At 49.9% G+C, this 142,157-nt stretch overlaps 2 protein-coding genes and 1 pseudogene across 4 annotated transcripts; all 3 read left to right on the forward strand.

The window, feature by feature from the left end:
* Positions 1–8,123: 8,123 nt before the first annotated feature.
* LOC113615506 (spermatogenesis-associated protein 17-like) lies at positions 8,124–9,183 on the forward strand (annotated as a pseudogene).
* A 10,244-nt stretch (positions 9,184–19,427) lies between these two features.
* On the forward strand, positions 19,428–101,228 carry LOC113615480 (mastermind-like domain-containing protein 1). Of its 2 annotated transcripts, XM_027097937.1 has the most exons (4): positions 19,428–19,655; positions 76,016–76,174; positions 94,870–96,594; positions 98,684–101,228. In XM_027097937.1, the coding sequence occupies exons 2-4, from the start codon at positions 76,079–76,081 to the stop codon at positions 98,855–98,857; spliced, it is 1,995 nt and encodes a 664-aa protein (XP_026953738.1). In that variant the 5' UTR covers positions 19,428–19,655; positions 76,016–76,078; the 3' UTR covers positions 98,858–101,228. The 2 variants fall into 2 exon arrangements, with proteins under 2 accessions (XP_026953738.1, XP_026953739.1); XM_027097938.1 differs by lacking the exon at positions 76,016–76,174.
* Positions 101,229–125,246: 24,018 nt separating this feature from the next.
* LOC113615481 (leucine-rich repeat extensin-like protein 5) lies at positions 125,247–135,253 on the forward strand. 2 transcript variants are annotated; one of them, XM_027097940.1, is made up of 3 exons: positions 125,247–125,875; positions 131,958–132,042; positions 133,035–135,253. In XM_027097940.1, exons 2-3 carry the CDS (start codon positions 131,982–131,984, stop codon positions 134,168–134,170), a joined length of 1,197 nt encoding a protein of 398 aa, XP_026953741.1. In that variant the 5' UTR covers positions 125,247–125,875; positions 131,958–131,981; the 3' UTR covers positions 134,171–135,253. The 2 variants fall into 2 exon arrangements, with proteins under 2 accessions (XP_026953741.1, XP_026953742.1); XM_027097941.1 differs by lacking the exon at positions 125,247–125,875 and having other exon boundaries at positions 128,645–132,042.
* The last annotated feature ends 6,904 nt before the right edge of the window (positions 135,254–142,157 follow it).

Genomic DNA, 142,157 nt, shown 5'->3' on the forward strand with positions numbered 1-142,157 from the left:
CACATCAAGTTGATGACCAACTCTGTCACTTGCAACTCCACCCATTAGGAGTATTTCCCTTTACCACTCCTCTTTATGTCATCACTGAGTAGGGTTGGAATGAAGCAACAGTCTACTTCTTTTTCAGCTTTCACGAATACGTTGTGCCAAGCCATCTGACAACCAGGCCCAAATTATTTTATCCTCCATCAGCAGGTCATTGGGAAACTCCATAAAGCTGTAGGTCCGAGCTGATGGAAAGGTGTGGTCAACACAACAGATGTAGATGGCACAGGAATCTGGGCCACCTGTCTGTGCCATTTACTTGAGTCTGTGGACCTTCTTGGATCCAAAGTCCAATTATAATAGTTTTCATCATACAAAGGATGTACTTGCCTGACCTTATAACTTATTGGATCTAAAAATACCTAGCTCATGAAGGGCAACTGCAGACTTATAGTTACTTGGGGTTCCATGGTCAAACACTAAGTCTCTACCAAGACCCAATAGCACTTGAAGAGCCCTTTTATAAAAGGAGAAAAATCCTCTGCCACAGAAATCATGACCTTTCTCCAAAACCTTAGGAGTCTGTACTTAGGTGTCTCTGCTATTAGAGCTTGCCAAGGACTCCACCCAGCATTCTCATCCACCCCAGATACCTCTAGCACCATCAGACCTGAGTCATTAGGCCCAAGAGGTAGAGAAGTTCAAACTTCAGCCTCAGCCCACTGCAGAGCCCTCCCTTGTTCTAAATTCCACTCAAAACTGGCAACCTCTGAACAACCCAATAAATATCTTAGAGAAAAATTCCCAACTGCATTCTCTGCAGCTTCCAAAATCCAAAAAGACCCATTAAGTGTTGTGTCTCTTTTTTAGTGTGGGTGATTCAAGGTAAAAATAATTTGTCCTTTGTCTTTTTCATGACATGTTTTAGATGATTAGAACCCTAAAAATTTCTCTGACATGGCAGGCCCATGCATCTTCTTGGGTTCTACCTCCCACCCTCTTATTTGCATGTGTCTTACAAGGACATCTGAGGTACTTGTCACTTGATGCTCACCAGGTCCAATTAGCCTGATGTCAGCAATTTCATCAACATGGTGGACCAGTATGATGCTCTGTGAAATGTCAAGATCAAGGCCCCTACAGACTACGCTGGGACAGAGCTGAGAGCAGAGATTTGCCCAACCGTGGGGTAAATAGTGAATATGTACTGCTGGCCTCCTTGTATAAGGGCAATCTGCTTTTAATCCCACTTACTGATAGGGATTAAAATACAGTAAGTCCCCTACATAGGAACCTTCAAGTTGTGAACTTTCAAAGATGTGCGCGTGCGTTCCGTCAACATCTGGTGTGAGTGACATTGCAGCTTGCCCTCTGACTCCTATTGCTGATGACCCTTCAGCTCTACCATCTCCCACCTCCTCTCCCTCCTCCCGTCAGTAACTCTTCTTGCCTGTTCACTCAAGGCCAGCCCCTGGATGCCAGCTGTTGTACTGAACTACTATACTTTTCAAGGTACTATACTGTAAGATTAAAATTGTTTTCATTATTTTTTGTGTTCATTTGTTTTATATGTATTACTTGTGTGAAAAGTATTATAAACCTATTACAGTACAGTACTATATAGCCAATCGTGTCAGTGGGGTACCCAGGCTAACTTTGTTGGACTGACGAACAAATTGGACTTACGAACGCACTCTTGGAACGGAACTCGTTCGTATGTAGGGGACTTACTGTAATGCATTTTCCAGACCAATAGCCACACACCAAGTACCAAAGGATGTTCTGGTCTGCTTTAGTAAAGATAGCACATCCAGCAGTTCAGCCACATCTAGAACGACCACCTAGTTAAGTTTACAGTAAGCAGTCCCCAGTCATCTTCCACAATTCATCCTGGAGCCACATAGGTGAATTGAACAAGGATGTGATGGGGACCACCACCCTTGCATCCTTTAAGTCTTTGATAGTGGAACGAATTTTGGCAATTCCTCCTCTGTTGCTTCTGATTTACTATCTTGGTTGAGGGAGCAGACAGTTTCAGCATTTTCTACTTGATTTTTTTCTATCAAAATAATTCTTACTCCACAAGTCAGGTACCCATGTGAGGGTTCTTCTAGCTGCTAAAGGTATCTATCCCGATTATATACTTGGGAGCCAGGGAAATGACACGGGATGGGTCCACAGACCCATTAGACGATTGGGCCAGAATTCCACCTATCATCTGACTTCAGGAAGTCCCCACTCTAACAAGAAAACCATGATGGCATTTTGGGTTTCCTGATGTTGATGTAAGTTCATACCCTGTATTCAACAGTTCTCAAAAAGTGTAAGTAGTTCCCTTTTCCTAGCACAGTTACCGTCACAAATGTCCGTAGGTCCCTTTGGGGAAAGATTGGGAAAATATTTGTCCTACGGAACTGTGGTGGCACCGTAGTGTTCGTCCACAAGGAAACCAGTCTCCCCTTCAATCTGGGCTTGGGTTTGGAAAGTGACGTAGATCTGGAAACTATATAGGAAACTGAGGTTTTCACTGTGGTGGCTGACACCCACCTTCTGCTCATAAGCTTTAGATTTTGTTTAAAATTATGCTAATCAAGTGACACCCTGGTTATCAATCCACCTATCTGTCCTAGGAACACATGGTCTGTTGGTCATTGTACAGATCCCAGCAGGTATGGCACCTCAGTTGCTAGTCTGACCTTGCTTCCCATTACAATAATGGCTAAGTGTTGCCACCTGGCCTCTGCCATTCTCTCAATAGAATCTCATCATCTCCACTGATACAAAGGAACCCAGTTCCATGGTGGTATCTCCTACTGTAACACTGAACCTAGAGAAGACAGCTACCTACAAAGATTCTCAAATATGCCAGTGCCCCTCTCACATACTGCCCTGATGACAGAAGCGTTCTTTGCCCTACGCAAGGAACACAGTCAAATGGTAGGTTTTCTGATATCACATAACGTATCTGTTCTAAATTATGCTACCATACCAAGAAAGTTAGGGCAACTCCATCTCATTTATTATAGGCTATTGTCTTGTCCAAGTTTCAAGGAACATCCCAGGAGAGTATTAGGACCCTTTCCCAATGTTTTTGTCTGAACATGGAATCCCTGGGCACAAGTGAGTGCCACTATTGTCAATAAATTCTGCCTTGTCAATTCCCTGGGTCCACCATCTTCAATAGCCAACTCCCATCAGCACTGTCACAATTCTTGCTCGCATGTATTAGCCAGTTTCTGCAATTCTCATGCAAGCTACTTTCTTTCAGAACAAGAACTGTACTTCCAAGCTTAGGCTACACTGAGAGCTAACCCTGGTTAACACCCTGAAGGCAATGAGAGATAGTGGAGGTTTCCAGAGAGTATGGGGGTTCAACAGTCTCAGGCTTATCCACCCAAATGTCCCCACTCAAGGTCTCCAAGTCCCACTGTTTTCCCATTGAGACCGTGATACAGAAAACTACTGAGGCTCTATTTAATCTCCTTTGCTACATTGTATTTTTACAGTTTGATATTGGGTCGGATTTTCATCATGGTCTGCTCTACTGCTGAAGGACACGAGGATCCCTTTAAATGCTTCCCTCTGGTTTTCACAGGCTGTTTTGAATTGATGGTTGGCTGACCCACGTCTGCCATTTTCTTTACGGCAAGTTTCTCAAAGTAACAGAAGCCAGACAGCCCCCAGATCCTTCTGGTTCCTGTTGTGCCCGTGCTTTCGAGGGCAGAACCACGTGCTTCACAGGTGAGAATCTGAATTACTGTGATGCCACTGCACGTCAGAAGTTACCACACCCCTTTTTCCACCATAAAGGGGGTCCTTATTACCACTGACTAGTTAGAGGTCCAGCTCCCAAATCCCATCCTCAGGATTTCTAAGGCCCTTCACAGTACCAACTACCCAGTTCCCCGGAAAGCAGAACCTAAGACAAAGGGTCACATGCATGTATCTTTATTGGGAAATGGGAGGCCGGAGAGCAGGGGTGGGGGTGAGCAGGGGGGCAAAATAGGGAAGGAGGAAGAGCCAGAGCAAGTATATGATATCTAATTATGCACCATGGTGGGTGACTGGTTGTCTGATGCCATATAAGCCTCTGAGAAGCCAAATGAAATATGTCTCGAAACTAGGGGGAGAAGGGGAGTAGTTACCTCTCATCTCCTCTCCCCATTGGCCAGATTCCCTCCGTGGGAGCCTAACTGGCCATCATGTGGCATGTGCGCATGGCCAACAAGCCGCCCTGGACCTCCATGTCATAGCGGCAAAGGAGGCCAGGATAGAGGCGTGCAGCTAAGCACCTGGGGTGAGGTGCTCTCGAGCTCGAGTACCTGCATGAAGTCTGTTGAACCTCCACACAGAAAGAACTAGAGTAAGAGCCAGGTGAGGCTAAGCACATCTGAAATAGCCCTCCCTTTTCCTTCTTTTTCATTGTTTAAAAAAAGACAGAAAACAAAAAAACCAGACCTTTGCTCCACGCCTTGTATGGTGCTGGGGCAAGGTGCTTTTTCTCAGGCTGGAAGCTGGAGCCGGGAATCAGGGACAGGGTCGGGGAAGGAGTTGAACCACCTCGCTTAGGATTCTTTCCAGACCCAGGAAGCTGCTGGTAGGAAGGACCAAGGCCACGAGCAATACAGACTACTGGCCCAGGGGCTTCTGCTCACTTCCTGCCACAGGACGGAGGCCGCCACTCTCCAAGCCCGGGAACAATGGGACAGTCAGAAGAAGTAAGAATCCTTTAAGGGAGAATAAAGGAGGGAGACCTCTGGGGAAAAAGGGGGCAGAGCGGGTCCTGAGAGGTGGGAACTGGATCCAGTCAGGGCCATGGAAACAAATCATCAGAGCCGCCACTTAAAGCCCTGTCCGCTCCCATCTGTAGCTAGGGCTGTGGAGGAAGAGGGACGGAGGGCTCTTCGGGAGACAGTGAGTGGAAGGAAACTGCGCAGCAGCAAGCGGCCCTTTGGGCCATGGATGAGCTGCTCGCATCCGAGCCCATGGCCTCAAGCAAATGGATGGAGATCCACAGGCAGGATGCCTTGGATTTGCTGCATCCCACAGTCCCAAGAAACCACAATTGAAAATCAATAATCAGGGACTTCCCTGGTGGCGCATTGGTTAAGAATCCACCTGCCAATGCAGGAGACACGGGTTCGAGCCCTGGTCCGGGAAGATCCCACATGCCACGGAGCAACTAAGCCCGTGTGCCACAACTACTGAGCCTGTGTTCTAGAGCCCATGAGCCATAACTACCGAGCCCGTGTGCCACAACTACTGAAGCCCACGCTCCTAGAGCCCGTGCTCCGCAACAAGAGAAGCCACCGCAATGAGAAGCCCGTGCACCGCACTGAAGAGTAGCCCCCGCTCTCTGCAACTAGAGAAAGCCCGCGCGCAGCAACGAAGACCCAACACAGCCAAAAATAAATAAATAAATAAACAAATTTTTTAAAAAAAGAAAATCAATAATCACTAATAAATCACTAATGTTACACAGGCAAAATGGCCATTTCATTATCAGGAACAAGCCCTGAGCAGAGAGCCAGAGAGGTTGACATGGAGTTTGGCTGGGACAGCGGGTCCTATGCCTCTATCAGGGGCAGGAAATGTTCTGCTTGCTGTTGATCCTACTATAGAGAAACGCGGTCCCTCGTGGCCACACTACAGAATTTACAGTCCAGAACTTTCTTGAGGGTTCTGCTCTGATTCCACCAGCCTGACTGAGCCCACAAAGTGGCATGGTGGGGTGGTGCCCGTGATGTGGCACACTGCCACGTTTGCTCTTCAGGAACGAGGAGCCGCTGTGTGGCTATGGCTTCACAGACAGGGCCAGGACCCTGGAATGAACAATGACACATACTGGGAAGGAGGGCTCCTGTGGGACAGGCCTGGGGACAGGGGCAGGACGGAGAAGAGGCTGAGCCGTCCTCAAGGCTCAGTGTGGCATCACGTCTGGCTTGCTTAGAACCCCACATCTCTAGAGTGATCGCTGTGGCCCTCCCAGCCAGCCAGGCATCTGCCACCGCAGCCAGGGGACTTGATTACTAAAGCTGTTTGTTTCGCCGCTGATGCAACGTGACACCAGCCTGTGTGATCTGGCTCCGGGCATCACGTTGCCGGCACACAGCAACGAGATGGAAATTTGGCTGCTGCAAGAGGCACTGATTTTGCCTTCTTCTCTGAATCTCCTTTCTCTGAACAGCAGGGACATTTCAGTCCCATGTAAAGCACACACTCTCTTCCTCCTGGCAAATGCCCAGTACCGTAATTCCCCATATAGTGCCACCTTGGAAGAGCCTCGGGCAGCAGCATGTCAGGGGCAAGAAGACTGCACTGCATCTTAGGTCCCGAGGTGCTGGGGCAGTGATGAGGTGCCCGGAGAGAATGCACTTGGGTACTGAAGCATCTTCTTGGCCTTGCTTGCCTCTGTGCTCAGGAGGAAGGGCTGGGGAGACGAATGGCCCAGCTCACAGGAAGAGTGGCAAGCCACCGCCTTGCCCTTTGGTTTCATTACTCGAATTGCACCAGGTGGCATCTATACTCATTCCGCAAGGTCTGTTGCTTCCCTGCTGGCAGACACACTGTGCAGCCAGGGGGCAGGATGGGAAGGCATAGCTACAGCTCCAGCACAATCGGAGGCCGCCTGCAACCCAGGATTGGTCTCTCAACCACCAAGGCAAGTGGGGGGACTTTCTGGAAAATGCTGCGGATGGGAGGTCCGAGCCTGTGGAGAGCCAGAAGTGAAGCCCAGAGACGGAAGGGAGCTTGCCCGACGTCCCACACTGGGTCAGGTGCAAGACTGAGCTGGGAACCCGGGGTCTTGCCTCCCGGGCCAGGCCTCTTATCATTTGAAGGAGCTGCCACCAACAGACATCCAGTGTCACTGTCCCCCTCCCCACATACACACATTTATCTGTCCATGTTGCCTGTTGGTGCACTATAGTCATTTTATGTACAGGACTCGCGTTTCCCAGCCCTGTCCCTGGGTGTATGAGCGTGCTTTGCACTGGCAAGCATGTTGCAGCAGCAGCTAGAAACTGGCTGTAGCTGAGTGACAGCTGACACCTGACAGATGTGAAGTCACGGAATCCTCACTCCAACCCCGTGAGGTAGGTACCCCAATTAGCCCCATTTTACAGAAGAGGAAACGGAGGCACAGAGAGGGAGGCACAAACTGCCCAAAGTCACACAGCTTCTAAGTGGCAAAGCCTGGATTGAAAGCAGGCTGGCCCCTGGTTGCTTGCCTTTACACTGTGCTACATAATCTCTCACAGGGTCGCAGGGTCGCAGGGCTGGTTTGAGGATCTGATGCGTTAATATATGTCAGGTGCCAGCGCCTGCTGCCAAGGGCCCCTCCAGCTCTGCAGGGCGATACATCTGTTGTCTCTAATGATGAGTGTGAGATGGTCCCTCCTCGTCCTCTCAAGAGTGTCCAGCCCAAGTCCAACGCTCTGCACACAGTAGGTGTTCAGAAAAGGCTCCTCTGTGCAGTTCGTCACTCAGACACACAGGCATTCACATATCGCACAGCAGCTCTGCGCCCGGCCCTGGGCTAAAACCTGATACACAACAGCTGGTGCCTGAAATCCAGCGGCACCCAGTCTAGTGGGGAGGTGGGCGGATCCGCAGTTACAGGCCAGGGCTGTAAGGACCCACCGGAGCAGCAGCTCACCCGCCAGAGCCAGAGGTGCTTTCTGTAAAAAGGCAGCCCCTTCTCCTGACCTTGGGGAGGAGGGGCCGTGGTCCGTGAAGGTGACACAGGCGAGAACGAAGGCTTCAGCCGAGGCCTGATGGCTGAGAGGAGTGGCCCAGGTGAGGAGGGAAAGGACGGCCCTCTGGTCCGCGGGAATACGGAGTGCGCGGCATGCAGGTGTGAAAGAACAAACCCGGAGGGCAGTCCGTTGAGACAGAGGATTATTCGCAAGCCTTAAAATCAAAAGGAATTTGCCCTGCTAGGTTTCAGACTTTCCTGGAACCCGTGGTCCCTATTTTCCTTCCAATCTCTCCCTTTTGGAATGGGAATGGCTATCCTCTGCCTGTCCCGCTGTATTAGTCAGGGTTCTCCAGAGAAACAGAACCAAGAAGAGATGATAGATAGATACACAGATAAGAGAAAGAAGAGGAGATTTATGATAGAAATTGGCTCACACAGGATGGAGGCCAAGAAGTCCCATCCCCCAGATCTGCCATCTGCAAACTGGAGACCCAGGAAAACCAGCAGCACAATTCAGTTCAAGTCCGGAGGCCTGAGAGCCCGGGAAGCCAATGGGGTAAGTCCCAGAGTCTGAAGGTGGGAGAACCAAGAGCTCTGAAGCTCCAGGACAGGAAAAGATGGACATCTGAGCCCAAGAGGAGAGAGGGAATCCACCCTTCCTTCACCTGTTTCATTTGGGCTCTCTATGGATTGCATGATGCCCAGGCACACTGGTGAGGGCAGATCTCTTTGCTTAGTCTACTAATTCAAATGCAAATATCTTCCACAAACACCCTCGCAGACACACCCAGAAATAAGGCTTTACCAGCTCTCTGGACCTCCCTTAACCCAGTCAAGTTAGCACATAAAAATAACGTTGGCCAGTGTCCTTGTCCCCACGGTGAGCCACAGCCGCCCCCCACCTCTGCGGGAGACCCTCCAACACTAGCAGATTCCAGGTAGATACAACTCACCGTTCAGAAAAGGTCCTGATCCATGGGAGCTGCGGTTACAGAAGGCAAAGCCTTTAATGCACTGAAGACCTAAAGTGAAGCCGGAGCACTCCGTCAGCCTCGGCAGCTGACTGGCTTGCCGAGTGCCTGGTCCTTTCCTCCGTCCGGAATTCTGCCACCCATTGATAGGAAACAATGTCAGGGACCCTTCTGCGATGTCTCTGAAGTATGGGAACAGGGCTACAAGCCTCTGGAACCGACGCTGCGAGTGGCAGAACCGATCGATGGGCTAAATGGGGCCAGAGCACAGCTCCAGAGACAGGAATGGACTCGAAATGTGAATGACATAGGTTTTTGCCATTTTCTTTCTACCATAAAAATAAAAAGTATGTCCCGACAATGCATTTATCAAACAAGTATGGTCCTGACGCTTATGCAAGTCAACATTTCCGAGATGAAAATCCTAAGAAATGGATCTGTGACAAGGATTTCCAAACTGTATTGCCATCATTTGATCTCTTCTGAAAGTATGGAAAATTGTATTCAAAAGCTGGACAAATTGTATAACGGTATGCATTTTTGCCAAAAGGTACTTCAAAAAATGCTATAGTAAATAACAAAAACTCAAATGAGATTGACTTAACTATCAAGCATTTTTTAAAATCCATGCTATAATAATAGTTATATGTAATACAGCTCCATATATTTCTTTCCTTCTAGTCTAATGGTTTGCAACATTCAAAAATCATGGATTTGGGGGCTTCCCTGGTGGTGAAGTGGTTGAGAACCCACCTGCCAATGCAGGGGATACGGGTTCGAGCCCTGGTGCGGGAAGATCCCACATGCCGCAGAGCAACTGAGCCCGTGCGCCACAACTACTAAGCCTGCACTCTAGAGCCCACGAGCCACAGCTACTGAGCCCGCGCGCCTAGAGCCCGTGCTCCGCAACAAGAGAAGCCAACGCAATGAGAAGCTCATGCACCGCAACGAAGAGTAGCCCCTGCTCGCCACAACTAGAGAAAGGCCCGCGCACAGCAACGAAAACCCAACGCAGCCAAAAGTAAATAAAAAACAAAAAATCCAAATCATGGATTTTGTATGTCAAATTCCTTCTCCAAAATGAACTCAAAGTAGAACTGAAAATTACCTGAAGTACCCTCTCTCTTTAAATTAATTAATACAGTAAATAAATAGTTTTACATAATATAATGAGAAAGTATTGATGGTGTCCAAAAGCTAAAATATTTCTCATTGCTGTATAGATACAGTATAGTTTAAAATACTATTATACTCCAAAAAAAGAAAAGAAAAGAAAAGAAAAAAAAATACTATATTCAATATGTGTGTTATTTAAAGTGCGAGGTGCCTTTAGGGGATTCCAAATAAATAGCGTCTTGGGTCTCTGATGACCAGTTTACAGACTAGAGAAGAACAGAGGTACCCACATACAATTCAAGATCACAAAATAAACTCTCAATGAATGCTGTATTTAATTGCGAAGGCGCTTTAGAGTAGAGAAGTGATTATAATCAACGAGAGACTAATAGGAGGTATTCTGACATCAGCCAAACTTAAAGGAGATATTGGATGAAGACAGAAAAGATTACTACAGTTGAAGGAAAAGAGGCAGGAATGAGAAATTAGGCTAGTTAATTCCCCAGGGGTCCTCCCACACCAAGAACCAGGGGAAAGCTCTGGTCCGTTGGAAAGAACACAAAGCAGATGCAAGCAACTACGTTCCTTAGGTTTAGTTAGTATTGTCTCTCCCACGTTTATAACTTTGGATGCTCCAACTGGAAGTCAGTATGTCAAATGTAGATAGAAGTGACCACCTTTGAACTCCTCCAAAGGAATACATGAGGGGAAATATGAAATATTCTGAGCTAATGGAGAAACATACATATAATGCCAAGTGGAATTCCAGTTTCAAAGGTTTATAAAATAAGTACCATTACCCATTGGAGCATTTATGTAGTATTTGTGACTCACAGCATGAAGCAGTCTAAATAAAAATTTTCATATTTGTGTGTGATTGAAGATTTTAATTCAAAGATACATCCTGTTCATAATGGCCAAAGGTTGAAAACAACTTGAACACTTCTTAGTATATGTTAAGTTAAATAAATGGTAAGACACATGAAATGCAATACTATGAAGACATTAAAAATGTTAACATGGATCTTTACCTATTAATTTGAAAAAATATCTCCAATATATTTCTAAGAAAAAAAAGCTGGATTCAAAGGAAAAACAAAATAACCTTTACACCCATCTTGGAAGCAGATAACTTGTTGCTTGGTTTCACAAGTGAAGAGGAATTTTGGCCCAGGATGAACGATACCCTGAGTCTCACCGATACCTGATTTAGATGACCCGTGGATGAGATTTTGGACTGAGAGTTGATGCTGAATTGGGTTAAGACTTTTGCGGGAAAATTTATCCATGAATTCCCCCAGATTAGGAACCCCTTGACTAGATGCTCTAAGGTCTTCTAAGCTCTATGATTGGTTTCACTAATTTTTAACAGTAAACAAAGAAAGAAAAGGAGTAAACCATTTTGAGTTATGTTTATGTCGCTTGCATTATGGTTTTCATTCTAGAACAAACTAGATTCTAAAAGAATCCTAGTTGGAGCAAAACCCACAAGTTTCTTCTCTAAAATGTGACAGATACTCAACTATACTCCAATAAAAATTAATTAAAAAAAATAAAATGTGACAATCTGGAAAAAAAAAAAAGACTTTTGCGGGTGTTGGGATGGGATGTTGGATGTATTTTTCATGTGAGAAAGACACAAACTTTGTGGGGGGCCAGAGGGCAGACTGCGATGGGTTGAATTGTGTCCCATAAAAATTCATATGTTGGAGTTCTAACTGCCAGTACTTCAGAATGTGACTTTATTTGGAACTAGAATCACTGCAGATGTAATTAATTAAGTTAAGGCGAGGTGATACTGCTGTAGGGTGGGGCCCTAATCCAATACTGCCTGTGTCCTTATAAAAATGGGGAAATTGAGACAGAGGGCGTGCAGTGAAAGAAGAAAATGTAAAGCGACACAGGGAGATGATAGCCATCTACAAGCCAAGGAGAGAAGCCTGGAACATAGCCTTCCCTCACAACCTTCAGAAAGAACCAAGCCTGCCCACACCTTGATCTCAGACATCTGGCCTCCAGAACTGGTAGCTAATGCATTTCTGTTGCTTAAGCCCCCAGACCGTGGTACTTTGTTATGGCAGCCCGAGCAGACTACGAGATTTTGGTATTTGGGGGCAGCGACTTTTCCCTGAGGGTAATAGGGAGCCATAGAAATATTTTGAGCAAAAGGGGGGAATGAGGTAAAGTGTGTGTTCTAGAAATTTACCCTAGCTACTGTGAGGAGGATGCACTGGAGTGTGCGAGACCAGAGGCAGGAAGAACATTTATGACATGTTGCTGGACTCTAGACGAAAGTGGTTGGCTGCCTAATATAATAGTGATAATTAGTAGTTGCAGTACACTTATTTTTACAACTAACACTAGCCCATCACTTCTGTTGCGCCAGGTGCTTTCACATGGATTATTATGTTTAACTCTTACAACAAGCCGATGAGACAGGCGCTGTGGTATCTCCATGTTGCAGACTAGGAAACTTGCCCCAGGCCGCACAGTAAGCAGTGGGCCTGGGATTTGAACCGGGCGGTCTGGCTCTGATGCCCGCATGCAATGGAATGTTGGTAAGTGTCCCTGATTTGCGGCATTTGCCCATTTCTGTGGTGTAGCTACTCCCACCACGGCCAATTTCAAGCTACCAAGAGTCATCAACAAGTTCATAAAATCGCTAAAGATGTAGCAGTCCTTTCTCACGAGCTGGCGCAAGCCAGCCAACTAGCAAAGCGCCAAAGCGCCGGGCTCAGAGCTGGTAACATGCGAAGAAGTGCGTGTTCCTTCCCAATCCCCTGGTGAGCTTTGCCTTAATGGGATTTTGTGGAGGCTGCTGGGTCCCAGGCCACCTAGGACATTCGGATCTCGGTTTCACCGGTGAGTAGCTGTGTGATCTCAGACAAGTTGCTGAACGTCTCTGAGCCTCAGTTTGCTCAACTCTGAAATTAGTTCTTATGAGGCTTCATTGAGCCCACGATGTGAAGCACAGGGACTGGTGTACCCAGAGTTTGGGCTGCTTTTATTGTTAAGATGATCGTGTTTCCAAACGTAGAACAGCGGGAACACGTTGTCCGTTTTTTGTCCCCCACCCCCACCCCACCCCCGCTGACGTCTGCCTGGATAGCATGCCTGCTCGATGCTGGGCTCCGGCTGGTTCCCTGGTGTTACGTCATATTAACCTTCTGAAAGGTTGTAGTGATGGTGCAGCAGTAGCCTAGCTGGTTGCTAGGACAGCCACAGGCCTGGGTTTTGTTGTGTGTGTGTGTTTTTTTCCTAATCACAAAATTGCAAATGGTCTGAAGGGTCCTAGAATAGTGGATGGGGCCTCTTCCCATGTGGGGCCCGAGTCGTGCCTGTGCTATTGGAAAAAAATGTCATTGCATAAAGAGTAATAATTAGCAAGCCATCTGCATACTTTTTTCTATATAAAAGCTCTGACAATGTCTTTCAGTTGTGTGTATGGTGCAAAAGGAAAACTGGCAGCCATCTGGATTTACGTTAATTCCCTAAATTATTTCTCCATCTCTGTTTCAATAACCATTTCCCGTCCTTATCTATGCTTTGATGATATTACCTGTGGCATTCTGGAAGTGGCATTTATGGTAAGCAAGGAGCTGCAGGGGAAAAATTGACTTGTAGCCACGGCTTTCTGGTTTCATGGTGAAATCAATGCAAGCCATTCTACAGCCCTTTAATTAACTGCTCGCTTGCTAATGAGGGCTTTTTTCTTAAAGGTTCCTATTTTTTAAACAGTGAAGTCACCAGGAAATTACAATCAATATTTTAACAATTTCCCATTTGTTTCCATTGTGAGTCTTAAAAATTCCTACCGCCACCATCGTCCCTGAGAAAATTAAAATTGTTTCAGAACATGGTGAAGAGAAATGATTCAACTCGAAATAATACTTCAACTCAAAATGATTTCCCAGTGGCTCTCGTCCACCCCCCCAGGGCAAAATGCTACGTGTGCTCCGCAAGTGCCCCAATCTGGCTCGTCACCTGGCACAGAATCACCCTTTGCCAGACATATCAAAACACTCACCGTTTGCCCAGTGTCATACAGGGTTCCGACCCATGTGCAGGCCTGGGCTTTCATCCTAACACGTTTCACCTGAAAGTCAACATCTTTCATTCAATACCTGCCTCCTGTCTTTGGGGGTGTTTGGGGTATATAACAGTAGCCTCTTCTCTGAGGACAAACATCCTATGGGCCAGGCGCCCTGCCAAGGGTGGTCCCGTACAGAGAGGGTTGCAACTCTGACTGCACCCCAGTAAGGCAGGTCCCACTATGACCCCATTTGACAAAGCAGACACCCAAGTCTCAGAAGCTTATACAGCTGGGAGATAGCAGATCCTTACAGCACAGCCTCCCAGGTCAAGTTGTACTTCCTCCGCGTGGGCCAGTCACCACCCTGGGACTCCCCACGGGCATTTGTCTGTCCAGGTGCCTGTTGCTTGTGGCCTCCAGTCTGCTGGGGTCAGAAAACACTGGTCATCAGGCTTAGGACTCTATGCAGCGGAGGAGTTAAGAAGCCCTGAGCGGATGCTCCAGGAGCCTAGGGCTCAGAGCCTGGGCTGTGGGGTGTGGCCTCTGCATGGTGGGAAGAGGGGGGGGGGCGCATAGCTGCAGGGGGCCAGGAGCCAGGGGAGAGGCCGGAGGAGCAGGTGGAGGGGTGACCTCCAGGTGGGCACAGCCAACAGCCTCTGCACGTGCGCAGCAGCTGGGAGACGGGTGGGAAACGTCAGGTGTTGTGGCGAGCCCTGCAACGTGCATCACCCCACTTCTTCCCTCTGGGTCCAGATTCCGTCATTTGGAGGGCACCCTGAACCCCCCTTTGCCCCAGCCATGGGTCAGCAGTGAGTTCTTCAGGGAAGCTTTGGGGGAACCCCAAACGTCTCTGGTAAAATAGTGAAACGGGAAGAGCTTAGGGCAAAGGCCTGCAGAGTCAGAGAGGTACAGACAGGCTCGTGGCTGGCGGAGCGAGGGAGGGCACCAGTGCCTGCTGCAACTTGGGCCAGGCTTCACGGAGGAGGAGCCTTTTGAGATGAGCCCTGAAAGTCAGGTGGGATTTTGACAGGACAGCTGGCATTCTAGGCGTGGGAAATACATAAGCAAAGGTAGAGAGGCCAGAAGAACCAGAGTTGTTCGATGTCCAATCAACAGTCCAGCCGGGCAGGAGGCCCAGAAGCACGTGTGGAAACACCAGGAGATGAATCTGGACACGGAGGCTGGGGCCACCTGTGGAACACCAGGCTGAGGAGTTGGGATTTAGAGCTGTGGGCAGTAGGGAGCCACAGGAGGCTTTGGAACAAGGGTGTAACGATGAACGGTGCAACTGGATGTGTGTTTCTTACTGGCACTCAGCGTGCCTGTTCTCCATGGGCCCCTACCTGTGCCGCACACAGAATTCCAGAAGCTGCCCAGTTAAGGTCCCAACATCGGTCACATAAACTTGGGAAAACTTCGTGTATGTTCACAGGACTATGCCCATGAATGACAGGTGGCTGCTGACTGTTTTCATATCTCTTGAGCTCCAGGTTTGGGTCAGACCAAAGGCAGGGCCCACACTGGCCTTGGCATGGTGCTCCTGGACCCCCATAGCCCAAGCCCAAGCCTTTGATTGGCAGCTGGGCACCAAAAGGGCCAGGAGATTCCCCCAGGAGAAGGGCAGCCCCTGGAGAACCTGTGGGATTCCTTTCCTTGCCTGGAGCCGCTGTGGAAGCAGCCCAAGCTTTGAGGCCCAGTTGCTTACTGCTCGGCCACTCTCCAGCTGCTTGACCCAGGACATGCCCCTTAGCCTCTCCAAGCCTCCCATTTCCTCATCGAGAACTCGGAGATGACAATGGCTAACACCACAATGGGTACATGGACTCATGCGGGTAAAGTACATGGTACACCTTGATCCATGGAGGGAGCTGTTAGCGCCAGACCCGGTCCACATTTGGAGTGACAAAAGGGTCTCACAGCCAGTCTACTCACTGAGAACAAAGCCCTCACCCTCACTGTCTCTGGCCTCCTCTCCCATTTCTCCATCAAACTTGGAATACCCAAGGTGACAACTAGAAGGGAACCTCTGTTTCCAACAGTAACTGAAAGAATCCCAACGCATCTGGGCCACAGTGCCCCTTGGTGACATGACCTGAGACTGGTTTCATCACGTGAATGCAAAGCTCTTTGCCTGACCTCCATCCTTCTTAAGGACACCACGAACCTCCTGAAAATGTAATGACAGCTATGGGCCCCTTCCCCAGCGTATGTGTACAATCCTGTGGCCCCCAGAGTTTCCTGAAAACTTCCAGGAAAATAGAATTCTACTAACATTCAGTGAGCAGATATTCCCTGCCAGGTACCGTGCCAGGAGCTAGGAATACAGCAGTGAGCAAAACAGACACTGATCGAGGCCCTCTTGGGATCTAACCTATAGAGGAGGTCAGCTAGCATTAAGTACTAAAGAGAAAACAAAGCAGGGAAGGGGAGAGGAAGCGCCAGAGATGGGTGTGGGGCTTTGAATTGTTACATAGGTTGGCCAGGTGATGGTTGTGTCAAGATGAAAGGAAATGAGGGAGCTGGCCCAGTGGATATCTGGGAAAGTGCATTCCAACAGAGGGAACAGCCAGTGCAAAGGCCCTAAGGAGGGATGTGCCTGGTGTGTTGAGGAAGAGTCAGGAGGCCTGGAGCAGGGTGAGAGCGAGGGCAAGAAGGATGATGATGTCATCCAGGTGTGGGGATGGGGGCATGTCTGCTAGGCCACCAGAAGCACTTTAGTTTACAGAGGAGCTGCTGCAGGTGCTCAGAGAACAGAGACCTTACTGGGGTGGGGAGGGAGGATGAGGGAGGTAGGAAATGGCAACCTGTTAGGTGGCTACTGGAATAATCCAGGTAGGAGATGCTGATGGCTGAGCCCAGAGGGTAGCAGTGGACGTGTGTGGGGGGGGGGCGGGGGAGAAGGCTGGGAGTGTGGATGCATCTTGAGGATGGAGACAACAGAACTGTCTGCTTCTCTGGATGTGGGGTGTGAGCAAAAGAGAAAAAAAAATGAGAGAATTCAGCCTGGGCAATTTGCAGGACGGAGCGTCATGGACTCGGGTGGCAGGCCATGGGAGAAGCCGGTTTCAGAAATGTTCAGGAGCTCAGCTCAGGCTGCGTGTGGCTCAAGATGTCCGGCAGCCATCCAGGTGGTGGTGCGAAACGGGCCGTTCATCCTCTGGCACAGGTGCGGCTGTGATCTCACAGGCTCCCAGGACCCACGGGGGGAGTGGGCATCACCCGCTCCGCTGGGGAAGCAGACGGGAAGGGACATGAGGGTGGAGTGAAGGTTTCTGGGAACAGATCCCCATTTTCCACCGCAGTTTGAGGCGGGCGGGAATCAAATTTTAAAAGCACTGGGCCATGCTCGGTAATAGACACAGTTATTCCTGGTTCCGTTTTGTTTAATCCGATTCTCTTCAAGACATGAACTCGCCCTCGGCCCGCGGGAAGCCGGCCGACACGAACTCGCTCTAGGATGACCACCCCCCTCCCCGCAGTAGCCCAACAGGCCGGGGACGGGGACTCCATCGCGGCCTTGTCGGGAGTGAAGGTGAGGGCTGCGATCAGTTCAGTCACCGGAGAGCAATACCCTCTCCTGGCCGCTGGCCTTCTCCAGGGCAGCCCCGGCTGGGCCCGGCCAAGGTGGATTCCTACCCAGCAGCCCCGCTGAGCCGCGGACCCCCGCCGCGCCCGCTGGGCCGCGCTCGCCCCGCTACCGGGGCCGCGGAGCAGGAGTCCGACACCTGTGCCCCACGGTGGGGCCCGGACGCCGCTCCTCAGTCAGGAAACTTGGGCAAACGCTCAGAGGCAAGCGCCCGGCTCCGTCGCGCCTACGCAGCCCACGAAAGGACTTCGCTCGGTTCTGGGAGGGGGCCCCCGCGCTTCCCGCGGGCCGAGGGCGTGGGCGTGGAGGGAAGGAGGGGCCGCGTGGGCGGTTGGCCCACCCCTTTATTCCCGGCCCGCAGCTCGGCCGAGTGTGACCAGATGTGCTGGTGACAGGTCGCTCCTCAGAGGTGCAGGCGGGAGCCCAGAGCCCGCTCTGGGGCTGCTGCGCTCGGCGCTGCTGCTGTCGGACCGGACGCGGCGTCCGCGAACTGAGCTCGCTCCCTGCCGCCGCCCGGGAAGTGCAGGTTAGGAAACGCAGCCCGGTTGGGGACCCCGGAGGAGGGGCGCGAGCCAGCCCCCGGGGAGACGGGGAGAGGAGCCACCGGCCTCCGCGCCCGGGCAGAGGGAGGACGGCGCGCTCCGGCTCGCCGCCGGGCAGCTCACGAGGAACCCGTGTTCCTGCAGAAGCCGCAGGTGTCTGCCCCGGGATAACCCCGCGCTGCGAGAGGCCAGGCCGGCCCAGCTCCCGCGGGGGCTCCGCCGGCCCGAGGCCAGAGAGGCGGGAGACTGGCTGGCGCGCCCGGGCTCCTCGGCGGGCGGCACAGACAGGGTCCGCACCTGGGCGGGGGCGGGGGGCGGAGGAATGCAAGGAGGAGGAGGGGGCGGGGGCCCGCCGGGCGGAGGGGGGCCGCTAGGCCAGGAGCGGGGCGGGTGCAGTTCGGCAGTCGCCACCTGAGAGCCCTGGTCCCCACTGCCGTCACAGCGGGTCGCCTTGGCCGTCTGGGCGGGAGCCAGCGGGCAGACGCGGCGGCCGTGAGACCGGCGCTCCTCTGCCCGCAGCCGTCCGCGGAAGGTGAGCACCCTTCCGGGGCGAGGGGGAGGAGGCCGGGCCGCTGCTCGAGGTCGGTCTCTGCCGAGGACGGGAAAAGGGGGAGGGGGGGATGGAACTGGCTACTTGACGCTGACACCCCGGTCCGGATGACGATCGGGGGTCCTTCGGGGAGCTGCCATCTCTCTCATTCTTTCTCTCGCCAGGGCCTCTCGGGGATTCGGTCCCTCCCTGTCTCTCGTCTCCCTCGGTCTCGGTCCGTCTGGAGCGCTCTCCGGCCCTGTCGCCGGTGAGTGCTGGCTCTCCCGCTCTCCCTGCTCGTTCCGCGTCCGTCAGGGGCGCGCGCCGCTCACCAGCTCGCTCGGCCCAGAAGCGGGAAGTCTACCTGCCGTGAGCCGGCTTCCCGAGCGCGCGGGGCTCCGCCTGCCGCCCTCGGGCGAGCTCCATCCGCTCGTGCCCGGGGGCGCACGGCCACCCCGCTGTCGCCTCTCGCCAGCAGCGCACCGTCTAGGCGGGCCACCTGCCACCTAAGGCACCGACCGCCTCCCGCTGCGTGCGGAGCCCCCGAGGTGAGTGTGCGCGTGCCCCTTCCTTCCCTCCCGCTGCTGCCCGGCTGCCCTGGCTCGAGTTGAGTGGAGAAACGAGGCAACCGCGGCGAAGCCAGCCTGCGGCCGCTTTCCCTTCCAAAGAGTGGCCGGAGGGCCCGGTAGGCCCCTCGGGCGGCCGCCGCGCTTCTGCTAACCCCGGCCCCCTCCGGGCCTGGAAACTCGGCGTTTCGGGGCTCGGGGCCGGCGGGGTCGCGGGCGGGGCGGCGTGGCTTCCCCTTTAAGGCCAGAGCCGCTCGTCGCCGCGAGTGTGAGGGTGTGTGAGTGTGCGGCGTGCGTGTCTCCTCCTCCCCGAGTGACACAGCAGTGAGAAATGCCTATCAGTAACTTAAACCCCCGAAACTCCACCTTCCGGGCGCGCGGCGCGGAGCCGGGCGGTGGGAATGGAGCGAGCAGATTGAGGCCGCCGCTGCAGCGCCGCCGGCATGAACTTGGCTGCGAGCTGAAGCGGCCGGAGGCGGGCGGGCGCGGGGGCACCGGCCGCTAGCCAGAGGTGATCTGCAATCGGGCCGGGCCGCTCGGCGGGCGCCGGAGGCCAGACTGCCCGCGCCGGTGGCCGCCCGCCCCTCGGGCACTGCCCCCGCCGCCGCCGCGGGAGCTCCGCAGCACGGTAAGGCTGAGGGCGGGCGCGGGAGGTCCGACTGCTCTGGGGGCGCCGGGCTGCACTTGTGGCCCGCACTTGTGGTCCCCGTCGCGGAGAAGCGGGGGCCCGGGGATACTGAGAGCCGGGGGACCCCGAAGTTTGCTCCGAGCACACGGCCCACCTGGCGCTGCGCGTGGTCGCCCCCTTCTCGGACTGGCTGGGCCGAGCTCAGCGCAGCTCGCATCGCCCGGGACTGTGGCCTGTGCCTGCACCCCGGCGCCCGCCGGGCGTCTGGAATCGGGTAGGGGCAGTCGAGTACCGAGAAGGGAAGGCAGAGGGGCGCGGGCCACGAGGGCTCCCCCGGCCGCGCCGGGCTACCGGGAGGCTCCCGCTCCGACCCGGCGCACCCCGGGCCGCTCGCAGTCCGGATGCCACCGGCGACGCTGCCTTCGCATACCGGCTCCCAGAGCTCGGGCCAGTCGGCAGTGGGCGCTGGGCGCAGGATTTCCCCCAACCCCACCCGTACCCAGTTTGCCGCCACCGAGCGGGAGTGTGGAGTGTGCGCGCGCCGAGCCCGCCGCCTTTCGCTCCCTCCCCTGCCAAATTCTCTGGAGAGCAGCCCTGAGCAGAGCTGGCGGCTCGAGGCAGCCCCGACTGGGCTCCTGCCCGGAGCTCCCAGCGCCCCCGCGCCCCGAGCTCCCAGGCCTCGGAGCGGCAGCACAGCCCGGCGCCCGGCGCCCGGCGCCAGCGAGGGCGGGCGGGAAGCCCCCCGGAGCGCCGCCAAATACTTTTCACGGCCAGTTGGCTCGGCCAGGCTCCGTCCCGATGCAGCGTGTCCGAAGCCGCTTGGAAAGCTGGCCATACGGTCTGATTTTGATCCGTGATTAAATTCGGACTGAGCAGACACTAATAGGATTAGCTTGCAGAAAACTGCCCTGAAGTCGTCGGAACCTGAGCAAACAGACGCACTTCGGGCCGGGGGCTTCGCCCCGCCGCGCTTCTGCAGCTGGGTGCGGCCGAGCGGGACACCCCGAGTGTGGGTGGGAGTGTGTGCGCGGGCGGGAGCACAGGATGGCTGAGGGAGGTGGAGAGAAGCGACTCCACTTGCTGGGGTGGCTTGTCGTTTTTTGGCAGCAGGAGGAATTCTCCCCCCCCCCCCACCGGCCCCAGGGCGCCGTCCCCACGGCGAACGTGCCCTTTGCGGGTAGCCAACCAAGGCCAGCTCCGGGACATTGTGAGGGCGAGCGAGCTGGGCGTACGAGAGGCGGCCGCGCTGAAACAAAGACGCAAAGTCTCCCCGAGCCTGAGCAATTTCGAAAGAGTTGGTTGGGAAGAGGGCCCGAGTCTCCCGGGGGAGACCCCCGCGGGGATCGCGCCGCCCCCGCCGGCCCGGGCCCCGCGGCCGGGCGATCCCGTTCCCAGGCTGCGGCAAGCCGGAGGGCAGCATCGCAGCGGGGCAGCCCAGCCCTCCGCAGGCGTGGGCCGCCTCCCGGGTGCCCACGGGCCGGGTGGTGTCGGCCTCGCTCCCGCTGGGGCTTCCCGGCCGCCGCCGCCGCCGCTCGGGGCTCCCGGAGGCCGCGCAGCTTCTTCCCCCACTCCACCTCTTCTTGTCTTTATAGATTCCCCCCTCCCTCCCACCCCCGCCGCCGTTGCTGCCGCCGACAATCCGCTTTATAAAAAGCCCCTTTGTTTCCCTGGAGGCTGGAGAGAGGGAAGGGAAAAGGGACGCAGAGGCAGGGGGCGGGGGCGAGCCGCCCGGGACAGGAGGGCAAGTGTAGGCGGTGGGGAGGAGGCTGGGTCTCGAATCCCCTCCGCAGGAACCCCAGAAGGCGTGGGGAGCCCCCGGCTCCTGGCGCCTGCAGCGGGCCCGGCAGCCGGGCGGTGGACACCCGGGGCCCCCGCGGCCCGGACGGCTGGGCTGGCGGCTCGGCTAGCGGGCGGGCGCGGAGGCCAGAGGCGGCGCACGCTCGGCGGGTTGGGCAGACGCCGCTCGCCGCTGCGCTCGCCGGGCGCGGGCATAGGGGGCGCTCTTTCCTCGGTTTCGCTTTGCAGCCCGCGCCCCTCGCCGCCTAGACTCAGGGCGGCTGTCGCACCTGCCGGTGGCCAAGACGACGGCTGAGACGACGGCGGCGACTCTGAGGCTAACGCCACCCCGCGGCTGCGCTCCTCCCTCCTCCCGCGCCCTCCTGCCACCCCCAGCCCCCTACACAGGGGCTCAAACGCTCCGCGGGGCCTCTTTGTTTGCACGGAGGGAGGGCGTTGGAACTGCCACCTCCGAGGTTCGTGTAGCTCGGGCAGGCGGTAGGGACGAGGATGCACCTCCGGAACGTGCGTCAGCCTACCGCCTCTGACGGAGCCAAGGCCCTGCACTTGGGGGTGTCCGGGACCCACGGGTTCCCGGCACTAGCTGGAGTGAGGATTCAGCCGGCCCCTATCCCTTACACCTGCCCTGCCCCCCAAACTTGCGGGAACTCGGACTTGCGCGGAGGAATGTTAAACATAATGTTTGGAGTAACCTTTAGCCAGCCTGTCGGCCTGGCCGGCCCCGCCCCCGACCCCCGGACCGGTCCGCCTCTCTACTTGTAAAGTTTGTTCGGAAGGGGAATACTGACAATAAGAAAAATTGACAAATAAGGAGAAGTGGGCGGGGCCCAAACTCGACTGGTAGGTCTCCTGAGCGAAGTCAAATTCCTCCCGGTCTCTCGCCAGCTCCACCCCCTCTTCCCATTTAATCTCCCGGCGACACAGTGTGTGTGCCTTTTCACATATCTTTCCCCTGCTCCGCTCTCCTCCGATCTCTGGAGGGTATTCGTAAGTGCTGGTCGAACATTTGTTCTCTGGTCTTTGGAACAGAAGGAAGCGTTAACTCCCCCCCACCCTCGAAACACACACATCCCAACTGCATCTAAAACCACAAGAAAGTACTCAAAGGGTAAACTGTGGGCTCTACCTTCTCCTCCCCCTTTGTGCTTCCCTTCTGGAACACGATCATTGGAAAATAAAGCTGCTGATGTGCGAGATGGAACATATGGTTCCTCCATAAGAGAGAAGCTGAAATGGCCTTGAACCTGCCGGACAGACCAGCTGTTTGCTGCCAGCCAGAGCAGCTAATCAGCTTCTTCCCCTTAAAGTAACAGCCCTCTTTGCTCTTGATGACCAGTTTGCATATTAAATAGGATATTCTCCAGAGGAGAAACGTGATGGGCTCCTATATTGCCTTGTGCTTTGGTAGTTCTGCAAAGCTGGTCCCCTGCCCTGAGGGCTGCCTTGGCCTCACCCCACTCGTGCCTCCAGCGTTTGAGTGTGTTTCCTTCCACACTGATGTACTAACGTTGCCCAAAGTGGAACCTGGGAAGGAGGCGGGAAAGGGGAAAGAGAGCCCGGCTGAGAGATTCCCAGATGCCCAGGAGGAAGTCTCTGTTTTGTTGGTACTGGCTTTAGAAAAACTAGCAGTTCTCTCCCCAACCCTTAAAAATATCACAAAGAGCTGCAGCTCTTCCTTATAAGATCTGCTTAAAAATCATCCTCTTCCGGCTGTGACCATTTTCAGTTTTCCTTCAGTACAGTGTGTTTGAGAAGGGGGGGGGAAACAGTTTGGCATTGGAAGAAGAAAGGCTTGAGGAGATACGAGGAAATTCCATGTTAGGAAATCATTAGCAAAGGGTGACTTCGTCTGTTTTCCTGCCACTGACGCTGACAGTGACACAGATGTGTGGGTTGAAACAGGAACGTCATTGAATTTTTAAACTCAACCAGAAAATAGCCTGTTGCTTGGGTGGGAGCGGGGCCATACATTCACTGCATCTTAAGGTAGGAGATTTACTGTTGTTGATTCTTTTCACTAAGGAAAGGGATTTTGTCAAGCTTAGCCAGCACATTTAATATCATTTTTTCCCTTTTAAGTGGATCACCCAAAGGCTTAAAATGCACCTGTTAATAGATCAGCCCTAGGAAATCAACTGCTGTCTGTTTAGGCTTCTGAAATGGGCAGAAACTGACCTTAGGCAAGTGGTCCTTCTGACGGTAGAACCACTCTCCTCCTTTAAGGGGGCTTCCTATCTGCAGTAAACTTTTTTACGATTCTGATTTTTTCTTTCTGCAGCGCTGCATCGGAGAGATAATTAGCCTGGGAGCTGGGAAACTTGTGTTCTAGAACAGTCTCCCAACTAATTAGCACAGTGGTCTTGGGCAAGTCAGTCCTCCCTCCTTGTCCCTCTACCACCACGACCTCGGAGTCCGAGTCCCTTCCAGCTCTGACATACTGTGATTTGTGAATGAAATAGTCATTTTCTGGGAAACTGAAATGCTGTCGGGGATAGAAGCTAGATAGATAAAGAAATGGGACTGAGATTTTGAGGGGCAGCGAGAAGAGGGAGGAGGAAAAAAGGACAGAAGGTCAATCCAAACAACATGGAAGTCGAAACTGTTCCCTCTCTGTATCTTTCACCCATGTGAACATCTAACCCAGAAGCCTGGATGGTGGAGGCTGGGAAGCGACCCTGAGGGCTTCCTGTCCGGTACCCTTAATCCGGTGGTCTCAGGACCTACTGACGGCAGGCCTTCTCATCATTGGGTTGGTTTCCAGATAACGAGATCCAAACTCTCTGAAATTAGACTGGCATGTTTCCAAAGGACTCATCTAATATAGAACAGATTTGCTGCTTTGCAGTTATTCAGCAAAGGTTTCAAGGACAAAAAGGCCTTCCCTCTCCACACATGTGCCCCACTGGAGTATATGGGCTCTGAACTCACTGCTGAACCTTTTCTTCCTAGACCACCTGGGTATTTTTTAAAAATCACATTACCAACCTGGAGGACGCAGCAGCCATGCAAGGATCTGCCACTGTCCTGCTTCATGTTAATATTGATTTTTTTTTTAACGGATGGGGGGGGTAGACATTATGAAGGAGGACCTTTTATCCTCTGAGCTCTTTAGCAATTATCTTGCTGCCATAAATGTTGATACACATATAATGGATGTAACTAAAAAATCTCCTTATCCAAGCAGAAGAGGCTGAGTGTTTGTTGGAGCAGATAGAATGCTGAGAGTGTGAATAGACCGACCCAGATGTGCTGGGGAGGGAGATAAACGATGGGGGAACAGGAGTCAGTTACTATGGATCAGCACAATAAACCAATTCCCATCATACACCTCTCACAACGCCAGCCACCGACGTAACCTAGGCAGCAGCAGTCAACTGTACGGCAGGAAAGGAGCGTCACGAAGCTCAGTTGGAACAATCTGATTTTTCAGACATTGAGTCCTGAAACATCTTCCAGACTTTGAGAGAGAAACTTCATAAATCTGTGTGAACCTGACGGGGTTTTATGGCAGTGTTTATTACTTGTTTCTGTCATCACTGTGTCATCATTTCATCTGCAAATGTAGCAAAGGAGGAACAGCGGGGAGCCCTCGGGCAGCGAGTCAGGGGCGGGTCACTGTGGGGATGAGGGGCGTGGCTTGTGTTAACACTGTTTACCTGGGAGGAGTTCGATGCACAGTCCCAGTGGGGTCCTGCTCACAAATGACCAGCCTGGGCGACTGAAGCCCCAGGAGCATTTTCTGCAGGGGGAGAGGATGGAAGCAAAAAGAGTTGGGTTCCCTCCCTCCCCCACCCCATTGCTTGCTTTCTTCTCCCCATTCACAGAACCTCTCCAGTTTCCTTAGGGCCTCAAGTCCCCCCACCTAAAATCTGACCTCTTCATGATTTCCAAAGCAATCAGATTTGTCACAGCCCAGAAAGCTCCCCCGGAGTGAGGCATAGCGAGGGGCTTTGCTGACTGTGGGCTCTGCAGAGTGAAGGCTTCCAGAGACAGGGCTTAAGTCCCGCCCCGGCTGCCCTCTGACCCTGGCGCACACAGTGCCCCTTTACATACAGCCCAGTCCCAGCCTCGAAGTGGGGTCCCAGCCACTTCCCCTCCCCGTGTGCCCTGCTGCTGGCTCTGCCCAGTAAATAACCATCAAGTGCGGTTTGGGAAATGCCACTTTCTTAAGGCTGGGGGTTGTTCCATGAGGCCCAGAGGAGGATGGGGCCGATCGTGGGATTTCATCACGTGCTTCCCCCTTTCCTCCACCTGTGGAAATACCTGGACTCGAGGCCACAGGGACACAGTTCTGCTGATTCTAGAAGAAGCCACTGGACGCCGCGGGGCCTGAGATAGTGAATGGCATCTGCGTCAGAAGGGCCTGGTGGCCCCGGCTGGTGCCTCCCCTCTTTGGAGGGCAAGTGTGGGCCTTTGGGAACTGGAGACAGGACAAAAACCAAGTCAGGTCACCCTGAATGATTGGGACAATCTCAGGTCCTCTGTCCAGTTGTCCCGAGTCCCCCTCCCCCATCCTTAACAGTGCTTTTCTGTTTTGCCCAGCGTTTGAACCTGAAACCCCCATGTGACATGGAGGGCGAGGGGAGAGGATCCAGCTTTGACTTCTTTTTCGCGGGCCCAGTAGCCAGCTGACCCGAGTTCCTGCACAGAGTGGGCATAGACGAACCAAGGCACTACATATTCAGATGCTGAAAGAATTTTCAAGCTGCAGGAGTAAAGCCCTGTGACTTTACAAGAGAAAAAGTAGGGCCCAGAGAGGGGGCCCGACTTTCCTGAGGAGACACAGTGAGGGGAGCCCTAAGGAGATAGAACTCCGGTCTCCTGCTCTCAGTCAAGTACTTGGGTCCGGAATGCCCACTTGGCGCCCATGCTGTGGGCACGCGGGCTTTCCTTTTTGAGGAAGAGCAGGTATGACAGGAGATGCAGCGCGAGGAGAAGGACCAGGTTTAATTGTGGGGTAATGGGATTTGCCCTGGATCAGTGTGTGCTTTGCTTAGCATCGTTAGGATGGCGGAGGGGCATGCTGGCATCAGAAGCCAACGCTTAGAACCAGTTGAAATCGGAGGTTGTAAATGAAGGATCAGACTGGGGCTCAGGCTTTGGTGCCTCCGAAAGGCGTGTGTCACGTCTTGTTGCTGACAGAGAGCTGGGCCGCCAGCCCCTTGGAGGGCTCGGCTGGGTGGGCTTTGTTGGCAGTGGCGACGGTTGTTTAGGCTTTGCTCTTAATGAGATCTCAGTGTCAAGATCTGTCTCTGGAAGTTGCAGCGCCGACCTCGGAATTCTAAGTGGGAGAGTAGTTTCGGTGCAGTTGCCGGCGTCACACGCTTTGCGTGTCTAATTCTCAAAGACTGGCGTGCGTTATGCTGGGTTTGGGGCGGAGGGAGTTCCTAAGCCGCTTGTCTGTCAAGGATTAATTTAACCTCTAATTACTACATTTTCTTCGCAGTTTGCTGCACAAACATGTTGTAACAAAAGCTCAAAGAAGTATGCCATTTCCTTTCGCCGCAGCTCTCCAATTCGTCTGGGGGGGATATGGAGTCAAATCGGACACACTTGGTGTTAAAATAATGGTGCTGACATTCGAATGAAAGTGAACGATCTGGTTGTTTCTAGTGACCCCCCAGCGATGGGGTACAGAGTATTATGGTTATATGCTATGATTGTATATTATTATCGTGGTCCTCGCAGGCCTCAAAACGAGCCCTGAAAATATGGGAGAGTGTCGCCACATCAATCCCACTGGGGCAGCCAGTACTCCCGACACGTGGCCCGTGTGTTGTCTTTGGAGCGTGACTAATGCCCTGCACTGGAGGCCAGCCTGGAAGCGCTTCCTGCCCGCTAATAGGGCAAGGTGGCGAGGTCTGGACCCTCAGTAGAGGTGAGGCCATTATCAAATTGGAGCCTCCCGAGGGCCTGCTCCCTAGGCAGAACCCGTTCAGAGCGCAGCGACAGTGAAATTGCAAGATTAAGCTACAGGGATTCTCCAAGCAGGCTGTTCTCCCTCCTCCTCCCTGTGCCCCACCCCCGCCAGAGCAGCAGCCTTCCCCAAACAGCGGCAGCGACTGTGGCAGTCAGAGGCCCGTTTCCCACCCCGGGGTGGCTGGAAAGTCTGGCTTCTCAGAGCCGGGGCAGGAGGCCTTCGCGGCATCCTTTGCTTTCTCTTTCCAAGTGCACGGAAATAGACTTGTGGGATGAGAGTGCCGAGCTGGTGAGCCAGTTGTGGGGCTTTGCCTCCCGGCCTGGCAGTCGTGGAGAGCCAGACTCGTACACTCTCGCACACGCACCCCTATCTCAGGAGCCCAGAAGCATGATTGCTCTTCGTTTCCTCCCACAAAGGAGAGGCACTTTGCCTTTTCGAGCACGTTTTGTCCCAGGAGTCGAGAACAAGATGCTGACATTGTTTCTCTTAGTATCCTCAGCCCATCCTTTCTGCAAGGCGGGACCCAGATAGAAAGGGCTAGGTCTGCAGCCCTTGTTCCCCCCATGGCTGAGGACAGGCTGCCTGGCCTTTTCAGTCATGCCTTGGGGTTGGCCCTCTGCAAAATTCTGAGCAAACTCGTTTGGGTTCAGTCCCCCCATTTTTCCCTTCCTGGGTCCTAGACCTGTCCCCTCGCCCTTAGCTGCAAAGGCACCATCCTCAGCCCTGTGTGTCTTAATGTGACTCCCTTACTTGGGAGAATCTGGAACCTCTGACTTGAATTATGGTAAGTAAGGGTTTGCCATGCCGTGGAGAGCATGTGCTCTTCAGTGCTCGGGTAGGAGGGGTTCAAGGGTTAGGGAGGGCCTCTGGGCCCCCCCCCTCCCCAAGTGGCATCATGCCCACGTAAAGCTGGTTCTGTCCATGAGATTGGAACACGGCCAGGCTCACCTGGCTGCCAAGCCTCTTCTGAGCTTGGTTTCAGGGAAGCCGACCTTAGCTGGTCTCCTGATTCCTGTCTCTCTGGAGCAGGGGCAGCTCTGTGCCTTTTGTGGGTCACGGACTTCTTTGCGAATTATATGCAAAGTTGTGTCTAATTGCAGGGGCTCATAGATCCTTCTAGAAGCCCATTCATGGTTCCCTCAGGGATCCTTCGAGACAGGTTAAGAACACCTCAGCATGGTGCCTTGGGCTGTGCCAGATTGCGGGGTCACCGCTGGTTACCACACGGGCAGAAACGCTGTGCTGTGGTGGGAAGAACAGTGCGCTTTGCCTTTGGTGCCTGTTGACCAGCTGCGGGATTTTAATCAAGTCCGTGAAATATGAGAAGGCTGGCCCCGCCCAGTGCAATGGCATCGTGGGAGATTCCAACTAGACGGTGTTGGAGAGACCGTCTTGCAGACGGCAAGCTCGGCCACGCTCTTGGGTTGCTGACTTACCATTTGGCCTGTGAAATTAAACAAAAGAAAGGCAGGTCTCTTTTGAGGTGAACAGTCCTTTTGTCCCTTCTTTGACATTACGACCAGCCTTTGACCAACAGCTGAAGCCTGTGCGCCTGGAGCCCGTGCTCTGCGGCGGGAGAGGCCACGACAACGAGAAGCCCGTGCACTGCTCGCTGCAACTAGAGAAGGCCCGTGCACAGCAGCGAAGACCCAACGCAGCCAAAAATAAAAACAAATGAATAAATAAATTGAAAAAACATACCCAAGGTGAAAGAACTTATGCCAATTAATGATGTGTCATGGATACAAGAGTGAACAAAACAGAAAAAACCCTCGTGGATGATAGTCTAGTGGGGGAGACAAACAATAGGCAAGATTAATAAGTAAAAACTATAGTATGTTTGAGGCAATGTGTCTTGAAGCAAAATAAATCAGGGAAGGGAGTTGGGGGACGTCACGTAAGGGTGCACTTTTTTTTTTCCTCCTTAGGAGGTACTTTATTTTTTTTCTATTAAAGTATAGTTGATTTACAATGTTGTGTTAGTTTCTGGTGTACAGCAACTATTCTTTTTCAGAGGCTTTTCCACTGTAGTTTATTACAAGCTATTGAAGATAGTTGTCTGTGCTATACAGTAGAAACTTGTTGCTTGTCTATTTTATATATGTTAGTTTATCTGCTAATCCCATACTCCTAACTTATCCTTCCCCCACCCTTTTCCCATTTAGTAACCATTAAGTTTGTTTTCTATGTCTGTGAGCCTGTTTCTGCTTTGCAAATAAGTTCATCTGTATCATTTTTCTAGATTCCACATATAAGTGATATCACACAATATTTGTCTTTCTGTCTGACTTATTTAGTATGATAAGCTCTAGGTCCACACATGTTGCTGCAAATGGCAATATTTCATTCTTTTCTTAACGGCTGAGTAATATTCCATTGTGTATATATACCACATCTTTATTTATTCATCTGTCAGTGGGCACTTAGGTTCTTTCCATGTCTTGGCTATTGTAAACAGTGCTGCTGTGAACATTGGGGTGCATGTATCTTTTCAAATTAGAGTTCTTGTCTTTTCTGGACATATTCCCAGGAGTGGGATTGCTGGGTCATATGGTAGCTCTATTTGTAGTTTTTTAAGGAACCTCCATACTGTTCTCCATAGTGGCTACACCAATTTACATTCCCACCAACAGTGTAGGAGGGTTCCCTTTTCTCCACACCTTCTCCAGCATTTATTATTTGTAGATTTTTTGATCATGGCCATTCTAGCCGGTGTGAGGTGATACCCCATTGTACTCTTGACTTGCATTTCTCCAGTAATTAGCAATAGTGAGCATGTTTTCATGTGCCTGTTTGCCATCTGTGTGTCTTCTTTGGAGAGATGTCTATTTAGGTCTTCTGTCCATTTTTTGATTGGGTTTTTTTTTTGATACTGAGCTGTATAAGCTGTTTGTATATTTTGGAGATTAATCCCTTGTTGGTCACATTGCTTGCAAATATTTTCTCCCATTCCAATTCATTTTGTTTGCAGTTTGCTGTGCAAAAACTTTTAGTTTAATTAGGTCCCATTTATTTATTTTTGCTTTTATTTCCATTACTCTAGGAGACAGATTCAAAAAAATATTGTTGCGATTTACGTCAGAGAGTGTTCTGCCTATGTTCTCTTCTAGGAGTTTTATGGTGTCATGTCTTATATTTAAGTTTTTAAGCTATTTTGAGAGTTTCTTTTTGTGTATGGTGTGAGGGTGTGTTCTAACTTCATTGATTTACATGCGGCTGTCCAGCTTTCCCAACACCTCTTGCTGAAGAGACTGTCTTTTCTCCATTGCATAGTCTTGCCTCCTTTGTCTAAAATTAATTGACCATAGGTGTGTGGGTTTATTTCTGGGCTCTATTCTGTTCCATTGATCTATGTGTTTGTTTTTGTGCCAATACCACACTGTTTTGATTACTGTAGCTTTGTAGTATTGTCTGAAGTCTGGGAGGGTTATGCTTCCAGCTTTGTTCTTTTCCCTCATGATTGCTTTGTCAATTCTGGGTCTTTTGCAGTTCGTATAAATTTTAGGATTATGTGTTCCAGTTCTGTGAGAAATGTCATGGGTAATTTGATAGGGATGGCATTAAGTCTGTAAATTGCTTTGGGTAGTCTGGCCATTTTGACAGTGTTAATTCTTCTAATCCAGGAGCACAGGATATCTTTCAATTTCTTTGAATCATCTTCAATTTCATTTATCAATGTTCTATAGTTCTCAGAGTATAAGTCTTTTACCTCAAGGGTACACTTTTAAATAGGATGGCCAGCAAGGACCTTGAAGCGAAGGTAAGATCTGAGCAAAAACTTGTAAAACCATTTATCAGCTAGGCCAGTTCTGCCCACTAGAAATATAATGCAAGCCATAAGTACGAGCCACACATATACAATTTTAAATTTTCTAGTGGCCACATTAAAAAAGTAAAAAAGAAACATGAAATTAACTTGAACAATATGTTTTATTTAACCCAATCTATCTAAAATTATGATTTCAGCATGTAATCAGTCCAAAAAATGTTGAGATATTGTACACAGTTTTTGTTTTATGATGCTAAGTCCTCACATTCCAGTGTATGGTTTGCACTTACGGCACATCTCAGTTCAGACTAACCACATTGCAAGCGCTCAGTAGCCACATGTGGCCAGTGGCTACCATAGTGGAAAGCACACAACTAGACTATTCAAGTTAAACGTTCTCATTTTAGCAGGTCACTGATGAACTGTACTTTATAGAGTGCTTTCTTTGCTGACTGGGCTGAAATTATTTAAAACAGATAATATTGCTAGTCATCATTAACTTACATAAGTTTTTTCACCATGGGTATTTAGTAGCCTTTTATATCTTAAGTCTCATATGTCTACTGTCCATCCATCCATCCACCCATCCATCCATCCATCCATTCTCCAAATTGGCTCTACTGGAAAGGAGCCTTCTGATTCTCAGTTTTTCTGCCTCGTGGTCTGGGTTCTGAATGCGGACCTAGAGGGAGTTCAGTGGACCAGCTGGTGTCCGCCACACTAAGCCGGGTTTGAGGGTCATTGGAGACAGGTCGTTTGTTGGGAAGAGGCTCCAGTTTTGACTTGAAATTTATCAAAACATCAGTTAGCATTCCCGGAATGCCTGTGTGTACCTGATACTCCTGTCCCGTTGCCTCTTGTAAACCCATGCATCAACTGTGAATATTTTCTAACGGTTGGCCCTCTGGCCTCTAGTCTACACTATCTCTCTGGTGGGTTAATTGATCACTTCTAAGCTTCTTAAATTTAAGTTTTAGCTTGACATAAATTCAGACTTCAAGAAAAGTTGGGACTTCCCTGGTGGCACAGTGGTTAAGAATCCACCTGCCAATGCAGGGGACACGGGTTGGAGCCCTGGTCTGGGAAGATCCCACATGCCGCAGAGCAACTAAGCCCCCGCGCCACAACTACTGAAACCCACGTGCCACAACTACTGAAGCCCATGCACCTAGAGCCCGTGCTCCGCAACAAGAGAAGCCACCACAATGAGAAGCCCATGCACTGCAACGAAGAGTAGCCCCCGCTCACTGCAACTAGAGAAAGCCTGTGTGCAGCAGCGAAGACCCAATGCAGCCAAAAATTAATTAATTAATTAATTTTAAAAACCAACAACGAAAAAGAAAAGCTGTAAGAATAATACAAATAATTTCTTTTTTCTTATTTTTTGAATTTTATTTTTTTATACAGCAGGTTCTTATTAGTTATCTACTTTATACATATTAGTGTATATATGTCAACCCCAATCTCCCAATTCATCCCACCACCACCACCCACACCCCTGCTTCCCCCACCTTGGTGTCCATAAATTTGTTCTCTACATCTGTGTCTCTATTTCTGCCTTGCATACCAGTTGATCTGTACCATTTTTCTAGATGAGTTCAAATAATTTCTGAATATCTTTCTACTCAATTCCACAAATATTAACATTTTACCACATTTTCTCTGTTTATCTACTCCCCCCTACACACACACACGTGCACGCGCACACACACACACACACACACACACGCACATACATTTCTTTTTCTAAATTGTGTGATAATACATTGCAGACACAATGCACTTTTATCTCAAAACACTTGAATGTATATTTCCTAAGAATAAGACATTATCTTGCATAAGCACAGAACGTTGATCAAAATCAGGAAGCTAACATTGGTACCAGTCTAATCTAAAGACCTTCTTCGGATATTAGTGATTGTTCCAATAATGTCCTTTATCACAAAAGAAAATTCAGGATTATACGGTGCATTCGGTCATTATGTCTCTTACATCTCCTTTAAACTGGGACAGTTCTTCAGTTTATCTTTGTGTCATTGATATTTGTGAAGAGTACAGGCCAGTCATTTTGCAGAATGTCCCTTATTTGGGGTTTGTCTGATGTTTCCTCATGATTACATTCACGTTCTGCACTTGCTTAATGCGGTCGTTGGCCATGTTTTTCCACAATCAAATTACTATTTTTTCCTTGGTAATTAATAAGGATCTTATGGGAATATATTTTGAAAATATGTCGATAAATTGTTACTCTGCAAAGTTTCACTCCCTAGCTTAACATCCATCAATGATCCTTGCCTGAGGCAAGTTTATCATTCTGGTTGCCAAATAATGAATTTCTAATTCCATTATCCCTTCTATATTTGGCTTTCTACTGGAAGAGAGTGTTCTTTCCGCCATCATTTATTTACTTCTGTCTTTATTTATATCAGGTGAACTCATGGATTATGATTTTTTATTCAGTGAGTTATAATCCTTGACTATTGTTATTTATTTTGATGTTCAAATTGTCCCAGGTTTGGCCAGTGGGAACCCCTTTATGTTGGCTCTTAGGTCTTTTTGACATGTCCCTAATCATTCTCTGAGCATGGCCTTAATTTCTGGCACAACAAGATGCTCCAGGCTCATCCGTACATTTTCTGCTCCAGCCCTAAAAATCAGCCATTTTTCCAAGGAGCCTTAGTTTCTTTTGGTGGAGAATAGTATTTAGAAATCAAAGTGTGGGAACTAAATGTGTGCTCACTTCTACAGGAGTGCTATTGCTAGTAGACCGTCTCAGTCCACAAAGCTAGGAAATTAAGTAATTAATTATCTCCATCAATATTTCATTTTATTTTATTATTTTATTCATTTTTATTATTGTGGTAATCTATCACTTACCTACCGATCTATAAACCATGAGTTCACACTGTTACCTCAAAATTCCAGTCCAACACCAGAGTTTGTTCTGTCTTTCCCCTTTCCATATTTGTAAACCCTTCCATGACAGAAATCTCTCAGCTATTATCCCTAATAGATTTACTTACTTACTGAATTCTAGAATACACAGAAAGGAGTTTCAGAGTTGCTAATCCATAAGTCTATGGAAAGAAGCCTACTAACTAAACTGTGTTTAGCTTAAGGGTGTGTTGCCCGAAGACTGTTACCAAATCACCTGGGCTACTTCTTCATCCCCCGCCACTTGCCCCCATGTGCTCATTTGAATATGGTTCAGTTCACCTGTTTCTGTTTCGATTCCTCTGAGGATTTTTATTTCCCCATCTTTGTTCATTTTAATTATTTTAGCATGTGAAATAACATAATTCCAAAGGTTAAAACTGTGCCTTCCATTCGTGCCCTCTAAGTAACCAACCTGATTCTTTTTCCTGGGTTTCTTTTTGCACAAATGAGCAGGTATCTGTGTATTTTCCTCTACCTCTTTCATTCTTACATGAAGGTAGTAGTGTACTATAGATACTCTTTTGGGCTTTGCTTAAAGTGACAGTATGTCCTAGCAATCACTCTGTATCAATTCATAGAGATCTTCCTCATGCATTTATTACAGCTGCATAGTTTGGCATTGTGTTGATGGACTATAGCTAATTCGACCATCCTCCTATGTTTGAGCATGTATGTTGTTTCCAGTATTTAGCGATTATAAGCAATGCCGTAAGGCACCCGCATGCAGATGTATTTTTCATTTTGTTGGAGGTGCATCTTCAGGGTGGATTCCTAGAAGTGACATTTGTGTGTCAAAAAGTAAACACGTAGGTAGTTTTCTTAGGTATTGCCTAATTCCCCTTCTGAAAGGTTGTATCAATTTGTATTCCTACCAGCAATGCGTGAGAGTGCCTTTTCCCCTAAAGCTTCGCCAACAAAATGTTTGCTATACTTTTTAATTTTTTGTAAATCTGATAGGTGAGAAATGGTATCTCAGTAATTTTAATTAGCATTTTTCTAATTATGAGTGACTTGGAACATCTTTTTATTTTTTTTACATACTTGTCCATTGTCTGATATGTTATTTGAAAATATTTTCTTCCAGTCTGTAGCTTGTCCTTTCATTCTTTTAACAGGTTCTTTCGCAGGGAACTTGTTTTATGGACCATACTTTTGTTGTGGAGTCTAAGAATTCTTCATAAAGCCCTACATCACCAAGATTTTCTCATTTTTGAAAAAGTTTTATAGTCGTACATTTTACATTTAAGATTGTGATCTATTTCAAGTTAATTTTTGTATAAGGTGTGAGATTTCGATTGAGGTTCATTTTTTTTTTGCCCATGGATGGCCAGTTGCTCCAACACCATTTGTTGAAAAGGCTGTGCCTCTATTGAATTACTTTTGCATCTTTGTCAAAAATTAATGGGGCACATCTGCGTGGGTCTATTTCTGCTCCATTAATCTATGTGCCTATTCTTCTGCCAATATCACACACTCTTGATTAATGTTTTTTATGTAATAAACATTGATATCAGGTACAGTGACTCCTATTTTATTCTTGTTTTTCAAAATTGTTTTATTCTGGGACCTGAACCCTTCCGTATAAGTTTTAGAATAAGCTTGTCTTGGCTACAAAAAAAAAAAAAATCTTGCTGAGATTTTTATGGGAATTGCATTAACATCGTAGATCAATTTGAGGGCAATTGAAATATTTACTATGTTGAGTCTTCTAATCAATAAACTCAGTGTGTCTCTTCATTATTTAGATCTTCATTTCTTTCATAAGCAGTTTGTAGTATTCTGGATACAGATTCTGTGCACATTTTCTGAGATTTACTTTGCATTTTCTTTGGAGCAATTGTAAATGGTATTGTGTTTTTTGAACACAGCTTTATTGATATAGTTCACATACCACAAAATTCATTTAAAGTGTTCAATTCAGTGCTTTGTAGTATATTCAGAGTTGTGCAACCATCACCACTACCTAATTTCAGAACATTTTAGTTACCCCCCAAAGAAACCACATCCCATTAGCAGCCATTCCCATTTCTCCTCACCCTCAGCCCTTAGCAACCAGTGATCTGTTTAGGTGTCTATGGGTCTGACTTTTCTATACATTCCTATAAATGGAGCCATACAATAGGCAGCCTTTTGTGACTGATTTCTTTCCCCTTTACCATAATATTTTCAAGTTTCACCCATGTCTTAGCATGGATTACTACTTCATCCTTTTTCATTGCCAAATAATCCATTGTATCATTCGTCAGTTGATTGAAATGTGGATTGTTACCACTTTTTGACCATGATGAATAAAGGTGCTATGAACATCCGTGTACAATTTTTTGTGTAGGGATAGCTTTCATTTCTCTTGTGTAGATACCTAGGAGTGGAATTTCTGGATCATATGGCGGTACTATGTTTAACATTTTGAGGAACTGCCAGACTGTTTTGCAAAGTAGTTGTACCATTTTACAATCTCACCAACAATATATAAGGGTTTCAATTTTTCCACATCCTCACCAACACTTGTAATTTCCTGTCTTTTGCATTATAGCCACTGATGTCAGTCCACTGTTCATGTGTTTATTGACCATTTGTATACCTTCTTTGGAGAAATATTTGTTCAGATCCTTTGCTTATTTTAAAATTGGGGTGTTTGTCTTTCTATTGTTGATTTTTAAGTGTTCTTTATATATCCCGAATACTAGACGTATAACTATTATACGTTATACGAATTGCAAATCTTCTCTTCCACTCTCTGAGTCATTTTTCCACTTTCTTGATGGTTTTATTTGTAGCACAAAACTTTTAATTTTGATGTCGTCTAATTTATCTATTTTTTCTTTTATCACTTGTGCTTTTGATGCCAATATCCAAAAAAAAACCATTGCCTAATTCAAGATCACAAAGATTTACTCCTACGTTTCTTCTATGACTTTGATAGTTTTAGTTATTACATTTAGGTCTGTCTTCCATTTTGAGTTAATATTTGTGTAGAGTGAAAAAAGGGTCGAACATCATTCTTTTGCATGTGGATATCGAGTTGTCACAGCACCATTTATTGCAAAGACTATTATTTTGTCTCGGCACTCCTGTCAGAAATCAATTGAACATAAATGTAAGATTTATTTCTTGACGCTCATTTCTTTTATCTATTTTTAAATTTAACTATAGTTGATTTACAATATTGTGTTATTTCAGGTTATAGGTTATTACAAGATAATGAATATAGTTCCCTGTGCTATACAGTAAATCTTTGTTGTCTATTTTATATATAGTGGTATGTGTCTGTTAATCCCATACTCCTAATTTATCCCCCCCCTCCCCTTTCCCCTTTGGTAACCATAAGTTTGTTTTCTATGTTTGTGAGTCTGTTTCTGTTTTGTAAATAAGTTGATTTGTGTCATTTTTTTTTAGATTCTACATATAACTGGTATCATAGAATATTTGTCTTTCTCTGTCTGACTTAGTATGATAATCTCTAGGTCCGTCCATGTTGCTGCAAATGGCAATATTTCATTCTTTTTTATGGCTGAGTAATATTCCATTTTATATATATATATATATATATATATATATATGAACACACACGCATACCACATCTATCCATCTGTAGGTGGACATTTAGGTTGCTTCCATGTCTTGGCTATTGTGAATAGTGCTGATGTGAACATTGGGTTGCATGTATCTTTTTGAACTAAGAGTTTTCTCTGAATACATGCCCACGAGTGGGATTGCTAGATCATATGGTAACTCTGTTTTTAGTTTTTCAAGGAACCTTCATTCTGTTTTCCATAGTGGCTGCACCAATTTACATTCCCACCAACAGTGTAGGAGGGTTCTCTTTTCTCCACACTCTCTCCAGCATTTATTACTTGTAGACTTCTTGATGATGGCCATTCTGACTGATGTGAGGTGATACCTCACTGTAGTTTTGATTTGCATTTCTCTAATGATTAGTGATGTTGAGCATCTTTTCATGTGCCTATTGGCCATCTGTATGTCTTCTTTGGAGAAATGTCTATTAAGGTCTTCTGCCCATTGTTTGATTAGGTTTTTTTTTGATACTGAGTCGTATGAGCTTTCTGTATATTTTGGAAATTAACCCCTTGTTGGTTGCATCATTTGCAAAATATTTTTTCCCAGTCTGTAGATCGTCTTTTCATTTTGTTCATGGTTTCCTTTGCTGTGCAAAAGCTTATACATTTGATTAGGTCTTGGCCCTCATTTCTTTGTCATTGATCTATATACATCTGTCCTTATGCCAGTAGAGTATTGTGTTTTTAATTAAAAAATTTTTAATTTGGAATCAAACATTTCCAAATGTTTGTTGTTAGAATATAAAAATGTGATTGGTTTTTGTTTGTGGATCTTATATCCTGCAACCTTGCTGAGCTCGCGTATTAGTTCTAGGAGTTATTTTGTCAAGTCTTTGGAATCTTCCGTATGGGCAATCATGTCATCTGCAGATAGAGACAGATGTAGCTCCTCCTTTCTGATTTGTATGGCTTTTACTTCATTCTCGTAGCTTATTACACTAGCTAGAACTACAGGTACTTCGTTGAATAGCAGTGGTGAGAGCAGACATCCTTGCCTTGTTTCTGATCGTGGGGATAAAGCATCCGGTCTGTCTCCGTTAAGTATAATGTTAGCTGTAGAGTTTGTAGATGCTTTACATCAAGTTGACGAAGGTTCTTCTTTATTTAGTCTTACTTTTATGAGAGTTCTTTTTTTATTGTGACTGGGCGTTGAATTTGTCAAATACTTTTTCCGCATCATTGATATAATCATGTGGTTTTTCTTTTTTAGCCTGTTGATATTGTGGATAACATGGATTAATTTTTTTCTTATTTCACTGTTTTTTTAAACTAAAGTATAGTTGATTTACAATATTGTGTTAGTTTCACATGTACAGCAAAGTGATTTGGTGTATATTTATATATTCTTTTTTTCAGTTCTTTTCCATTATAGGTTCTTATAAGATATTGAATATAGTTTCCTGTGCTATACAGTAAATCCTTGTTGTTTATCTAACTTATATATAGTAGTGTGTATCTGTTAATCTCATACTCCTAATTTATCCCTTCCCCTTTCCCTGTTGGTAACCATAAGTCTTTTCTATGTCTGTGAGTCTGTTTCTGTATTGTAAATAAGTTCATTTGTACTATTTTTTTAGATTCCACATACAAGTGATATCATATATTTGTCTTTCTCTGGATTAATTTTTTTAAGGTGAAACAGCCTTGGAATCCTGGGATAGACCTCACTTAGTCATTATGTATTATTCCTTTTATATATTCCTGGATTTGATTTGCTAATTTTTTTTTAATTCAAGTTTTTAAAATTGGCTTGTAATTTTCTTTTTCTGTGCTGTGGTTGACTGGTTTTGGTATCAGAGTCATAAAATGAAATGGGGAGTTTTCCTGCCTTTTCTATTTTCTGAAAGAGATTGTGTGAAAGCAGTACTGATTCTTCTTTAAACATCTGGTAAAATTCTCCCATGAAACCACCTAGGTTTGGAGATTTCCTTTCTGAGGATTTTTAAACTACAAATTAATCTCCTTAGTAGTTATAGGGTGACTTGGGTTCTATAATTCATATTGTGTGAGTCGTGGTAGTTTGCTAATAATTTCTTGAGGATTTTTGCATCTATGTTCATAATGGGCCTTGGCCTCTAGTTTTCTTTTTTTGTACTATCTTTATCTGGTTTTTATATCAGGGTAATACTAACCTCATGAAATGAATTGGAAAGTCTTCCCTTTAGTTTCTGGAAGAGAATGTATAGAATTGGTTTTAATTTATCTTTAATGTTTGGTAGAATTCTATAATGAAACCATCTGGATCTGGTGTCTTGGGGGAAAGTTTTTAAACTATGAATTCATTTTCCTTAAGAGTGATAGTGATGGGGCTATTCAAATAATCTATTTTGGTAGTTTGTGGTTTGCAAGGAATTGGTCCATTTCATCTAAGTTGTCAAATTTATGTGTATAGAGTTTTTCGTAATATTCCCTTATTATCCTTTTGATGTCTGCCAGGTCGTGTAAGTGTTATCCCCTTCATTTCTGATACTGGTCATTTTTCTCTTCTTTATTTTCAGTCTTGCCAGAGGTCAATTTTACTGATCTTTTCAAAGAATTGGCTTTTTGTACATGGACTTTTCTCTATTGTTTTTCTGTTTCCAGTTTTTTTTTTTATCCTATCTTTATTTCTTACCTTCTGCTGCTTTGGGTTTACTTTGCACTTCTTTTCCAAGGTTCTTGAGGTATAAGCTTAGATTATTGATTTAGGTTAGTTACTAAATTGAGACCATTCCTCTTTTCCAATATACGCATTTGGCGCTATACATTTCCCTCTTCACACTGCTTTAGCCGTGTCCCACATATTTTTATAAGTTGTGTTTTCATTTTCATTCAGTTCAATGCCATTTTTTATTTCCTTTGAGACGTCCTCTTTGACCCATGGATTACTTAGAAGTGTGGTGTTTAATTTTCAAGTTTTTGGAGATTTTCCAGTTTTCTTTCTGTTGCTGATGTCTAGTACGATTCCATTGTGATTAAAGAACATACTCTGAAGAAAAAAAAAGAACATACTCTGTGTGATTTCCATTCTTTTACATTTGTTGAGGTGTGTTTTAGGGCCCAAGATGTGGTCTATCTTGCCATATGTTCTGTGGGCTCTTGAAACAAGTGTGTAATCACCTGTTGTGGGTGGAGTGTTTTATAAATGAAATATTCTTGAGTTCATCTTTGTTGTTGCCAACTAGTGATCGTATCTGTTGCGGAGTGTGGGGTGTTGGAGTCCCCAACTATAATGTGAATTTGTCTATGTGTCCTGTTAGCTCTCAGTTTTTGCTTCATGTGTTTTGAGACTCTTTTGTTTGGTACATCATGTCTTACTAGTGGATTGATTTTTTTATCATTATGTAATGTCTGTCTATTTCCAATAATTTGCTTTGCTCTGAAGTCTTTTTCTGATATTAATATAGCCACTACTGCTTTTTAAAACATTAATGTTTGCACGGTATATCTTTGTTTCCATCCTTTTACTTTCAACCTACCTGTGCTATTGTTGTATTTGGAGTATCTTCTAGATAGAATATAGTAAGGTTCTTTTTAAAAAAAAATCTACTTTGCTACTGTCAGTCTTTTAATTGGTATATTTATACCACATAAATGTAAGGTGGTTGTTGATATGCTCCAGCTTAAGTGTGCTATTTTATTATTTGTTTCCTGTTCGCTTCTTCTTGTTCTCTTTTCTTGCATTCCTGTGGGTTACTTAGACATATTTTAGGATTCCATCTTGATTTTTTTTTTTCATCTTGATTTTTATTTACTGTTTTTGAGTATATCACATTGCATAGTTTTCTTAGTGGTTACTCTAGTAACAGTGTGCATAAGTAATTTATCACAGTCCACAGTCTACATTTTATCACTTTAAGTATAGAAATATTAATTCCATCTAAATCCCTTTAACCTCCCCACTTTTAAAATAAAATTGTGTTAACCATTTCTTTTGTATACATTGAGTATCAGATGAGATGGTGTTATAATTTTTGCTTCACCCATCAAATGTGATTTAAGAAACTCGTGAGAATCGTTTATTATGCTTATCACTATTTTTACCTGTTCTGAATTTCTTCATTCCTTTATGAAGTTTGAGATCTTTTTCTGTTATCATTTCCTTTCTGCTTAGAGAACTTCCTTTAGCCATCCTTTAATAGTGGGATTATTAGCAACAACATCTCTTAGTTTTCCTTCATCTGAAAACGTCTTGATTTCCCTTTCATTCCTGAAGGATATTTTTGGCCAAATATATAATTTGGAGTGGACAGTTCTTTGATTTCAGCACTTGAAAAATGTTATGCTTCTTCCTTCTGCACCCCATGGTTCCTGAAAAGAAATCCCCTGTCATTTGACTTGATAGCTCTCTATACATAATGTGTCATTACTGGCTGGTCGTTCTCAAGATTTTTTCTTTGTCTTTTAGTTTTCAGAAGTTTCATTCTGAAGTGTCTTGGCATGGATTTCTTTGGAAATCCTGTTTGGGATTATCTTGGATTCTGGAGTCTGTGGGTTTATGGTTTTGCCAAATTTTGAAAATTTTCAGCCATTATTTCTTTGACTAATTTTTCAATCTTTCTCCTCTTCTTCTGGGCCTCCAATGATGCAAATGTTTGAACTTCTGTCGCCCCATTTCCCTGAGGGCTACCTCCTCCTCCTTTTTTAGTTTATTTTCTCTCTGTCCTTCAGATTGGCCAAATTCTATTGCTATGTCCTCAAGTTCACCAGTTCTGTCTTCTCTCATCTCCACTCTACTCTAAGTCCATTCAGTGGGTTACTCTATTTTTTAATTTTATTTTTCAGTTCTATAATTTCCACTTGGTTGTTTTTTATAACTTTTATTTATTTGCTGAGATTTTCTATTTTGTTAATTTGACTCAAGACTATTTGTAATTTCTTGTTGAGCATTTTTATGATAATTGCTTTAAAGTTCTTGCTGAATAATTCCAAAATTTGAATAATGATGTTGGTGTTGGCATTTGTTGATCATCATTTGTCATTCACACTGTGATTTTTCTGGTTCTTGTTATGATGAGTGATGTTTTTTTAAAAAAATCATATCCTAGACATTTTGCATACTATATATGAGACCTTGGATGGTATTCCATCTCACTTTTAGGCAGGCAGTCCCCCTGTTGAGGTGTAATGTGAGAGCTTACTGGGTATGTATGTTTAATTTCTTGCTGGGCCCCGCTAACACCACCCTGGCAAAAGTAGAGAGCTGAACTGACAAAGCTTTATTGCTGATGGCTAGAGTAGATTTAGCTACTCCTGGGCTGTGCCGATACCTTCCTTGGCAAAGTGGAGCGTGGACTTGCCTCGCCTTGCCTCACCTAGCCTCTGAGTGGGGTGTAAGCTCAGCTCCCCACTAGGTCCTGCTGGGGAGGGGGGACGTGGAGGCCTGACCCACATTGTCATTTTGCTGCAAGGTGAGAGCAGAATCTCAGATCCCTGCTGGGTCCAGCTGACATCAGGCCAGGACGGGGAACAAGAGGGCAGTGTCAGCCTCTGCCTCACTCTGCTTCATTCAGTCTTGTTGCAGGTGAGGGTGTGGAGGTTCAGTTCCTCACTGGTCCTTTTTTTTTTTTTTTTTTTTTTTTGCGGTACGCGGGCCTCTCGTTGTTGTGGCCTCTCCCGTTGCGGAGCACAGGCTCCGGACACGCAGGCTCAGCGGCCATGGCTCACGGGCCCAGCCGCTCCGCAGCATGTGGGATCTTCCCGGACCGGGGCACGAACCCGTGTCCCCTGCATCGGCAGGCGGACTCTCAACCACTGCGCCACCAGGGAAGCCCTTCACTGGTCCTTTTTAACTCACACCAGTGGTCAGGTGGAAAGCGGAGTCCTGTCCAGCCCCGACTTGCAAGACCTTGTTCAGTTTCATCAGTGCTGGCTGGGGGTGGATGTTAAGCTTCCCATATGATCTCACTGATACCTGGGGAGGGGAGGACTTGGTCAAGTCTAGTGCTGATGAGCTGCAACTCACAACACCTTCTTCAGCCTGCCAGGTGGATGTGGGGGCTCAGCTCCCCTCAGGACCTTGGGGACACTACCCGGGTGAGGGATTGGGAACATGCTTAGACCCCTGACACCTCTGGGTGGAGGAATCAGAGTGGCGCAACCTGCTTACGTGAGGGTGGGGCTGGGGTGTGGTGGAACCCACTTTGCCTGGCGGAAAACACAGGATGGGGATGGCTTTTCTGTTGGTGTTGGCTAGAGCAGGGTGAGTATGTTCAGGAAAGTTTTCTGTCATGTAGGCTACCTTCTTCACAGTCCTTTGATTGAGGGGAAGGGCTTTTACTAGAGAGAGAGAGAGAGAGAGAGAGAGAGAGAGTGAGTGTGTGTGTGTGTGTGCGTGCGTGCACACGCGTGCGTGCACGTGTGCCTGTACCCGTTGGTGGTTCTGTGTTGGAGGCTTCTGCAGCAATTTGTCCAGGATGTGACAGTCAGCGAGGCAACCCAGGAAACTCCCTGCTGTCCTGTGCCTCAAGTCTCTAGGTCCTTCGACTGACTGACTTTTCTTTTTACCTCGTAGAATCTGCTTATGCTTGTTTGTTGTATTATGTCCAGGTTTTGCTTGTTTGTCTCTGCAATTTGCTTCTGAAAACATTTCTAATTGTGGTAAAATACACATAACGTGAAATTTATCATCTTAACCATTTGCAAGTGTACAGTTCAATATTATTAAGTATATTCATGTTGTTAGACAATGTGCAAGGTTTTTTTTTAATTACAGAGGGAGGACCTGGGAGGAACGGGGCTACTCCATCTTGGTCAGAACCAGAAGAGTCCTATAGTATGTTTCCCTGGCTATTCTTGTATGTTTGCTTTTTTCGTATGAAATTTAGTATCAGCTTGTCTAGCCGCGTTAAGAAGCTTGTTGGTATTTTTATTGGGATTGCATTTGATATTTATAAACTAAGTAAGTGAGAACTGACATCTTTATGACGTTGAGTCACCCTATTCAAAAGCAAAAAGTGTCTTTCCGTTTGTTCAGGTCTCCTTTCAAGTCTTTCCGGAGTGTTTTAGCATTTCCTTCAGAGAGGTTTTGTACATGCTTGTTATGTTTCTTCCTAAGGGTGCCGCTTTCTTTGTTGTTTTTGTAAATGGAGTTTCCTTTCCTATCATGTGTGTCTCCTCCCTAAGGTTAGTTGGGTATAGGAAGTAAACCTGTAACTCTCACGTCTGGATCTTCAGCGTGTCGTGTGAGCTTAAGACCCAGATTTGTCACAGTCCGTCCCACCTGCTTACCTGGTAGCTCTGTTACACCCTCAGCTCCCTGAGTGCAACTTCTCTTCCTCCCTGCTCACCCTCACCCTCACTCCAGTAATAGTAAACACTCACCAGAAACTGGGGCGTTACTTCCAACTTGTCGTTTTACACCCCCTCACTAGCTAATTGGTCACGAAGTCCTGATTCTCTGGCATTTTAGAAGCTGTGATCATGTAATCTCCGAGTCAGACAGGATCATAAAGTTTTCTAGCCTAACCACACTTCTGATGCCTAAATTCTCTATTCAGTGTCTCCATTCAGTGGTCTCCTGGCACACGCTTGAACATACATTTCCAGGGGCCGGAAAGTCATCCTTTATGTGGCAGTCCATTTTATTTCTGGCCGTGTCTGACTCCACATACATATATATTTCAAATTCATCACCTTCTTTCTAAAATCATTCCCCGTGTGCTTGGTTCTCCTACCAGATGGTTCTGGCCAGGGCTCTGCCAGGCTCCGGGACACGCAGACTGAAGGGTGAATTTCCTTGGCTAATGTCCAGACCACTTTCTGACCCCAGCCTTCCTCTCCCACATCATCTCCAACTACTCTGAGGTTGGGGGAAGGGAGAGGGAGAGGGAGAGAAGAAAGCGGAGAAGGAGGAAGGATCGAGAAAACATTAGCTTTCCAAAGGCCCTTATCGACAGTGGTTGCGAATATCCCTTCTTTCTTCCTCTATCCGTGGAGCTGAAGAGAACGGGCAGCACCGGCCTCTTTAGTACCAAGACAGTCAGTGATAGTTACACTGCGGCATTCATTTTATTGACGTATAGTTGATTTACAGTGTTGTGTTAATTTCTGCTGTACAGCAAAGCGATTCAGTTATACACATATATACATTCTTTCTCATATTCTTTTCCATTATGGTTTATCCCAGGATACTGAATAGAGTTCCCTGCTCTGTACAGTAGGACCTTGTTGTTTATCTATCCTATATATACTAGTTTGCATCTGCTCATCCCAAACTTCCACTCCATCCCTCCCCACCCCCCTCCCCCTTGGCGACCACAAGTCTGTTCTCTGTGTCTGTGAGTCTGTTTCTGCTTCATAGATAAGTTCATTTGTGTCATATTTTAGGTTCCACTTATAAGTGGCATCCTATGGTATTTGTCTTTCTCTGCCTGGCTTACTTCACTTCTTAGTATGACGATCTCTAGTTGCGTCCATGTTGCTGCAAATACACTGGGGCATTTTTGATGTGGACTCAATAATGGATGTTCAGCAGTCATTTCCTACTCCCTTGACACAGTTGGAGTGTGCGACACACATATGCTGCCATCAGGGAGCTTCCAGGCCAATAAATAAATGTATCAGTGGCCACAGTGCAAACCAAACAGAAGGCGGCCTCCTCTGTGGACCCCGATAGCGCATTCTTTCTTCGGAAGGCGTTGGTTATTTGCAGCCGTGCAGTGGAATTCTTTCTAGAAGGTTAGTTCCTTTAGGGCAGGGACTGTCTTGGTTCCACCTCTGGATCTTCCACTGTCTCTTTCCCCATCAGAATCCCATTCACTCGTTAGGGTCTCACTCATATGTCACTTCTTCTGGAAAGCTCTCTGTCATCTCCTTTGTCAGAATTCAGTCCACAGCATCTCCTGAGCATGTGCTCTGGACCAGGCGAAGCACTGAATATGAGATGCTGGGGAGGGATGCACCATCTGATGTGTGTCTTAGGTCGACCTCTCCCACTGAGCCCAGTGCCCAGCCCAGAGTAAGCTCTCAGGGGGTCAGATGGATGGATGCTAGAAAGGTCCAAACCAGGTATTCACATTCAGGGAAAGGAGGGGGACGTACGGCTCAGAGGCCATGCGCAATGAGTAGCGGGTCATGCCGGGCAGAAGGCGTCCCCCAAGCAGGTTGGCCTTTGCTTAGGCTCTCAGGTGGCAAATTCGGGACCAGCAGGGGGTCCAGAGGCCCAAAGGCAGGCCAGGGAGGGGCCGTGCTTTGGAACTTTCCCCAGAGGGAGTGTGGAACCACCCAGATTTTTGAGCCGGGAAGGTGGTCAGATCAGTGTTCGGGAAAGATTGCTCTGACTGCAGCGTAGACGACAAAGCGGGAAGCAGAGACTGGAGGCAGGAGAGGTTCCCTGGGAGGAGTGTGGCAGGGTTCCAGGGGAAAGATGATGAGGCTAACCCAGGGCAGTGGAAGCAGACAGACCAGACAGACGCTCAAGGGGCACAATCGACAGATGACTACGCTCCAAAGACGGGTTCACGGATGTTTCACCCGTACAGAGATGTGGGCGAGAATCTGCGATAGAACTACCGTTGTCAACAACTCAGAGACTTGAATGGTGTCGTGGGTTGAACTGTGTTCCCCCCAAAAGATATGTTGTGAAGTCCTAACGTCCACAGCCTAAGCCTGGGAAATAAGGTCTTTGCAGATGTAACCAAGTCAAGGTAAGGTCATTAGAATGGGCCCTAAGCCCGTATGACTGGTGTCCTTCTAAGAAGAGGGAAAGTTGGACACAGACACACAGAGAGAAGAAGGCCCCGTGAAGACGGAGACAGACATGCAGTGATGTATCTAGAAGCCAAGGAACACCAAAGGCTGCTGGCAGCACCAGAAGCTGGAAGAGAGGCCTGGACCGGACTCTCCCTCATCGCCTCCAGCCTCCAACCCTGTTGACGCGCTCATTTCTGACCCCTGGCTTCCCAAACTGTGAAGGAATCAATTTCTGTTGCTTTCAAGCCACCTGGTTTGTGGTGATTTTTTATGGCGGCCACAGAAAACTAATATGAATGGTACGAAAGAACAATTGAATGGGCTCTCAGGGACTCTCGAGGGGGTTTAGGAGGAGATATTCATGGTGTAGAAATCTGTCAGCGATTGTACTGGTGGCTTGGGAAGAGATCGTCTTATATTTGTAACCCAGCTTGTCCCATTGCTCTCTAAAGAGATGCTCATTAGAACAAAAAAATACTGGGTGTTGCTCAGAACTTGTCACGTGCTATTGTCAGAGACACAAGGTGGTAACCTAAGAGATCTACAAATTCCTTCTGCCCTGTGGCTTAAGTGGTAACCTCCTGGGCACAGACTGGAAGTTCCCTGGGAAGGTTAGTCACCACAGCCCATACACTGGGATAGAACTCAGAAAAGGAGTGACATACAGAGCCATGCGACGTGGATGGACCTCCACAACGTGGTGCCAAGGACCAGAAGCCAGGCACTGATGATCACATATTGTATGACCCATTATAGGAAATGTCCAAAAGAGCCACAGGGCAAACTAATGGTTGCCAGGGGTGAGGACTGGGGGGTGGGGAGCGACAGCTCACGGGTACGAGGTTTCCTTTTTGGCTCAGGAAGACATCGGGGGACCAGGTAGATGTGACGGCTGTGCAGCATTGTGAATGCCACTGAATTGTACACTTTAAAATGGCTAACTTGACAGGGAGATCAGCTCTGTGCTTTGTGACCACCTAGAGGGGTGGGATAGGGAGGGTGGGAGGGAGACGCAAGAGGGAGGGGATATGGGGATATATGTATATGTATAGCTGATTCACTTCGTTATAAAGCAGAAACTGGATGTCCGTGGTGGCGCAGTGGTTAAGAATCCGCCTGCCAATGCAGGAGACACGGGTTCTATCCCTGGTCTAGGAAGATCCCACATGCTGCAGAGCAACTAAGCCCGTGCACCACAACTTCTGAGCCTGCTGTCTAGAGCCGTGAGCCACAACTACTGAGCCCACAAGCCACAACTACTGAAGCCCACATGCCTAGAGCCCGTGCTCCACAACAAGAGAAGCCACCACAGTGAGAAGCCCGTGCACTGCAACAAAGAGTAGCCCCCGCTCGCTGCAAATAGAGAAAGCCAACAAACACATGAAAGGATGCTCAACATCATTAATCATTAGAGAAATGCAAATCAAAACTACAATGAGATATCATCTCACACCAGTCAGAATGGCCATCATCAAAAAATCTAGAAACAATAAATGCCGGAGAGGGTGTGGAGAAAAGGGAACACTCTTGCACTGCTGGTGGGAATGTGAATTGGTACAGCCACTATGGAGAACAGTATGGAGGTTCCTTAAAAAACTAAAAATAGAACTACCATACGACCCAGCAATCCCACTACTGGGCATATGCCCTGAGAAAACCATAATTCAAAAAGAGTCATGTACCACAATGTTCATTGCAGCTCTATTTACAATAGCCAGGACATGGAAGCAACCTAAGTGTCCATCGACAGATGAATGGATAAAGAAGATGTGGCACATATATACAATGGAATATTACTCAGCCATAAAACGAAATGAAATTGAGCTTTTTGTAATGAGGTGGATGGGCCTAGAGTCTGTCATACAGAGTGAAGTAAGTCAGAAAGAGAAAGACAAATATCGTATGCTAACACATATATATGGAATTTAAGAAAAAAAATGTCATGAAGAACCTAGGGGTAAGACAGGAATAAAGACACAGACCTCCTAGAGAATGGACTTGAGGATATGGGGAGGGGGAAGGGTAAGCTGGGACAAAGTGTGAGAGAGGCATGGACATATATACACTACCAAACGTAAGGTAGATAGCTAGTGGGAAGCAGCCACATAGCACAGGGAGATCAGCTCGGTGCTTTGTGACCACCTAGAGGGGTGGGATAGGGAGGGTGGGAGGGAGGGAGATGCAAGAGGGAAGAGATATGGGGATATATGTATATGTATAACTGATTCACTTTGTCATACAGCAGAAACTAACACACCATTGTAAAGCAACTATACTCCAATAAAGATGTTAAAAAATAAATAAAATAAAATGGCCAACTTGGTTATGTGATTTTTACCCCAATAAACAAAATTATTGGGGGCTTGAAACCAACCATATTTTATTATTTGGTTTCTGAAAATTTGGAGATCAGTAATCCTGTCTGTGGCCCTGAGGAGGGCCGGGCAGCCCAGAGGGCCCGAGTGAGCGGACACTGACTCTCCTTTGGAATGAAGGGCAAGGTCACCAGACCCTCCTGGGCATCACTTCTGGGTGGATTGAGTGCCCCCTGTGGTGGACAGGGTGTAGAATGGCAGTGGAAAGAGGCCAGGCCCAATGCATTCGTGCGATCGCTTGCTGGGAGCCCTCCACAAAGTCCAAGTGAAATTATACGGGAGACTCACCCAGAAAGCTGGGAAAGTATAGACTGAGCACAGTGCATTGACACATCCTATGAAAGGCCGAACATTGCGCACACTCCCATGCTCTGACGTTCTGGAAACTGAGCTGCTGGTGGGATGGTGTCAGCGCTTTGCTGAGGTGTAATTGACAGACAATTACTATACACGTTTGAAGCACCATTGGATTAGTTCTGTCACGTGTATACATCACCACAGTCCATAATGAAGTTACTCATCACCTCCCAGGGTTTCCTTATGCCCGTTGGTAATCCCTCCCTCTTGCGCCTCTCCACCGCCTCCAGGCGACCAGTGATCTGTTTTCTGTCAATCCTGAGTAGCTTGCATTTTCTGGAGTTTTGTATAAATGGAATCAGAGAATAGGGATTCTTTTATTTATCCATTCACCTGTTGATGGGTATTTGGGTTTTATCCAGTTTGGGGCGACCATCAATACAGTGGCTGTCAACATAAACATACACGTGTTTGCGTGGACATACTCTTTCGTTTCTCTTAGGTTAAATACCCAGCAGTAGGATGCTTGGGTCATAAGGTGTATTTCTTAACTTTTGAGGACGTTCCCAGGTTTTTCGAAGTAGTTGTACCATATCACATTCCATGCTGGTGTGATTTTTTTAAATCCATGGCTTTCTATGGGGTTGGCAGAAGTCCGTGGCTTTTCACAGGTTCTGCATCAAATTAGACATTGGGCTTGATCCAGAAATAACCTTTGGTCTATATTATGAAACAAGATGGGAAGGAGGGGCAAATGGTGAAGGGAAAACCGAATGAGGGGGTCAGAGGTTTCGGGAAGGGAGGGGCCGGCGAAGTGCTCAGAGCCTGCTCTAGCTGCCTGCTGAAGAAACCGAAAGTTCCTGGAGAATGAGTGGACCGTTTTTCTGGGCGCCCACTTCTAGGCCCTGGAGCCCATCTGTGTGGCCATGTTATTGCCTGCTTTTGGGAACCCGTTGCAACCGGGCGGCATCCTCTTGGCCTCTAACTTGGAATGAGTTTCTTAGAAAGAGAGGGCAGTTGTGCCGTTACCTGTTTTCCACCCTTGGAGCGCTGTTTTGTGAACCCTTCTTTTTCCTGTTATTTTTTTAAAGCCTGACCGGAGAGAGGCAAGGTGGAGAGGGGGCTTGGATGACCCCACGCCTTCTAGAAGTCCCCTACCGGAGGGACAGAGACCTTTGTGCCCGGCATTGCTCTGTGGCTTTCAGGGGTTGTGTTTGGTACTTGACTTCAATGAGTAGAACTTGAGTCCAGTTCCAGAGCCCCATCCTAGCCCTTGACTTGCAGAAAGGAGTGTGTTGCAGACATTTCATATCAAAGCTCTCATCTCTGCATCTCTGAAATTTACACGACCAGCACCTACGGGAGTCTTTCCCACCCTGGCGCAGTACCGTCTGGTAGGCCTGCCCTTTAGCCAAGCACGTGTGCTGGGTGCCTTTCCCATCATGCTAAGAAGAGCAATGACAGCAGTTGATCCTCTGGAGCAGACCTGCTCCTCGGGTGGCTTTAAAAGAGCACCTGATGGGTAAATTCTATTATTATTGCCGTTTACAAAGGAGGGCGCTGGGCTTCCCTGGTGGCGCAGTGGTTGGGAGTCTGCCTGCCGATGCAGGGGACACGGGTTCGTGCCCCGGTCCGGGAAGATCCCACATGCCGCGGAGCGGCTGGGCCCGTGAGCCATGGCCGCTGAGCCTGCGCATCCGGAGCCTGTGCTCCGCCACGGGAGAGGCCACAACAGTGAGAGGCCCGCGTACCGCAAAAAAACAAAACAAAACAAAGGAGGGCGCTGAGGCACGGAAAGGGTCAAGTCTTTGATCCCTGTCACATGGCCAGGGAGTGGCAGAGCTGTTCAGAAGAAAAAGAATTCGTGCAAGGACCTCCTTTTCCAGCAAGATGAAATCCAAACATGCAAGTCAGGAAGGAAAGGCACGCTGCCCTCGGACCTCCATCACCTCGCAGAGCCTGGGGAAAAATGAGCGAAAACAAGCGCCGCCCAAACTGAACTGCTCCCAAAATCCCAAACTGCAGCTTTGCTTCGTTAGTCTGTTAAAATACGGGTGCCCCGGGCTCCTCTGGGTGCCGATGGGGTCCCTTGATGCTCAGCCATTATTGCCTGGATGACCCACCCTGTTCATATTTTTCCACTAAAATAGGAACACACTCGTTCTAGAATTTCTCTGTGGCAGACATTGGCCAGGTTTGGGCCCCCACCAAGGGGATGCAGGCAGAGGAGCAGGGCTTGCCGGATAGCCTGCGAGAGCCGTCAGGGGGCTGCCTCAGCCTCTCCCTTGCCTGTCCCTCAGCGCCCTCTCCACCCCAGTTTCCATCTCAGAAAGCTGCTTCTCAGCTATTTCCCAGGAAGGACTGACTCATGATCCCAAGCTGTCTCACTCGGGAAGAATGTTGGAGTGCCCGTCGATGATCCCAGGCCATGGGCACAGCCTCTCTCCGAATGGGCCCAGCCATTCTAAATAAACAAGTAGGCCCGTTTCTGGAAACCAGACATGGAGCTCTCAGGAGAACCTCTAACTAGCCATCAAAAGGCTCATTATACCTGGGCATGGGGCACGGAGGGCTGTAGGTCATAGGGTCCTTACAGCAATTGTGATGGGTGGTTTCTGAGCTCGCTGGGGCCAAGCTGGTTCTCAGCCTGGAAGGGAAGATGCTTAGTACTGGGTGCTGGTGAAATGCCTCTCAAAGGCTGGGATTCTTAACTCTTTTTGTGCTATGGTTGCCCTTGGCTTTCCGGTGCAACTTAGGGACCTCTGTCAAAAAGAAAGAAAGAAATGTTTTTAAATGCACGAAAGAAAACAATGCTATCGCAAAGGATAGCAGTCAGGTCAAAATAGTATCAAAATAGTTATTAACAAAACAAATTGTGACATTTATAGACGTCTTTCTTAACGCAGTAAATAAGATCTAGCAGTAGGTCTCATAATTACTGTAACTTCAAATTGTGATATTTGGAGATCCCTGCTACGACTGTAATGTGAAATAAAAATATCTGTGATTTCTCTTGGCGACACAGTCACAGGTTCTGTAAATATTACTGTGGTTTGTTGCCAACATTCATAATTGAAGGAAATGCTAAATTTCTGTTAGAGGTTAATGAAAATAGAAATGTAATTTTTTTCCTCATTCGAGTTTACAGACTCGCTGGGTTCTGTTCATGAGCCCTAGGTTAAGAGTCCCCTGCTAAGGCAACACTGAAACCTATTTAATTAGGTGGGATCTTTTTCCCCTGATTCCTCAGCTGAGTGAAACTGTCGACCTTACACCTTTCTCTTGTACTGCACTTTCCTCTTACTGCCAAAGCACAAGCAGGGAACTTAGATTCCAGTCCAGCTCCCCCACTTATGAGCTGTGTGACTTTGGGTGGATTGCTGAACCTCTCTGAACATCAGTCTTCTCCTCTGCGAAACAGGGATGATAACAGGACCTATCTCCTAGTGTTGACACAAGAATTAAATGAGATAATACTTGTCAAACATCCTGGCACTGCGTTGGTCCTTCATAAAGGTCAGCTAAAATAATTATTATTATGGAAAGAATTTATCAACCAAAAGGCAGCACGTGTGGACCACCTTATTCTTTGGTGATTTATCTCTTTGCTGTCTCCATGATCCCAGAATAGAACGCATAGGATACACAGACAGCGGAGGGGGCAGTGGTGCAGTGGAGTTGGTTCATACTGGCTCCCCAAAGCCAACTGTTTTCAGGAAATTTACCAGCTGGTTGATATCATGTTGGTAGCTCAAAATCAGCCACAGTAAGAATATGAGAATAGTTTCAACAGAAATCATCAAGTGCTGTGACAGAGCTCTTGTTTTTCTTTGTTTTTTTTTTTTTTTAATTGGGGTATCGTTGTTTTACAGTGTTGTGTTAGTTTCTGCGTACAGCGAAGTGGAGTTCCCTGTGCTATACAGCAGTTTCTTATTAGTTATCTATTTTATACATATTAGTGTATATATGTGTGACAGAGCTTTTAATCAGAGCTATTTTTTCCCTGGAAAGCTGCTTGTTCAACATTTACCTGCACACTACTTGGTGGGGGGTGGGGGCGATGGGAGGCCACTCTTATCACAGTGATGTGGGGCAACCTATACTGTGTCTGGGAAAAGCCTAAAACATCAGATGGGTTTGGGGGGAGAAAACTAAGTGTTTCTTGTGGTCCAAGTTAATTTCATTTCCAGTCTATTGGTTCTTCCATCTACACAGTTTTAGATCAAGGAAAGAACAGGTTTTTCTTAACGAATGTTCTCAGTTCTTGATAATTACTTCCATTTCAGCAATTCTGTAAAAGGATCTATTCTCAGATGAGGAAAAAAGAAATCTCTGTTCTCTTTATCTGCAGAGTACAATTTTTTTCTTTTTAACTTACAATCCAGTATTTCCATGTACTGGTCAGCTCTTATCTGTGAGATTCCAGTGTGTCCTTCCCATAGAGTTTTGTAAAGGCGCACAGCAGAAAAGTGACTTAGCTGACTGTGCAGCCCTGTTAGCGTTCCTTGAGTCCAAATGTTGGCTTAGACGGTGTTTTCGGAACTTGTAAGTGGATGTTTATGTCTGCGAGTGGCAGCGCAGCATGAACTGTTTTCAGATGGGGATGGCAAGCAAGAGAACTTAAAGCTACGGAGACGTAGAATCCGGCAGAGGAGGAGGGTGATGGAGTCGCCAGCTCCCTCCCGACCTGGCAAAGACCAGGCAGCCTCTCTTGTGGGGATGCTATGGGGTGCTCCAAAAGGGAAAGTGTACCCGTTTTCCAAAATGTCTTTTTTAAGTGTAAGTTTCACATTTAGGAATTGGGGGGAAGGGAAATGAGCATTTTATAAAGTAAGCCAGAGAAATTGGCTCCTAGAGTTGACATAGAAATGGTGTGTGGATGTGGCTGTCAGAAATTGAGCCTGACCTTGAACTTGACAGGAGTAAGCCTGAGCCTCGGAACTGGGTGTGTCCCTTCCCCTCTTGTTTGGCTAGTGTCCTGTGTGTTTTGGGCCCTGATGGGAAAGGAACTTCCTGGAGGGCGCAGAGCAGGGGCCCACCTTACATTGTTTGTCATCCAGAGACGACACTGAGGCCCAGAAAGGGCCAGGGACTGCCGAAGCCCCACAGCGAGGGAGCAGCAAAACCTTTCAAAGCCCGGCCTCCTGACTCCTAGGCCGGCTCGTAGTTCTGTCCCAGTAGAATGTCTGCAGCCTGCGTTGGTCTCTTTTGCTCTCTGTCACCCAAAAGTGTTTGCAGCCGAGTAATTTTTGAATGTTGAGACCCTTTTCAGGGTCATCCGCTGCAAGGGGGGATTCCCGGCCCCTGCTCATCACTGGTCGCTGTGTACCTGCCCCATGCCCGGCTCTCTTCTAGGGACTGGCAGATAGCATGGGCTCGTATTCTAGTCAGGAGAGACTGGACAGAAAAAGAGTCAGCGTGGCTGTCTGTGCCATGACAACATTTCACCCCACCCAACGGCTTGGCCACTGTGGCCAGGTTCCCCTCTGCCAGGACCTGGAGGGGGGTCTAGAGGAAGACAGCGACTGTTTAAAGCACATTACAGATACCGTGCCTTTGATCTTCACCACAACCCTACGGGGCATATGCTATTACTACTATCATCTCTTTTACTGATACGGAAACAGATGCACAGAGAGGTTGAGTAACTTCCCCAAAGCCACACAGCTAATGAGCAGCAGAGCTGAGATTCAAACCCAGGCCGTTGGGCACCAGAGTCCATGCTTTAACTGCTCGGCTACTGCACTCTCAGGATGGGACAGTATCTGAAGTCACCACGTTCAAGGAAGGCCCAGGCCAGGGTCCAGCCCTAGGTCCTCCCTACTAAGGGTGAGTACCTTCACCCTGGAAGGAGCTCCGAGACAGCCAGGTGCTAGCTGGGTGTCACCAGGCCTGGCCAGTGCCCCGTTCCCCTTTCTCAGCCCAAACACCTCTGCCGGGGAAGGAAGCCCAGCCCCGTTTGCTTCACAGAATCACGATGAGGCTCTGAGGCGCCAGCCAAAAGTGTATTAGCACTGACTACCCTCCACCGTCACTCTGGGTTCCAAGCTGGGGCACCAGGTTTTGCAGAGAATGGGAGACCGTTGTCATGCCGGGCGAGCTGGTTACCAGCACTGCCTGTACCAAGGAGCAGTCTTGCCAGCTGCAAGGCCATTTCAGCCTTTGGTGCACACGGTGCCTCTTGGGTTTGGCCTCCAAGCCAGGTGGGGAGGCTCTAGCTGAGGCCGCTGTGGTGAGCAGGGGCATCGTGAGCAACAAGCTGGACCAGAGGCTGCCCAGAGGCTGTTTGTCACTGTGTCTGGGAGGCTGTCACCACTTCCCACACTGCCCTGATCTCAAGCTTGCCCTACAGACCTGCCCAGTGGGACCCTTTGCTGCCAAGGTGGCTTTCTCTGGCCCATTTCCTTCTTCCCTGGGTCCCAGGAAGCCAGCTGTCGCAAGCTGTCAGAGCCCTGGGAGCAGAAACTGCACTTCCTGACGGGAGAAGCAGGCGGGCCACAAGTGAACTGAGTCCACTTTGTATGACTGGCCTGTGTGCTTCACACGTCACATTATTTCGAGTCAGATTTAGGGAATCAAATTTGAGTCATTAAAACCATATGATCGGGCTTCACTGGTGGCACAGTGGTTAAGAATCCACCTCTGGGCTTCCCTGGTGGTGCAGTGGTTGAGAGTCCGCCTGCCGATGCAGGGGACGCGGGTTCGTGCCCCGGTCCGGGAGGATCCCACATGCCGCGGAGCGGCTGGGCCCATGAGCCATGGCCGCTGAGCCTGCGTGTCCGGAGCCTGTGCTCTGCAACGGGAGAGGCCACAACGGTGAGAGGCCCGCGTACCGCAAAAAAAAAAAAAAAGAATCCACCTGCCAATGCAGGGGACATGGGTTCGAGCCCTGGTCCAGGAAGATCGCACATGCCGCAGAGCAACTAAGCCCATGCAACACAACTACTGAGCCTGCGCTCTAGAGCCCACGAGCCACAACTGCTGAGCCCATGTGCCACAACTACTGAAGCCTGTGTGCCTGCAGCCCGTGCTGCGCAACAAGAGAAGCTACCGCAAGGAGAAGCCCACGCACCGCAAGGAAGAGTAGCCCCCGCTCACCACAACTAGAGAAAGTCTGTGCGCAGCAACAAAGACCCAACGTGGCCAAAAATAAATAAATAAAATTAATCAATTAAAAAAACAAAAACATAAGATCTAGAACCATATTAAAAGTCAAGGATTGAAAATGACCTCACAGAATGTTCGAAAGCTAATATGGTGTTAATGTGGTCATACTGATTTTCATGGAAGGAAACATAGTCACTCGTAAGGAGGAGGAATTAGCAAATCAGCAGATCAGCGGCCCTGGGATGCTATTTTGTGCGACCCTGAGGCCCATGACCCGACGTCGGAACACCTCAAACAATCCTGACTGTGAAGAAAATCCTGTTAGTTATTCACTGGGGAACAGCGTGTGAAGCTCTCCCCTGTCCTAACACTGTGTCCTCAGCCGGCGCCCTGCCCCTTCCAGGCTCTGGCTGACTCAACCATCCCCCAGGACAGAGACCCGCTCCCCGCCTCGCAGGGCCACCTCCAGACTCAGCCTCTCCCCTTCCTGCATCCCTCAAGGTGGCCTGTCCTTCTCGGCCAGCTCCCTGCCATTCTGCAGCCCTTTGTGTCCTGTGGCCAGTCCCTCCCCTGGTCCAGCTGTGCACCTTGTTGGCAACTAGAGCTCAGCCCAGTGGATGCGGCCTGGGTGGATGGGCTTTGCCTCAGGTCCATATGGAGCTGTGACAACCTCCGCCACTAATTTGATCTCTCCGTCTCTCATAAATAGCCTGACAAGTTTGTTTTTAATCGAACTGAATACTATTCATTGTATTCCAATTGCTATACTCCTTTAGCTACCTCAGGCATCACAAACCCAACTTTGGAATTTTTGAGGTATGCACTTGCTGGTCCCTATCTTTCTTTCTTTTTAAATTCTTTTATTGAAGTATAGTTAATTCACAATGTTGTTTTAGTTTCTGGTGTACGGCAGAGTGACTGTTATACATATATATATATATATATATATATATATATATATTCTTTTTCATATTCTTTTCCATTACACGTTATTACAATATACTGAGTAGAGTTTCCTGTGCTATACAGTAGGTCCTTGTTGTTCATCTATTTTATATATAGTAGTGTGTATCTGTTAATCCCAGACTCCTAATTTATCCCTCCCGCCACCTTTCCCCTTTGGTAACCAGAAGTTTGTTTTCTATGTCTGTGAGTCTGTTTCTGTTTTGTAAATAAGTTCGTTTGTACATGTTTTATTAGATTCCACATATAAGTGATATCATATGATATTTGTCTTTCTCTGTCTGACTTGCTTCACTTAGTACGGTAATCTCGAGGTCCATCCATGTTGCTGTGAATGGCATTGTTTCATTCTTTTTTATGGCTGAGTAGTATTCCAGTGTATGTATAGAGCACATCTTCTTTCTAGTTACTGCAGATGATCAGATCAGCTCTCCTACTTATTCAGGGACCTTGAGAAATCATCTGAGATGTCTTTTTGTTCCCTTGCTCCCGCTTGGCTTCTCTTGAACAGTATTTCTCAGATTCCCTCCCTTCTGTGTAAGTATCACGTGCTTCCTGTTTTGGAAACGCAGCGATTGACACTCACTGGGCGGCTTTGAGCCCAGGGCAAGTCATCATAAGCCTGCTCTGACCGCTTCGGAGTTTGTTATGGAGGTGTGGCTCTCCCCTCCCCCGGTTACCCAAGAACACTGTTCTGAAGACAGAAGGTAAAGTCAGGAAAGTGGAGAGAGGCATGAGACAGGGAAGGAGAGAAGAAACCCTGTTCCATGAGCAAGAAACAGCCAGTTGTAAGCTCAGAGCTCCAGACCATCTGGAGAGGCAGCAGCATCGGACAGAAGCAGCCGAGATGCATCTGAGTCAGAGGCGGAGCACAGGGGGAATGTGACCTGAGACAGAGTAGAAGGTAAAGAGACCCCATACCCAGGGAGTCCCGCGCTCGTGAAGAGACTCATTCCCACAGAAGGAGAACCCGGGCTCTTCGGAGAAAAACTTCAGGCTTCTTTGCAGAAGAGAATGCCCTTCAACCTGGGAGTGATAGACCAGCTGGTGAGATGGTTCAGCTAGACTAGAAGATGGTGATGGATGAAGGGGTTTGGGAGGCTGCCTGCTCACTGAGGACCGAGGTGGATGACAGGCCTGGGCACAGAGGGAGGGAGAGCATTCTGGAATCACGCAGAACTGCCAAAAAGAGCCATAAACCACCAGATGGGCAGCTACTTCCAAATTTCCAGAAAAGAAATTCCTTAAACTGGGTAGCTTACGTGGTTCCAGCCAGCTTGCTGCGGCTCCCCGGGAAAATTGTAGAACATGTTCCTAGAGCAATCGCGAGGGAGTGGGTAGTTAGACAAGAAGCCAGCAAAAAGCGGGTCCGAAACGAAAGCAGAAGGAGCAGGTCTCCCTCAGAGCCGCCGCTGGCTCACGGGAGCAGCGCGTCCGGTTAGAATCTTCTTTTCTGCTGGAGGAGCAGGTAGGGCAGAGAAAAGCAGGCAAGTGTTTGGACCTCAGCAAAGCCTTTGGCAGCGGCAGTTGTGGAATCCTCGTTTACAGCCCAGTTACGTGATGTGTGACCAATGAAAGGAGTGAATCCAAAGGCCGTGGATCATGGATTCGTGTGCCCCCTTAGAGAGGGGAGTCTCGAGGCAGGTTTGGCCCTGACGTAGCGCCAGAGGGTGATGAGTTCTCTGTAGCGGGAAGTTAGAATCCAAAGACATCTTGACGAGCTCAAGATTGACATGCGAGATTGAACACGGACAAATGGTAAGGTCCTATATTTGGGTCCTGAATCCATGTGTCCAAGAATAGGATGGGGGAACCTGGGTTTGAGAACAGCTTCTAGTTGACCGTGATCGTGATTCAGCAGTGAGCTGGGCCTGCCGTCAGGGTGACCATGGCCTCAGGCTGCAGCGTCTGCCATGGCCCACTGGGTGTGAAGGCGCAGTGGCTGCCGTGGCCGCCCCTGGAGCCTGGAGCTCCCCACTTCCCATCCAGCGATATACACAAGCAGAGGTCGTCAAGCTGGGGAAAGACAGGCTGATGAGCAGCTTCCAAATTACAGGCAGTGTAACCAGTGACCTCCCCGAGCTGGGACTAGAACCCAGGGCTCCTGATTCCAGCTTCAGAGCTTTGCAGTGAGCGGCTGAGTACAACCCCGCAGGTGGCATCGTAATCTGCCACGTTCCGAATACCAAGCCTTGGGCTCATTTCATTCTGACTCTTCTGAGTGTATTGACAGATGCTTTGAGAGTTGGAAAACACTTTCATGGAAAGCAGAGACCCTATTGGCCTCTAACTTCCAGTGCCCAAGGGAAACTCAGCAGAGATCCTCTCTCATAAAAAGCAATTTCTTATATGACTATGAAATGAATTTCATGAACCGCCATAGGCTTCTTAACCATTAAAAAAAAAACCTTATTAAAACAATACGTTTTGGATATGCACCAAGGTTACAGAGGGAACAGGACTTTACTGAGCCTTAACTTCGCTGCAGTACAAAATGAAAAGTTTGTCTCTTTTCTTATACCTTCTCTACGAGTCTCTCATACTTGCTTAGTATAAGGAAAAAGAGGAAGGATGAATCAGTATGACACAGGCAGCTTGATTGGATGAATAAACGGATGGCTGACGGGATGAAAGAACTGCAAAGTCTTGGCACAGAAGTGTTTATTTGGAGCGTTTCTGAATTCCAAATCAACTCTGTGCACATTTGAGCATCAGGAACGGGTGATACTCCATCTGAGTCTTGAGCTCTGTGGGTCTGTAATGGTCTTAGGAATATGCCTTTTAATCTTTAGCTGTTGGAACCCTTAAACCACAGAAATATACATTTGTATTTGACCCACAATGGAGTTAGGTGGTCCTGATTTGGGTTTTGAAGAAATCAGTTTCCTCCTCAGGTGCACAGAGCTTGAAGCAGGACTTGGTTCGTGTTCCCGAACCTTCTTCCTCCTGGTAAACTAGCACACTGCACAGGGCCCCTCCCCCCAGCCCACCCCACCCCCCGTTTTAAGCTCCAGCCAAGGGCATCGTTTTTTTTCTGACTCAGGGAAGACACTTTTGATCAAGCAAAAATGTCCTATTTGCCCTGGTATTAGCACTTGGGCTTCTGGGTTGGAACAGTCTTTGCTTGATAACTAGGCTAACTTTGCATAGGGCTGGCCATAGACATCAACTTGTGTAGTTTGAACTGTGGAGATCCGCACTTACTCTCAACCCAAGTAGCCTACCAAAAGCATTCACGTCAGTGTTCCCCTCCAGCTCTTCTAGAAGCCGGAATCGGGCCATGTGTTCAACATTGCTCTTGCCTGTTAGATTGCATTTGTCTTTAATGGCTGCTTCTATGCATTTTGTTAACTGTGTTCTCGAAGGGAAGTGTCTGGGGACCAGTACTGAAACGCACAGCCATTTTCCCACTTTCTTCAGTAACTGGAGCCATTGTTGCCAACTTGTGACAGGTAAATATCTTTGAAATTAGATTGTTTCCTCCAAAGCTGATGCCTTGACTGTTTTCTTTCATTTATGAAATAATATCTAAAATATTTGCAGAGAAGGATTTCCAAGAATGGAGAGAATTTATTGCGTCAGAGTAAGTACTGAAGGCACATTTGCTCCCATCAAATGGGATTTCACATGAAATCTCTAAGTGCAACGGTAAGGTTTTTCTTATTCGAAATCCATCAGGAGAGTGGAATGTATTCAGGAAGGCAATTTTTTTTTTTTTTTTTTGGCTGCGTTGGGTCTTCATTGCTGCGCGCGGGCTTCTCTCTAGTTGCGGCGAGCAGGGGCTACTCTTCGTTGCGCTGCGCTGGCTTCTCATTGCAGTGGCTTCTCTTGTTGCGGAGCACGGGCTCTAGGCGCGTGGGCTTCAGTAGTTGTGGCACGTGGGCTTCAGTAGTTGTGGCTCACGGGCTCTAGGGTGCAGGCTCAGTAGTTGTGGCGCACGGGCTTCGTTGCTCTGTGGCATGTGGGATCCTCCCGGACCAGGGCTCGAACCCGTGTCCCCTGCATTGGCAGGCAGATTCTTAACCACTGCGCCACCAGGGAAGTCCCCAGGAAGGCAGTTTAAACACGAACTCTTCACAAATCTTTTCTAGCCTAATGGTCTTTATTTAAAAAAAAAAAAAAATAAAGGCTGCTCTTTTATCTCACTGCTCCTTAGGCCACTTGTTACGTACCCTCCACTCCCCCGATATGCCTTCTTAGGTAATTTTCTCAGTTGGACCCGTCACAGTGTAGATGGAGACAGAAGGCTGGACCGTGCGTGCAGACCTCGGGGACACCTCTGTGCAATGCCCGGTGACAAGTGCCACATTTCGTAGCCGTGGCCTTCCTTGTTTCCTCCCACTTTCTTTTTAGAGCGCTCTGGACTCTGAGGTTGCTGAATTCTTGAGCCTTGTCCTAATTCATGATGCAGGGCTCTGATCCCCAGATGGCCTTGTTTAGAATCTGGGGGCGGGGGTCACACGAGTGTTTGGTTGAATGTGGAAAGAGGGGACCCCAAACTCTGCCCGGCCCCACTAGGATTCCGAAGGCGGCTGAGGGTCTTTCCAACAGCCGCTGAAGGGAAGTCTGTACGCTCCGGCTGGAGACTCATAGTGGGTGGAGACCCATTGAGGCAGCGCCAGCCGGCAGGGCTCGTAGGGTCACCCAGGCCGGACTCTTTCGTCTGTTGAAAGAAAGTGAACCCCGGAGAGGTGAAGCGGCGCGCTCATCGGCCTTGGCAGGGGGAGGCAGCAACCTCAGTGCTGCCGACACTTTGAAGAGAGGCGGGGTCGCTGGACGGCCTGGGAGGCGGCCTCAGATATTAACTAGGCTCCTTGGATCAGTACCTTTTAGAATGTGGACCAGAGGGCGAGCGTTAGCTGGGGCGCCTGTGTCCAGCCCAGCCCACCGCAATCTCGGGAGTCAGCGAACCTGACGTGTGGCGTCAACTCTCCCTGCCCATCGTTCCTCATCCGAGGATCTGCCTCATTCCAGTCTCTGCCTTGATTTCCCTCTCTGCTCACGAAGAGGGTTACCTTACAATCTCTAGTTTGCCTCCCAAAACTAAGATTCTAGGACTCTAACCAAGCGTCACTATAACGGGGCGGGGGACAAAAGGGACTGCTTCCTTTTGTTCAGTTCATTTGCTCAGAGGTGCTGAAAGGGGCTGTCTTCCCCCAGAGCCGCTGTCACAGGGACTTTCAGGTTCAAGTTATCATCTGACCCTCATACGGTACACGTGAAAGGCGAAGAGCAAAGGGCATCAGCCCTGCTTTGCAGACGAGGAATCTGAGGGTCAGAGAGTCAATGATTGGTTTAAGATGTAAGTGCAAGCCAGGTCGCCTGGCTCCGGTGTTCAGCCCACAGTTTCTCCCAGGTCACCAGCTACAGACGCTTTGCAAACCTTCACGCGCCTGCTTCGGCCTGCTGTGACAGCTGGCATCAGGGCCCAAGTGGCACACGTTGATAAGTTGTTTGTACACGCTGAAGCTATTGCGTGCCGAAATTGCCACAAAACCAAGCCACTTCCTCCCTAGCCCAGCATCTCCAGTTATTGTACGATAAGTCTAAGGACAGCGTTGTTTAAAAAATCATTTCGAGGGGAAAAGAATCTTGCTTTCATATCTGCCTCAGGGCCACAGCTGAGGGGAGAGCAGGGGCAGGAAGGGAGGCGAGCACCTTAGGTTCTCTCCTCTCTGCTGGCGGTGCCGGAGCCGCCCGAGGGCTGCTGAGCAGAAGCCCAGCTGGATGGCAAGGCAGAGGGGCCAGGCACCCACTGATGGAGACATGATGGACTGATGGACTGATGGAGACATCCCCCACTTAGAAAGGGAGCCTTTCCCCCTGGGCCTCTAGTGCTTGAGTACTTTCTAGGACAGAGAGAGAGAGAGAGAGAGAGAGAGAGAGAGAGAGAGAGTCTCTGTCTGTCTGTGCCTGTCTTTGTGTCTCTATATGTGTGTGCCCGTGTGTATCTGTCTGCATGCTTGTGTGTGTCTGTGTGTGCCTCTGTATTTGTATGTCTTTGTGTCTGTGTGCATGTCTCTGTGTGCACGTGTGTGTCTATCTGTATGTGCGTTTGTGTGTACCTGTGTGACTGTGTGCATCTGTGTCTGTGTGCGTACCACCATGTGAGTGGCGTGGTTTGGCCCTGCAGAGGACACCGGGACAGTTTCCTGACGCCCACCCACCCCCAGGCCAACCGCAACCACCTCTTGTGGGCATTCAGCACACAGGAAAGCCAGCACCTAGAAGGGCCGTCTGGACTACCACTTTAAATCCCAGGGCTCTTTCAATTTTCAAAGCACATGATGTCCGGAACAGAAAAAGATGATGCTGAACAAGTTCAGGGAGAAATGAGGTCTTGACGAAACTTGGCCTCACATCACCTTGAGGCTGTTTCTGCTGCAGTCGATCACGTGACAAGATCAGCATTGTTAACCCTGCTGTAAGGCTGTCTCAGTCTGCCCTCATTTCTGTGTGTCCCCAAGTTCCAGAAAACTCTGTTCTCTGCTTGTTGTCATGGATGGACACTGTGTGCTGCTCGGTCTTAGAGTCGAATCCGTTTCTGGGCAGGGCCAGCTGGAGACACAGTGATCCCAGCTGACTTGTTGGTTTGGGCAAGTCTCGTCTCCTTAAAGCAGGATTCTGCAGTCCGAGCCCACTGTGTGGGATCGCAGAACATTTGTACTTGCCAGGAAGCCCCAGCCCCAAGCTGATTCATCACTGAGTGGCATGGGACGGTCAGGGGAGTGTGTGGTGGACAGGCATTTGTAACCTCAGTGGCATGACATCCCAAATCCAAAAGGAGGGGGACTCGGGAGGTCCCTGGCAGTGGCAGCAGCGATGTCAAAATTCAAGTCAACCAGATCTTGAGGTATTATTTCCAAACCAACTTTGTAAGTTGTTTATCGATGACGTGGGTCACTAGGGAAAGGTCGCAGCACCACTGTGTCATTAAGGGAAGAAAAGTCCTGTTGACACCCCATTTCAAAAGGAGCTAGTCCTGCTAAGAGTGCAGGATACAAACATTTTTTTTCTCCCCAAACTTAAAAGATGTGGCTTCATCGTTTCTCTAAAAGGAACAGCTTTCTAAAACCCCAAGTTAGATTAAGGAGTGATAATAATTTGGGCTTTATTTAAAAAGCTTAATTAGTATATAATTTACATACCATATAATTCACTCTTTGAAAGTATACAATTCAATGTGTTTCACTGTTTTGACTTGTCTGTTCTGGACATTTCATATAAATGGAAGCATACATCATGTGGTCTTTTGCGCCTGGCATCTTTCACTTGGCATGATGCTGTCAGGGCTCATCCATGTTGTAGCATGTACCAGTACTTCATGACTTTTTATGGCTGCGTAATACTCCATTGTATGGAGAGACCACATTTTGCTTATCCAGTCACCAGCTGATGGACATTTGGGTTGTTTCCACCTCTTGGCTATCATGAATAGCACTTCTGTGAACAGTCATGTACAAGCTTTGGTATAGACATGTTTTCACTTCTCTTGGATATATACCCGAGAGCGGAATTGCTGGCCCATATGGCTATTCTATGTTTAACTTATTCTGGAACTGCCAAGCTGCTTTCCAGAATGGCTGCACCATTTACATTCCCACCAGCAATATGTGACGGTTCCAATTTCTCCACATCACTTTGGGCTTTTTCAAGTCAACTTTTACAAATGGAAAGTGGTGTGTTTTAGAATATTGTATTTATTAACACAAGGCTATAATTATATGCCTTGTGGCTCTTGAATACCGTCAAAGCGGTCCTTTCAAACGCACAGAAATATTGAACAATGTGTTACGCCTTCCTGAGGACACATGGGCTCCAACCCAACGAGTCACCAAGGCTCTAGGCTGAGGGTCACGAGTCACCAAGGCTCTAGGCTGAGGGACTCCTTCAAATGGTTCCAGGGCAGCCGCCACCCAAGCTTGAATCCGTTCACACGCAGTGGTAGCTGTTAGACTTCTGTACAGAACTTTGTGTTTTACACGTGAAGAAACTCACTCTTCAAGGTTAAGCAGCTTTCCCAGAGCCCCATAACTCATGACCTAGAAGCCAGCCTTCCTGCTTCACGGCCTCTCCTTGGGCTCCGAGGCCCTGACTCTCCTAACATCTAGAAGGCCGGCCTTCTTCACTCTCGACCCGCCTGTCTCCAGCCTGGGCTCTGCCTGCCTCTCCCAGGACTGGCTCCCGCTGGACCGGGGCATCTCACTTGACTCGTTACACCTTCACACCAAGATTGCTCGTGGCGGATCGAGATTGGCAGCATCCAGTTCCTTTCGAGTGGGGTCACGTGCCGCGATTACAGCCCAAAGTGCCCACGACTGACGGCAGTGAGTTTCTGGATCTGTTCCCCACGAGGCGTCCTCTGCTGGAGGTTTGGACGGTAGTAGTGGCCTTAGCCTCCTGGCCTGTATTCAGCCCGCCATCAGGCCGTGTGACTCTGCACTAGAGGTCCCTCCTTCCCACTGCTTCCTCTCGCTTTCCACGTGGCCCTGCAGCCCAGTTTTGTCTACAAAAGTTTGTGATGCGTGCTCCACTTCAGAGCTGCTTGGGATCAGAGGATTCCCGGCTGCAGCTTCATGGGGCGGACAGGGTAATAACGGTCCAGAACAGGGCGTTCTCTAAGTGCCGAGGGCCAAAGCCAGCCCTGGGCTCAGAACGCTCTAGCTCCTAGTAATCCAAACAAGAGAGGATCCTTCACGACCAGAGAGTAAACAAGCCCCAGAGCCCCCGGAGGGAGCCCTCCCTGGCACAGGCCAGCCCTCCGTGGCATCCACGCCTTTGCTATAGAAAGATTTTTATCCCCAGTGTATGAGTTCTCTAGGGCTGCCGTGGGAAAGTTCCACAGACTGGGTGGCTTAAACCGTAGACAAGAATTTTCTCACGGTCTTGGAAGGTAAAGTCTGAGATCAAGGTGTCAGGAGGACTGTTCCTTGCCGTATGACAGCATAACTCCAGTCTTCACGTGGCCTTTGCCTGTGTGCGTGCCCCTGTGTCCAAATTTCCCCTTTTTATAAGGACACCCATCGTACCGAATTAGGGGCCCACCCTACTCCAGTATGACCTCATCTTAACCAGTCACATCTGCAATGACCCTATTTCCAGATAAGGTCTCATTCAGAAATACTGAAGTTTAGGACTTCAACACATGAATGGGGAGGGGGAGACATTACCTTCACCCGACTAGATGTGTTCGATTCCTCTGTAAGCCCATTTGAAGTCCAGAGATCTTTTGGCTTTTTCTTTGGTTTGGAAGCTAAATTTCACCCTTGAAAAAATGAGGACCTAATATCCAATGTCTTCTATCCTGACCAAAACTATGCCCAATAAGCCAGAGACCCAGGATGGGACATCGTGGTCTCAGAGACTCCTTTGGCAGTGGCAGAGCAGGACCTGTCTCGTCACCTCATCTGGGGAGCGCAGAGGAAGAAGCAACTAAGATGGGGGATGCACTCGGGGATGTGGGGTGCACCCAGCTTGGCTTCACAACGCAGCTCACCTTTATACCTTCCAGTCCGAAGCCCGAGGCTCTTTCTGCTGCTTAGTTCCTGGGGGGCAGGGGACTGGGACTCTTTTGCACTTGGAAAGGTTTCAGTCCTTCAGGGTTGCTCCATCCTCACGCTCGGCTCGCCTCCTTGCCAAGTGCCTCTGATTCGGTTCTTCGTTTCCTTCCTCTGCATGACCAGACTCGGGGGGCAACAACGTAGATCTGACCCCGACTGGCACTTTGACGTGGACATCAGGCATCTGGCAGAGTCACAGGTCTGGGCAGCAAGAGGTCCAGTAGTAGAGGCTTTGGCTAAGATGGAGAGGGGTGAGCCAGTGATAACCCTGGGGGCCCTCGGGTGCCTCCAGAGCCCAGGCTGACGGGGCAAGAGAGACTGCCCTCAGGCCTCTGCTCCGAACCTGAAGTGTGAGTACAGCCCTCACCCACCACGCTCCCCACATGAACAGGCTCCAGAGCCCCAGAGCAAAGCCTCTCCCTGGAGCATCGACTTACCTGATGATGGGTGGCGGGGGGGGGGGCATTTTCTTTCTGTATTAAACCTGACATGGATATAGAAAACTGAATTTACGTGGACGTCTGAGGGTGAAATCCAAAGTGTGTACGGCAGATGATTTGGGGGTTCATCCACAGTCCTGGATTGTGCTTGGGGGAGAAACATTGCTGAGGATTGGTTTCTTTTTATGGGGGACATAGGCTTCCTGTTCAGGTGTTCGTGGATGCTTCTGGGGTGGGGTGGGAAGGTAGCACACCCCTGCTGTGGCAGGAAGGTCTGCCCAAGGGCTGTTTCCCAGGCCCAGATTCATCTCCAGGGAAAGAGGAAACGATATCATGGCCACAGAGGCTGGCGTGCCGACGGCAGGAGACGCCTTCTGACTTGGACCAAAGTCAATTTCCAGGCAAGGAACTCTCACCTGCGTTTCCGCTGTTGGCCACACTCTCCAGCCCTGGGCCCAGCCAGCATCCAAACTCGGCGATGCGGTGCTGAGTCAGTAGGCCGCTCCTGCAGACCAGAGCATCAGGCCTTTATCCTCGGAGCTCTGGCTGCTACCTCTACCTGTCGTCTCTACATTGGCTGCTGGGAACCGCAAAGGGGCGGGTCAAGAAATCAGTAGAGTGGAGTCTTTAAGAGCCAAAGCGGCGTTTTCTTTTTTTAATTTTGCCTTTTTTTCCTTGGAGCTAAACGGGTAGCTTGTTTGGTATTGGTAGGTTTTGTGTTGCCAGTGCTAAAATGAGATCTGGGCCTCCATCCCTCACACAGGCTCGAGATGCTGGGCCAGGGAGTTAGTGACGCTTCGGCAGCAAATGAGGTCTCCTTTTTCCATCTTTATTTGGGTGCACTGTATATTATATGACATTTTGTCCTCGTTAGGGTGTCTAGTTTTTGAGTGTGGTCACAGCTGAGGCCTTGGGCTTGGCCCCTGAAACACTCAACAAAGATTTGGATGGGACTTGTATTTTCAAGAATAAAAAGGTCTGCACAAACTTCTGTACATTGCTTGAGAAAAGAATGCCACTTGGGGGCTCCCCTGGTGGCGCAGTGCTTAAGAATCTGCCTGCCAGTGCAGGGGACACGGGTTCGAGCCCTGGTCCGGGAAGATCCCACATGCCGTGGAGCAACTAAGCCCATGCGTCACAACTACTGAGCCTATGCTTTAGAGCCCGAGAGCCACAACTACTGAAGCCCATGCGCCTAGAACCCGTGCTCTGCAACAAAAGAAGACACTGAAGCAAGAAGCCCATGCACCACAACGAAGAGTACCCCCCACCCCGCTCCCCGCAACTAGAGAAAACCCACGCATGAACGAAGACCCAAGGCAGCCAAAAATAAATACATAAGTAACTTTTTAAAAAATGCTACCTTGTACGTGCCCCAGAAGCAATAAGAAGAATGTGTCCCCGTGGGTCTGGACACTGAAATCTTTTTTGAATAGAAGTTAGCTATTCTTTTATGAAATAATTATAGATTCACTGGAAGTTGCAAACAGGGTACAGAGAGGCCCTGGATTGTATCAAAACCAGAAAATTGATATTGCTGCAGGTTTTTCTGAGGACATAAATTTTCATTTCTCTGGAATAAAGGCCCTAGAGTGCAAGTGCTGTGTCATCCTACAGCTGCGTGGCTAGTTTTACATTTCCCACCAGCAGTGAGTGGTCCAGTTTCTCCACTTTCTGACCAGCTTTTGGTGTTCCCACTGCTGTTTATTTTAGCCATTCTGATAGGTAAGTAGTGGTATCTCATTGTGGCTTTAATTTGCAATTCTCTAATGGTTAATGATACTGAACATCTTTGTATGTGCTTTTTTGCCTTCCGTAGAAACTCTTCAGTGGAATGTCTTTTCATGTCTTTCTCCCATTTTCTAATTGGGTAGTTTGTTTTCCTACTGTTGAGTTTTTGAGATTCTTTATATATTCTAGATACTACTCCTTTATCAGATAGGAGGTTTGCAGATATTTTCTCCTAGTCGTGTTTTTCATCCTATTCACAGGGTCTTTCACAGAGCAAAAGATCTTACTTTTGATAAGGTCTAATTTATCAATATTTCCTTTTATGAGTCACACTTTTGCTGTCAAGTCTAAGAAAGAACTTTTTGCCTAGCTCTACATCCCGAAGATTTTCTCCTACCTTTTTCTAAAACTTATGTAATTTTACACATTTAACTATATGGTCCATTTTGAGTTAACTTTTGTATAAGGTATGAGGTTGAGTTTGAAGTTCATTTTTTGCCTATAGATGTTCAGTTCTTCCAGAACCATGTGTTGAAAATGCTACCATTCCTGCACTGAATTGCTTTTGCATTTTTGTCAAAAATCAGTTGGGCATATTTGTGTGGGTCTATTTCTGGAATCTCTGTTCTGTTCCAGTAATCTATGTGTCTGTCCCTCTGCCAACACCACACCATCTTCTCTAATGCAGTCATATGATAAGTCTTGAAACCGGGTAGGTTGATTCCTTCCACTTGATTCTTCTTTGTCAAAATTGTTTCAGCTCTTCTACTTCCTTTGCAATTTCCATAAAAATTTTAGAATAATTTTGTCTATATCTGCAAAAAATCGTGCTGGGATTTTGATAGGAATTGGTTACAGCTGTATATCAATTTGAGAAAAATTGACATCTTTAGAATGTTGAGCCTTTCATTCTGTGAACACAGAGTATCCCTCCATTCGTTTAGATCATCTTTGATCTTTCATGAGCGTTGCATAGCTTTTAGCATGCAAATTCTATGCGTGTTTTGCTTGGCTTTCACCTAAGAAGTTTTTGAGCAATAGTAAGCGGCATCGTATTTTTAATTCCAGCGCCCATGTGTTAATTGCTGGTATTTATAAGTGCAATTGATTTTTTAAATTTATTTATTTATTTTGGCTGCGCGCGGGTTTTCTCTAGTTGCAGCAAGCGGGGGCTACTCTTCGTTGCAGTGCACGGCTTCCCACTGCAGTGGCTTCTCTTGTTGTGGAGCACGGGCTCTAGGTGTGTGGGTTTCAGTAGTTGCAGCACGTGGGCTCAGTAGTTGTGGCTCACGGGCTCTAGGGCGGAGGCTCAGTAGTTGTGGCGCACGGGCTTAGTTGCTCTGCAGCATGTGGGATCTTCCCAGACCAGGGATCGAATCTGTGTCCCCCGCATTGGCAGGCGGATTCTTAACCACTGCGCCACCAGGGAAGTCCCAGAGCAATTGATTTTTTTTTTTTTTTTTTTTTTTTTGTGGTACGCGGGCTTCTCACTGTTGTGGCCTCTCCCATTGCGGAGCACAGGCTCCGGACGTGCAGGCCCAGCAGCCATGGCTCACGGGCCCAGCCGCTCCGCGGCATGTGGGATCTTCCCGGACCGGGACGCAAACCCGTGTCCCCTGCATCGGCAGGCGGACTCTCAACCACTGAGCTACCAGGGAAGCCCGCAATTGATTTTTATATGTTGATCTTGTATCCTGAGAACTTCCTGAACTTACATTTAAGTTCCAGGAGTTACTTTGTAAATTTGTTAAGATTTCCACGTAGACAATCATATCACCTATAAGTATAGTTTTGCTTCTAATATGTATGCCTTTTATTAGTTCTCTTGCCTTAATGAACTAGCTAGAACTTCCAGTACTGTGTTTTTGTTTTATTGAGATATATTTGACACACAACATGGTGTAAGTTTAAGATGTACAACATACCGATTTGATACAAGCAGTGAAGAGAGCAGATATCCTTGCCTTGTTACCAATCGTGGAGGGAAAGCATTCAGTCTTTAATCATTAAGTGTGAAGTTAGCTGTAGATATATTGTAGATGTTCTTTATCAAGTTGAGGAAGTTCCCCTCTAATTCTGGTTTTCTGAGAGTTTTCATCGTGAATGGGTGTTGAATTTTGTGAAGTCCGTTTTCTGCATCACATAATACGGTCATATGATTTTAATTGAACTTGTGGTTTTGAGATAATTGTAGATTCACATGCAGGTGTAAGAAATAATGCAAATAGGGCTTCCCTGGTGGCACAGTGGTTGAGAATCTGCTTGCTAATGCAGGGGACATGGGTTCGAGCCCCAGTCTGGGAGGATCCCACATGCCGCGGAGCAACTAGGCCCGTGAGCCACAACTACTGAGCCTGTGCGTCTGGAGCCTGTGCTCCACAACAAGAGAGGCCACGATAATGAGAGGCCCGTGCACCGCGATGAAGAGTGGCCCCCACTTGCCACAACTAGAGAAAGCCCTTGCCCAGAAATGAAGAACCAACACAGCAAAAATAAATAAATTAATTAATAAACTCCTACCCCCAACATCTTATTTTTAAAAAAAAAAGAAAGAATGCAAATAGATCCCATGTACCCTTTAGCCAGCTTCGCCTAATGATAACATCTTGCAAAACTGTAGTATAATATCACAAGCAGGATGCTGAATGGGTACAGTCAAGGTACAGAACATTTCCATCTCCACATGAATCCCTCATTTTGCCCGTTTATGGACACATCCACTTCCTTCCCACACCAACCTCCTCCTTACCCTTTGGCAATGTCTAATCAGTCCATTTCTATAGTTTTGTCATTTTAAGAATTATATAAATGGAATCACACAGTATATAAGTTTGGGGGGTTGCCTTTTTTTTTTCACTCAGCGTAATTCTCTGCAGATTCATCCAGGTCATTATATATATATCAACAGTCGTGTCTTTTTTTTGCTGAGGAGTGTACCATGGTATACAGGTGCCAGTTTGTTTAATCCTTCGTTCATTGAAAGATTTCTGGGTTGTTTCCAGTTTGGGGCTATCATGAATAAATCTACTATAAACACTTGTTTACAAATTTTTGTATGACTACAAGTTTTCATTCCTGTGGGATAAATACCCAGTAGTGCAATTGCTGGGTCATGTAGGAGTTGCATGTTCGGTTTTTAAGAAAGTACCAGTTTTCATTCCCTCCAACAATGTATGAGTAATCCAGTTTCTCCCATTGTTGCCAGTATTTGGTGGTATTGATTTTTTTTAAATGAAGGTGAAATTCACGTAACAATTCAGCGGCATCAGTACATTCACAATGTACTAAGCCATCATGTATTACTTCAACTTCTGAAAAATTTGGTAGATTGTTTTATAGTCCAAAATATGTCTATCTTGGTATGTATTTCTTGGATGCTTGAAAAGAATGTAAATTTTCCTGTTTCTTGGTGGAGTGTTCTATAAATGTCAATTAGATCCTATTAGATGGTGGTGGTGTTGTGTTCTATATCTTGCTGATTTTCTGTCTAATTGTTCTATCAACTATTGAGAGAGGACATTGAAGTCTCCACTATAAATGTCAATTTCTCCTTTCAGTTATGTTAATTTTTGCTCCATATATCTTGTAGCTCTGTGGTTTGGTGTGTACACATTTAGGATTACTTTTTCTTCTTGGTAGATTGACCCTTTTTCCGTAATGTAATGCCCCTCTCTGTGCCTGGTAATTTTCTTTGTTCTGAAGTTACTTTATCTGGTATTACTAGAGCCACCCCTGCTCCTTTTTGTTTTAATTAACAATTGCGTGTTTTTTCATCCTTTTACTTTCTACATGCCCGTGTCATTATATTTGAGGTGATCATCTTGCAGACATCATATAGTTGGCTTATGTTTTTTTATTGACTGTCAATTTCTGTCTTTTAATAGGTGTATTTAGATCCTTTTCACTTAATGTACTTATTGATGTTAGTGCTTAATTCTGCCAATTTATTTTTAATTTCTGTTTGCTCTCTATTTTTGTTTCTCTATTTTCTTTTTCCTGTCTTCCTGTGGGTGACCTGAATATTTTTTAGAGTTCCATTTGATGATTCATGTACAGTGTTTTGCATGTTTCTTTTCGTATACCATTTTTCTTGCTGGCTCTAGGTATTACATCGTATATAAATAACTTATAAGCATCTACTGATGTCAACATTTTACCAGTTCAAGTGAAGTATAGAAACCTTACCTCTCTTTCCACTGCTTTACCACCCTCCTCTGTTTATAATGTAATCGTTAACTATTTCTCCCACATACATTTAGAACCACAGCACTGTTATAATTGGTGCTTCAACACCAAACATAATTTAGAAAACTTGAAAGGAAAAGGAAAGTCTATTCTATTTACCCATATTTTTTCTCTTTCCATTGTTCTTTCTTCCTTGGTGATGTCCAGAATTTCTTCTTTTATCATTTCCTTTCTGTTCAGAGAACTTCCTTTAGTCATTCTCTTAGGAGAGGTCTGTTGTTAACAAAGTCTTTTAGTTTTCCTTTTTAGTTTCCCTTCATCGAAGAATGTCTTGATTCCCCTTCCATACCTGAAGCATATCTCTCAGCACTTATTTAGATCTTCTGTTTTAGCTGACTTCCTCTGACAATGCTCTGGCAGGGAAAGGGGGAGCACACTCTCTCATTTCTGCCAGGTAGCTATAGAAATCCAGGTTCCCCACTTAGCCTTCCTTGACACCGGGGAGGTCGGGGCTTCTCATTACTGCTGGGCAGTGGTGACAGTTCCAGCTCCCCACTGGGCTTCCACTAATGCCACCCTGGCTGGGATAGGTAGGAGTGCCTCATTACTGTTCCCCATGTGATCTCCACTGACGCTGGAAGGGATGGGATGTGGACCTATTACCGCTGTGCCGGGGCAAAGGTCCTGGCTCTCTGTGAGGTCTCTTCTAACACCACCCTAGCAGGGACAGGGAGAGATGACTCATCACCGCTCTGTGGGAGTGGATTCTAGGTCCCCAGCTGGCCTTTGCTGATGGGGCTGGGTGGGAACACCCTTTTTTCTATGGTGTTTAGCTGAATTAGAGTGGTTCTTGTATAAAAGTTTTCGGCCTTGGGAGGCTGCCCCTCTCCCAGTCCTTTGGCTTTTGCTGGAGCCTTTTTGTCTCTGTTCATTGGCACTTTGGATTGTTGGCTTCCGGTCCTGATCTGGGATCTACGAGGCAGAATGAAAACCCAGGGAGCTCGCCACCGCGGTGTTCCTTAGGGCCCAAGGTCCCTACCAGCCTGCTTTCTTCTCTCCACCTTTCAGGGTCTTCTTATGTTTGTTTTATATGTAATGTCCAGAGGTTTCAGTTGTACTCAGTGGGAGAATGGGGAAAGTACTTCTCCATTTTTCCAGAGCCAGGCATCTGGACATGGAAATTTTAGACCTGGTTTTGTACTGCCAAGTAGATCTATGGGAAGGAGAGCTTCCCTCGCATATGAATGTCTTAGCAGAGCTCCTATTCCACGTCTACATTGTGAGAACAAAAAGAAATGAAACAAAACAAAACGAAAAAAGTCCGCTGTACCTGGGTTTGCACGTGTCCGCTCATCTGTCATGGAGGGCATAAATTGGGGCAGCCGTGATGGCAGCCAGCTCGGTTAGTTTTTTGTAAACCAGTGCACCAGGTTTTCATGAGCCCCTTCCGACGTCCATTGCTTCTTTCCATTGACTGTCAGGTTATGACCTGTCAGCTCACTTGGCTGGGTGCTAACGGGCAGAGTGGGGAGTTGCTCCTTCTATGGGCCAAAGGCTTCAGTAGAGCTGAAGGGGCAATAAGCCATCACGTGATCCAACCGCCATGGTTTTCATATTAAAAAAAAAAAAAAAAAAACCTGTGTCAGAAAACAGAAAAGCCTTTCCCCAGATCTCACTGCGTACCACACAAGCAAAGGCAGACCCAGGAGCCCCATTCCCTGCCTTTAAGCCCGCTGTTATTTAAGGTACGTTGGGCTGCTTCTCCACCCATCCCTCAGCTCTCCAGTGAACTTCACTCTGCCCCATGGCCAGAGACTGCGGTCTCATCCCAGCCAAGTGCCTCCCAGAGGTGCCCTTCATCCCTGGAGGTGGGAGGTGCTCCATGAGGGTGGTGGGGTGGGAAGAGAGACAGGAAAATGAACGTGGCTGACTCCACCTAAACCTGTCCTCAGAATGCAAGTCTGTGATTCACGGGGTCAATGGTCTCATCTTCATGTCTGAAAGACAGTGTACTTTTTGTCTCCCTAAGCCCTGTGTCTAGGTCGTTTGGGAAGCGCCTTGGAGAGTCAAGAATAAAATTGCAGGTCAAACAATGGATGACTGGAAAAGTCGGCTTGTAATCAAGAGCATGCTTCCCCATTTCGCCATGGTGGGAAATCGTCAGGAGCCCAGAAAGCTCCAGGAATCGGTCAGACAATGGGCTATCGGGGGGAGGGGGGTTTTGAATGCTTCTAATCTTATACTTGAACGTAATATGTGTTATTGAAATTCTCTGTGCGAACTTGGTGGCAAGCAACCAACCCAAAATGTAAGGCACTGAAATCTGACCTAGAAGGGATCTAGGAGATGAGCTGACCTTGCCCCTTGTGAGTTTTTGGAAGAGCAGGAAATAGAGTCCAAGGTTCCATGTGGATTCCCAGTCCAGCTCTCTCTGCACTGCACCCGTTCAACTGGAAAGAGATGAAGGGTGAAAAGGGAAAAAGACCTACTTTTTACCTTAATAGAAACCAGGAATGTGGGGATGACAGGCACTAGATATATTATATTAGCTTCCTAGTACCACTGAGAACAGGAAGCCGGTGAGTAGGGCACAGAAAGCTATTCCCATTCGATTCTCTGGCCCTGATGTCCTTTCAAAAACTCATTTGACAAATTTCTGCTTTCTTCCCTTGGAACTCAGATGTCATCCATGGGTCCGAAACTCAGGGTTAGGGATTCCAGAGAGCCATTGGTTGGTTGAATCTGACAATAAAAGCCTGCAACCTCGCCAGTCTACCAGGGTTAGCTCAGTTAATAGGAGGTGCCGCAAACACAATGGCTGTTATCTCAGTGTATTAGGTCCACAAAGGAGTGGCTCACTTAATCTCTGCAATTAATAGAGCAGAGAGGAAATGGCTCTTCTAGACCCGTGGGTCTGCTTCCTTCCCGTTCAGAGAACTGGGAGCTGGGGGCTCTGAGGTAATGTCATTTCACATAACTAGAGGGCCTGGCTTCTCCAATTCCAAGGGCAATCCACTTTCAGTAAGTCAGTTTTCTATTTAGTTGAGGATTCTGATCTGTGCACAAGTGTGCGGGGACATTGTTGAAATCCTGTTGCTGTCTTTTGCCCTGGTTGTCTACCACCAACAATGTACTGAAAATGTGGTATCCAGTTGAGGCATTTACAAAACTTTGTTTACTGGAGTTCCAGCTCTCACAGAGATGGCAGAAAGATGGGATGGCAGAGAGGGAGCAATTTCTTTGGCCTGTCCTGCCAGCCCTTCCGTCAGGCATCTTTCCATGGCAATCTCTACCCTCCATCCTAATTACCCTTTTGAGTTCTTGCTTCTCTTTTATGGTCAAGAACTAAGTCAGTGAAGGAAAGCCTCTCGGTAATGCGTCCAGAGTTCATGGTCAGTTTCAACAGGACTTGCAGTTTCTCCTTTGTTTCACGCTTGTTTCCAACCCTAGGGGAAAAGCCTGGGTGGGTTGTAGATGCAGGATCCTCTTCCCCTTCCCCCCATGTGCCCCACCGACACCCTTTTAAAAAGTGTGACTAGTAAGTAATCGTTTTGGTTTTGATAAGTGTAGATCTCAGCGCAGGATGGGTTTTTCCTAGAACAGGTTCTTAGAGCTGCCACCCGTGCCCTCACTCTGGAGAAGCGGCCCTTGCTCACGCCATTTCCGGGCTAGGCTTCTCTTTGTAGGTGGCCTTCAGAGTCCTTTGTAAGTCTTGCCAAAAATTCACATTCATTGCTTTAGCGTCACACCTCGGTCTTGATCAAAATCAGCCCTTCTCCCTCCTCCGTGGCACAGCTTATTCTCCGCCAGTGGCTCAGAGTGAGCTGTTTCTGAAAAGCCAAGCTGTCCTAGAAGACCATGGATTTGTCCCGGTGGAGGGGATCCAAAAACCAAGGCTTGGGCTCCGAAAGGTCAAAATCACATTCATCTTCTTGGAAGACGCACATGGCCTCTGAGGAGCTGACACCTAGGGCACCCGCTCCTTTGGCTCTGCCTGATGGGTATGCTGGGAGCCAGGCACTGCTGATGCAGCCAGTTCTGGTTTGAACAGTTCCTGGTTTGAGCACAGCTGACTTCTCGCAGCTGGTCAATCCCTGCAGCTTCAAGGAAGGTACCTGGTGCCCACACGGAGCTCTGCTCCACACGCTGAGTGGCTCAGCAGCCCCGTGTTTGTGGACAGACGGACAGATTCAAAGCAGAATGGCCAGTCAGTTCACCATGACACCTGCTGTCCGTATAAGTTAATACAGGGCCCAGGACGGCAGCAGCAGAAAGCAGTCCTTTGTGGGAGCTGGACTGGCACCTCCCAGGTGTGGCCTGGACTGGATCTCGGCTGTTTCCAATGCTTGCTCTCCCTCGGGTGCTTTTATAACATCCAGGGATGACAACCCACACCCCAGCCCCAGGAAACTCTGTGCCTCTGGAAGCACTTCCCTAGCTCCACCCTCCCTTGTCCTGGCAGCATCCTCAGCATAGAAGTCTGACACAGACATTCAGCTTACCTGTTTTTTTTTGTCCTTTCCCAAGAAACAGACTAACAATAACAACAACAAAAAACAAATTTCAAGTCAAGTTTTGTTAATAAAATTATATCAGTCCCAAAGGAGAGTTCTTTGAAACAGCCCTGGGATTTACATGTGAAGTTTTTTTTTTAACATCTTTATTGGAGTATAATTGCTTTACAATGTTGTGTTAGTTTCTGCTGTATAACAAAGTGAATCAGCTATACATATATACATATCCCCATATCCGTCCCTCTTGGGTCTCCCTCCCACCCTCCCTATCCCACCCCTCTAGGTGGTCACAAAGCACCGAGCTGATCTCCCTGTGCTATGCGGCTGCTTCCCACTAGCTATCTACCTTACGTTTGGTAGTGTATATATGTCCATGCCTCTCTCTCACTTCGTCCCAGCTGACCCTTCCCCCTACCCGTGTCCTCACGTACATTCTCTACATCTGCGTCTTTATTCCCGTCCTGCCCCTAGGTTCATTAGAACCTTTTTTTTTTTTTTTTAGATTCCATACATATGTGTTAGCATACAGAATTTGTTTTTCTCTTTCTGACTTACTTCACTCTGTAGGACAGACTCTAGGCCCATCCACCTCACTACAAATAACTCAATTTCGTTTCTTTTATGGCTGAGTAATATTCCACTGTATATATGTGCCACATCTTCTTTATCCATTCTTCTGTCAGTGGACACGTAGGTTGCTTCCATGTCCTGACTGTTGTAAATAGTGCTGCAATGAACATTGTGGTACATGTCTCTTTTTGAATTATGGTTTTCTCAGGGTATATGCCCAGTAGTGGTATTGCTGGGTCATATGGTAGTTCTATTTTTAGTTTTTTAAGGAACCTCCATACTGTTCTGCATAGTGGCTGTATCAATTTACATTCCCACCAACAGTGCAAGAGTGTTCCCTTTTCTCCACACCCTCTCCAGCATTTATTGTTTGTAGATTTTTTGATGATGGCCATTCTGACCGGTGTGAGGTGTTACCAATGGCATTTTTCACAGAACTAGAACAAGAAATTTTACAATTTGTATGGAAACACAAGAGACCCCAAATAGCCAAAGCAATCTTGAGAAAGAAAAACAGAGCTGGAGGAATCAGGCTCCCTGAGTTCAGACTATACTACAAAGCTACAGTAATCAAGACAGTATGGTACTAGCACAAAAACAGAAACATAGATCAGTGCAACAGGATAGAAAGCCCAGAAATAAACCCATACACATATGGTCACCTTATCTTTGATAAAGGAGGCAAGAATACACAATGGAGAAAAGACAGCCTCTTCAATAAGTGGTGCTGGGAACACTGGACAGCTACATGTAAAAGAATGAAATTAGAACACTCCCTAACACCATACATAAAACATAAACTCAAAATGGATTAAAGACCTAAATATAAGGCCAGACACTATAAGACTCTTAGAGGGAAACATAGGCAGAACACTCTATGACATAAATCACAGCAAGATCCTTTTTGACCCACCTCCTAGAGAAATGGAAATAAAAGCAAAAATGAACAAATGGGACCTATTGCATAGCAAAGGAAACCATAAATAAGACAGAAAGGCAACCCTCAGAATGGGAGAAAATATTTGTAAATGGAGCAACTGACAAAGGATTAATCTCCAAAATTTACAAGCAGCTCATGCAGCTCAATATCAAAAAAACGAACAGTCCAATCCGAAAATGGACAGAAGACCTAAATAGACGTTTCTCCATGTGAATTTTTGAGAGTCCCCTTGCAGGAAAACGTGCGTCTGATGTGACGATTTTTCTTGGCCTAAGACCAGGGCCCAGGACACCTGATTCCAGTCTTGCTTCTGCTCCTAACTAGCCGTGGGACTTTGTCCATCCTTTGCCCACTCTGAGGACAAAGATCAAATGAACCAGGAGTAAGAATAGCCACCTTTAGTTGAGTGCTGACTAGGCGCTACGCACTTGCTGAGCATTTGGGCTGCCTTATTTCCTGTAATCCTTAGGATAACCCTGAGATGAAGAGGTTAGCTGCAGGAAACTGAGGCTCAGAGAGGTTATGCAACTTGACAAAGTCACAGAGACAAGGCGCAGCAGAGCTCAGAGCCTGCTTTCTTCACCACTGTGCTCTGCTGCCTCTTGGCTCTGAAGCATGTTGAAAACCACAAAGCTGCAAGCACATATCAGGTGGGAGCAGTTGTCATAAGAAAGTGCAGCACCCTGTCAGCATTTGTTCATTCACTCAGCAGCCTGATGGCTTAATGACTCGTGGTCTGGAGTTTTACCTTTTGAACACTCGGGCATCCACCCAAGCTTAATAAGGCGTCCAGTCTCTGCAGTGAGTGTATGGAGTTTTAACAGGAGGCAGAATGTTTGCTCCCTCCTTTTGAAGTTAAGATCTCCGCTCCTCCCCCAGAACGGTGAGTGGATTGATTACTAGTGCACGAATCTCTAAAATACTAGCACTCCAGATGGGAGCGCTTCAGAGCCCACGTGGAATTGGAACCCAGTCGTCTCCGTCTCAGTCTGCACCCAAAGTTGCGAAGATTCCCCAGCTCTGAGCAGCCGCCTATTCCGTTCAGAAGGCAGCTCCAGAGAAAATGGAGGCGTTAAGGACATTAGACGTACAGTCGGAGAAGGAACGGGATGCTGCGCTCACGGCGCACCTTCTGTGTGTCGTCATGGGATGATAACGAATGGCTGACTCTCTAGTTCCCATGAGTTGGCACGTCCAGTCTTCCTTCCGACCTTCCCAGCCGTTGCCCCTCTTTATGGATGAGGACGCTTAGATCCAAGAAATCCAGTGACTTGTAGTAAGATGCTCATGGCGAAGGTGGGGAGCTCTATCAAGGGTCCCCATTCGGGTGGCCCCAAGTGCAGCCTGCTTTCCACCTGCAGTATGACCTAAACCAACGACTCACCCCTTCTTCTCCTGCTTGTCACCTCGAATGCAAATGGAGCTGAGGAAGGGGCAGAAAGGAGTCCTGTCTGTCCCTCTGCTTTAGACTGGTGACTTAGATATGCCCGGTAGGAGGAGGGCCGTTCACCGGCTGCCGTGGCGTGTGATCAGGTTGGGGGTTTGTGCCCCTCATCCTCGGAAGCACACACTTTTCTTTGCAAAAAGCACAGGGGACTCAGGAGACCTCAAATTTCATTCCAGAGCTCTAACTAGCACTTTGTGAGCCCTTGGGTAAGTCCCTTTGCTCCTGAGGTCAGAGGGCCTGCATATCTCAGGCCTCCTGCCACATTTCCAGGGTTCCTCCTGTGTGCCCAGCCCTGTGCTAGACCATGGGCTACAGCAGCTCCCAGTCAAGGGGTAGGTAGACTCTTCCCAGGCTTCCTGCACTGGGAACAGATGTGTCCTACTCTGTAGTTCTGCCTGTCCTCCTCGGAAGCCGGGAGGAGAGGATGGCCAAGTGGCTCTCTTGTGCACGTTCCTTTGTAGACAATAGCTTGTCTACTCCTGTGACACAGAGACTAATATTTCCACTTCACCCGGGAGGAGACCGAGGGACTTTCCCAATGTTGCGCGGGCAGTAGGTTGGAAATTCCGATCTCAAACCCAGGTGCCCTGACCAGCATCGTCCACTGCCCAGCCTGTGAGCCGAGAGCCAGGCTAATTAAAACCCCACAGGGAGTAGGGACAGCCAGCCAGGACCTGGGCTGGGTTGTGTAAACAGCTCTCTTGGAAGCCTGGAGAGGCAGCCCAGTGTCCCCTGCTTCATGTCGGCTGTGGGCAGGGTGCACTGGCCCCAGGAGAGGGGAGCAGGGTATATGGCCCCGGCTTCCAGGAGCCGGCGGGTCTAGGAATCAGCTCACTGGGGAGGCAGCTGTCCCAGACAGTGACTGGGATGCGGCATGAGGCTGTGCCCTCTGCCCACGTCAGATGACGATGAACAAGGTGTGGATTTGAACGCAGTGTAAACCACACAGGGTATTACCGCTGTGAGCACTTTTTTTTTAATGATCAGAGATTGGCATTGGCTCAGAAAGGCGATGAGAGACGAGTGTCCTTGGAGCTCAGGTAGAGACACAGGGCCCCTGAGGATATCTCAGGCTCATCAGCAGCCCCGCTGCCCGAGGAGCGCTGGATTTATGGTGTAGCTCTGAGCATTCTGGGTCAAAGCCTGCAGTGCGTATGTGACTTTCTATTTGGGGATCCTCCCCACGGAGCGCGCAGCTGTTCGCTCCTTTTCCTCCCGCCCCCTCCTCCTGCAGTGAGGGCCCGGCCCTGTTCCAGACACCCCGCCGGGCTGGGCCACCAGGCAGAGGCCTTGCCTTCGGCTCTTCTGCGAAGGCTGCACGCTGCTCGGCTGGCCGGACACCACTGGGCTCTGCGTCCGGGTCCCACCTGGGTAGCCCCGTCCAGCAAAGCGGTGACCTGAAAATCGCAGTCTGTTCGCAGGGGGAGCTGCCGGGAGGGGAGGTCTGTTTGGCAGCTGGCGCCCACTGGCATCTGGGCGCTCGACACTGCCTGTTTCTGAACTTCTAGGAGCCCTCCTTAGCTGTGTCTGCGTTCCTGCCTGGCCCCTGCCCACAGCTTCCTTGACATCAGGCCCGAGGTGACAGGTGTCTGGAGCTTGAGCTGCCCGGGGGAGGGGGAGGGTGGACACGCTTGGACCCCAGGGCAGGGTGTCAGGAGAGTCTGGCTGAGCTGACACTCGGGCACGACCTCCATCTAGGGTGTGCGCAAACCAGAGGGGGCAGCCCTGGGGCGCAGACCCAGGGGTCCTCAGACTCCGGCTTGGCCTGTGCAGGCTGAGGCCCCTGGCTTTTGTTGAAAATCCCCAGCTGGAGAGCTCAACGTGGCTCTGACTGCAGACAGATATTTGGGTCATAAGCTGCCCCTGGGGTACCCAGTTTTAGACCTCAGGTTGGGCAGGGCACGGGAAGCACGCACTTGTGAAGATTAGGCTACAGGTGCTGATTTCTGCAGTCGACATAGAAGAATTTGTCAAAACCCTGCCTGCTGCTCCTTGGCCTTTCCTTTCTCCTCCTCTACCACCTCCCCTGACTCACCAGATCGCCAGCCCCAAAGTACCAAAGTTAAAAAGACAGGCCGGAGCCCAGGCCGGACTCGACCCCTGAGGGCCCAGACCCAAGGCCCAGGCGAGGCTGCCGCCACCCCTCCCTCCCTGCCCCCTCACCCCCCCTCCCTTCCTCACAAACCCCCTTTGTGTGCCTCCCTCTGGTGCTGCAGGGTGCGGTCCCTCTTCTGACTCCGTCCAGAGCTGTTTCTCCAGGCCGGTCGCCCCCCTCCAAGCCTGTCAGCTGGCACACAGGCACTCTCGTGACCCTGAGTAAATGCTCGGTGGACAGTGGTTGCCCTTCCTCTTGGCCAGAAGGTCCCTTAGAAATCGTCCGGGTCACCTCCTTTGTTGACCACAGGAGGCCCAGACACACGAAGGAGAAGGCGTGTCCTTCACGGGGCCAGTTAGTGAATTCATCACAGTTTCTGAAAAGCGATTGCCTCTGGGCCTTGTGCTGGGAGTGGAAGAGAACAGGATCATTTGTAGGAAACCTTCTGCTCCAGGGCTTAATTCACATCTGCAGATGCCAGCTGAGCCCTGTCACGACACTAGGTGCTACGGGGGTGCAGAGATGAGGAGGAAACAGCCCCAGTCTTCTGAGAGCTGCGTTGTGGAGGCCTGGGTTGGAAGGCGTGGGGCTCAAGGCCGAGTTATCCTAGAGACCCTTGAAGGCCTGAGGGAGGAGGGTGTGCTTTCATCTGCTGGACAAGGTGCGAATTGTTGAGAGGATACAAAGGCTGGAAGAGCAAGCAGACGGCCAGGCATTCTGGAGGAGGCGGTGTCCTGTTTCATGGAACCCGCGGCGCACCCAACAGATGGGCAGTAATAATAACCATCGTTAGCGCAGGTTAAACGTGGCGTTTGAGACTGCTACATGCCTCGTGCATTCAGAAATGGTCACCTAACTTGTACGATGGTAGAAATCTTGAAGCTTTTCAGGTCCGAAAATGTTGCCTGCCACTGTCTTGTGAACAGTAGGCCTACGTGGCCCCCTGCAGTGTGAGGGGGGCGATTTGGAAATAACCTCTGTGCCTTGGAGAAGGTGCTCAGCCTGTGCTGTAGGTCAGGGCTTGGTAAAGTCCCCCCACCCCCACCCCGCGCAGCCTGTTCTTGCAAATGAAGTTTTATTAGCACAAGCCACACCTAGTCATTAACATATCATCTGGAGTTGCAACAGGGACCACTTGGTCTGCAAAGCCTAAGAGAGTTACTCTTTGGGTCTTTACAGAAAGTTGACGACCCCCTGATCTAGGTCACTGGGTTTGGGGTCATATTTTCTGAGGCCGTAGTTTCCTCCCATAAGTGGGTGCTCGGCTCTGTGCCACCTGAGGGACAATCACAGATCCTGGCACCTCTCCAGGCATTCTGCTTCCTCTCCTGTGCCACAGCTGGCCTGACCCCCCTCTGGACCTATCCCTTTCTCTCTCCCATCAGCACCCAGCCAGACCTTTTACAAACAGATGGAGCCGACCACTCCTCGGTATAACCCCCACCCAGTGGTTTCCCACCGCAGACATCTAACAGTCCACCCGCTTCCCAGGGCTGCGGGTCCATCCGTGAGCCATGGCTGTCCCCCAGCTCGCTGCGCACCAAGCACAGTGGCCAGCTGCCCGTTCTTGGAGCGTGCCGAGAGCTTTCCCCCAGGGCCTCTCCCTTCTGCCCTCCTGCCTGGAGCGCTCTGCCCCCAGTCCTTCTCCTGGCCACTCTGTCACATCACTGCTCCTTCACTCTGTTCTTGTTCTTGCTGTCTTCATACTGTCCGTTCCACTAGAACTCCAGCTCCGTCTCATTCTGGTTCCCCGCTCCTCGCCCGGCATGTGCTCATTCTGAGGGGATCTCTGTTCTGGGCCCCCTAGACAGCCCTGCTTTGCACAGTTAGAAGCCTCCATCTCTGTAGTGGACAGGTGCTCAGTGCCACTCGCTAGCTGCCTCTTTTTCTAAAATAAACTTGAGGCGATAAAGTTGTCTAGTGTTAGGGCTGTCTGTGTGACGCTGTCAGAAAATCTCAACATTTTCTTGCCTCTTTTTCTCCTTTAAGTCAAGCCTTTGGTCTTTAGAACAATGAACTTGGCCTATATAAAGTACCTCCAGGAAGTCAGCCCCCAAACACCAACATCCAACATCTGCCTTCTGAATATATGGCTTCAAAGAGCTAAGTGCACGGTAGCAAAGTGCTGTCCATCCTATGTTTTTAAGCCACATGACAGGCAAGGAACTTAGAAATGCCTTGCCCTTTCCTGTAGTTAAATCTGACATAAAATTACTTTATTGGCAGCATTTTAACAAACAAAACTCTCCTGTGTTTTCACCGGTAATTCAGCTTCAATTTTCCGAGTGAGAAAAAAGTAATTACAAATGATGGCAAGGAGACAGTTTTGAGGTCTCTGTTAATAACACATTCAGGGCGAGTCCTCTTTCTCCGACCCACTCAGGGCAGCTTCTTACAGTGAGGTGGAGCAAGAAGGAATCACTCTGTAGGAGTAGCCCCTTGACTGTCAGCACTCCAGCCACTACCAATACCAGCATCACTACCCCTCCACATCCACCACCAGCACCATCACCACCAACCACCTCCACCACCAGCATCACCACCTCCACCACCAACAGCATCACCACCACCTCCACCACCAACACCATCACCACCAACCACCTCCCCCACCAGCATCACCACCTCCACCACCAACACCATCTCCTACACCAGCACCATCTCCACCACCACTACCTCTACCACCAACACCATCACCACCAACCACCTCCACCACCAGCATCACCACCTCCACCACCAACAGCATCACCACTACCTCCACCACCAACACCATCACCACCAACCACCACCCCCACCAGCATCACCACCTCCACCACCAACACCATCTCCTACACCAACACCATCTCCACCATCACCACCTCCACCACCAATACCATCTCCTACACCAGCACCATCTCCACCACTACCTCCACCACCACCATCTCCTACACCAGCACCATCTCCACCACCACCACCTCCACCACCACCATCATCGCCACCACCTCCACCACCACCAACACCATCACCACCAACCACCTCCCCCACCAGCATCACCACCTCCACCACCAACACCATCTTCTACACCAGCACCATCTCCACCACCAACACCTCTACCACCAACACCATCTCCTACACCAACACCATCTCCACCTCCACCACCAACACCATCTCGACCACTACCGTCACCACCACCATCTCCTACACCAACACCATCTCCACCACCACCACCTCCACCACCAACACCATCTCCACCATCAGCACCGTCACCACCACCACCATCACACACACACAGACACACACACAGGGGCAATTTTTCAGGTTCTATGACATGCTCCCTGATGTAATCGCAGACACCTTCCACACACTGTGTAATCTACTCTTGTTGCTGTGGGATTTGGGACTGTGGAGCATCACCATGTGTTTGTGGCCAAAATTAAACTAGGATTCATTACAAGAAAGGCCAATACCTCCGAGTACTACACCTTTAAGACAGATAGGTTTGGATGAGAGATCTTAACTTCATAAAAGGATTTCCTTTCCATGGCAGATTCTCGTTGCATTTTATTATGATTCGGTTGACGAAAGTTAGCCTTGCACACAGCTGTTCAGGAATGCAGCCAATGAGTAAAGGCAGATCTGCCTTGAATGGCAAATGCCGCTGAGTAACTATGTTACAGGCTATTTTAGGACCACCAAGAATGTGTTTGCATTTTCGAGGGTGGAAAGAGAGAGACTATTTACTTGGTACGAACACCATGCCAGGCACTACGCGCACTTTCCACCTCTAAGCTCACGTGATTCTGGTCACAAATTTGTGGGGTGGCCTCAACACTCCCCATCTTGGCTGCACAGCACTGTGAATGTACCAGAGGCCACTGAATTGTACACTTGCAAAAGCTTAATTTCATGCTCTGCGAATTTTGCCTCAATTTCAAAAAGAGAGGACCTAAGTCATTTCACAGTGTATGCATATGTTAAATCGTCACGTTGCATGCTTTTCAGAAAATCACGTTGTACTTCAATACATATAATTTTGAGCTGTCGATCATACCTCAGTAAAGCTGGAAAAAAGAGAGGACCTAGACCATGGGGAGGGTCTGTGCACTGACCTGAAGCTCCTTAGCCCATGTCCCCTCCCAGCCTCTGCTTCTGCGGCATCAGAGCTCAAGCAGCCTTACTCAAAGGTCTGCTAACTAGGGGGCGTACATTTGCAGGCCATTAGTGTATTTTAGAGCCAGCAGTTGGCACCTAGCCACTAAAATGTGCTTATTCAGTAAGCACGTGACCTCCAGAATACACCGGACTAACCGGGTGTCTCTGGATTCTTCCCCCACCTACACAGCTGTTGGGTTTCTCATGCAGGGAACTTCCTGCCATGGTCTAAAGCCTGTCGCCATTTTATTTAGCCCATTGTTGGGACACAGGCAGAAGCAAAGTCCCCTTCTGCTTAAGCTTCAGGACTGGCCTTCGAACCTTACGAAGCCTGGGACGTAATTTTGTTCTCTGAACCTTACATTCCCTTTCATAAAGCGGGTGCCTCGCATCGTCTAGCTTCAATCCCCACGAAGCAGAGGGCGTGGAGAGCTATTTGGGGAAGATCATAATTTGACCCCAGCTGGTCTGGGGCAAGTTGTGCTTTCTTTAACATGGTCTGGAATTGGAGGTGATGTACACCTCCTGCCCATGGCAAGGACGCTTGTGAACCACGAGGCTCTCCTTGGCCTATCTGCACCCCGGGGAGAGAGGCCCTCTTGGGTGGGGGACAAGAGCATTCATCTTCTCTCTGCAGGAGCAGAAAGAAAGTCATAGCATCAGCTTACCAAAGCTGGGACCCATTCACTGTGTGGGTGGGGAAACTGAGGCTCAGAGTGGGGTCGGGACCTATGAGAGGTCACACCACAAGGTATCAATACTTAGAAGCAGAGCCCTGGGAGAAGTGAGAAAGTTGGGCTTAAATGAACTCCGAGGGCCCTTCTGCCCTTTTCATATATAGAAACCCAGGTCTGCCCAGTGGCCCTGGTGGTCTCCAACCTCGGCTCTGCCTTCGCTCTTCCTCTTCCCTGCATGTTTCCTGGTGCGTCAGCCTAATTCAGGTGAAACACAGATGACCCTTGTTACCCCGAGTCCTGCACAGACAGACTCATCTGGGCTGGGACAATGCCCTCGCCTTTGACCTTCAGCTTCTAGCCTGGCTCCACAGGCAGTACCTGCTTGGTCTCTCGGCCAACCTCATCAAATGCAGGTGCTTGAAACCAACTCCATCTTCCCCTTCTCCCCCCAAGTGGTCATCTTTATCCCACTAATGATGCTACATGGGAAGGCCTTTGGAGGAAACGGGGGCAGGGTTTCTTCCAGTGGAAAGAGGCCAACCTGGCAGTCAGAGACACTGGCCCACGGGCACATCTCTTCCTGGCTCTCAGCCTCATGAGCCCTCACGTGAATGGGAGGGACCAGCCCGTCACTAAGGACCTGGCAGTTCTGACGGCCTCTAGGAGTGCCAGGCTCGCACTCAAGGAACGCCTGGTCAATGACGGAACACTTGGAGGTGTCTCGGGGTGGAACCGCTGAATTACGAGCCCGTTAAGTCCACATGCATCTATCTGTTTGGGGCCATTCTTAGAGTCGCCAGTTCTTCCAGCTGGTATGTCTACACTACAGAAAGGGAGAACACAGTTCTCAAAAACCCCCAGGTCTGCTCATTTCTGCATTTGTTGGGGCCGCTCTGGTTGAAGCTTGTTGAAGCCACAGCCCTCATGTTGGGAAGCCTGAGGGTGCAGACAGTGTGGTGGAGCCCAGAGTGGTGGGCGATGGCGAACAGCAGAAGGTGGAATTTTACAGGCAGCACCGCTGGCCGTCAGGTCGATGCCATCAGCGCCAGGCTGCTCGTCTCCCTCCACTCTCACCCCATGTCCCGATTCTAGAGCATGTGTCCTTATTTGCCAGAGAGCAAGCGAGGCCCACACTGGAGGGCACTGGGGCAGCCTGGGGACCCAGGGCCTGGAGAGTGACATCAGTGACAGTGACTGCTTCTGACGTGCACTCCTCAAAGATGCTGTGAGGCACCCAGGGCAGGCCGAGGACTCATTTTACAGAAGAAAACTTGAGGCTCAGAGAGGGGGAGTGACTTGCCCACAGTCACACAGCAGATGGAGGAGCTAGGGCTTCCATCAGGTCTTTTGGTGCCTACTCCAATGCTCCTCCCTCCAGCCCAGCCCGCCTCTACCTGCAGCGCGTGCAGCCTCTGTCACTTCGGGGCAAGCCCAGGGCGCCAATATATCCCCTCTTTCTAGGGTGAGATTCTTGCTCCAAACCACCTGTTAGCAGAGATTCATTCCTGAGACAAACCGACTCCTCTTGAAGCCAGTCAGGATTCCCTGCAGTTCCCATCCACTCTGGGATTCTCCAGAACCTCAGGTCTTGCAATTCTGTAAATGCTGAAAGTCCTGTTTGTTCTACAGAAAGACCCGTTTGTGGGGACTTCGTTCTGGAAAACAACCGTGCAAATGATACACCAGCTCAAGTACAGGCAGTTGTCGGTGCTCATCTGATCCCATGTCTACACGCAGGCAGATTCCCTCTCTCTCCCTCCTTCCCTCCTTGTCCCTCTTCCTGCAAACCCAGTCCTGCTGCATCGTGTCTCATCTGTTCTCCTTTCTTCTGAGCAAGTCTACCGGGGAACACTCCTGTCTCAGAGGGCTTGAAATCCCAGCTAGTTGGCCAGCGTGAGCTTCTTGGAAACTCCCAGGGAGCATGTGTAACAGTACGGAGGAAAGGTGTTGATGGAGCATGGGTGGGCTCGTGTGAGAGACACTGAGAGAAGCAGAAGCAGAAGCAGATTGGCCGGGGCTGCACCGCAGGAGGCGCTACTGACAGAGGAAGGGGAGACTAAATACACCACAGGCAATTTCCAGCTTTTGGACAATCTTGCCCGGGGCTCTCTGGAGGGAAAAACGAGGCTCCCTGAGCCAATCTGTCCTGCACACCTTCGGCTTCCTGCATTCTTACCCAGGAGGGACTGTGCATAATTTTGCTGGCCTTTTGTAGATGTCTGTGATAAAACTCCAGCTAGAGTGTTCAAAATCAAGTGTTTATAGCAACCTGCCAGACTTCTTTGGAAAGAGTTTTATTTATATATATATATATATATATATATATATATATATATATATGTTCTTCTCCTTAGGCCCATTTTCTGAGCCTGGACTGTACTCTTGTAATCTAGACCCTTTCCCAAGAAAGCTTTGCCCTTTTTGCCATTCTGGACTAAAAAACTGTAGAAAGGGAAGAATTGCCATATGTCATTGTTCAGACAGAACCAGAAATAATGTTGACTTCAGAGCTGAACTTGGCCTCTATCAGAAGGGTTGCCTTTGTTTTCTCATTATTTAGGGGGTGGGGAAGGCATCACATGCTTTGAAATGCATTTTAATGAATGTTTATAAGGTCGTGGGGATCACATTGGTGGCTTTGTCTGCCCGATTATGAAATGGGACTCCGCCGGCACTGGTGCATGGAGATAAAGTCATTCCTTTCTAAAAGACACCAGGACACCGTCCCTCACTCCCCTTCCCCGCCCTACCACTGCCCGGACCTGTGAGGGCTGGGCCTCCTGGGGTCTAGTGTTGGTGTTGGCCCCTAACTAGCCATGGGACCACAAGCAAATCACCACCCATTCTGTTTTCTGTAAAAAGTGAAGGTTGACGTGTTGTCTAGCAATCCTGCTAGTGGCTACTGATTCACTTATGGTAAAAAAAAACAAAAAACAAATGTTCTCCCAGTGAGTGGGCAGGGTCACGTGTAGTACAAGGCCTGAAGGAAGTAGGGGCTGGCCGGGAGCTGGGACCCATAGCTTGCTGTACAGAGTCCACAGAGACTGGAAAACGGCACATAGGTAAAGCTGTTTAGAAGGGTCTGGAAGTTTGGTGGGGACCTGCCACCACCAACGTGATGCTGAGAGGGGAAGTCATTCCGGGGTAGCAAGCTCTCTGCTGCACTTGATCTAGAAGGGTGGCCACGGGGTTCAGTCAAGCCCAACAGCCCAGACAGGTTGACCTCGGTGGTGGCCGCAGCCTGGGTCTAGGGGCGAAATGAACTCGTAGTAGATGTCAACACAGCCGCCTCCCCTCGGCTTGTTGAGGCTTGCCTGGGGATCCGGCCATCCGGCCAAGGTGCTTTAGGCAATCTGTTGAAAGCCCTCCCCAGTGAAATCCGAAATGCAGAGCTGCAGCCTCTAGCAAAGTGGAGTCTCGTTTAGTCCACGGAGAAAGCAAAGCTGGGAAGAGGCTCCTGCCTGCCCCACCGCTGAGACTGCGGCGTCAACCAGCGCCCCCCATTGCACCCCCAGGGACAGCAAGGCCAGCCTGCCCGCTGACTAGGGAGCCTCCCACAGCATTCAGGGAAGCCAGCACCAGCGGCGTCGGGCTGCAGGCTTGGCACAGCAAGGGTAGCACCTGCTCCAGCAGATGGTGTCCACCAGCAGCACGGCAGCCCCCAGCACCTCGCAGGGGCATCCTGGGGTCCGCTGTGGGGTTGAGGGCCTGAAAAGTCGGGGGCACACACTCTCACTTCAGAGGGCTGGAGACCCTTTTCCTTCGCCAGTGGTTCCCAGTATTAACTTTAGCATCTGGGGGTCATGTCCCACCTTCCCCACCTCCTACCACCTTAGTCCCAACGGGATAATGGCAGACCAACAATTAAATGAAAGCCCTAGTATCTGCCAGGGAGTCCAGGCCGGTCCAACTCACAGCTCCTGCCCTCCCTCCCATCCCCCAAGCCCATCCTTCCCCCGCCTGGTCCTATGCAGACTTCACTGGCATTAAACTCTCCTCGAGTCCAAGACATCACGAACAGCGCCTTGGGCACGGCCATCGCCAGCTCAGACCCCAGCAGGGGATCCTATGTAAAGCCCACACTGAGTCGTTCCTTACTGATCCATTTTAGACATTTCTGTTCTCAATATAATGGATTTAAGTCTTTGGGAGAACGTAGAAGAGACCAAATTTCAGCCTGAAATGCAGTGACTTCTCTGTGGCCCATGATTGATTGAATGAACGGCCAGGAAAACACGAGGCAGAGCTCGCTGGGCGCTGAGTCATCTGTGTTCATTGGTCCATGGATTCATTCAGCTTCTGTTTACTGAGCACCTGCCGTGGGCCAAATACCTAGTGAGCGCTCCTGGGCGGGAGAGTGGAGCAGATGACTGGAGAGACCTCTTCCTGTGCCTACTCGACCTCACCCCCCAACCCCTTCCTGCCTGCCCGGTGGTAGTCAGACCTCAGATGAATCTGGTGGCGGACCTGCCCCTCAAAGTGCCCTTGGCCGGGTGGTGGACATCTCACAAGGAAAGGCAGAGAAGTAGGCACGTCCCCTCGCTAAGAGAGGGGGAGCCCTTTCTGCGGGGATGGGGCGGTCAGTGGGGGAGGATGGAGGCTGCGGGTCGGGGAACAGCCGAGTGACGGTGGCAGGCCCTGGGGCCCTCTAGCTGAGCTGCTCGGGGCAAGCCTTGCCCATCCCAGGGTCTCAGGGTCCCTCCCTGTCTTTAAAGGCCAGGGTTGGACTCCCAGAGCACTTCCAGATCTGCCCTCTGTAATGCCAGATACTAGTTAATGAGGGTCCTCTAGGTACCACGGAATCCGTCCCGTTTCGTGTAATAGTCCAAGCAGCATCATGAGATGAGCACTAAAATGACACTCATTTTACAAATGAAGAAACAGAACTCAAGAGATTCTGTGCGGAGACCAATACGTAGTGGTTGCGTCTGCCTCGGGACCAGGGCCCTAGGCCACCCTGCCTGCACCCGTGCTCTCAAGCTGGCAGTCCACTGAGAGCCAGCCAGGGAGCCGTAACAAACCTTGGGTTCCTGGGCCCCGGCCCGGAGGAGACTGAAGCAGTTCAGCTGTGGTAGGAGAGCCTGGGAATCTGGGGGTTTCTAAGTGCATCTGATGGCTGCCAAGGCTCCAGATGTGCAGCCCTAGGGGATCTCTTGACGTTCACTCTGCTGTAAGAGTCATGACCACTGTCGTGCTAGTAGGTGGCCCTCGCGCACGCCTTGACCCTCCAGTGAGGCAAGCGTAAGGGGACGTCAGGGGATCCGCACCGGATGTCCCAGTAAGACTTCAAAGCTGGAAAGAGGTTTCTTCGTGCAAAAGTGCTTCAGGGGAAATGGATCGGGTAGAGCGCTGGCCTTTAGGCGATTTCCAAGCCCATCTCCTCCCACACATAATCCTGCGCTCCACTCCCTTCCCCTTCACTGCAGGTCATGGTCATTTACAAGACAGCCACGGATGACTGTATGAAGCCTTGAAAGTGTAGGAAATACTGCATCAGTAACTTCTTTGATTTGCTCCCAAAGGCTAGGCTTTTATAAATGGCGGGCAGTTCCCCCAGTGCAGATCACAGATCGGGGCCCTTTCCTGTTGTTTCCTATCTCCCCGACCTGAGGATACATCTGCACAGAGGCATTTCTTAATTAGATAGCTTTATGCTTTTTTGGTGGAGGAGTGTAAGTCATTCCATTAAAAACAAGCTTCTATATAAAAATACAGAGAACAGAAAGTGAGTTTCCAGTCACCCCCAAAAGACGACTACTCCAAAGAGTTGCATATACTTTCTTCCAAGGTGTTTTTGTGCACTCGTAGAAATGTGTGTGTATGTGCATGCACGTGTGTGTGTGTGTGTACAGATCAATGGAACCGTGCTATAGTGACTGTTACGCAGTTGTGTTACGCTCCAAACAGTGTCTCTCAGACAGCTGCCCAAAAGAACACGCCAGATTTACTTTGCTCCTCCAAAGCCTCTGCTTTATCCCATTTTCTCACTCACTAAAGCCTGATGCATTTAACCGAGACAGGGAAGCAACCTAAAAGTTCAACGTCTACGTCACGCTTTTCCTTTTTAAAAATCAGGTTAGCAGTAGACAGGTGGGAATTGCAAGTTTCTTAGCGATTCTCCTTTGCCCTCCAATGTCTGCATAGTTCCGCTGAAAGCTCCTTTAAGTGGGCAGAGAATATCCTTCGCGTGACTTTCTGTAGTGTTTGGTGTAGAGACAGCATAATGCTTTATTTGAACTGTAACGCAACAGTCTAAATGAAAGACAGCAACAAAACAACAAGCATCATGGTTCTAAAAATAGGCTGTATTGTATAGTTTTGACAACTCTTTCTAAGTCTTGAAACTGAGAGATCTGTTTTATCTTGCAAGTTTCCTGTTCAATAGCTTTAAAGTGCCAAGCCTTTATAAACATTCCTCTGCCTCCCCCCTTCCCTCTCCCTCCCTCCCTCTCTCCCCCCTCCCTCCCTCCCTCCCTCCCTCCCTTCCTTCCCATCCCTCTTTTCTCTTCCAGCCACAGGGAACCATTAAGAGGAGGCAGGAAGGAGAAACTTTCCAGCTTTCAGGCATGGCCGAAGGAGGTTACCCTAATAAAATTAAGAGACCATGCCTTGAAGACGTCACGCTTTCGATGGGCCCCGGCGCCCATCATCCCAGCACAGCCTGTGCAGAGCTGCAGGTTCCTGCGTTACCCATGAACCCTGGCTCTGCAGCGATGGGAGCGGCTGGTCATTCATTACTTCTCGAAAATAACCCCATGAACGGCAGCGTAATGGGCTCACCGTTTGTGGTACCACCAACTGCGGAAATGGGACTGAAAGGCCCCCCTCTTTCTTACTATGACAAGACCAACACTGTGCCTGCTGTGGACCAGGAGCTTCAAGATCTGCTGGAGGAGCTAACAAAAATTCAAGAACCTTCTCCGAGTGAGCTCGACCTTGAAAAAATCCTGGGGAGCAAGCCGGAAGAACCGCTGGTCTTAGATCACCCCCCGGCAACCCTAGGCGTGACTCCCAAGCCTGCGGTTCAGATGCCACACTTGGAGAGCCTTGGTTCCAGCAAGGACTTCGCTTCAAGTTGCAGCCAGGTCCCGGGGGTGTCGCTTCAAATCCCGCCCTCCTCTGCGGGGATCAGCTACGTCATTCCCTCCACCAGTAAGCAGATGGTCTCCCCCAGTTCTTCAACAGCACAGGCCAAGAGCCAGGTCCAGGCGCCGCTCCCTGCGGCTGCCTTGCCACCGCTCCCGGTGCCTCAGTGGCATCACGCCCACCAGCTGAAGGTGCTGGCAGCCAGCAAGCAGGGCTGTAGTACGAAGCAGCAGGGCCCCGCTCCCAGTTGGTCCGGCCTGCCTCTTCCCGGCCTCTCCCCGCCTTACCGCCCGCTGCCCTCACCACAGCCGCTGCAGCCGTTCAGCCCTCAGGGCCTCATGGTGTCCTGCATGTCATCGAGCAGCCTGCCGGCGAGCGCTCTACAGGGCTCTCCCAATGCCTTATTGTCCAGCGTGGCGCCCAGCAGCGGCGCTGCCCTGGGGCCGGCCATGACCTATGCCCCCGAGAAGCTCCCCAGCCCCGCGCTCCAGCAGCAGCCGCAGTTCAGCCCGCAGCCCTCCATCCTTGCCAACCTGGTGTCCTCCACCATCAAACAGCCTCAAGGGCACCTGATATCCACTCTGCCCACCAGCAACCCGGGGCCCTCCACTCCCTACCGCCCAGAGAAGCTGTCCAGCCCCGGGCTGCCGCAGCAGTCCTTCACCCCACAGTGCCCCCTGATCCGGAGTCTCACTCCCACCAGCAATCCGCTCGGCCCGCAGCAGCCGCAGCTGCAGCTGCCGCCACCTCCGCCTCCGCCAGCCAGTACCCTCCTCAAGCCTATGGCCACCAGCTCGCCCAGAACCCTGAGCCTGATCATGCAGCAGGGGCTGGCCGCCCCCAGCCCGGGAGCCCCGGAGCCTTTTCCTTTCGGCCACACCAAGCCCTTGTCACATTTCGTCTCTGAGCCGGGCCCCCCGAAGATGCCCTCGGTGCCCGCCGCGTCTCGGCAGCCTGCCCTGCTCCACTACCTGCAGCAGCCGACGCTGACGCCGGCCTCTTCTGCCACGGCCTCGTCCACGGCCACAGCCAGCCTGCAGCTGCAGCAGCAGCCGGACGCCGCTTCGTTCCTTCTGCAGCACGTGACGCAGCAGCCGCAGCGTGTTCAGCGGTCGGTGGCCTCGGATTCCATGCCTTCTCTGCCCAGACAGGTAAGCCGGTCTCATCTCTGATTGCGTCCCTTGGTTTTGGAAATAAGAACCACGTCTCATGTATTGAGAGCCGCCTTTGGAGGCAGATCCAGGCTGTAGCCCTCTTTGAGAGTGGACTTCACTCTGGAAAAGTCTATTGAAGCCAACTTACTCTGCGCAGTCGAAGCGCAGTATTCATGAGGTCAAGGTTAGGGTTTCAGTTCCTGTGCAGGTTGCTTAGCTTCCCTGGGAGAAAAGTTCACCCACAAGGTGCCGCCAGGGGAAGGAACCAGGGCAGACGAGTCAGAATCACACAGAACTGGGCTGTGAGGCACGTCCCCTCACCCAGGACCAGTGAAGCCTTCATAGGATGCAAAGAAATGGCACTGAAGCATTTAAATTTTCTCCCAGCTGGCATGAGGCTGCACACCGAGCCTTCTAGAAGTGTCACAGCAAACGTCTGCTGGGCAGCGGCAGCGTGCCATCCACCCCTGCACCAGGTGCTGAGGCAGGTCCTAAATGAAACTGTCAGAGACGTGTCAGGTAGTTACTCTTACCATCCCCGTTTTACAGACGAAGTAACTGAGGCTCAGAGTGTTGAAATGACTCGCCCAGAGTCACACAGTTAGCAAGAGGCCCAGCAGCAACTTGAAGGCAGGCGGGCTTGCTCCAGAGCCCGTGCTCTTCTCAAAATCCCCATGATGTCTCTCTCATCTCCTACAGTCTTGTCAGTCACTCAGTTCAGCTACTTCTCCCTGGGCAGTGTCTATCATAGTTCCCACTTTTCACTTGTTCTGACCCCTGCCTGTATTAGTTACCTATGGCCGCGTAACAAGTTAGCCCGTAACTACTGCTTAAAACAAGACACATATGTAACTTCACAGTTTCTGGGGGCTGGGAGTCCTGGCACAGCTTAGCAGGGCCCTCTGGCCCCAGGTCTCTCACAAGGTTGCAGTCATCTTAAGGCTCAACTGGGAAGGACTGGCTTCCAGACTCACTGCTGTGGTTGTTGGCAGGAAGCAGTTCCTTGTGGGTTGTTGGACTGAGGTCTCAGTCCCTCATGAGCTGCTGGCCAGAGGCCTCCCTTGGTTCCTTGCCACGTGGACCTCTTCATAGAGCCTCTCACAACATGACAGCCAGCTTCGTCAGAGCAAGCAAGAGAGAATGTGCCAGGAAGAGAGGCAGGGGGAGTGCCAGCAGGTCAGAAGTCACAGTCTGTATAACCTAGCCTGGGAAGTGACATTGCATCACGTGTGCAGTATTCTGTTCATTAGACGCGAGCATGAAGATGTGAGTACCGGCAGGGGATTACAGGCTGGGGAGGGTACCAGAGATCCCTGGGGACCACGTCAGATGTCTCCCTGCCCCGAATACCGTCTTTCGTGCTTCCTCTTTTCCATTGCTCTCAGGCCTGCCCGAGTTCAGGCCCTCTTGATTCTTCGTCCGAACTCGTACAGTTGATTCTTAAACTGGTTGTTCCAATAAACCATCCGTTTCTCTGAGAATTACCTTGCTGTGACACGGACCTGACCATGTTCACACTTGCTCGGAAGATTCTGGAGGCCCGTAAGCTGTGACTCCATCTACCTCCTTAGACTCGGTGTCCCTCGGGCCCCAAAGTGCTTGCAACTCCTGGCCCACTCTGCGCCCTTGGCCTTGGCTCCCACTGTTGCCTGTGTCCGGCCTTCCCTGCCCACCTTTGCTCTCCTGTCCCACTCTTACAGGTCCTAAGGCTCAGTCACTATCACCCCCCGCCCCCGGGAAGCTTTGCCCCAGCTGTCCTCTGCACTTCCGCCTCCCACTCTGCATCCTTCTTCTGTAGAGAAGCCAAGGAGTAGGTGGCCGTAAAGTGCTTGTCTGGGAATGTGGCCCAAGGGAAGCTCCCAGTGGGGGCTGACCTCTTTGCTGAGGGCCCTGGATGACCATGGCCGTGGCAGTCCCCGGAGGAGAGACACCGTGTCTTTTTCATCCAGGTCTCGTGAAGTATCACCAGGCAGAGTACTCCACGCCAGGGGTCGGTCCTTCGAGGGGAGCGCCCGTGGGGGTGGCCAGGGTGAGCGGCCGGCCCTTGTCCACAGTTCAGGAGCACTTTGGTTTGGTTTTGTTATAGGCCTGTTGCCAGCTGTTTTCGTGGACTTCTGCAGCTGGCTTGGGGGAGTGCCAGCTTCAGCACTGGAGCCCTTATCCTAGCAGGAAAGAGCCTCAGCCCGGAGCCGTGTCACCGTCTAACATTGTGAGCCTTTTTGGTTTCTTTTGTGTTCAGTGGGGAACATGTGTAGCCTGACTGTTGCTTCGGAGCCAGACCAGCTGGCTCACAGAGAGAAGCCTTAATGATTAGGGTCGTGAGAATCACACCCGACTGATTCCCTAGGTGGGGCTGGAGAAAGTGTCCGGGAGAAAGCGCATGCAGCCAAGCTCCCCAGGTCAGGAGGGGCTCAGGTGATCTCCACCGACAGAGGCAAGAGGCTGGGCTCCCCGATGGGATGCTCTTGCCGCCAGGAGCTGCCTTCCCGGCCAGCACTGGCCAGTGCCCAGGGGCTGAGTGTGCTACCTGGGACTTCACCTGCCTTTTCTTGTCTTAGTCCTCAGAGGTAGGGGCTGTTATCATTCTCTTTAAAGTTGAGAAGACTGAGACACAGAGAAGTCCCCAGAGTTGCCCACAGTCACACAGCAAGTCGGGGCCAGAGCAGGGAGTCCGGCTAGAGAGCCCACACTTGTAACCCCACGCACGGGGGCCTCCAGAGCCCTCTGTTCCTGCCTTGACCTCCTAACTGTTGCCTCTTCTACAAAGTGGGTGTGATGGTAGGTTGTTTGAGGATTAAAAGCGTCGATTCAGCGCGTCAAAAGCACTCCAAACAGAGCCTGGCGCAAAACCTGCCAACGAAAGCCTGACTCCTCGTCCTAAGTCTCCAGATCTGTTTCCTGGGGGCTAAGGTGGTTCTCAAACCTGGGGCTGTGTCAGGACAGAATATGAGCAGTGCTGTCTCCAGACCCCACGCCTGCCAGTGAGATGGACGGCAGTGGCGGGGCTCACTAGCTTCGTGGGCTCTTCTTGTCCCAGGCCCTGCCCCGCCTAGCCCACCGCAGGCCCGCTGGGCGAGGGGAACGGGCCGCCTCGGCGCTTTCACGCTGGCTCCGCCCCGCTTCCCAGCACCCTGCTCCGTGCACGGCATTCTTTTAGCCAAAATGCACTGACGAAGCCTCCAAACGGGCACGTCAGCAGCTCCGCTGTTCCTTCCCATGGCCTTTCTGCATTCAGTTTAAGGCCTAAGAACCCAGCTCTGGTCACTTGGCCAGGAGAAGGTGGAAGAAAGGAAGAGGCGAGTGTTTGAGGCCCCCGTGGTGAGGAAGTACATGCTTCTTGCTCCCAGCAGGGAGAACTTGCTGTGTTTTACTGATGGCCAAGCTGAGCCTCGGGAAACACTCGTTACCCCCTGGACGGCGTTGACTAGCTCGTCGCACCTCCGTGGACGGTAGCGGTTACCATGGAAGGACTGGGCATTCATCTTAAACCAGAAATGCCAAGTCCAGCTGCCGCAAGGAGCTCATTCTTATGTTCAGACTAGCCTTTCTCAGCTTGGGGGATTTCACTTTACCAGTTACGTGAGTGATCCAATTTCAGTGACCCGCTTGCTTGCCCTGAAGGTAAGAGGTAAATGCCATCTGGCATCAGGGCAGCAGTTCAGCATGGCAGGGGCGCTGGAGGCAGACAGACTGGGGTTCAAGTCCGGACACCAACTCTAAGTGGGCATTGTGCCAGGAGCAGTGTCACTTAAGCCCCCTGAGCCTCAGCTGCACCTGGGGAAAGGGATGGGCCCCACCGCGTAGGGCCTTGAAAGACAGGAGATGCTGAACCGATACCGCTCAGACCCCTGCCCGGCCAACACTCCGCACCCAGGCACGGCAGGCGTGGGCTCCCGGACTTGGATCTGGAAGCCCTGGGGTCAGACGCGTTTCCAAATTCAGAACTTTGGGGACTTTAGAAAAGTAATATGGTGCATATAGCAAATATGACACAACCCTCCGGTGGAATCTGGGGCACATTTTATTATTTTTGCAGAGAAATATGAATATTTAACGAAGCCCAGGTCAAGTTTTGTTCCCAAATAAATTTTGGCACCGAATTTACAGAACTAAAATAGGTTTGCAGAGCTTTGGGGCTTGAAGTTACAGATAAGGGAGGTGGACCTAGAATTATTAAGGAAGGGACTATGGAGTTGTGACACCCAGCCCTGGTGTGGTGACTTCCAAGGCCCCCACATCTCCTCACTGTATTCCCCACCCTACTCCCAAGGCTGTGTGACTCCTCTCTGTTTTTAATCGAAGCGAGGCAAAATGAATTTTGTTTCCATAATGGAATGCCCCTTCTCGCTGAAAACCATTGAGGATACCGTAGGGTGTTGTGAACATCACGGTTAGGACTTCAATTGGACTTATCAGCCACTGGCTGAGGAACTGACATTTACTCAAAGACAGAAACAGTTCTGTCCAGGAGATGAGACTTGTGCTCTGGAAGAGTCGGGGAAGCAAGAGGCAGCAAGGGCGCCCTGGGTGCACGTGCGATTGCAGAGCTGGGAGTGTAGCATGGCGGCGAGGAGGGATGAGGATGGTGGCCAGTTGGAATAAGAACAAAAAAGCCTGAAATCTGATCCTTGAGGCAGGCTGGGGTGTGGGGGTGGGCAGCTGCAGAGAAATAGACCAGAGGTGCGTGATATCGTTTGGAGAGATTTTGAGAGGGGCGAGAGCGGGGACCTGAGCCTGCCTCTGGGAAGGCTGGACGAGCCCTCGCCTGCGTCTGCCCCGTCTTCCGCCTTGAATGCCAGCCGCCCGTCTCCCATGCTTAGGCAGCAGTGAGCACCCAGCAATGGCGGAGGCGCGGGCTCATTAGGAGAACTTGCCATCCCCCCTCCTGGAGGGCTGGGCCTAGGAGGGGGATCTGGGCACCTCGGCCTGAAGTGGGACCGTGAGGAAGCCCTCTTGTCACCCTCACCCGTGGGGGCCTCTTGTCCCTGGGAACTGAGCCTCTGAAGTGCAGCACCCCCGGCACCCAGGGCCTGGAGGGAGACAGCACAGAGCCAGGGACAGCGGGGCCTTGGCCCTTGGTTCCTGGCAGGGTGCGGGCCCCGGGACTGGGCTTGAGGCTTGGATCGCTGAGGTCCAAATCCCGGCTCTGCCACTGTTTCATTTGGCACGCTCCTTCCTCTCTCCGTGCCTCAGTCTCTCCATCTGCGAAATGGAGACACTTGTATACCTATCAAATGGGGCTGCTGAGAGGATTCAACGAGGTGAGGTAGAAGTGCCTGGCCCAGGGCCTGGACACAATCCCGCTCCACCGATGTTAGCTCTACTGTTTCCAGAAAGCTCTTGAAACTCGGCACTCAGTGGAATGCGTTTAGACTGCCAGGCTCCTCTCCGGCTCCCAGTGTTGGTGGCTCGCAGAGGAGGGGCGGGGAAGTGCGCTCCAGCCGTGGGGTGTCAGGGAGGCCAAGTGGTGGACACAGACTGGTGACCCCCGAAAGGAGCAGAGCAGCCAGGCCCGGCTGCAGCTTCCCGAGCACCCTGGCCAGTGGGGAGGGGACGGTGCTGGCCATCGTCCCTCCAAGCACAGGTGGCAGAGGGAGCCACACAGGGGGCTGCACCATCCCGCGTGTGTGCTGAGTAACACATTCTGCCTGCATTCAGCTGGGCCCCAATCCCACCGCTTGCAACAGGCCGAGGGCTGCCTGGGTTTCTAGATCCAGAGGGACTGCTGCTGATGGGCGGAGAGAAAGAATGAAGGGCAAGTGAGGGCCAGCCTTGCCAGCCACCCGGCGCCAACGCCGCCAGCAGCACTGGTTCATCGTGGTCACTTGGTTTGGACTTCCGAGGTTGGACTCGACTGCTCGGTAGAGCAGAACCGTGAATTACTGCTGTCTCGATTAACACTGCAAATTAAAATCTTTCCCTTCACACCGTGAGCTCCCATTGAAAACCAAAATGATAAAACCAGGTTAGCTAGACCGAGAGAATTCCCTCATCTTGTCAAAGTTATGCCGGCTCCATTTTCCACTGGAGGAAGAGAGTCAGGAGAAATGGCAGCGTGAGTCTGCTCCTAGCCTCAACATCGTTCATGACCCTTTAAAAGTGAGTGACCACTATCTTGCCAGAATACTAGACCCCCTTGGAATCAGATGTACCGCACATTGTCAAGGAAGGGCCTGTGACCTTGGACTTGAAAGTCCTTTCACCAGCTTCCCTTAATTCTTCTGCTGTTTTGAGGCTAAGAGGCAGGGCAGGGCGGCACTGCTCCCCGTGTAATGAGGAAAGTTTCTTCGCCTTTGTCTTTTACAAATTCTGGTGAGAAGCATCACAGATTTCATTTCAAAGGTTAGTACTGCTGAAGTGCAAGAGCAGAGGCCTCTGGGGGAAGCTCTGGGCTGAACTAAGGAAGAAGCGGGGCAGGAAAGTCAGATTTCAAAGAGCCCATGTGTCTGAGCTCCAGCCTCGCCTTGCACACGTCTTCTCTACCAGACATGAGGACATTTTCCTGAATAAGCATCTTTATTTTGTTTTTATATTATTATTATTTTTAAAATGTATTTATTTATTCATTTTTGGCTGTGTTGGGTCATAGTTGCGGCACGCAGGCTTCTCTCTAGTTGTGGCGCTCAGGCTCAGTAGTTGCGGCGCGTGGGTTTAGTTGCCCTACGGCACGTGGGATCCCCAGCCAGGGATCGAACCGGTGTCCCCTGCATTGCAAGATGGATTCTCAACCACTGGACCACCAAGGAAGTCCCTAAGCATCTTTAGTTTGTATTTAAGCATGATTGTACATACAAGCTTAGTTTTTCCTTTCTTTTTTTAAATTGGGCAGCAAAGAACTATTAAATTTGGTGAAACATTTTTTAGCTGCTTTGGGAGGAAATATAATTAGACAAAGTTTACAGTAAGTCCCCTACATACTAACCTCCAAGTTGTAAGCTTTCAAAGATGCGCACGTGCCCTGTATGCCAGCTGTTGTACTGTACTACGGTACTGTTCAACGTACTGTACTGTAAGATTAAAAATGTTTTCTTGGGACTTGCCTGATGGCACAGTGGTTAAGAATCCGCTTGCCAGGACTTCCCCGGTGGTTCAGTGGTTAAGAATCCGCCTGCCAATGCGGGGGACATGGGTTTGAGCCCTGGTCCGGGAAGATCCCACATGCCATGGAGCAACTAAGCCCGCGTGCCACAACTACTGAGCCTGCGCTCTAGAGCCCACAAGCCACAACTACTGAGCCTGCGCCCTAGAGCCCATGCTCTGCACAAGAGAAGCCACTGCAATGAGAAGCCTGCGCATCTCAATGAAGAGTAGCCCCTGCTCGCCACAACTAGAAAAAGCTCGCATGCAGCAACGAAAACTCAACGCAGCCAAAAATAAATTAATTAATTAATTTTTTAAAAAATCTGCCTGCCAATGCAGGCGACACAGGTTCAATCCCTGGTCCGAGAAGATCCCACATGCCACGGGGCAACTAAGCTCGTGCACCACAACTACTGAGCCTGTGCTCTAGAGCCCGCGAGCCACAACTACTGAAGCCCGTGCGCCTAGAGCCCGTGCTCTGCAACAAGAGAAGCCACCACGATGAGAAGCCCGCGCACTGCGACGAAGAGTAGCCCCCGCTCGCTGCAACTAAAGAAAGCCTGCGCGCAGCAGTGAAGACCCAATGCAGCCAAAAATAAATAAATCAATGATTTTTTTTAAAAAAATTTCTTTATTTTTTGTCTTTGTTAGTTTTTTCTGTATTATTTGTGTGAAAAATACTATAAACCTATTACAGTACAGTACTATATAGCCAATTGTGTTAGTTGGGTACCTAGGCTAACTTTGTTCGATCTCAAGCATATGTAGGGGACTTACTGTAATATACATTTTGATAATTTAGAGACCGACATCTCTGTGTTGAATAAGTTTTGTTTTAACCACTCTGAATTGCCAGGAAATGAAAGTCTGTTTGGCAAAACGCAGGCTCAGAACTTGGTACTAATGCTACCAAGAATCAGATTTTTTTTTCAGTTTCTTTTTTGGTTTCTAAGTACCATTAATGATCCTCCACCTCAAAGCTATGTCCCTTTTTCAAAAAGTGGAAATTTTAAATGAGCTGCCTATCAAATGCTAACTTTTTAAACACCAAGCTTTTTCTGTGTCGGAGGCTGAGGAATAAGTGAGACGTCGCATTGCAATGAGGCAGCGTTACTTTTTGCCCCTGGAGTAATGATCCATCACTTAGTAAGGTCAACACCAAAATTAACGTGGATGCACAAAGCCCCCCAGTTCAGATGCCTCCTTAATGGCGATCCCTAGCCTTAATTTTTAATTGTTTGACAATTGACCCATGAGAGCGGGAAAGGCAGCCATTTTCAGAAACCTCCCGTGAAGTTTTTGTTTGGTTTTTTGTTTGTTCCTTTTGTCTTTACATGCCTGAAAAGGGACACTAAACTTTGCTGAAGTTGGGGTGCCCAAAAATGAGACTTTTAAAAATGAAGTATGTAAATTATTTTATACTAAGTTCATTGAAACCCGCTGCATATTTGTCACTGCAAAGCAAGGAAAGGAATCTTCTTTCAGTTTTCAAAGAGTCGAAGAGGACAGAAATAAATCATTGTGTTATGTTCCTTTAAACTGTAACTGCTTATGAATATCTACAAACCCAAAATGTAGACTACCTCAAGGAGAGGCCGTCCACTTCCACACATAAAACAGGTTTGAAAGTGAAGTGGTCAGCTACTGTTGTGACCCCCAAGTGAAAAGTTAGCAAAGTAGAAAAAATGTCTAGGGCAGATGGAGGGTCACAGTGGATTTGCACCGTTCGGCTGTGACCCTAACACCTACAGCCAACATTGTCGCTGAGTGCAGGATGGCGCCAGAGGAGCAATGCAGGTCAGAGATGCGACCCTTGGGGCGAGCAAGGGATGTGTCCTAAGGGGGCTGCACTGCATCCTTGCCCCTCCTTCCTGCACCCTCCCCAGCTTCCCTCTCTCAAACCCATTCATGGCCCCGTAGCACAAATTTATGGAAACCTCTCCTAAGCCCGTTTATACTTTCAGCCTCTTCTGTCCCTTGGGGGTTGTCAAATCCCACAACCTGGGCCTGCTGGGCAAAGCAACAGTGTGCGTATGCTCCGAACTTGTGTCTTGTGAGCTTGAAGGGAGCGGCGAATGAAAGCAGCCCACCCCACCCCACCCCCAGAGAAAGAGTTTCTGCTTCTTCCTAAGGAGTTGAAAAAGTTTAGGTTTTGATTTGCTGTTGTTGGATGAGGGCTTATCATGTTAGCTTCTCCCAGCCAAATCAGTGAGGTTGTTGAGAGCTAAAAGCAGCGTAAAGGTCCAAAGAGATCACACCTCCACCCCAGGCCCGCGTGCGTGCGTGGTGGTCCTGAGAGCCCATGCAGTGCCCCGAGCTGAGCCTTCCCTGGCTCCTGACTCCCAGTGGAATAACAGCTTCTAAGACAGAGAGTGGAAGAAAGGGGCAGCATTTCTCCATTTCTTTCATCCTTCGGTTCTTCGCCCCATGTGAACCGAGTTTCATGTTAGATTAGAAAGTGGGCAGCATGGACTCACACGGAGCCCGTAGACCTTGACTTAGTGATGGAGAGCTAGGTGCACGGGAAAAGGGGAAGTGGGCAGTCCAGGAAATGATCACAAAGTCCTGGCCTAAATGTGACCTTCAGAGCCTGAAAGATGCATAGCCCTACTTCATCAGAAATTACTCCAACTCTCGCTTTGCTTTTGGGAGCTTTGGATTTGAAGCTAAGTGCAGAGGTTCTATCTGGCCTTACCCCCTGCAGCATGCTACCATGTTTGGCCCTTTTTGAGCAGAGGAAGTGAGCAGGATTGTGGGGACCCAGACTTTTCTACAGGCCCATGTCTGGGTGGCACGTGAAAAGAATTTGCCAAGCCAGCTGACTCAGGAGGCCAGTAGATGAAAGTGGACTCCTTATTGACAGTTTTGCATAATGATCATTTATTTCCATGTGACAAAGCTTTGAAAGATGTGGGAGGCCTCCAACCACCCTTGAGTGGCAGTAAGTGGGAACAATTCCATGACCTTTCCCTCTATCAGGCAACACTTTCAAAGATGAGCTCTAGAAAACGTGAACAGGCAAAGCTCTCAAACATGGCTTTCTAGTTTCATGTCGTCAAAAAACAAAATCTTGACACCCATTAGGATGGCTATCATTTTTTAAAAAATAGGAAAAACTAGTGTTGGTGAGATGTGGAGAAACTGGAAACCATATGCACTGTTAGTAGGAATGTAAGATGGCACAGCTGCCGTGGAAAACAGTAGGGTGGTTCCTCAAAACATTAAACATGCAATTACCATATGGCCTAACAATTCCATTCTTGGGTATATACCCAAGAGAATTGAAAGCAGGTTCTTGAACAGATATCTGTTCACCAGTGTTCATAGCAGCATTTTCACAATGTCCAAAAGGTAGACGCAACCAAAATGTCCACAGAGAGAAGAATGGATGGACAGAATGTGACCCGTCCACACAGTGGAATATTATTGAGCCTTTAAAGGAAGGAAATTCCATACCTGTTACAACATGGATGAGCTTTGAAGACATTATGCTGAGTGAAATCAGCCGTCAATCAACAAACGGACATATACCATGTTATTCTACTTATAAAAGGGACCTAGGAGTCAGATTCATAGAGACAGAAAGCAGAGTGGTCCTTGCTTGGGGCCGGGGCACTGGGGGTTAATGTCTAATGGGGACAGAGTTTCAGTTTGGGAAGATGAAAAAGTCCTGGAGATGGATGGTGGGGATGGCTGCAGGACACTGCGAATGTACTTAATGCCATGGAACACGGCACTTAAAATGGTCAGTTTGCGGGCTTGCCTGGTAGCGCAGTGGTTGAGAGTCCGCCTGCCAATGCAGGGGACATGGGTTCGTGCCCCGGTCTGGGAAGATCCCACATGCCGCGAAGCGGCTGGGCCCGTGAGCCATGGCCGCTGAGCCTGCGCATCCGGAGCCTGTGCTCCGCAACGGGAGAGGCCACAACAGTGAGAGGCCCGCGTACCACAAAAAAAATAAAATTAAATTAAAAAGTCAGTTTAACAGCAAGAAAAAAAGAAAAGGAAAAACAAATTTTAAAACATGAGCTAATCCTCTCCTAGTCAAGGCAGTATTTAATTTTGATAATATTAACGTGTGATGTCGAGGTGGCAGCAGCTGAGCTGCCTGTCTTCCTTCATGGAGAGGGGACTACTGACCGCACAGGTACCTTACGCATGTTTCTATGCAGGCCGGCTGCACTTCTTAGATGCCTTAGTGACACGTGTGCACTTAGGGAATGCGTGCACTTCCCCTTTTCACTTAGTGCATGCGTGTTAACACGCCCGGCGTAGGGTTCCTGGGCATAGCCAACGCTTAGAAAGAACTTTCCTGATAAATCGATCACAACTTCTGTCCTTTTCTGGGCATTTTAGAGAAATGACAACATGTGGATGGGGGAACAAAGAAGTGATATAGACAGAATGGGGTCTCTGCTCCGGAATGGGGTAAGAAAGCCCACTGGCTTCATGGGTTCTCTGGTGCATCTGCAAGCCTAGAAGTACTAGGATGGCTCACAGTTTGCTGATTAATACAAGAGCCAACAGAACAATGCGAGGGACTCACTGTCTGTGCACAGTGTCCCTCTGGAGCAAGTGCTAGGCCCTGGGGTAGAGTTCTGGAAAGAGTTAAGGGTCTCGGCTACAGTGCGAACCAGGCTTGACCCTGACACACAAAGTAGGAAACAGGAGCCTCTAGTCATTGTTCAAATGACTTTTGGGAAGTTGACACACCTGGTCACTGTGTCCCCACTCACACCCCAGCTCTCAAGACCTTCGGTTTCTGCCTTTCAGGGCCTGGCAGTGTCCACTTTTTAATCGGAGTCATTTGTGTCTTGCCTGTGCCCCCATTTGCTAGCAGATTCCTCAGGCACATGCTGTCTTATCTAGGTCTGTAAACGTGAGCTCAAGGAGCCTTTGAACGCATGACTGGAAGAAGGCAGGAAGGAATCAACCTATAAATCGGTTGCATCTGCTGGCCTCTGAGAATTAAGCTCCTGAGATTGTTTTGAGTGTTTTAGAGTAACTATTGGTAGAAATCCCCAATCCTTGCAGCCCAGGAGGCTGATGAACTCAGATTCTTGTGTTGGACTGAAGGGAGAGCTCCGCCTCTGCACGCAGGGTCCCTACCCCGTGACTGTGACCGTGAGACATTTTCTGGTCCAGTTGGGGCTCTTGTCTGCCAACAGCACGAGGACAGGCACTTGCCTACAATTCTACAAGTGCACTATCTGAATACATTTGATTTCTTCAAACTCTAACAAATAACACCGTTTTGGATCTCCAGGGGTAATTTGCACTGGTTGTTCTGTTGCAGCGGTAGCGGTTGTTTCATGCCTTTTAGAAGGACAAACAAGACCTCTGGCTGCTATTTCACATACCACAATGATAGCAGCACATGATATAAGAAAAGAAAAAAAAGCTGGCTTAGAAATTCAGGCCACTCATTCCATTGCTTTTTTCCCCAGTTCAGATTCGCTTATGCCGCTCTGGGGCGGCACTGTTATTCCTAACGTAACCCAATCAATTTCAGTTTTGAAGGCTGCTCAGTGTATGTTCTTGTCCTGTCAGACTTTAAATGTTAACTTATAAGAACAGTTGGTTGTATTTGAATAAGCTTTCCCCATTGGTTTAAAAGAATTAAAAGGTTTTTGTTTTTTTTTTTTACTAGTTCACGAGCACAGATTTTTATATCCTTTGTGGAAATGATCTTTGGGGGTTTCGTTTTGATTTGTTTGTTTTTGTCATTTTGACAGCTGTATTGTTAGCTTCTTCTATTTGCTTGATTCACTTTTCATTTGGAAGTGTCTTCTTTAGCAGAATAATTACATCACAGAGATTCCTTCCTGGCACCCTCCAGAAAGATCTCCTGATGTCCCCTATCGCTATATCAGCTGTTATAGTTCGAGATTGGTACAGATCAAAGTAGCAGAATGGGGTTGAAAAGGGCAGCCTCTGGCAACGGCCTTGACCCTGCCGATTCCCTCTGAACTCCTCGAGCTCCAGCATCGTATAGATCTGCTCTGCCTGGCCCTTTCCTCAGCAGCCGGTGGGCAGTACTGCTCTTCCAAGCGCCGTAGTTACCCCATCCTCACTGCAAAAGGCAGGATTGCAACAGAGGACCCATCCTTTGATGAAACTATGTCAGCCGACTATCGGAATGACCTCATGGCCTCAGGAACTGACCAGACTCCGCTGCGAGCAACAAATATGCTGTGACTCGTCAGAGCTGGAATAACATCCAGTTTAGAGTTTAGAATCCTTCTCCATATGCCCCATTTTTGGAAACAAATGACAAAATCGTGAGGTTGATCAACATTGTAGTCCAGATTGACATATATACACTAATATGTACAAAATGGGTAACTAATAAGAACCTGCTGTATAGAAAAATAAATAAAATTTTAAAAATTAAAAAAAAGACATTGTAGTCCAATATGCTCTCTGAGAATTCAGAGCCCTTCAGAGGTTTAAAGACAACTGGGATGTTCCCACTGAACCTTCCCTGCCACCCCCAATTCTCTGCCCGTTTCCTGACTATTTCTCTCTGAACTGAGCACAGGGCATTGGCGTGAGGCCCTCTGGGTGGGTAAGGCTTTACTGGACTGACCCAAGTGCTCCAGGTGCATGAGCCCTGCGCAGGGGAGAGCAGGAAGGTCATTCCCACTCTTCAGTAGATCAAGGGTGTTTTTTTGGCACTCCTTTTTTTTTTATTGTAGTATAGTTGATTTGCAATGTTGTGTTGGTTGCAGGTGTACAGCAAAGTGATTCATTTATATATGTTTTTTCAGATTCTTTTCCGTTATAGGTTATTACGGGATATTGAGTATAGTTCCCTGTGCTATACAGTAGGTCCTTGTTGTTTATCTATTTTATATGCCGTAGTGTATATCTGCTAATCGATAAAGTTTTGATATAATATTGGACTAGGGTTTGAGAAAGAGAATGAACCCTCCTAGAGCCATCAGCACCCGAGTCACCGACACCTCTTACAGGCTTTTAATATTTTTGTTTACAGTTATTACCTCTGAAATCAAATCTCGACTTTCTGGTATGGTCTTGGACTTTTCAAGGGATTTAAAAATTTAGGAGTTCGGTGCCAGTAATTGCTTTTAGGAGCTAGCACCACTAATTTGCTATAGATGAATTCCAGTTTGGATCATCAATTATTTTCTTCACAGAAAACCACAAAGTACATATTCGAGTTAGCGTCGGAATTGAATTTGATCCAGGAATTCATAATGTTGTTAAGCTAGATTATTGCTGCTAAAACGTGGATCACATTCAACTAATGCAAAATAGAGTATTTAAGAGCTGAGTACCACACTTGAGATCTGAGCGAAGAGCCCAAGGTTGCAATGTGGGATCCGCACTCGATGCGTTTGCTTGATCATGTTGTACAGACAGCTTAGGCATTCATCTTTAGATGAACTGGTCTGTGGGTAAAGGAAGATGACTCAAGGCTGAGCAGGGTCCCACAGGCCCCAGGCTTCATCGTCAGAGATGGGCTGTCCTCCAGCGTGAGGCTGGAGGTGTGACGCAGACGTCGTGAAGGTCTGAGGGGCCAGGCTAGAGTCTTTGGCAGTTAGGATGTATTGAGTCGCAAATAGCAGGAAATAATAAAGGGAACTGACTTCAACAATAAAGGGAACTGACTGAGTCCCGTAAGTGGAAGGCCGGCTCTTGGGCAAACTTCAGGTAGTGTCACCAAGGATGCCGTTTCCTCCCTGCCGTCTATCCGGCCTTCCGGAGCACTGGCTTCGTCTTCAGGCCGGCTCCCCCTTGTGGGCACATGATAGCCCTCAGCACCTCCAGGGGCTGCAGGCCTCCTCCTGCCCTCATCCAGGGGAGCAGAAGAGAGAGCTGGTTTGAGAAGCTCTGTCAGAAGAGCAAAGAGGTGTCTTTCCCAGAAAGCCTCTGGCACTTTGGGCTCAGTGGCCTGAATGGATCACACGCCTACAATTCTGCTTCGTGTAAGCGGAGCTCGGTGCCCAGCCTCTGCAAGCCCAGGTGGAGCGAGGTTTCCCCAAAGCACATAGGCACGTGGGGCAAGTGAGGCCGCCTGAACGGAAACTGTGGAAGGCAATGAGAGCAAGAGAGCTAGGCGCCAGCTTAGCCATCAGTTGTCTTTGCTGCAATCGACCTCTTTGGCCATCCACAGCCATACCCTCCCTCTTTCCCATGCGGGTGCCTCCCGAAATGCTCACTCCTCCAGAAAACCTATGTACTCCCTCCCCAGAGGGGTTCAGTTCCAATCCAGAAACTGCAGATGTCATGCCATCCCCTCAGTTTGGTCAGAGCATAGCCCCTCCTGTTCCCGGGACCCCCGGCCATCGCGCTCACCTTGGCAGAGAAAAAGCAGAAGTACAGGACAGGAAGAAAAAAAAAAAAAAAAAAAAAAAGGAGCTCCCGTTTGGAAAGGAGCAACTGGAAAGCAGCGCACGGTGGTCACGAGCCCGGCATCCACGGGCTTAGGGGTTCCTTGCTTCTCCGGGTCTCAGTCTCCTCTTCTGTATAACAAGAAGGTTGGATTAAAGCAGTGGTTCTCTCTGGAGTGTGTCCTGGAGGATTTGTGAAAGTGCAGAGTCCTGGGCTCCACCTGCAGAGTGTCTGATTCGGTAGGTCTGGGTGGGACCCAGACGTGTGCATTTCTAACAGCTGCTGCTGGCCCAGCGACTCCCACTTTGAGAACCTCTGGTGTAGATGAGTCCCACAGGCTCTGCTGATTCTGACGTTTGGGACTCAGCTTTTTCTTAGCTACCTCTTCCGTTCTACATTGATTTACAACAGATTGTTTTATAAATGGGACACACCCGACTCTACCATGTGAACAGCTAAAAACATCTCAGACCCCCAGCTTCAGTTTGTTATCTGATTTTCAGCAAGTGGGCTTAAGGCTTCAGGAAAGCCAACAACTTTCTTGAATTTAATACGTTAGGAATAGAAGTACGAAGACTGTTCATCCGTCTTCCCCGCCCCCATCCACTGCAGCACGATGTTCTTTGGGTTGACTCCGTGTGACTCCAGAAAGCAGCCCTTTTTCCAGGGAGAACCCAGATCCTTAGGCCTCATTTTGAAAGCCTCCTCCCTACATAATCTGCGTATCCATCAGGTCTTGGGATAGGAGTGGCACTGGGTGAAGCTGTGATGTAGCTAAAGTCGATTTGAGAACTTTGCCAATTGTCTGCCCAGGACCCCCTCACCTGGACAACATCTCTTTGTCCTTCAGGTCACAGCCTTAAAGTTCAGTTCCCCCAGGAAGCCTCCTCTAACTAACCCCTCACCCCAGCCAGGCTGGGTTCTCCTGTTGCCTGTTCTCTGCAGTGTTCCCGTATAGCACTTACCACCTTTGTTACAAATCCCGTTTAAGTGATGTCCATTACACGAACGTGCCTGCTCTAAAAGGGCAACGCCATCCCTGCTTTATCCACCAGTGTTATCACAGCACAGGGCCTGGATCCTGGTAGGTGCTCAGTAAATACGTGTTGCACGAATGCTATAAGAGGCGGGCTGTGAGCAGATTCCAGCCACCGTATTTTATTACGAGGAAAGCTATCAAACGGTCTATACTATACGTTCTACTATGTGCAGTGATGGTTGCTCCAAAGGAACGAAACAGACAAGCCCTCAGAAGAAACAAACACACGGATAGAGAGCCTCAGAGTCCCTGGCAACTACAGCCAAGTATTTCATACCCCTCCTGCCTTCTCTCTGGGAACCTGGCACCTGGGAACTAGGTATCTCCCTACCAGGCACCCTGGGCCTCCTCTCTCCAGACAGCAGCTTCCTGAACACCCAGCTTCACCCCTCCCACACCCATAGTTTGGAGATAGGCATTTGGGTGAAGTCAGTGGAAGCCCCCGCAGCTCACAGCATGCCCCACCCAGCAGGGCCTAGAGAGCTGGTCTGGGCGAAGCCCACATTTTCCCCCTGGGGTGGTGTGAGTCTAGCGAGGCCCTGAAATGCCTGGCCCCAAGCAACAGCCCGAGTCTCCTGACTCCTGGCTCAGACTCTGGGCTCACAAATTCTGCATCTTGAAGCAGACGGGTGGCTTCAGATATAGGAATGAGATATGAACTTCGTACGCTTTTTTATCCCCAATGCTGTAATTCCCTACTATTATCCCTACTATTATCCCTACTATTATTACCTATTATTATTATCCCCAATGCTGTAATTCCCTACTATTATTCCCTACTATAATGAAATTCAACCAAACCTGAAAATTCTTTATTGAGAGAAAGCAGATGAAGTCTACAAACTGACCAGAAGTATACCCTGCAGATGTTGACTTTGAAGCCTGTGCCTACACTTAATGTCGCTGATGGATCCATTCTCACTGAATGAGCACACACTAAAAGGAGGTCTGTCTGGCTCCCGGAGCCCTTCTTCCTTTTGAACAGTCCTATAATCCACACATTTGCTGGATTGCAAGGCCCTGATGAAGGAGAGACAGCAGTATGGTGGAGACCAGAACCTTCTCCACAGGACAAAGTGTGCTGTGTTTACTGAGAGTTGCTGGACTTGGGCAGGTGGAGACAGTCTAGAGCCCAACTAACGCCCAAGTTAGCCAGGAACCCTGGAAAGCAGATTAGTCTGGGGTTTCCCCATTGTCTTTTTCAAAACAACCAATTCATAAGTGGGGCAAGGAAGGAAAGTCACCAAAAAAGATATGTAGCCCAGGGCTTCCCTGGTGGCGCAGTGGTTGAGAGTCCGCCTGCCGAGGCAGGGGACGCGGGTTCGTGCCCCGGTCCGGGAAGATCCCACATGTCGCGGAGCGGCTGGGCCCGTGAGCCATGGCCGCTGAGCCTGCGCGTCCGGAGCCTGTGCTCCGCAACGGGGGAGGCCGCAGCAGTGAGAGGCCCGCGTACTGCAAAAAAAAAAAAAAAAGATATGTAGCCCAAAAAATCTACAGAAACTATAATAAAGCTCCCACAAAAATTAACTCTCTGAGCTGTGAGGCAAGTGCTTGAGGAAGGAGACAGGTGAGCACTTCTCATTTTGCTCGCTGCTCACCGTGGTCATTCACTGGGGCAGTGTGGGAGGGTCAGAGGGTGAGGAAAAAGGGCTTCCTCTTATGTCTGGCAGAGAGAAGAACTAAGTAACCAAGTGCTCCTTTGTGCCTGTTTGGATCTACCAAAAGGCAGACACCAGCATGACACTAGACATGCAAGAAATGTATGGGGCAGGGGGAGCCTGTGAAGGCTAAAGGGAGAGAGAGCAAGAGAAGGTGGGGAGGGCTTCCCTGGTGGCGCAGTGGTTGAGAGTCCACCTGCCGATGCAGGGGACACGGGTTCGTGCCCCGGTCTGGGAAGATCCCACATGCCGCGGAGCGGCTGGGCCCGTGAGCCATGGCCGCTGAGCCTGCGCATCCGGACCCTGTGCTCCGCAGCGGGAGGGGCCACAGCAGTGAGAGGCCCGCGTACCACAAAAAAAAAAAAAGAGAGAGAAGGTGGGGAGAGCCTCAAACCACAATGCAGGTGGCCTGTGACGACTGTGGGACAGAGGAAGACTGGGTATGAGGAGTCTCAGACAGCAACTCCAGGAAAGGTTCAGCCAGGCCCATGGAGAATTCTTACATCATTTTACAGATGGGGACACTGAGGCCTTAAAAGGAGAAGGTAGACGACAAACAAATTTTATGAACAGAGATGCAAGTTCTCAACAAGACCCTAGCAAACCGAACCCAGTAACATATGAAAAGCATTATGCACCATAACCAAGTGGGATTTATCCCAGGAATGCAAGGCTGGTTCAACCTGTGACAATCAATCAATGTGATGAACAATATGAACAGAACAAAGGACAAAAACAAAACCACATAATCATCTCAGCAGACGCAAAAGGGAAGGGGACTTTCTTAAGCTCATAGAATGAATAGCAAAGCCCAGGCTAAACTCAGGTCACCTGACTTCCAGGCCAGAGCTCTTAATAGTAGTCGGGGTGGGGATGGAGGGTGGAACTGGCCCTCGCAACTGCATACACTGCACTGAGCCCCATATTGGGAACTTGCCCCTTGTCCTTTCATCCGGTCCTCACGACAGCCCCTGGCAGTGGGCACTATGTCATCCCTACTTACTGCGTAAGGAGGCTGAGGCTTTGAGAGATAAGATGACTTACCTGAGGCCACGCAGCTGCCGAGCGCATGAAGGAGCTAAGCCTAGACCTCGGGTTTCCTGCCTCCCGCTCTGGAACTTTCCCTTGCCCTTCACTGCTCTCCTCGTTGATTGGTGCTGCTGGCTTAACCCGATTCCATTAGTTCTCAGCTCACCTACTGCCAAGTCAAGTAGATGGGTTTTTGCTGTAAGCGGATGGGAATGTCCTCCAAATTCCCTGGGGAAAGAGCCCCCTCTCCTATGCCAGTACGTGACAACTCTCAGAGCCCAGGTTGTTGACCTACATCCGTGTAATCTGGGTTAAGTGGCCATTTATATATGTTAATGACTGAAACATCTTTATGAGGACGGCAGAACTGAAAAGCGAGCGGCACTGGGGAGGTCAGAGGCCAAATGGTTGGAGGGTGGAGGGCAGTGCGGAGAAGAGGGGAATGAGACTGTTCTTTGCTCCCGGACATGCTGAGGACCAGGCCGGCTGGCCTCTGGTGGAGGCCGTCCCAGTGAAAGCTCTCGCTTCCAGATGAAACAAGAAAAAGAAGGCAGAGGTTTCAGAGAGTCGGGTAGAGAGAGCGATGCAGTTGGGTCAGGACTCAGAAGGCACCTTGGACTGGGCATCTGGAGTGGTGAGTTCTAGTCTTCTCCGATTTGGGGCAAGGCTCTTCCCTACCATGAGACTCCGGGTCATACCTACCAGGGTCCTCAGAGGGTGGCGTTGCAGGGCTCCACGCTCAGAGACTGAGTCCCTGCAAAACAGTGCGGATAGACGCTCTCTGTAGGTCTTTCTGACTCTCGGCCTCTCTGTCTTTAACTTGCTTGGTGATCTCTTTGCCTCCAGTATTTTAACTGTGGTAAAATACGCATCATGTCAAATTTACCATCTTAGCCAGTTTCAAGAGTACAGTTCAGTGGTATTAAGTACATTCAGACTGTTGTGCCCTTCGTCACCATCAGCCATCCCTAGACCTCTTTTCATCATGTACAACTGAAACTCTGTCCCTGTGACACAATAACACCCCATGACCCACTGCCCTCAGTCCCCGGCAGCCACCAATACTCACCTGGCAGGAGAGAGAACGTGATCAGGAAGATGGTTTTCCTAGGGTGAGGCTTAGCCATTGTTTGGTAATCTTGAGCAAACCACGGGCCCTCTCCTTCTCCTCTTGAGAAAGATGACTTGAGTAGGTGATCTCTCATTTCTCCTCGAGTTACGAAAAGCACGTTAGGGTCGTAGGGAGAGGAGTTAGCCCCAGGGAGACAGAATGGGTCAGAAGAAGACAAGGTGAGGCCTTCAGTAAAAGGAAAGCAGAGAATGATGCCCTGCTCCCATACCAGTGGGGAAGGAAGAAAACCCAGGTTGCTGTGTGAGAGAGGCGTAGCAGGAAGGCACAGGCTCATTTGTCATTGGAATACCTGCTTGTGTATCTATATGGACAAAATCTTCCAGGGAAGAAGGAAGACCCCAAATCCTGAGCCCTGGAATGGTTGGCATTCCGGACAAGAATTCAGCCTGTCAACGCCAGGCCACCCGAAACCCCATGAAGAGTGTGCTGATCCCACCCCGTTCCCCAGCAACTGGAGCATCTCCAGAGAGATCTGGGATCGGCAACAGAAAAGAAAAGAAGATCTAAATTCCAAAGTGACTTTTTTAACCTAAATGATGATGATTTTACATGAACTTGAGTTGTTCCTTTGACACACCATCATATTTTCTACTTACCTGAGTCCTGGTTTTTTTTTTTTTAATCCATAGGATAGCTACACCGGAGCATATAAAACAAAATAATAAAACCAACATCTGTGTACCCGCCAGGACAGATTAAGAAATAGAACACTCAAAGTATCTTAGAAGCCCTCCCTCTTCCCAGAGAGAGATAGCAGCTATCTGAGTGCCAACGCTAGGAACCTACCCACGGCTCCTTGGTGACCTTCGAGCTCATTCTAGTTAGATTAGGGGCATCACCAGTCTCTTTAGGTCGTTATTTTCTGCATAGATTCCCACAGATGGGTCGTCCCATCTCTTTCGTGTTCATCCTTACCAGTTTCAATCTTAGATGGAGACCTTGTCTTTTTTCAATATGTTTTAAGATCTTCTGATTACAAGAACAATATATGCTCTTTGTAGTAAACTTTGAAAATGCAGAAAAGTGTAGCGAAAACACAAATCCCATGAGATAACAAAATACATAAATATACAATGTATAAATTAGCCAGGGATAACCGCTGTTAACATGCTGGAATACACATTATTTTTTTTCTGTGCCATAATATGTATTTCACATGACTGGCGTTAAGCTGTGTATATAGCTTTTTCCTTTTATTGTGAAACGTGACATAGATACAGGAAAGTATGCAAGGCCTATATGAACAGTTTGAAGAAGTATAAAGTGAAAACCTGTGTCACTACTGGTTAGGTTGAGAAATAGAACATGGTCGACCCCCGAGTAGACCCCGCACCCCTGCTGCCATGTGCCCCTTCTGGTAGAATTAACCACTATCTTGATTCCAACGTTCTCTTGCTTTTCTATGTAGTTCCACTACTTATTCACGAGCTCTTCAACAAGCGATCGATTTGTTTTGAAGAACCAAGTGGCAGGCACCATCTAGGTGCTTAGGCAGCAAAGGGTCACGGTGCCACCATTCAGTGGAGGCTTCCAGAAGAGAAGCTGCTCCCCTCTTAGGGAAGTCAGTGACTAAAGGTACCACGGATCCGGCCATGTGTAAAGCCCACCGCCGTCAGGGCTCCTGGTGGAGTCATGGGCGTGGTACCGGACAGACAGAAGGAATCTGGCCCGAGGGCTTTATCTCGCCACAGCCTGCCTCCAGGCCCTCCAGCTTCCAGGTGGAGGTCAACAGAGAACACCTCTGTGGGGTGAAGCAAATCCGGGCAGCAGGATGTGGAAGACAGAGCAGGAAATTCAGCAGCAAATGGTCAAGCCAGATCTCTGCCAGAGAGGAGGAGAGGCAGATACCCAGGGCTGTGGAGGCGGGATGGCCATCCAGGCATCTGCCTCACTGTGTTGGCCACCCACGTGCACTTCACCTGCCAGTTCCAGAGGCCACCTGGGGCTGCTTTTCCTGAGCCTGCCACGTAGACCAAGCTGCCTTTCCACTTTCCCCTCTGCCATTCTGTGATTCAGCTTCCCTGGGGCCGTGGAGTCAGTTAACCCTGGCCTAGCTGCCTTTGAGCTTGGGCTAATGCATTCGCCTTATCCTTGCAGGATTGTGTCTTTGAAAACCAAACCAGGCCAACCCCTCACAGGACTTTTAGTGGGGCTTTGCGAGGGAGTGAATTTAGGTGCATGCATTAGGTCTGCCGTCTCAATCCGGAAGTCTCCAAAGGAAATCCTGCCGCGCCCTTCCTCGGTTGCCTGAATGTGATGGTCAGTCGGATGGCTTCTTTGGAACTCCGGGGCCTGTCAGCAGTGCTTACTGCACGCAGTGGGGAGACACTGGACAGAATGGGGGGAGGATTCGGTGCGCATAAGCAGAAGGGTTATGCTTTGGACATGGTAGCTGTTCATCATCGTCACCTTCGTCATCATGAGACGATAGGAGCCTTGCAGAAGCTGTCAGAGCCTGGCTCCAGAGGCTCTGGACTCTCGAGAGCTTTGGTATCCTTTGACCCAGTCCGTGACGCTCCTTGTAGCAGTGCCCTTGACCTCACCTTGCTCGTAGGCTGATTCCCAGGGGCCCAAGTAGCCTGACCAGACGTGCAGTCTTCCTTGTCTATAACCCAGCGTTACCAATGATGGGCACAGCCCTGGCCACTCTGCAAAAATGCCCCACGGAAAACAGCTCCAGACATTTAAACTTGGAAATACTAACATTCAATTATACACATTTTTTTGAAGTTTTAACAAAACCAGATGCATTAAGTTTGCAATTATAGTTTGAAATATTTAGTGAAATTTACAAGTTTAAATGTGATGTTTACATTTTTAAGCTTATTTGATTTTTTTTAACATCTTTATTGGGGTATAATTGCTTTACAATGGTGTGTTAGTTTCTGCTCTATAACAAAGTGAATCAGTTATACATATACATATGTTCCCATATCTCTTCCCTCTTGCGTCTCCCTCCCTCCCACCCTCCTTATCCCACCCTACCAAACGTAGGGTAGATAGCTAGTGGGAAGCAGCCGCATAGCACAGGGAGATCAGCTCGGTGCTTTGTGACCGCCTGGAGGGGTGGGATAGGGAGGTCAATTATACACATTTATAGAGGAGAAGTCCAGAAAAGCTGAAAGGAAACTTTTACAAAATGCAAATTTACAGAAGAGATCCAGCGAATGATAGGATTGGTGCTGCCTTAGAGGTTTTCTTGCAGAATCTCTCTAGTGACCCTGCCACTCCCTGTACCACATGTATCAGAACAGAAATCCCTCAACTTGGAGTTCTCATTTTAGGATACAGTTGTTACAAAAGGAAGACAACACCTGGGTCACACGATAGCCCACCCAGCAGCCCTTGCACAGCTATGAGACCCCAGCAGCACTCCAGAATCTTCTTGCTGCTGGTCTGCTTCTATATCACATTAGCAAAAGTTTCAGTTGGGCAATTGGATCAAGCAAAACTCGGGGCCTGGGCTTTGTAGTCAGACAATGTCTGGGTTCTAGTCCAGGCCCTGGCACTAACGATTGACCTCGAGCAAGCTAGTTGCTTAACCTTTCTCTTTGTGCCTCAGTTTCCTCATCTTTACAATGGGATCATACCAGTGCCTCCCTCTTCGGATTGTTCTAAGAATTAATTAATTGAAATGACTCCAGGGAAGGACTGAACCCAGTGCCTTAGATTAAGTTCTCAATAAATGTTTCTAATATTATCATCGTCGTTTAGTATTATTATTAGTCTGTTTTACCAAGAGATAGGAAAAGTGATAGCTCCGCTGAGCTATGTTGGCCAGACCACGCCTTAGAGCATGTTCAGTTCTAGGAGGAGCGGATCAAGATGATGGAATAGAAGGACATGCAGCTCACCTCCTCCCACAGGACAGTGCCTGGAACGTTGTAAAAGGGCTTGATACACGGCACAGGTATTATTGTTAATTAAGACTACCACTGACTAACCTTCAGAGAATACAGCACGCAGGCACTACACGTGTGTTAGTTAATTCGGTGACTCCTCATAACCTCCGCCACTCTATGAATGACGCACTCCTATGACTTCCCCTTTACAGATGAGAATATGAAGGCACAGAAAGGTTAAGTGGCTTCCCCCAATCACCTAGCTAAGAAGTGGCAAATCCGTGATTCAAGCCCAGACCCTCTCTCTCCAGAGCCTGCACTCTTCGCCAGTATGGTGAAGAGCTGTGCTCTCCGTTACTGTCACCAGCATTCACAGGTGGCTATTTAAATTCATTAAAAGTGAATACAGTTAAGAACTCAGTTCTTCATGTGCGCTAGACACATTTCAGGTGCTCTGTTGTCGCATGTGGTCAGTGGCTACCGTATTGGACAGCGCAGGTATAGAGCATTCTGTTCTTTCCGGGAGGATGACTCAGCATCATCTCAAGGTTCTGTGGGACTGTGCTGCTCTGTTGAGCTTCTACGATTCTGTTTCTTACAAAATCTCAGGCTTGAGTTGTATAGCTTTTTCCTAGTGTTATTAATAGATGCATGCTTGCGATATATTGAAATCGCATTTGCATTTGGCCAAGTAGTGTAATGGCAAGTAAGAGGCCAAGAAGTCTGACTCACATTACACTTCCCTGGTTTCCCAAAGCATGACTTCACATTTACGAAGTCGTCTCCTGTCACCTCTGTTTGACAAGTCTGCACATTCATGCATTTGCCCAGAGACCCAGCTTCTTCCGCAGCTCTGCCTTGCCCTCTTTGAGCTATCTGCGTAGCATTTAGTGCCCTAGCGTGTTCATCTCACTCGTGGCTTGAACAGCTGGGGCTGGCTTCTGAAGTCAGCCCAGCCGTGAGTGACCTTGGCCTCCGAGAGTCTCTGGCACACGCACCAAGTCTCCAGTTCCTTCTTGTGGGCTCTCTCTGCTCACCTCGGTTAGTAAAGCAGAGGAGGAGTGAAGCAGGATTTGTTGCCTGAACTTTCAGGATGAGTAAGTCCAGACATCAACGAGCTCCCAGAAGCCAGTGGAATTACAGTACACAACTGTGACCTTGTGAATGCGCGTGTATTTCCTTCTGACCTCCACGGCGAAGACTGGACTGAGATCGAATCCGGTCAATAACTGATAAAGCCAGAGCAGGTACCCGCTTCTTGCAAAGCGTCTGAGTGTCTGTGCAGGTTAGTCATAATCTGAGCGCCTTACACCACAGCCCATTTGCTCTACGGTGAGGTCACAGAATAGCCAACAGCGTGGTCACTCCAGTGTAGATGAAGGACACCGACTGCTTCTCTCCGTGCGCAGAGAAGGAGCCTCTTCTCCCAAACCCAGCAGTTGCTTGGGTTTTAGTCACTCTGTAAATCAGGTCCAGGTCTGTACCCACTCTCCTGCGTGTGTCCTGGTAAAGCTATCTCCACTTCCTCGTCTTGTAAACTGGGGACAGTCTCAAATGTATGTGTGTGTGCACGGTTAGTGCAGTAAATGCTAGCTGACGTTATTTCCACGGTGTGATGATCTCTGTTCTACTGATGGGCTTGAAAAGAGATGAGTAAATGTGTTTAAAATGAGGGTCAAGGCTCACTTTTATCATTAACGTTCATCCCTAAAAGAAGCCAGCACAGTGCTCACTGGACTAGCATATCCCGAGTGCCTGGGATATCGTGCCAAGCTCATAACAGATACAGTCAGTTGAATTTTCCAAATATTTGCTGAACCCTCTGCCTGTGCCAGGCACTGTCTGGGCACCAGAGGGATTTAAAGATGATTAAGACTTGGCCCGACAAGGATGTTCAGTCAGCCAGAGGAGCTGGACCAAAGGAGAGGCAGAATTCCCAGGGTGGATCTCCAAGGACATGCAGGGTTCCAGACGGGAAACTTGGAGAAAAGGCTCTCTGGGCTACCGAAGCAAGGAGCGCGATCACAGGGGACTGAACGCGGGCGGCAGCCTGTCTGGGGAACTCCAAGGACATGGGTATGACTGCGGGGTAGTGTACCTGACACCATGGGACAGGAAACCTGCCTGCCAAGAAGGCAGGAGGCCAAGGAACAAAGAGCCCCAATTGCAAAGTTTAGCAGGACGTGCTTGGGGCTCTAAGTGGCTGCAAGCCATTAGAGGGACCCAGGGACAACCTCGTTCCAGCAAGTTCTCTAGCGATCACGGGAAGCCCAGTGGGGGTGAGCTCCGTGAAATCGGGCACCAGCATCGGGCACTATCCATCCCAGGGTCTGATCATCTGAAATTTGGAATCACGCGGAGCCGGCCAGTCCGAGAGGTAGTAATCGTGCCCACCAATCATGGACTGGCTTTGCTTTTCTGAGATTTTCAGTGATTCCAAAGACAGAGGTGGGTTTACCTTATGTGTGGAAACCTCTAGGCGTTGAAAAGTGCCAACCACTTTTTCTTTGGAAGCTGGACCTCCCACTTAACAGGGCGTGTAACAGCAGTTTCTTTTCCAAAGTAAATAAAACAGAGAAGACACACGAGCATCAGCTACAAAGCTCCTTGTCGGTCAGAGTCAAGACTGAATCTCATCTAGTTTATTTCTTTTCTTTTTTTAACCAAGGATTACACCGGTCCGCGAAGCGCCTGCTCCCATTCTGCTCCACTTGAATGGGTGGCTGCAGCCCCGTTCCCAGCTGCCGCCGAAACAGAACTGCCCGCACCGTCGGGGCATCTTCTGCTGCTGGTAATTTCCATGTACCATCTGCAGGGTTTTTTCTGCCTGATGAACTACCGAGGCGCTGTGAGCGTATGTTCATGCTGATGGGGGTTCTTGCTTCCTGACCCGTCACTAATATCCTACAAGTCACATGAAGCTACCAGGGATTCCTGAGCAAAAGCTTAAAATGCTTCAGTTCCCTACAAATAAGCCCCACTCATTGCTTTCAGTCTGTGTCGTCACGGGGTGGGCAAGGAATCAGACCTCTAGGAATAGTTGCATATCGGGATCGTAAAAACTCCTACATGGCTATAAAATAGTGTCTTGAATTATCAAGGCGCTAGGAATGCAGGCACAAAGAATAGTCCATTGTAGAGATGACCTTGGTCCAAGGACAAATTGGAGCTTGACTAAGCGAAGCTTCAGGTGGCCAGTGAGCTCAGCTCCGCACGAATGCACGAATGCCCAAGGGGAGGGGCGCCGGGCCCTCTGTAGTTGGCTTATCGTCAGAATGGCAAAGAAAGTTTTCCTTCCCACGTGCAGTGAGTTCGCTTGCTAAGCGTATTTCACGTGGTTTTTTGGTTCTGTTTTTCTCTGGGGAGAGGGGTGTCATCTCTAAAGCTCTCCAAGCAGTTAGGTTTTCTTCCTAATCCCATCTTTGAGTATTTATAACGTGTTCTTAAAATGTTGCCTGGGGCTCCCTTGTAAAATCCGGCCTGTACTTTTCTTAATGACACACTCGAACAGTTTCTACATTTCAAAGCCTGTTTTCCATATGACAAGGTAATCACACACATGCACACACCGTGCCAGACTTCATGTGGACCTGGGAACCAGGCAAACCTGGATTTGCATCCTCCCCTGCTACTAACTAGCTGTGTGACTTTGGGCAACTTCCTTAACCTCTCTGGGCCTCAGTGTCCTCCTCTGTAAAATAAGGACAGTAATCGTTCCTGCCTCATATACAGCTGTTGCAAGTGTTGAGTGAGACTGAGTATTGAAAGCACTTGGGTTAGTGCCTGGTACGTAGCAAACGCTCGATAAATTCAGTGGTGGCAGTTTTTAATCGTTAATTCAACTACGGCATCCAAATATCTACTGGCCTGTCATCCATCACAGAGGCTTGCCCACGGTAGGCGCTTAGTCGTGTTTATTGTCATGAATTGAATTGACTCCGACTGTTTAGATTCGGAGGATAAATATTTCCCTTTCGACCGGGCTGTTTGATAGACACAGGTGATCACTCAAAGCTCAGGTGTTAAAAGCACGACAACGAAGAGGCTGCTTCACGTAGAAAGACCTTCTCCTCAAGGCAGGCTCCCCCTGGTCCTCTTGGGCACCCCTGTGGCCGAGCGCTCGCTGCGCTCGGCAGGATGTCAGAGCCATCTCGGCAGCTCCTTGGAGTCTTGAGGCTTCCTGTGACGTGGATATCAAGTGTGAGGGTTTTTAATTGCCTTTGGCTGAAAGAATTGGGTCAGATGTTCAATTCGGGTGAAATCCCTGCCTTCTAAAATATGATGGAAAGGGGAGGGGCCACTCACACGCAAGTCCTGAAACGTGGGGGCCCCGGCAAGGTGAAGTGCAGTGAGGGCTGCCGCTCAGGGCTGGGCTGCTGTGAGGTTTTGCACTCACCGTTTGGTTTTGCAGATTCCTCAGCATGTCTACACACACGTACCTACACACCAGTTTAGAATGGTGTGCTCTGGGGGGGGAGGGGCGTGGGGAGGGATCGGGATTGGTCTAGGTCATTGCTGATGACGTAGCTTGACTCCCATTTCCAACAAGACAGTGACCGATGGAGGCAGAGGCTCCTTAACTGAGACCCACGGATGGGTAGTAAGTGGTCCAGAAAACCCCTGAGATTATACGTAAGATGTCGGTGGGCTGGGAAGGGGGAGACACCAGCGTAAGTGCTTTTTCTGTGGAGAGAGACCATAGCTTTTAGCCGTTTCTCAAAGGAGTCTGTGACCCAAGACAACCAAGACCACAAAGCTGTTGGGTTTGGTTGGCCCAGACCACTTGGTGTGTCTCACCGAGCACCCAGACGACCCCGCTAGGCGGTCAGGGCAGTGACAGGAGCATTCAGAGGCATGTCGTGGCCACGCCGCTGATGGACTCTTCAATGGTTGTTGTAGACTCATGTAGACAAAGCCTGCAAGCTTGGGGAAGCCAGGCCCCCCCAGGTCAGCCTCGGGCGACAGCCCCCATCCTGCCAGGCCCTGGGGAGTGAGTCCTTCCTGCCCGGCAGCTCCTTTGCTCAGGAGCTGGCCCGAGTCACCTCCTCGTACAGCACCTCAGAGGCAGCGCCCTGGGGCGGCTGGGATCCGAAGGCCTGGAGGCAGGTGCCCGCTCCACTACTGCCTAGCTGCGACGCTGTCGGTAAGTCACTTCCCCCAGCCTCGCTTTCCTCATCTGTCAGCTGGGCACGGTCCCCTGCGCAGCCTGCCCGCCTGCCGCACAGGGTTGTTGGGAGGCACAGAGGAGGTGACAGCCCGGCCCGTAAAGCTCTGTTCACCTAGGAGGGATTTCTAGCAGAGAGACCACCCAGGCAAGCAGACTGCTCCGGCATCTCAGCCTCATCTTCGGGGCACTGAGTGGTGATCGCCCTGGGCGCAGTTGCTCCCTCCTGGCTGTTGGCCTTCCAGCACCCCAGTTCATTCCCTGCCTGTCTGTCCCTGCGGCCAGGCTGTGAGTCCGTGGGGCACAGGGGCTGCGCTTCTGCACCTCCGAATCCCACCCCCCACGTCCGCCCCGACCCCGTGCCTGCCTGCTCCATAGCCGGTGGGCGCTCGGGAACTGCCTCTCCCTCCAGCGGTCTGCTGTGGACTCCGCACCCCGAGGTGTTCTTTGACCCCACCTGGGACTCACGCACCCCAAGAAGTGGGAAGTTGGATCGCCCCACTGGAGGACTGGTAGCCCCGGGGGAGGGCAGGCAGAAGGAAGCCCAGATTCTCAAAGAAATGCCTTGACTTGCCCTAAGGAGTCACGTTAGTGGGCATGAGAGAAAGATGGTGGACGCCAGCCGGAGCGGGCCTTTGCAGAGAATTTCACTGGGCTCGTGGAGTTGTTGTTCTGGCGCATGAAATATCAGTGTGTATGGGATGTCAGACCTCTCTGCAGAGAAAGCTAGAGAAATGAGCATTGGCTGAGTGATAGTGATCAGAAGATGCTCATCCGGCTGAAAGGACCTCCGGGATTCTGGCCTTTAATGGAAATGCTGCTTCGGTACGTGAGGCCTCGCTCTCCCCATCCCACCTGCCTCGGCCCGCAAGAACAAGCAGTGCTTTCCATTCAAGGGCTATCGATTTTTCTCTCTCTTTTTTTTCCCCCTTTTCTCTGTGTGCTCTCACGGTGCTCTCCGGCTTGTCCAGTACAAAGCTGCCAGGGAAACAGAATTAACAAAATGGACTGGGGCATCGTCCACTCAGGATGTCTCTGAGTTCCACCCTGGTCTGACCTGTTTTTCCCTGTCCCCAAAACGCAAAAAATGAGCGATCCAAGCTAGCTTGCCTCGAGAGAATTCATTTCCCCATCTTATTATCTCTCTTCAAAGCCAAGCCAGGCCTTCCACCCTGCACTGGAGGTGGGGGGCGGGCGGAGGCTTGGCCCTCAGATCTTCCCTACGAAGCTTTGGAAGTTGGGCCCACCTCGGGGGGCTTTGAGGGACAGGACCCCCAGCTCAGCCATGACTCAGGAAGACCAGACACAGTGTGAGACGGAGGATGCAGGCTCCCCAGGGGAAGAAGAAAGGCGAGCTGCAAAGACATTTGTTTCCTTTGCGGCCAGATCAATCCTAGCACGTAGACCCAGCCCTTCCGGGACCAGGCAGCCCTGAAACCGCCGAGATGGAGGTGGAGTCAGGAGAGAGTTCGTACAGCTGGAGGTCAACTGCAAAGGCAGAAAATGGAAAAGAGAAAAGTCGTTTTCGATGGCGTTGATTTTGTGAAGTGCCCGGTGGCAGCTTCAGATCGGTTCAAACCCAAGGGCAGCATCATGACCGTGCGGGTGGTCCCTGTCTCCTGCTCCAGAGGCCCCAAGGGTCAAAGAAAGACCTCAGCAGGCCACTGGCGCCCCGGCGTCCGGGTGTGGCACATTCCCATGTGCCCTGAGGGCCCCCCGGCCTGCGCCTGGGTTTCTGCCGTCCCGTCACTCTGTCGTGTTCTCTTTAGTAGATGGGCCACCATTGGCAATGACTTTCTGTGACTGATTGCTTGCGTCTTGTCAGTTGCCCCCTCCGTTGTGAGCTTCATGAGAGTAGAGACACACAGTGCCACCCCATGCCTGTGACAGAGCCTGGCCCATGGTAGACCCGTGAGAAATGTCCATCAGCTGACTGACAGAGGGGCTCACCGGGCTGCCAGGTAAACCCTATATCTTCCCACCCGGAGTCAGGGAGGCTGCCCTCCGGGCAGGGAAAGGCATTGAGCAGAGGCCCGAGGAAAGGGCAGGTGTGTGGCCGCCCCGCCCCCCGCCCTGGCCTTGGCCTCTGAGGTCCGCAGGGAAGAGTGGTGGCCTGATGACCCACTCAGCACTCCCATGTGGAGGCACTCTGGAGAAACTGAGTCACGGGCTCAGAAAGTTAGGAGCGGGGGTTAGGAAACACTGAAGCTGGCCTGCCATTCGCTGTGGGCAGCCCGTTTCTGAAGGACACCTGAGGAGAGTTTTAGCCTAAGAGCATCCACGCCCCCTCAAACAGGGCTTCGGGTCTGAGGAGTCCCCATCCACAGGCGTGTGGGAGTCCCTAGAATTCAGATCTCCATGCAGAACGCTGTCTTCCCGTCATTTCAAAGGAAAAGTCACAAGAGTGGGTGAGTTGTTTCCAAATCTGCCTTCCCAAAACCACAAAAGAAGGTGCTTTTCCTATTGGAGGAAGAAACAAACCAACCAACCCACACACTGGAGCTCGCTAACCTTTGAACCTTTAACACAGAGGCGAGTGGCTTCTGCTGTGGCAGGCTGGCTCTGCGTGGGGCACCCAGGGCCTTGTCTACTGGGAAGGGAGCAAGGAGCTGCCTGGTGCTGGAAAAAGAAAAACCCTCCCTCTGCCCCTCCTCCCCCTCCTCCCCTTCCTCCTCTCTATCTCCCTCTCCCCCTCCCCTCACTCTCTCCCTTCTCTGTCGTCCCGTCTCTCTCCCTCCCCCCTCCTTCCCTCTCTTAACTCTGCTGCACAAAATAAGGCTTCACGTCCATCCCCGCATTCCCCCAGAGCTGTTCCCTTGGATCCCCTCCCCAGTCAGAATGCTCTCCTCTTGGGGATCGTGGGGCAAGTAACTTCAGGCCGAATCTGCCCAAGACGCAGGAACCCTGTGTGCGCATCTGCCTCTGCCTCATCCCCATCCAGTTAGAGCGTCCCTGGGTCTCATGAAGTGGTTGAATCAGTAATGAGACTGTTCTCGGCCTGCAGTGGGGAGAGGACGCGTCAGGTGCGTGCTCTGGGGCTCACAGGAGACATCCTCCTGTGGTGGCCAAAGCGTGAGGCCCATAGGGCGGCCTGGCCTCCCCGGGGGGGCCCAGTGTTGGGCTCTCTGCTGTGTTGGGGTTCGGGCCGGCCCTTTGCCCGTCTGTCCTGCCTGTGCCTATAGCAGCCGCAGGTGAACGCTAGCCCTCAGGTGAGCCCCCAGAGCTTCCTGGGGCATCGGCAGGATGTTCCTCGAAAGGCAGCCCCGGGACTTCCTGGATCACCATCCTGGCCGAGGCCTGTCTGTGAAGGTGGCCCCTTGGCCAGGTGGGAGGAGGAGCCAGGGCCCTCGTTCCTGGGGAGACTTCCTTCCGGGGACCGCGTGGGGAAGCACACCTAGGCTCACACAGGCCCACCCGACGCCGCCCCGCCGGCGTCACCCGGTACAGCAGCACCCAGCTCCGTGACAGCCGACCGCAGCCCTAGGAAAGGCAGGCCTTGGGTGAGCTCCTCCACGACCACGGTGGTGGAAAGCCACAGGTTGCCTGGGCCATCCTTCAGTGCGTCCATCACTAAGCAGCCCCTTTCAGCCGCTGCTTCCTCCTGGTCACTGAAAACATTTGTCATTTCCTGTTTTCTCCATTTTCCAACGATTCTAATTGTCAGTGTCAAAAGGCAACAACTGTTTTCTTGGGGCTTATCTTTGGAGCACATTGATTCAGAACAAAGGATGGGGGCCTCTGTCTGCAAAACAAAGGAAGCAGCCTCCTCGGGAGGCCTGGAGAGAATGCTCTGGCTGCTCTGCCAGGGACAACAGGACAGGCCGGGAGCAGAGGGCTGGCGGTGCCCCCCCCCCATGCCCCAGCAGCGTGAAGAGAGCCCTGCTTGACGGCGACACCCCAGGCCGGCGTCGGCCGTGCCCTTCGGACTCGGCAGCTTCTGTAGCCGTGCCGCTCCGCAGACTCGCGCTTAAACTCTGGATCCTCTGGGTTTCTCTGCTTCCTTGGATGAACACCGGCCAGCATCCCGTTGTCCCTGTAACTGTGGACCGTTCGAGAAGCACTCCCTTTCATCTGGCAGACACTGCCCACTTCCTCCACTCTGACCTCTGCCCCAGCCTCGCCTTCACTTTGGTTTCCCAGGCCCCGGGGGCGTCTTTCCTCTCTACCTCCCTCCCTTTGGACTCTTCTGCCTGTCCCCTGCTTTGTCTTTCGTCGCACTCTGTAGCCTCCACCTGCCCTTCCCCCACTCCGTACAACTTTCTGTTATTTGATGCACCTAATGGAGCAGCTGGTGGGGATGGAGTTAGGGCTGGTATAGACAGCAGGGCACAGGAGCCGGTTCCTGGAAGCAGCGGGCTGGGGAAGCAGAAGCAGTGGATCTGCAGTTAGGAGACGCTGCACTTCCCCAGCCGTGTCACCTTGAGCAAGTCACTTACCCTCTGTGAGCCTCAGTTGTCACGTCAGTAAGCTGGGACCATAGGTCTTCTACCCAGATCTCCTAGGGCTGGTGGGGGGTTCGATGGCAAGAACAGAGGTGAGAGGGCTGCCTTCAGAAAGGCCTGCCCACCCTGAGCAGCTCAGGCAGAGCACAGGGCTCCCCCAGCTCCCCCACTTCCCGATGGGGTGGCCTTGGGTGGTCATGCGACCCCTGTGCTCCTGAGGTCCTGTCTCCCCACCCCACGCTTTAGCAGGAAGACGGCAGCTCCAGGGCTGAAGAGCGACATCCCTGGCACCCACCTCCCAGCAGCCCCGGGGGAAGGGGGGCAAGAGCTCGGACAGGAAGCAGGCTGAGGGCGGGAAGCTGACATCGCTTGTGGTGTGGTCCGCCCACTGCCACGTGTTTGTCCTCTCTGCCTTGGCAGGAACCGAGGCCGAGAACTGCCCGACAGGCCCGGGCGCCGGGCTCTCTCCCAAGCGCCGGCCCTCCGAGTGCAGAGAAGCAGGCCCCGGGCAGCCTGTGTTGTCGGGTCAAGTCTTCTGGCATCTGGGGGGCGGGGGACGCAGTTCCGAAAGTAAACTCAGGGAGGCGTGCTCCCGACAGAGCTGCCTTGCTTGGTGGCGCACGAGGAAGCAGACTCCTTGAGAAGGGGACAGAGGCGGCAGCGGGTGAGCACTGGACTGGGAAGCAGACCTGGGGCCCAGTCACAGCCTGGCGCCGAACGGCTGAGGGGCTTGGGGCCAGTTGTGCCTTCTCCCGGCCCTCAGCTGGCTGGCTCGCGGCTGTCCCCTTGAGCGGCTCCCAGCCTCAGGGCTGGGACTGCAGCCTTCGAACGTGGCTCCTCCCCCTGCCCACCCAGCTTGCGGATGGAGACCGGGAGCCCGTTCCCATCGCCCATGTGCAGCCAATCAGGCAAGCGAAGGGAAGCTGGGACTGAGTGGCTACTCCGGGCGTCGGCCAGTGCGTCCATCTGATCGTGTGATCATCGCGCCCTTCGTGCCAGGACCACCTGGAACAAGCCTTGGCCCTTTCCCCATGACAGCCCCGACATCCCTGGTTCGCTCAGCCATTCTTTGCCCTCGTGGTTGGGAGTCCAAGCCCTACCTCCATCACTTAGTGTCCTCCGAGTGCGGCCAGTTTGTCTGGGTCTCCCTGAGGCTGGCATGCCCAAACTCTTGTCAGCACCGTAGACGTGGTCTGGCCAAGGCAGAGTAGTGTAGGACTGTCACCTGCCTCCTTCTACATACTCTGCTTCTACTAATGCAGCCTAATGTCACATTTGCTCTTTTGGTGACCACATCTCACTGCTGCCCCATCCTGAGCAGAAGGATGTCCAGAATGCCTAAATCTTTCTTCTCCGTGCTCTTGCTGTTAAGCTCTGTGTCTCCCGCCCTATCCTACGCTGTCGCAGTTGGTTTTTTAACCCAGGTGCAGAATCCTACTTTTATTTATACCTGCGGAGTTTTGCTTGGGAGGGTGGGGCATGCATGCGAGTGTGTGTTGGTGTGTTCACTCATGCTTTCTGCTACACCAAAGCCAAGTCCTGAGTCCCCACACAGAGATCCCAAGGCTAGTATTTCTTGGTAGCCCTAATCTGACACTTCTTTCTCATCTTCTATTTAGCAAGAGAAGCAGAAATCAGGTCTTATGGCAATGATCCCTGAACAGCGGAGTGCATATCTCGCCCAACAGATGAGTCAATTTCAAGGTAAGCACTTAAACTCGATGTTCTCGAAAGGGCGGGCCAGGGGGAGTGTGTGTGAGGTTGGGGGAGGATTCATTCCAGCAGAAACAGTTACTGAGATGTTTCTGAAAAGCATTGAGGGAAAGAGAGGAGGTCTGCAAGGCACTTCCAGGGCAGCCTGGTTGGATCCGTCACGTGGAAAGCTTAAGTAGAGTCCCAGTGAAACGCTCAGTCTTAATGACTCTGAAATCGCTGTTTGATTCAAGAGATTGATTCACCCATGGCATCTAGGACTGTAATCAACACTGACTGGCCGCAGATACAGCTGTTAGCCAAAAACCAGACACGGTCTCTGCCGGACTAGCAGGGGAAACATGCGTTAAGCAGTCCTCCCCAGCCAATAGTGACATTGGACCAGGCCAAGGGTATTCTTGCCTGGGGTTTGGGGGAAGCTGCTTGCCCTCCAACAGGTGTTCAGCAGCTTCATTGTAGCCCAGTGGCCAGCAATGGCCCATTGCTCCTGCATTCTCTTGCAAAAACCCCTGTTCCTTTGGGTCTGATACCAGCTGAATGTCCCACCCGTCCAGGCTGGAGTGGCATGTCAGGCACACTTCAGCCACAGGGACAGGACGGACAAGTTCCAGAAAGGCCAGTGTCAAGGACTGGGCATCCTTCAGGGGGTGGGCGGTGCCAGGCCTGCGTACGGATACGGAGTAGAAAAGTAGACCCAGACCCTGGCTTCATGGAGCTTACAAACTACTGGCATTTTCAGTCCAACATGATCTGCTCTTGGGTGGAGGGGGAGCCATGAGCACAGACCCAGGGGGTCTAGGAGGGCTTCCCCCAAGAACTGCAGTCCGGGCTGAGGGTGGAGGAACCAGGGGAGCAGGAGATGCTCGGGAAGAGCCCAGGGCGGCAGGTGAGAGGTCAGTGCTGGGCCGGTGGCTCCCCGCCAGCAGCTGCGGCCCAAGTTGAAGATGCCTTTGGAACTGACCCCCACTTCTCTCTTTCTGTAGCCGTCCAAGATCAAGTCACCTCCAAGTGTAGCCGGACCAAGGCAAGCTCCCCACCCAACCAACCCATGATGCCACCCGGAGCTGCGCTCCTCCAGAGCGCTCTGAGCCCAGGAATGGTCCCGCCCGCCAGGCACCAGAGCCGGGAGGGCGTGGGCCTGCTGTCACCAAGTCCAGGCAAGCAGCACGGGACCTCCAGCTCCAGCCCCCCGTTTCCCACACCCTTGCGCTTGAGGCACAACCCCGCGGGCAGCCTCGGGTCCACCTGCCGGCGCACGCGGATTCCCAAGGCCGCCCCCACGGGAGTGCCCCTGCCCGGCTTCTGTCCCAGCCCCCTGGGCAGCCAGCCCCTGAGTCCCCACCAGCTCAGACAGCCCTGCGTGCCAAGAGTGCCCACCGTGCTCCACAACGCTGCCTGGGTGGCAGCAGCAGCAGCAGCTGTGAGCACCGCGGTGTTGAGGGGGCCACCCCCGAGGCAAGCAGCCCATGGCGTCCAGCAGCATTTCCATAGCAACTCCCTCTTTGCCAAGGCCCCCGTGAGGGTCCCCCAGGGAGCCCCAGTGTTTCCATCACAACAGGCAGTTGTGTCCCCCAGTCAGGTGGCCCCGGGAGGCAGACCCAGCCAGAAGGTGGGCGCTGCCCCCGCCAACCCCAGCTTCAGCCTGCTGAGCCACCAGAGCCTCAGACAGAGCCCGCTGCGGGGTCCCGTGCCTGTGCTACACGCCACCAAGTCCCTCCAGCAACGCATGGTCAGTTTCAGGCCCGTGAGTCCCATCCAGGGCATCGAGCCACCAAGCTATGTGGCTGCCACCGCCGCCGCCGCCTCCACTGTCGCTGCCAGCCCGTCCCCTGGTCCCTTCAACAGCGTGGGGAGCCCCCCTGAGTTGCCACCCTATGCCTTGTTGCCCCAGGCCTCACTGAACGATCTCATTTCACCCCCTGACTGCACTGAGGTGGATTTCATCGAAGCTCTCTTGAAAGGCCCCGGCGTGAGCCCAGATGAAGACTGGGTGTGCAACCTGAGGCTGATCGATGACATTCTAGAACAGCACGCTGCTGCCCAGACTGCCGCAGCCCAGAGTGCCGGCCACATCCCTGAGCAGGCTGGCCACATCCCCCAGAATGTTGGCGAGCTTTAAATGCCCAGAGAAACCTCCACGGGGCCATCACTCCGGGGAGCGGTGTGAGTCCACAGCAAATTCGCAGCTGGTCCCACGTAGCCACACGCTTGTTGCCTCATTACGATTTGAGGGGCGTCAGCCCACGCCCACCCCTCTCGCTACCTGTGACGAAATGGAAAGCTGGTGATTTTTCAAGCTACCTGTACATATCTGAACATTTTGTAAATGGTTTTCCTAAACATTCACGACAGAAGTATTTATACTTCGTTTTGTGACTTTGTAAATAAAGTGACGGCTTTCCTTTCAGTAGAGCTGTGTTCATTATGCATTGTCTGTGTTTATTCTACATTGTTGCCAATACGCAGACTGTGTCGCTCACTCCAGCCATACCTTATCAACCGGGTGGTGGAGTCACGTACGCTTTAGATGCAGTGGTGGATGTGATCAAGAGGTGTTGTGCAAACTGACAAATACCAAATCGAAACTCACTTGGCCATGTATTTCCATTTCCACTAAAACTTCTGTCGCCCTGTGTGGTTCTTAACCTCTTTCGCAAACCTTTCAGTCTCTGCTAGCTCCTTCCTGACAGAGCATATTACAGCACAAGCCGTTTGATCGTTAAGTGCCCCTCAGAGGAATTATTTGCCCGGAGGCCGGAGAGTTCTGTAGATTTGGGAGAAGCAAGGAGGTAATGTGTGAGCTGGGCACTGTCTGAGGACCTTGAGTCTCCTCCCTTTATCCCTCAGACGGTTGGCACTACTCCAGCAGCACCTTGCAGGGTGGAGGTGAGATGTTCCCGGTTTAAAGCCTTTCGGTATTTGTTTTGATGTAAGGCTCTGTGGTCTGGGGGAAAATGGGTCTGTAAACATTAATTGTTGATTCGGGCTTTGTCTTTGATGGTTTCTATCTGCAATTATCGTCATGTATATTTAAGTGTCTGTTATAGAAAACCCACACCCACTGTCCTGTAAACTTTTCTCAGTGTCCAGACTCTGTGTAATCACATTTTAATTGCCGCCTCGTATTTCGCCTCTACATTTGAAATCTGGCGTCTGTTTCCAACCAGTGCGTTTTTTCTTCGTACTGTAATAAACAACCAGGAGAAAAGTGCCTCTATGTGTTCATTTCTCCAGGGAGCGTTCAGCATCTACAAACCCTGTCAGCTAAGCCCGCTAGTGTCTTCGGGCCTTTCTGAGACCACTCCCCGTCTCGGGATGCTTGGCCACCGAGGGGAGAGGGGTGAGAAGTTTGTGTAGCGTGAGCCGCGATCCTTTCACATCACAGCATAGAAGCACATCATTTCTGACTCGAACGCCTCCTTCTACAGAGGACGAAACAGGGGAGCCGCTAAGGTGACTCTGCGCTGGGGGCAGGGGGCAGGGGGAGGCTTGCGCTGAGAATCTAGACTCTCCCACCACCATCCTCTTTCCGCTGAGAGGGTGACAGGCCCAACTAAAGATGCAGCTCCTCCCACGAAAGGGGGACCCACATAGGGCGGCTGGAGGTTGTCCATCACTTCACAGAGTCAGGAAGAGCCTGGTGAAGGCGTGGTCCCGGGAGAGAAGGGGCTTCCCGCCTCCTCGTCCCCTGGCCCTCCCCCAGAGTCTATGCTAAGGCCAGCCCTGTTCGTCCTTAGCACTGGAGCGGGCAGAGCTCAGCGGCCGGGGTGCTGAGCAGACGGGATGCAGCGGCTGTGCCGTCCTCCCGGCCCGTCGAGCTCCAGGAGCCCCGCCCCTGGAGCCCCGCCCCGACCTGCTACCCAATCCCCGCTCGGCCTCCTCCTCTCCCCGCCTCCCCGCCAGCAGTTGCAGGCAGCATCTTGGCTGCAGGCTGTTACCAATTTAAACTGCACGAAAACAACAGGGACTCCTGTCACCTCACACTCGGGACCCTCCCTCACAGCAAGAAAGTGGCTTCCACAGAGCTTCATCGAAATGTGGCCTCATTCTGAAGGGGACCCTAAAGAGGTGGGTGGGACCTGTGCCTTTCCCACGAGGTGGCCAGGATCTGGCGCGTTGGCGGCAGGGGCGTTGCAGAGGGAACCACGTCTCCGCAAAGGGAGTGAGGAAGCTAGCTGGGAACACACACACACACACACACACATACACACACTCCGTGTGCTGTAAGAGCGCAGCTGAAGCACCAGCTGGGATCAGGGGTGGGCCAGATTGAATACACACATTTAATCCCCTAACAGGCAGGGAGAGTTTATATCCTCATCCTCAAGGTACAAAATGTTCCAACACCTTTTGGAACTTTGGGGGCTGAGGAAGCCAGGTACACTGAGGCAGGCCTGTCCTGTCCTGTCCAGCAGAGCCTGAAATGCTCTAAGGAGATGCCGCCACGCGCCACTCTCAGTGGCTGTGACTGAGGGCAGAGATCCACAGGGGGAAGCAGGCCTCCGTAGTCCGTGGGCCAGAGGGGTGGTGGAAACAGTCACGGCCCCAAAGCCCGGGCAATTGGCCCACCTGCTCACAAGGCCCCTCCTGCTTCCTGCAGAGCGTTCCTTTTAGGTCTGGGGAAGGGATACGTCCCGCGGGCGTCCCTCAGCGCCAATCACGACTCTGTGTCTCGGGCTCGACCTCTGTTCCCCCAGTGTTGACTGAAGCGCCCCACTCCTCCCGTCCCTTCTCCTCAGCGGGCCCAGGGGCAGGAAGGGTCGGACCCACCTGCCCAGAGACTGTTGTTCACAGCCAGCCAGTGGGGGTGTTGAAAGCCAGCCCGTGAAGCGGGGCCTCCTCAGCCTGCCACGGGGCTTCGGGAGCCACAGCTGCCCCCGCTCAGCTCTGCCAGCCCTCAGAGTCCCGAAATAAAAGCTGAGCTTGGCCTGCTGAACTGTCCCGCCTCCCATTCCCAGAGGGTTCACTTCTCACCTCAACCACGTGGTGACCTCAAGGCTGAGCCAGTGTGGGCAGCACCCACGCCCAGCACTTCCTGCTACCTGACCCCAGCCTGGCCTCACTACCCCCTGGTCGCCCCAGGCTGCTCTGCCCAGAGATGCCAGCCCCCACCGTTCTGCCATCGTTCAGTGCCCCTCTCTCCTGCACCCCCTGCACCGTCAGCCTCTCCTCTCCTGGATTCTTCCCAGGGGCTTTGACCTGGGCTACGTGAGAAGGGTCCTCACTGCCTCAGGCCAGCCAGCTCCAGCTCTAACGCCCTGCTGCCACTCCGTGCACTCACTCCTCAGCCCAGAGCCATGTGGCTCCTCCCCGAGGACACTGGCCAAAGGACCAACTCCCTCCAGACCTAAACCCAACGGAAGCTTCTCAGTTCTCAGTGGACTTGCCCCTTTAGCAGCATAGGACTCTCCCTCCTTCCAGAACAGGACTGCCCCCTGGCTCCTGGGAGCCACAGTCCCCTGGGACGCTTCTTCCCCTCTGAGGTCCATCCTCTCCTGTCGCTCTGTAAGGGGATGCTGCTCCTTCTGTAGCTTCCTCTCACCCAACTAGGGCTTCTCCCTCTCTCCCTATTTTCCAGTTCCTTCTCCTGGGAGACGAGCAGGTCCCTGAGCCCGCATCCAGCATCCCAGCATCTCAGCATCTTGATGGTCCAGCCACAAGGAGCATCGTATGTCTGGGCAGGGCCCTAAGTTTCAGTCCCCAGGGGATCGCTGCTGGACCGGTCTGCACGTTGGGCTGAAGCCTTCTAGGCCCCTTGAAGAAAAAGTGAAAGAGTTTGGAGGCTGCCGGATGCTCCCCACCAAGAGGGTTCACCTTCAGCCTGCATCAGACAGCAGCCTTGATGGGAACCCCTCCCAGGCCCTGGCCTGCTCAGGCCCTTCACTGCGAGGGCTGGGAGGGGCTTGCGGGTGGGACCTGAGGCCTCCCCACAAAGACCCGCAGTCACCAGCTGGGAGGCTGGTGACTACGCACCCTGTCCCATCACCCCGCTCCCCAACTCTGAGGCCAGCCCCCGGGGTAAAGGCCAGAAGTCCCCAGGGAGGTGTGTGAGACCCCCGGAGCCTCCGTCCTCCCTTAGAGCAGGCTCAGGCCCCTGGAGGTCTGTTTATCATCTGTCCCCCTTCAGCCTAGAAAGTCAGGGGATCTGGCAGTGGACACGAGGTTCGGGAAAAGCACGTGCTGTTGGCTTCTCCAGTGTGTGGCCATTCCGTGATGCAACAAGCATGCTTGCGCCAGGCACCGGGAGGTACACAGACATGGTCCCAGCCTCATGGAGTACACCATGGGGTGCGTCTGTCAAGGTCATGCACAGAAACAGAACCGGGGGAGATGGGGGTGGCGGGGGAGGGGTGTGTGTGTGGGTGTGTGTTCTCCACAGCCACACGATCTGCCATCTGCAAGCCGGCGCCCCAGGAAAGCCGGGAGTGTCATTCCTGAGGCCGGAGAACCAGGGGCGCCGGTGGTGTAAATCCCAGTCTGGGGTCTGAAATCCACAGGACAAGCTATCAGGAAGAGCAGGCTGGAAACTCAGGCAGGAGTTGACACTGCGGTCCACAGACAGAATTTTCTCTTCCTCGAGGAAACCTCAGTTTTGCCCTTAAGGCCTTTCAGCTGATGGGCTGAGGCCCACCCAGATTATTCAGGGCAGTCTCCCTCACCTTACGTGACTATAGCTGTTAACCCCATCTGCAGAATACCTTCACAGCAGCAGATCAGTATTTGATTAAATAACTGGCCCATATGGCCAAGCCAAGTTGACAGGGGGACAGATGATTGACACATTAACAAAGAAAATAATAACAAGTTGCATTAAGGTCTACAAAGGAAACACAAAAGGGGCAGAGAGTAAGAGACCCCAGTGTGGTGGCGCTGGTGGGGACACTTGGGAAAGACAACTCTCAGGGAGTGAAATTTGAGCTGAGATGAAAGGATGGGAGGGAGCAAGCCATGCAAAGAGCTCGGGCAGGGATATTCCGGGAAGAGGAAAAAGCACGTACAAATGCAGGGAGGAAGGGAAAAGAAGTCGGTGGGTGGGTCCAGTGAGCAAGATCGGGGCGGGGGGGTGGGGGGAGGCAGGAGAGGGGGTGTGGAGGAGGGCAGGGCCCTGGAGGCTGTCTCGATTCCTCAAGGGAAGTCTTGGGTCACTCCTGTACCCATGTGGAGGATGGACTCCAGAAAGAATGAGGGCAGCCAGTGTGGAAGGCCTCCTTCTCCATGAGGACTCCCCCTGGACATCTCCAGTTCTGGAGGTCTAAGCTGAACTCCTCATCATGCCTGCAAGCCTGGGCATCCTCCTGGTCAGTGGAAAGCAGTCATCATACCCTGCTAAGGGACCCAAATCCACTTGGTCTCCAAGTCCAGACCTGGGAGTCATCCTCGATGTTTGTCTTTCCCTCACCCCTCCGTATCCTGGGAAGATGGGATTTCTCCCCCACATCCATCTGCAAAATCTCTGTGATCACAGTAAAAATCCCAGCAGGGTTACTTTCTGGAACATGACAAAATGATTCAAGGTGACTCATCCGGTGGGTCAACAAGACAAGAATAGCCAGGAAACTTCTAAAAAGAAGACTCAAGAAAGGGTTCTAGCACTACCAGATATTAAAATGTATCGTGAAGCTACTGTATTTAAAACAATGTGGCCCTGACACAGGAAAAGACAGATGAGTCAGTGGAAAGGAAATAGATAAAAAGCATAATGGGAATTAAGACAATGAGCAAGGTGGCGTTTCAAATACACAGTGCTGGAAAAACTGACTGGCCATCTGCACAATAAGTCTGTGTCTTCTGCCTCACTCCTGACATCAAGATAAATTCAGACGATTTGAAGATTAAAATAGAAAAAAGAACCCAGAAAAGCACTATAAGGAAACGAGGGTGGGTATTTTTATAATATCAGGGTCGATCAACCTTCTCCTATCGTGACATGAAATCCAGAAGCCATAAAGGAAAAGACTGATAAAATTGCCCACATAGAATTTTGAAACTTGCATACAGAAAAACACACCATGAAAGTCAGAAGATAAATGACAAATTTAGAAAACAAAGATTTGGAACACATGACAGACAAAGGGTGATTTACTCAATACTTACAAATAAAAGTAGTAGATTGTCTCCAAAAAGACAACTACGAGAATTCATGACACTTTGATTCACAGTAACCAAAACCTGCAAACAGGTGTCTATCAATAGGAGAAGGGGTAAACCAACTCCAGTGTATCCATGCGATGCAATACCAGCATCAACACAGAGGGCTACTCCTCGGCCACGTGTCAAACGCGTTATGCTGCCAGAAAGAAGCCAGACACAAAAACACATGTACTGTATGATTCCATTTATATAAAGTGGCAAAATAGACAAAAGTCATCTGTGGTAAAAAAAAAAAAACAGAACAAGTATGGGGGTTGACTGAAAAGGGGCACAAGGGAATTTTCTGGAGTGATGGTCAATTCTCTGTCTTGCTAAGGATGTGGGTTACACGTGTGTAACTCAGAGAATGGTTCACTGCAGATCAGGATATCTTGTTGTTAAGTACATTTTGCCTAAAATAGAAAAATCTTAAATATTGAACTCTAATGATCTGCTAGAGTGCTTAGGGGTGAAGTATACTCATGTCTGCAACTGACTTCGAAACACATAAAAAAAGATGCTTGATGGATGGATAGAGGGATGGGTAGAGAGACAGAGTGATCAAGCAAGTAGAAAAATGTGTTAATCTTAGAATCTAGGAGGTGGGTCTATAAGGATTCAATATACATTTCTTCGAACTTTTCTGATGACTTATAAATTTCATAATCAAATATTGGGGGAAAATAATTTTTAAAAGTACAAGGGTGCTTTTTGTTTGTTTGGCTTGTTTTTTGTTTGTTTGTTTTTTTGCGGTACGCGGGCCTCTCACTGTTGTGGCCTCTCCCGCTGCGGAGCACAGGCTCCGGACGCGCAGGCTCAGCGGCCATGGCTCACGGGTCCAGCCGCTCCGCAGCATGTGGGATTCTCCCGGACCGGGGCGTGAACCCGTGTCCCCTGCATCGGCAGGCGGACTCTCAACCACTGCGCCACCAGGGGAGCCCAAGGGTGCTTTTTAAATACAAATCTAGCAATTTGAGGTGGAAGAAAAAGGCCATAGAGACCAAGTTTGCATTTGGGAGAAGGAAGAAGAATGTTTGGTTTTCCTACAGTCTGTAGTTTTATTTTTTTTTAATTTTTATTGAAATATAGTTGATTTACAATGTATTAGTTTCAGGTGTACAGCAAGATGATTCAGTTATGCTATATATGTATCCATTTTCAGATTCTTTTCCCTTATAGGTTATTAAAAGATATTGAGTAGAGTTCCCTGTGCTACGCAGTAGGTCCTCGCTGGTTATCTCTTTTATATGTAGTAGTGTGTATATGTCAATCCCAATCTCCTAATGTATCCCTCCCCCCCACCTTTCCCCTTTGGTAGCCATAAGTTTGTTTTCTATGTCTGTCAATATTTTTTTCACTGTACTTTTTAAATGTTTCTATCTTCATCTTCTTAGTTAAAGTATTTACCTTGATAAGCATTTATTCTTTTGTATGTACTACATAAAAAATTAAAATAGAGCTCTTTCAAATCACTAAGAGAAAGACTAACTGCCCAAGGAGGAGGAAATGAGCAAAGGACACGACACAAGTAGTCAGTTAACAGAAGAGACGGAAATTGCCAGTGAATACAGAGAGGATGCTAAACCTCCCTGTAATGAAAGGAAGGCCAATAACACCAATGGTGCTCTGTCAAGCCCTTTCTATCAGAATCACCTCAAACGTCACAACAAATAATAGTCGGTGAAGCTGGGGCCTGGGTACACAGGTGTTCTCTCTCCTCCACTCAGGAGTGGAGGAAAACTCATGCAACTTTTGTGGGCACAGTTTGGCAATTATTGGGATAGAGGAAAGGATATAGGATAGAGATCAGATTGGATACAGGTGTGAATGTCCATGTTGCCTTGCAAAGATGCTTTCTAGGAATTGAAAACAATGAGGAATGAACAACTAGCAACAAGATGCAGGATTTTGCCAAAGAATCTTTTTTTTTTAACATCTTTATTGGAGTCTAATTGCTTTACAATGGTGTGTTAGTT

This window comes from Aethalodelphis obliquidens, unplaced genomic scaffold (genome assembly GCF_003676395.1).
Source record: "Aethalodelphis obliquidens isolate GAN/ISIS:26980383/991018 unplaced genomic scaffold, ASM367639v1 scaffold118, whole genome shotgun sequence".
Classification (NCBI taxonomy): Eukaryota; Metazoa; Chordata; class Mammalia; order Artiodactyla; family Delphinidae; genus Aethalodelphis; species Aethalodelphis obliquidens.

Excerpts from the sequence above, each read along its gene's own strand:
- LOC113615480 (XM_027097937.1), top strand. The coding sequence starts at position 76,079 with ATGGATGACTGGAAAAGTCGGCTTGTAATCAAGAGCATGCTTCCCCAT. Across the intron at positions 76,175-94,869 it reads CCAGAAAGCTCCAGGAATCG|CCACAGGGAACCATTAAGAG; the intron begins GTCAGACAATGG and ends TTTCTCTTCCAG. Across the intron at positions 96,595-98,683 it reads TGCCTTCTCTGCCCAGACAG|GCCTGTTGCCAGCTGTTTTC; the intron begins GTAAGCCGGTCT and ends GTTTTGTTATAG.
- LOC113615481 (XM_027097940.1), top strand. The coding sequence starts at position 131,982 with ATGGCAATGATCCCTGAACAGCGGAGTGCATATCTCGCCCAACAGATG. Across the intron at positions 132,043-133,034 it reads ACAGATGAGTCAATTTCAAG|CCGTCCAAGATCAAGTCACC; the intron begins GTAAGCACTTAA and ends CTCTTTCTGTAG.